At 40.2% G+C, this 134,503-nt stretch overlaps 3 protein-coding genes across 3 annotated transcripts; 2 read left to right on the top strand and 1 right to left on the bottom strand.

Annotated features, from left to right (window-relative positions):
• The first annotated feature begins 44,653 nt into the window (after positions 1–44,653).
• On the top strand, positions 44,654–59,625 carry loxl1 (lysyl oxidase-like 1). Its single transcript, XM_028402283.1, has 7 exons — positions 44,654–46,161; positions 50,327–50,435; positions 51,768–51,905; positions 55,206–55,362; positions 55,637–55,732; positions 56,106–56,221; positions 57,076–59,625. Exons 1-7 carry the CDS (start codon positions 45,057–45,059, stop codon positions 57,080–57,082), a joined length of 1,728 nt encoding a protein of 575 aa, XP_028258084.1. The 5' UTR covers positions 44,654–45,056; the 3' UTR covers positions 57,083–59,625.
• An 8,229-nt stretch (positions 59,626–67,854) lies between these two features.
• scamp5b (secretory carrier membrane protein 5b) lies at positions 67,855–72,626 on the bottom strand. The gene is made up of 7 exons (XM_028402339.1): positions 72,494–72,626; positions 72,039–72,092; positions 71,832–71,951; positions 70,525–70,681; positions 69,184–69,285; positions 68,313–68,430; positions 67,855–68,034 (listed from the first exon to the last, which is right to left on the bottom strand). The coding sequence occupies exons 2-7, from the start codon at positions 72,043–72,045 to the stop codon at positions 67,855–67,857; spliced, it is 684 nt and encodes a 227-aa protein (XP_028258140.1). The 5' UTR covers positions 72,046–72,092; positions 72,494–72,626.
• Positions 72,627–79,488: 6,862 nt separating this feature from the next.
• igdcc4 (immunoglobulin superfamily, DCC subclass, member 4) lies at positions 79,489–117,036 on the top strand. The gene is made up of 20 exons (XM_028402338.1): positions 79,489–79,805; positions 92,152–92,466; positions 96,677–96,818; positions 98,745–98,878; positions 101,665–101,799; positions 102,102–102,254; positions 102,758–103,168; positions 103,249–103,413; positions 103,887–104,024; positions 104,226–104,402; positions 104,646–104,852; positions 105,117–105,218; positions 105,346–105,532; positions 106,202–106,329; positions 107,091–107,261; positions 107,386–107,520; positions 110,560–110,662; positions 110,751–110,931; positions 111,111–111,239; positions 111,407–117,036. Exons 1-20 carry the CDS (start codon positions 79,739–79,741, stop codon positions 111,929–111,931), a joined length of 3,705 nt encoding a protein of 1,234 aa, XP_028258139.1. The 5' UTR covers positions 79,489–79,738; the 3' UTR covers positions 111,932–117,036.
• The last annotated feature ends 17,467 nt before the right edge of the window (positions 117,037–134,503 follow it).

Raw genomic sequence — 134,503 nt, forward strand, 5'->3', positions numbered from 1 at the left:
AGAAAATCTTTGCCAAGCAGAGAGAAGATATTTACATATCACTGAATGGTCTCGTCAAAAACGCGGTAAATACACTGCTCTTGATCTTCAGGATCTCTGGTAGCCGCCAATTTTGACAGGATCTAAGCCTCAGCATGTTCTCAACCACATGAAAACGGAACGCAGGGAACACAAGCATGTACTGAGATCAAGACTTGCTGAACATTGTACAGTTACCCAGGTCTGTTCTCCTTCAGTAACCATTCTGTTTGTAGCTCAGAAGCTTAGCTAGTTGCTAAAAGCAGACAAAAGGCACCGTTTAATCTTTTGACTTCATATTGCTGCATATGGAGGCCTACAGATAGAAACACTGCTGTTTGGAGGTATCATTTTGATTCCCAGCAGGTTAGTAATGCTTGTGGAAACTGTGAGACACTGAGCCCGGACAAACAATAGCAAATATTTATTGTTGTGTGTGTTTGGCCTTGATTAATGTTTCAGTTCCAGAGGCTGTTGCAGACATAAGTGAGGATTGCTTGTTATGACTATAACTGCATTGCCACCACGTTGCAGCAATAAGAAGCATGTTCAAAAAGTGTAAAGGGATGAATTATGTTAGAAAGATGATTTACATATAAAATGTGTTACCTGAAAAGGGCATATTTGTGGAAACTGCCTGGAATCATCAGTCTGTATACATGCAGGTTTCTATGTGTGTGTGTGTCATGTGTTCATCCATTCACTGGTGTATACTGTTAGATGCACGCTGCATTATTGCACTTTCGGCTGTTGAGTGCTCCAGTAATCCCATTGAAGGTAAAAAGCAAATCAAAAAAGCAAAAAGTCAGCTTTTTTATATTCACTCAGAAACACCTCTCCATTTTGTCGGCAGATGCCTACATCTGTGTGGGGTGATGAGATTGATTGTGTGAATTGTGAGTGCTCAGCAAAGGTCTTGATGGACATGGGAAAGATACATTTCCAGTGACAGAGTACAGTAGATTAAAGATTATGTGATGGGGGTCTGAACTGAGAGTCTGGACTTCTTGTGTGATTGCAAAATCTTTTAATAGTGTCTGATATTTGAAACAGTCTCTTGTTCATGTGGGAAAAAGAACTGTACAGCAATTCATTATGGTACACTCAACATGCAAAGGGACCTTGACAGCAGTGCTTGCTAGCATTATATTATGCAAGTTCTGCACATTATAGCTTTCTCTTCCTGGTTGCTGAATTTTAAAAAACCTTCTGATCACTGCACCTATTTAATAAAAAATATTCATTTCTGTTTTTTTTTTTGACTGTTTCCATGCCTACATGGTGTGGATGAGCAGTGGTTCTCATTTATGGTCTTAAAGCATTTTTGTCATTTGGATGTTTGCTCTGCGTTAAAATAGCCCAGTCATTGTTCAGCTCATTACTAGCAATTGTTCAGATGTGTCCCTGAGAGATCCCTGGTGACAGTGTATGGAGCAGAGAAATGATTGAGCAGATACAGAATTACAAGCAGAGAATTAGCTTCTACACAACAAATCACCAGTGTGAAAACTTGTATTTTGAAATCAAAGTCAGAGTGCCTTATTTGCAAATCCGGAAATCAGGAGTTTATGAAAAAAAAACTCTGTCTATGTCTGCTGCAAGAACCTCTGGGATGATTTCTTCAGTGGTTTCCAGATGGTGTGTGACAGACTTAACAGAATTCAAGATCAGTGGAGAACCGTCCCATGTATTAAATTGCCATAAGAATGGATTGCAGGACTGTTTTGTTTAAAAACCGTTGAAGGGGCAGGAAAAGTCGAAAGAGAAGAAAAGCAGGTCACAGTGGGATTCCTGCTGGGCCAGTCACACATCTTGGGATTGTTGTAGCTGCATGTAGATAAATTGAATTATAGGAGATAACCATACAAACAGTTGTTTTAATGTATAATAATATTGTTTCTGTGAATTAATAAGTCTGTTACTGTGGATGTTAAATGAAATAAATAGTGACTTTCCTCTGCAATATATGCAAGGTATACATAAAAAGGTATCTATTTAAAAATGATTATTAATTCAAAATATGAGCATATCTTGTTCTTTAAGAACATGGGTAAAGCCTTTTAAAGCATATTCTCTATATTGAAAACAGAGAATATGAAACTTGTTATGTATATATATATATTCAATTCAATTCAATTCAGTTTTATTTATATAGCGCATATTACAATCAGACATTGTCTCAAAGCGCTTCACAGGAACCCCCCTAAGAGCACTGTGGCAAGGAAAAACTCCCTTTAAGAGGAAGAAACCTTGAGCAGGACCCGTCAACTTAAGGGGGAACCAGTCCTGCTGCTAGTCAGAGAGGATGAGGGAGAGAGAGAGAGAGAGAGAGAGAGAGGATGAAGGAGAAAGAGAGAGAGGGAGAGAGGAGCAAACATGATACAAACATGATACAGTACAGAGCAAACATGACAGCAAGATGAAACAGTGATTATATTGTAATAGATATCTATATATATCGTCGGTCCATAAGTAGGAATAGTAATTTGATAGTAAAGATGAGCAGCAGGGGCTAGTGAAGTCGATGAGCACCGGAGAGACTGCAGGTCAGTATGCAGGTCTTGAGACCTGCAAAGAGAGAGAGCGAGAGCGAGGCACAGAACTACAAGGAAGACAGTTAACACAGATTCATAATATATATTCATAACCTGATAGCTAAGCTAATGCTGTGGCCGCTGATATGTGGAGGTTATTGTGACCACATTCTGCTTTACTGTTTGCTTGACTGCCACATTCCTGCGCCTGCCTTGGGCTGCAGTCGTACACAAGGGAGAGCGAGCAGTTCCGCTTTGGTTGTTGTGTTGAAAGAGAGCAAGCTGCATTGCCTTAGGTAAGGAAGCATGGTGGTGCATTTGCATTTCCTTAACATCCTTATTGGCATAACTGCAGAGATCTGTGAAAGGCATAAATGACTATTTGAATGGGCACACTGACAGGTAAATCCTCACTTAAACCATGCAGTCTTTGTCTTGAGGAACATTCAGCTCACAAGACACATTATTTTATGTTTTGAACGAAGCTGTACCAGGTGTTTTGTCATAATATTGACCTCTTTCCTTTATCATTGCACTCTGCTAACAGGCATCTGCCACAATGGATCACGAACCGGAGAGCCTGTCAGAGGACTAAAGATCTAATCTTTTTTTCATGTATTGTAACTATGAATTAGCAGAGATAACGAGCATGCATCGCCTTTGCTATGGTTTGATTGGTTTGGTAGTCTCAAGCATTTTTAAAGGGTTCTGACTAAGTGTGCTTAGCTTGCAGATTGAGTGTGTGACCCAGTTACGAGTCTCTTCCCTCAATTTACAGTGGATTTTAATACACCACAAAATGAGCACCGTTTGATATTTACTATTTACTCCTCATGAAAATTACCATTTCAATATTCTCTGCAGTAACAAACTAAACCAATTAGTTTCACTGCAGTTTTCATCACATGAAACCTCAGTTTTTTTAATCATGCCTTTCCTTCAGCAGTCTTTAAAGTGATCTTTAAGCTGTGTCTCTTAATGTCAAGTCTTGTAGCACTGATAATTTCTGAGGCACTTTAGATGCAAAGCACTGCCAACACCTTTCGGGGGTAAAATGAGAAAGGAGATTGCGATGGAGTCTGTCCCTTTCCCCAGGGACAGTAAATCCATGCAGCGCATACTTGTCTAGAACCTTCTTTGAATAAAACTCCAGTGTTAAGAATAGATTCATCTTCACCCCTCACATGAATCTGAACTTATTTTTCATCTTCATTAAAATATAGGCTCCTTGTAATGAAAAATATTTATATAAGATGTACATGAAAAGGTAAACCACCAACATATCTGTTTCAAGGATGGAGCGCAATTAAAGTCTATTTCAAAGAGCCCTATTTAATGTATTGAAGTGCTTAGAATTACATAAGCTTCTTTCATCTTCCACTCGCTACACTCGCTTGTCCAGGTAGAGGAGAAAGAGGCTGTTATCTCTGTATGACTGTGGTTTGTCAAGAAAAAACTTGATTTGCATCACAGGATAAGGTTTTGGGTTGTAGGACCATGCAGAGCTAAAACTTTACAACCTGTTAAAAAGAGACACTTGGGCACAGCAAGTTTAGGACCTTTGGGTGATACAAATGGGGCCAACGTAGTATGCTGATGTGCTAAACTATGTGTGCATGTTAAAACTTGTAATTCAGATGTGTGTGCGTGTCTTCCTCAAAAAAATCCATAAACTGATTTCATGTTTTTTTTTCTGCTTCAGAAATTCCATTGCTATTATTTAAAAGTAATTTAACCTTGCGTGTCCAAAAACCATCCAGAAGAGTAATTAGCCAGAGGCCCCCTATCAACACCCAATTTTCTTATCAATTACATTTTTAAAGCAAGATAGACCTTAATTAGGGAAGTATAGGAGGAGACACAAACCCATAGCTGTCAAACTTAGAAGAGGTGACCAGAGGTCCAGGCCACCATCACATCCTTCTCACCTTAATGAATTACCTCTCTCAGTGCAGACACCTCTGCTGCTCCAGTAAGCCTCAATACCTTACCGCCAACACGAGTGATGCCATGGAAATCCCTCTAGTTTAGCTGGGCTTTTGTTATTGGATCTCAGGGGACTGTGGTGTTTCTTATTCCGCACATTAATGTGCAAAATGAGATGTGCAGGACAAACAGACCTCAAGTGAAGAGTTGATGGACTGGATGCATAAACACTTAATGTATACCATGGCTTTGTATGCACATTGCAGCAAATGTCAATTAAATTATCCACTTACATACAAGTGGATTTATCAGACCTTCTACACATAAAGTATACACATGATGGCATAACCATATTTATTGATTTATACCCTGCACCCCTGTTTACTTTTAATCAGTGTATACTTTCCTTATCTCAAATCCTAACTGGTACTCTATGCATATTCTGTATTTGGGTTAGATCAATCAACCCAGACTAAGCCAGTTCTTTTGTCAGCTGGGAATAACCCGTTCCATGTATATTTTTAACTATTAGAACAGCTGTGCTTTATTTAAAAATGATGAAAGGTTTGGAGATAGACACACTTTTCAGTACCCATCATACAGATTTTTCACAGATACTTACGAGGGATTCTATGGACAAGAAAAGTACCTCAGGGTATCCATGTTTTGCTAGTAGCAATGTTACTAATTACACCAGATATTAAAAAATGTGTTAATACCATCAGCGCTTACTTTGATGTTAATGGCTTAGCTTTACATTTTGCTTTATTTCACTATCGTGAACTTAAGTGTGGAAATGTGTGCTGCTGCATGGAGGTGCTGCCACTTGCATCAGAGAAAGTTTTAGGATTTTATCATCAACAACATCAACACTATAAGCATTTACTTTTCATCTTGATAAGACATCATTTGCCATCGTTTTGTTACCTGTTCAGTGAAATCTGACTCCTGCTGCTGCATTGAAATGTTGAGATCTGTGCTGAGAGGCGCAGCACCTCAGCCGGGACTGGTCCTGCTGAGCAGATGCTTTCAGTTGTAATTGTGATGTCTGTCATGTGACTGAATACACACTGAATATATGCAGAAATGAACTGCATTGCTTTTGCTTCCATAAAAAGGCCAAATGACAATAATGGCAGATAGGTACTGTGATTGATATATGTCACAGTGGTAACTCCTTCTACTGTCACAAGCTACTTAAAAATGATAAAATGGACATTTTTAATTTTCATGAATATTACCTGTCTCGAATTGTCTTGTGATTAGTGTCACGGTCGGCCGAATAATCCTTCACCGCACAACATCAGTAACCGGACAAGAGAATGTCAACAGACCTGTGCAGGCCCATCAAAGTGCTACACATTTTTCATTTATAATAGACAGGGAATCAAAGAACCCACCCTTCGAACTCTGAGCCAGTTACACAATGTCTTCTGCTGCCCCCACTTCACTATATGTGTGCCTTTCATCCCATCCTCTCGGAAAGGGACAGCGGATTCTCTTTCTTCTGCTCCTCGGCCTCTCTGTTTGATCTCTGTAATTCAGCTAATGAGGCTGGGCCTCTGGCAGGCAGCTGGCATGCACACTAAAGGCAGCAGCATTGAGATGTGCCCCCAGATCTCAGTTAGCCGCATAGCGCCACCCCATCTGACTCAGCAGCCAACTCCGAAACATCCAGATCCCCCTCGAACAAGGTGGAAGAATCACACTTAATTACCTGCTGTTGGAAAATCAGCAGAATTTAGAAATAATAGAATCTGGGTCAGCTTGATCGCAGCAGGAAGATGACAGAGAGCTGAGTTGAACCTATCAAGGCTGGCAATTTCTTTGACTTGTTTTTTTTTTATGTTTACAGTCCGAAGTGATTAATCTTGTTTTGCCAGGACTTGGCAATTTGTTCCACATGATGAAATGTTCTCTTGTAAAGAATGATTTCCATTACAGTAAAAAATTTCAATGCACAGTCAATCACTCCATCAGTCACGCCCCTTTTAACAAATAGGTGGTCTCACCATCAATTCAACTTTAGCACATGGCAGCTCCGTCATATATTATCTTAAAAATGTATAAGTTATTTGTTGTGTGGAATATTAAAATTGCCAGACAGTTTTCTCTCTGTAGAGCTTAGGAACATCTGAGTCAGCGGTCTTTGAGGCAAATGCAAACCTCTCAAAAATGCTAATCTTTGATTTCTTACAGATTAGACGGCTCATGCTGAGCTGTAGCTGCAGAAACACAAGTATCTGGCGGCCATCCTACTTCTGTCTCCTAAGAATGTGATAAAACGGGACCTGATGCCACATGCTTTTATTGTTAGTCCTGACAAAAAGAGTCCACGCAGATGTTAAAAACAGTCTGCACGCTTGTAATTGTCTCATAACAGTGACCCCCTTTAAAAATAACTGTGCAGTGGTAGTCATCTAACCTGAGGTTTTTTTCTCAGAGTGAAAGCTTCCAGCCCCCTTGAGCGAGGGTACTGAAGCCATGCCTGCTCAGTGCCCCTGCTTGAATGCCATGTCCTGGAGCCAGGCGCAGATGGCATGAAAGAAACCCTGAACTGTAGAGAAAAACCCAAGGCATCCACCTGGGGGCTCACATGGTGGCATCATGGTGGAACAAACTCAATGTTCACACCAGCAGGCTCACGCTCTACAACAACTCGGAGCTCTGCGAGTTTGCAGATTGCAGCACTCTGTGCTTTACTTTTCTCTGCTGCAACAGAAACAGGAGCATGATGGACATGATTCAGCAAGACCAAACTAAAATACTAAACATAACCTTCACAGGTGCAGGAGAGAAGTAAACACAACGCCACTGCAGTGTCCTCACAGAGATCTGCCAAAAAGTACACAAAGTTGGCAAAAAAGTTTAATTAATGAAGTCATTCATTTGTTTAATCAGACATGACACAGTGGTCTGTATTTACATATTTATTCAACTGAGAAAACATTATGTCAGAGCCCTCAGCACAAATGTCATCAAAAGCGGAAATTTGAAATTCCAATTCTCTGCATGAGAGACACCACCAAAGGGAGTAAAACAAGAGAAAGGAGAGCAGATTAGATCATCTGGCAAAGCATTTACTCTGGACTTTACTGCTCTCTCAAGTATCAACTTTGTTAGGAAAAGGACTTATTACAGGGAAGTAATCCTTAAAATATTCCCTAAAGAACGAAACTATTTGAAAAATATCGATATGAAGAAAGTTTGGTTGCAAGTTTTGTAACAAGTGAAAAGTTGCTGTGTGCTACCATGACATGTCACTGTGTCCCTGTAATGTCACAATGTTTGTCTTCAGAATTGATTGCTTTCAAATGAATGGAAGGGTTTTCTGTAGTGCTGGTTCTGGATTGGATTCAAAGTATAAACTGGTAAACCTGCAAGATGGTTCCACGTTTTATATTTTAATCAGAGTAAGAATAATTTGTTTGTTCATATTCTCATTGTAATTCAATAACTCGTATTCAGCAGAAATGAAAAGGCAAATATGCTAAACTGAGAGCCACATCTCAATGCTGTTTGCATATTATCTGTTTTTTAATGCAGTTTGGACCCTTCATGCCATGTCCTCTCCTTGTCTTTTACCGGAGGACCTGTCCTTGTACTGCATAACTAAAAAAAATGTCACTGATAGGTTCACTATTTCTCTGCATTTATCATGCTCAGTGGTGACAGACTCTTTAATGCAAATTCTGAAATTTAATTAAATTCAGCTGATGGAGTTTGGTGTGGCAGCAGAGGCAGCAGTTGTGGGTATGTAGGCGTGAAGACCCAACCATACATGGCCCCACAATAATGAGTTGGAGCAGACCATCAGTGGGTGTGGTGTTAAAGTGCTGAGCGGGGAAAGTGAAGGTGATCCCCACAGGACTCATTTGAGAGGAACGTGCTGCTGAGAGCAGCTCAGAAGCCACACACACACACACAAAAAATCACAATTACACATAATTACAGCTTGAAAACTGTGGGCAGAGGGGCTCTTTATCTGCCTATATTGGCTCAGCACTCCACTATGCCTCTAATAGCCACTCTCCTACTTGTGCATATCTCTTTCTGCGCCAGTTGCCATGTATTGTTGAGGCATGCAAAAGGCATACCTCCACTATCCTTTATTTGCTTTGAAAAGCAGTGAAGCACAAGTCTTTGTAATTTAGTTACTTTTTCCCATAACTGAAACTTGGATTTTATACATTTATCCCACTTAGCATGGCCTTCTAGATAGACCTGTTATACTATAAATTTGTGCTGCAAATCAAGCCTGCAGCTTGTGTGTGCATACACAGCTGTGCCTTTGAATCCCTGCAGGCAGTCATGCTAAAAATGTACACCTATACATCTCCACAATACACTTAAGACAAAGCCACCAAGTGTGTGTTAAGCTCTGGGCAGAACAGGTATTTATGTGTATACGTGTGTGGCCATTGTATGATTGAGCGTTTTTTGTTTGTTTTGGTGCTTTAGTGTCCTTTCAGGCCTTTGTGTGTTGTTAGTCAGTTACATGTGCTGCTTTCACATGTTAACAAAAATCAAAAATCATCAAGTTTTTTAATTTTTTCTCTGCATTTATATCTCTTACTGCGCCTTAGTGGTGTCTATAGCAGTAATCAGCTGTGCTGCAACTGTGGAAGTCATTAGCTCTGAGTGGGAGTCTCAGTCAATCCACATGAAAGCAGTGATACCTTATAATTTTCATATCCTTGAGGTGAATTAAACTAAAAGGTAGAGTGCTTATTGTGAATGTCGAGTTCAGATCCCATCAGCTGGATGCTGCCTTCACTGTGGACCTGTAGGCGGAAGTTAATTTCTTAGTTGGTTAGCTACTAAACTACTAAATCAACTACATGTGTACCATCATGTTGTTCTGTCATGATCTTGACATAAACAGCCTTCCAGTATAGGGGTCATCTACCAGGTTTGCTCTCCCACAGTACTTTACCATGTTGTATGAAGGAGCATCATATCCTAGTGTTGTCACAAAACAGCCCCTCTCTGGCATCACTCACTTTTCAGGTACATGTTCACGATAGTCATTGTGCATAATGGACTTTGGCCATTTAAGTCTACTGAACCTGTGAACATCATGATTATTTCCAGTTAAGCGCTCTTATTTATGACCAACAGAAGTAGAGATTATACTTTACCCTCATCTTATATAAAAAGTAATGTTCATGTGTAGGGTTTTATATTGTACTCAGCTCAGCTTCTAACTGATTATCGGATTGATAATAGTATCAATAAGAGTGTTGGTAAAGAGGCATATGAATATTTATATTAGCTCAAAAATACTAATCAAAGCAAAGATCTCTGAATACAGTGTTATTAATCTTTTAGCTTGGAGTGCACAGGTAGACGATTGAATTACCATTGGCTGTGCCATAATTCATACGTTCTTCATGTTTGCAATCCTAAGTGTACATGCACACTCTCACAACAATGCAGTATTAGTAAGTGAGTGTTGTGTGTTGCTGCAGTGCTTAGTTCAAAAGGTGTTTCAAGCCACTCATTTTTTACAGTCATTGGATAAACAGTGCGTGTGTGTGTGTGTTTGTGTGCAAGTTACGATTGATGTACTTTCTTTATCCACTCTATTGATATCTGACTTATTGCTTTTCTTATTTATCAGATTTTTCCCTTGGTCTCGCTCTGTCATTGTTTTCCCTGTGCCTAATGTTACTCTGACCCATTTGCTCCCTTCATAGCAAAATCCAATATTTGCAGATACGCTCTCTGCCTCAGCCTCTGTAAATATGTTTTCAAAATCCCATTGATGTGTTTTTTTCAGTCAGTGCAAATGGAAGGCTTGTAATTAGATTGATTATTTTAATACATCTAGACAGAATTAAACCCACCCGCAAAAGAAGCTCAATTTTAAAAGTCATGAGCTATAGTAAAGAGTTTCCTATTTCTGTGTCGTGGATGCAGACCTCCGAGACAATATTTCTACCGAATACAGACTTAACATTATGGATGCAGCAGTGTAGAGTGAATAATGTGCGTGCCTTTGGTCTTCGTTTCTCTTCTGATCTGAGGCGTTAGTGACATAAATCCATCTGTCGCTTGATGGAGGAAAATGTAAATCTTGGACCCCTTTGCATATCATGTCTAATTGGCTTCAGTCTTTAAACAGCTAGCTGCGTTTTAGAGGAATCTTTATCAGATGGATAGCTGGGCTTTAATAACACCCTGTCAGACCCCAAATGGACAGCATGATCTCACCACACCCCTATAAATTTGCATCTTAACATTGATGTTCTATCCACTGCACCCAAATACAAACACCATATATCCCAATATAATCAATGCATTGAGACAACATAAAGCCCAAGAGCAGCCAACAAAATGAACTAATTTTTTAATTAAATATTACAGAATACATTTAAGAAAAAGATTTAAAATACCCAGAGAAAAAAAATGTGGGTTAAACATGAGAGTTTAATTTCTACTTCTGCAGAATAAATGTTTTCAAAGGACAGATTATGTAATTTCAGAAATGCATAAATAATAAACAAGTTAAAGACCAGACCTATTTTTGTCACTAACAGGACAAACACAGGATTCAAGCAAAGGTTTAAACAAGCCAATTTCTTTTCACAAAATGATAATCAATTGAAATAATGGAGCAAACACTGTTGTTGTTGCTGTTAAAATTAAAATACAGAATTTGTCAAATGACCTGCTTTGTTCATGTGCTATGAATGAGCAAAAAACAACAACAAAACAGTGATAGATCCTGCAGCTGTGAGCCTGTCAGGCCATGGCATGTATTCAAATAGATAAGTGGAAAACAAAATTTACATTAAATTAAACTGCCCTAACTTTATTTCTGCTCTTGGTCCTTAAACCAAGCTGGGTCCGTACTGCACAGCTCAGGTCTCCTTGAAGGGAGTTCCCATCTCCCTAGCAGGGGGGTGTTGGGAAATCTAATATTCCGCTTCACGGTAACAGAACAGACTAAGCCACTGCTCATGGTTTAGCACTCTTTAATTGCATCAGGGAAAACCATGCAATGTACATTTTGCTCCCTTACTCCAACTCATCGAGCGTAATGTATATATTAGTGTAAGCAGGTGGGAGAGTCAGTTACAGCTGTCAGCATTCCTGCAAGGCCTGAGACATTGGAGCAGATGATACTCACAGGTAAAGACGCCATATGCTAACAGTTGCTTGTTATATTGTTGTTTTTGCATGCCAGAACTTCAAAATGAATAAAATGTTGTGATTGTACATAAAAATAAATAAAAATCCTGGGAAGCAGTATATTGCTCTGAGTAACAGCTGTTGCACCCGCTCACTGCTTTACAAGAGTAAAGAGAGTAAACACTCTTTTCTTACAACAGCATTGTGGTCCTTAAGAGGTAATGATAAAACGGATGGTTATTCATGTGTCTTGGTCAAGTGTTGCTTTGAATTTATTTTTAAGCTCTAGTTCTGACACTTTACCCAGATCGAGTGCCCATTTTAGAAAAGGAAGAGGGCACATTAAGGCAATAAATGATCGTTGTAACACCAGGGTTTTGTAAGTGAGGTTCTGCAGTGGGTAGACTGAGCCCAGAGGTCTTCATCATTTAGAGTTCTTTTTTCCCACTCATGTCATGAAGTGTCCACAAATGGGTTTAAGAATGGCCACTGCTGGGCAATGCCAACACCTGCTGCTTTCCAAATGAATCACAAACAGCCACATTAAAATGGTAAAAAGGGACACTACACTCTGTGTAGACCGGCCTTTCCAAGAAGCATCTGTGGTTTCAGTATACTGTACATTTAGGTTCATTTACAAAGCCATGGTGAAATCATAGTAATTATGACTGTAGAAAAGCACAAGGCCAGGTACTACACTGACACTGTGTCAGTAACAAGAGCTGAGGATTGACTGAGGAGTCAACTTAGCATCAGACTAGAACACTGGTTTGTTTTGCATTTCCAACTATCAGTCATTCAATGTAACCTTTATTAATGGTGAATGCTGATCTGCCAAAGCTGTGTCTTTTTATTTTAGTTGTTGTGTCCTTCCAAACGGCATGTTTCCTATTTGCATCACAAGCATTCTAAAGTACCACTCCTGTCAGCACTTGTAACTTACAGCTCATTCTTTCATTTAAAACAGTCTACTTTTACATCTACTAAAAATTAAATCGTCTTTCCACAATGCAATGAATCTTGGGAGGTTGTGGACATGGAAAAAGAAGGGCCTGTTTATGGATGCATGGAGCTTCGTGATGCATTAGTGCACTGCTATGATACAGTTCAGCTCCTTCAAATGCAACACATGGCACCAAAACACCACACTGCTGAGAATCACCAGCACTTATGTAGCAAAACCCACAGTGCTTAGGTAAACAGATAACAACTTACCTGTTTTCTGCTGGGTGAGTGCTCTGTATATACAGGCAAAGCCTCTCATCAATAAATAATAGCACTTTGCATTACCTTCAGTCACCAAATCTGAGCGTCAGAAAGAACCATTGAATGTAATGTTAGATCTGGTTTCAGGAAACAACCTGCCACATTGCCTGCAGAAATGCAGTCTCCTAAGATTTCAGCACATATTCACTTTTTGTTTCCCTGTCTTGGAATGTATGGTTCGATGTACACTGCAGTGATAGTCAGTGCTAACTCTTGTGTGGGCCTGAGGACAGACAGCCATCTGCTACCTCTGTGACACGTGCTGTCACCAGACGCTTCTTTTATTCTACTGTACCAGCAAACAACTTAAGCAAGCACTGGAGAGAGCCCTCACCTGCTTCTGATCAGAGCGGCTTTCCCATCTGAACACAGCCAACTGTAACCAGCAACGCTGAGTGTATAACAGTGCATGGCTTTACTTCTGTTTTTTGTACTTATGAAAACCTAGAGGCAGTGTAGAAGTTGATGATGGGGTTTCCTTACCCTGGTAATCTACCCTCTGCCCTCCCTTCTAGGGACAGCTAACACTGTCCCTCTGGACAGAACATCACAATTTACAGGGGATTCTTTAAGAGTCAAACAGACACAGGTACAACTGACTGATGAGTCTGATGTTCTTGCTGATTGTAGATCACACTTCCATACACACACAAAAAAAATACACTCCAGTAATTCTTTTGGCTACAGTTGCTTTTTCAATCTGTCAAACATCTTCTTTTGGGCTGGCTTGCAAAAACATCTTTTCAACATCAAGGTTCAATAGTTGGGCTGCAGAAACTGCTGGTGCTTTCCAGGGTTAACACAAATGGGAAGACAGTGACATTTGTAGTTACAGGCAATTTAAAGTCTCCAAACCATCTCTCTTGAATGTCTTTGAATTGTGGGAAAGAAACCGCCCAGACAAAAGGATGAAATAGAAAACGCTGGCAGCAGCAGCAGCACTAACCCCTGAATCACTATGCCCACAGAGCCACCCATTTATACTGGGTAATTCTACAAGTGCATTTTATTTCACTATTATTTCTATTTTTAGTCATAACCTATCTCTTTGTTTGCACCGGATCACACTTTGGATGATGATTCAATGATTCAATTACAATTTCACTACATAGTCTAGGCCTAATATGTGGTATAGCTTTCATTTTACTCTGTTACTCTGGCTGGTATTTTAGTCCCAAGTAAAATGTGAGTACAAACATGCCAGTGATTTTTGACTGGAGTTCATACTCTACTACAAGAGACCAAATTAAGGACACTAAAAAATGAATAAATCAGGCTTTAAAGTACCACACACATTGTAGGTGAGGTATAGTTACACAAATAAGCACATCCAAATCTAGCTGTTGGGGCAGGACTCGATTATAGACAAGAAATGTATACTGTGTATGTATCACTGAAATTTAGTCTTGACTAGTAAAGATACAGAAATTTAAAAAAAGTTTGTGAAGTTTGAACCTCACAAACTGAAGTTATGGCAAAAATACACAGAGTAATGATCACAATTATTACAAATTTTCAGAGGTTCTCATCTTATACCTGTTCTGTACTTCAAACAGTCATGTGCAGTATGTTGGTCAATGTCATAGTTTATCTATAAGGACGTGTTACACTAGGAGAGTGCATTAGGTGGGACATGCTATGTCTGTTTTCCAATAAACTCATTTAGAGCCTTCTGATATTTCCCCCACACATACAAAATACTATCTATAGGAGAGACAGGGTTATTACTTATTATATGCAGGGAGAATCTGAATGCACATTGTGACTTTACAGTGCTGTGACTTTACACACAAATGAGGACAGTTGAGTTTTCTTTTTTTCATTTTGTGGCCAGAAGTAGACCATCGGCGCTGTGTGGAGTTCATACAATGAATGTGGGTGACAGTATAAATATGAAACAGGGCACTGTTTAAAAATAGGAAGCAAACTCAGCAAAATGTCACTGCATGCTATGTAACCTGCCTCTTGTATATACATGTTATAAAATATAGCATTCACATAACTTACAAAACAATGTTTTATATTGTCCAGGAATATAGTGAGTCTTTAACCCTTGTGCCCTCCTCCTTTTTACTACCCTCTGGACACCTTCGTGGCCAAAAACGCCATAAAAACTGCTGTTAAATTATCATACATCAATATTTTTTTCTGCTTTTTTCTCATAAATCACTTAAACTACTTTAGCCTTACATAAACTACCAAACATTATATCATATGCAGAATTTTAACCCTTACAATAACAGTTTAAATATTCAAAATCTCTGGTTTTATATTGTAAAAAAATCACAAAAAGTTAATTATTTTCTATTTCATAAAGACAATTGGCATGGGGCTTCAGTGGTAATTACGGTCTCGGATATGTCAAAGATGAGTAACAAAATTGATTTGATTACATTAGTATTTTTTATGTAATGTCAAATTTAAAATTAGGCACCCTTCCACCACCTTTGTGGCCGAAAATGTCCATTCCCTAAAACTGCTGTTAAATCAGCATACATCAATATTTTTTTCTGCTTTTTTTCATAAATCACTTAAACAACTTCAGCCTTGCTCAAAATTACCAAACATTAAACCACTTTCAGGATTTTAACCCTTTAAATGCCAGTTTGCTTACCTCAATGATGCATTATTGATCACAAAACAACACAAAAATGTAATAATTATTTTTCATATAATAAATAGCAGGTGTATGGGGCTTTCATGGTAATTAGGGTCTTGGATGTGTCAAAGATTAGTAATGAAATTGAATTGATTGCATTAGTATTTTTTATGTAGTAGCAGATATTCCCTCTGGACACCTTCGTGGTCAAAAATGTCTTATTGACTTCTAGTCAAACCACATTTTTTAATAATAATAATAAAGTCTTTCTGATTCCGATTTGGCCAATTTTGTATGTGTGCACTTTTATCATGCAGGGTGCCACTTTTCTTCAGCCTTTCTTCAATTGATCAGTTTTGATTAATAATAAAACAATAACATGTTGTTTTTGAGGTACCTGCTTCTGTTGCAGAATACTTGTCGGTCAGTAGTTAGGGCATGAGTAGGTCTGCCCAGATGGAAAAATTGTGATTTTTACATACACTACCCGAGAGAGTAACATTTTCTCTTTGTGGTCATGTTAAAGCAGGGATGAGAATGAGAAGACTAATAAGTGGCTTTTAGTCCAGCTAGTATGTGACTCCCCTCTTGATAAGTAAAGGCATTAGGCTCTACTTGTATCTTCTCCTAAGAGTAATCAGCAGTTTGGAGAAGCACTGTTAGTGCTATACTAGCACTGTGACAATCCTATTAAGAAAACACAGTGTGCTGTTAGTGTGACGCAAATTGGCTACAAGTAGTCTGGCCGCTCTCCAGGCATGACTCAAGGTGACGGCAGCAACACAAAAGTGCAAACTTACTGTCCAGATCAATACAGGCATATTGAAGGCACAGGGCACATAGCTATTTGTTTAATGTAGTCCTCTGTAATGAGACTAAATAAGAGCACATTTTTAAAGGGGAGAAACGCTAGACCAACCGTATGATGTTTGTTTGCTGTTCAGTCGAGAGCAAAAACAAGGATCACCCAATCACATCTGTTCCCATCCTTTAGCCAGACATCAGGTCCCCAGTAGACGTAACCACTTCTCAGATATGTCATGAGAGGAGAACTCGGTGGGCAATGCTAATACACTGAAACACACACTGAGTCATATGCTACCTCTTTCCAAAGCACTGCAGAATAGAGATAGAAAGCCCAGATAATACTCATATGCGGTGTGTTAAGAGACGAGGATGAGTGAATAGACATACAGTACTTTGAACTGCATGGAGTTTTTTTTGTTGCAGCTTTGATGCATTTCTTGGGCTGTGTGACAGTGTGGGAGCCTGCAGAGAAAAACCCTAGACACCACCACAGAGAGAAAGAGTGCAGGGCAAAATCTGGTATCTTAGGTCAATGCTTGCGTCATGAAAAGAATTATAGTTCATATCTCTGGAGCTCCGCTCATGTTCCCCTTTGTATTCAGTTCTTGTTCGCCTTCTTTTATCTTTTAATGCAACCATTCGTCTCATTGTCTAACACAGTGGCAGAAAAAAACAAGGCAGCATCCCATTTCCTCACAAGGGTGAATAAATCATAGATTCTGCTAAGAATCCTTCACCGTGGCTTCATCTAATCCATTCAAAATCCATGTGAGTTAAGTCAACAATCAGACACGCTGTATCTTTTTGTCCTAAGTCAAACAAGTACAGAAGTATCCCTCAATAATCTTAAAACACTCCATCTTATTAGAGACAGTAATTCAGCCTTGGATTTTGAATAAACAAGGCTTCTGTCAGCTGTACCCGACTGATATTTTGGCGAGTTGCTGTGAACTTGACTGCCAGTGTGGGAGGAGAGGCATGATAGAAGACATGTCAGATGCAATCAAGTAGTACAATGCAATTTTGGTGTCAAGTCCTTTCTGGTTTCACCCTTAAAAAGCTGTCAGTTCAGGCCATGTCTACTATCTGTGGAGTTTTATTAGACCTCTTTTAGTGTTTTAACAGGTACATTACTGTTAACTTTTTTTGACCACCTTCACACAAATAATGCAACACACATGATTGCTGTCGATTAAATAGTCAGTTTGCTATAGGTTTATTGCTGAGACATGCCCCTGTTAACAGAGCAACAGCTTTTTGATTTTGCCATTTTAATTTTGGATTTAGGTTTTTCTAGGATTAGAGGTGGCTCCTGTCATCTTTCCTGCATGAATTCATTATCTTTCCTCTCCATAGCTTATTCAAGGGCCATATATTTTGTCTGTTTATCCTGATTTACATATATAATCCATCACAGTGAACTTCATTTTTAAATCTTTGTTTTTTGTTTTTAATCTAAGCTATGTTAGCTGTGTCATAAAGGTAAAACACTGCTCATCCTCCTTGTTCCAGTAAGAAGATTCCACATCGTAGACTTACAAGCTAAGACAAAGTTTCCAAGGACACCAGTGTTTTTGTTGAAAGTTTGTTTTGCTTTACAGTATTTTCTCCATCCAGGGGTAAAAACAACTGACCATGAAATGGAATAACAAGAACAAGAAAGCTGCAAATTATTGTTATGGCAAATTTCTGCCACCAGAAATTGAAGAGAGGCTACACATGCTCTGACAAACAAAATAAATAAAAAGTTGGCATCAAAATTTCATCGAGGGTCCTGCCATTTATGTAACACATGTTCTAAAATGTTCTGTACTAAAATATAAACCACATGAGTAATTATCGGTCACAGAATGGTACCTGCTGACATCAAGAATTACCAGTTGTCACTAGTTATGGCTAATCAATACAAGGTGGTTGTCTTTAAACCCGAATGTCATCACTCTTGTGCCATTAATGCTGGCTGTGCTTAATTCTAGCAGCCGTCAGGCACAAATCTCTTACGGGCTTAGTGTTTGAGTTTAATTTTTACTACCTTTGCGGTGTCTGCGATTGTTTGTTTTATTATGCATATTAAAAACAACAATCTTATTTCCACATGCTCTTTCACACATGTGTGGCAAAGGTAAACAATATGTGTACTTTACATGCCTAAATGTTAAGAATGCTATTAATATAACATATTTAAGGTAGGCTGCATGTAGCATCGGTGCTAAATCTAAATATTTCTGAAGTGCATACTAAAATATTTAAATATAATTTTAGCAAAAGCAGAAGTACCTTCAAGCCATCAAAGCAATTTTATTCACAAAGAAATTAGTTTTTACATCTTCCCGGGGCAGTAAGAAATATGCAAAGGTATGTACTTGACTGGTAAGAGCTTGAAATATATGACATAGGACATTCTTTCAATAAAAGAAGAAATACGTGCCCATTTCAGTGCTCAGATGTTAAGGTGTAGCCGTAATAACTTTAATAATTGAGCTGATGACTGTTTTTTATAGCTTCATCAATATGAAAAATGTGTTTTTGCTCAAACAAAACAGCCAGATTCTTACACCATTGTGTGTGTGTGTTTTGAACTGTTGTAACCAACAGCTGTCGGATGTCTGATGCATCTTAGATTTAGGACAAAGTACATAAACCTCATTGTCATGTTAAGATGTTGCACTTCAAAACACCTTGGCTATTCTATTAAGACCAATAGCTAGGAAATTTAGCTTAGCTAATGTCTGTTTTTACAAATTAAATAAATTTATAATAGAGTGCAGAGCTATACAGTCCATTCCAGTAAGAAAAGGATAAAAAAAGATCTGGGTGAAATTTTGGATGTAACTAGTTTAGTTATTCATAAATAGGGGTCATTTCCTCTAATTTTTTTGTTTTAATTAAAATGCCTGCATCTTTATACCATCATAGAAAAACCTTCTGACTATTTGCTAAATAATACACTACAATACTTTGAGACCAAAATGGTTTTAAAAGGGTTTGCTTATTTCTTAAATATGAAATTGTTTTCAAATCTCTTTTTGCTCCTGCTCTGACAGTATTTAGTTTTGTTCATTTTAAAAGGAATATAAAATCCATCATATTGAAACTAGCTTAATGTAGAGGTGTAATTGATCAAAGCAATATCATAATTACAATCATTGCATTGATCTGGGCTCATTACCCCTTCTAGCTGCTGGAATTTGTTCAATTTAGTGGATGCTGACAGAGCCACGCTTTGCCTTTCCAGACTGCTAATTTCTTGGTGCCATGTGTACATCATTTGTCTTGGACCAAAATCTATTCTGAATGGAAGGCTTTCATTAAGTCATCCAATAATGAGCCTGTTTGTCAAGTACAAATGCCACGACTGCTGAGGGCAGTCATTCAAGGGCACATTTTCCATGCAGTGTCAATTGTGCTGCTCTGATCACCCAGCACTGAGTCCAATATCAGTGTCCCTGCAGAATATAATCTCTAAATTAAGAAATGAGTATGATGTGTGCACTGATGTGTAGCTGGTTCAGTGTGGGATGTGGGCATTGTTTATATCTATATAAATATAAACAGATATTTGATGTCTCTTTTTTTGCGTGTGTTGAATCCTATACATTTTTAATAGACCCCGCCTCCTCTGCTCATACACAAACAGTCAATTCACACTGTGATGGGGTTTTACCCCAGCTGATCAATATACCAATCTCAGCAGGATCTCTGATGCTGTCTGTCAACAGGTCATCTTGTAGCCCTGATAACACTGCTCTGATTTTCTCTCTCTGTAATGGAAAGGCCATACGACCAAAGAACTAATTAGCCTGTTGGACAGTTAAATTTCTGCAAGAGAAGGTGTTCAAGACAGGTCCTGCTGATGGAAGCTTTGTTAGACCACAAACCCCTGCTGCCTGAGGACAAAAAGACAACCAAGTGAGTCATTAAGAAAAAGCTTGAGGTAATGTACTGCTAATTTTGATGTCAGAAAAGCCCACTGCCTCCTAATCTCTCCATCTTTCTTTTCTTGACCTTTATGTTAAGTATCTATTTCCATTCAGAGCTGATCCTTTAGCCACGTTATTACCTTTATCATCTGCTGCTTTTCTGTACAATGAAAACACACTGAAGCATGGTACAGAAAATGATGTAGAACCTTTCCCCCACCATCACCCCAACCACACCCTTGGGCAGGTGAATGTAAGTCTGACATATTACAGTACGTGCAACACTTTCCACTGCATCATGGGCCGATGTAATATATTATGCCTCTGAAACACAAGGGAGACAGCAAGCGGAGACGTGATGTGCATGCTGCTGAAGTTTGCAACAGAGAATGTCCTGAATTATTTAATACCAAACAAGGTCTGGGTGAGCGCAGAGGATAACAGTTCATTTAGGTAATGCATGGTGAGAGCACTGTCAAATTTTCCCCCAGATACATTCTTAACACTTCCAAAGGAATAGAAATATAAAGCTACATTGTCTCTTCTTATGAAATATTGCCAAAATCATTAATCGTGAAGGATTCCCATGGGCCTTTCTTCCTTGGAAATAGGCTTGTTTGGCTTGCTTTTTTGCAATATACCAAGCTTGGCTGTCTTAGACATTTGTTCCTATTAGTGTAATTTTAATATTTAAAAAAAAATCATTGTGACAAGCTGATTTAAAGAAATAAAATTATGGTAAATGTTTATTTTGGTTTCTCTGCATGAGACAGAATGTTTGGTACAGGGCCTGTGATGTGTGTCTCTGACTGGAAAAAGCTATTTAGTACTATCCCTGTGCCATATATGTCCAGCTGGGCATCCTTAACTGAAATAAATGATGGTTTATGTCTGGGCCTGCGCTTGCTCAGCTAGCCATGCTTTGCACCGTAAACAAGCCACGAGGCGCAATAAATCCCAGACTAAGATGTATTTCCTTCACAGATGGCACAATCCTAATCTATCCTAATACACAATCACAATATCAGCACTGTGCAGTTCCTGTGTAGTATAAATGAAAGAGAGGCTGAATGTGTGTGGATTTGTCTGAATTATTGGTGTGGCTGTTGGCTTTTGAGTGACGGCAGATGCCCACTGGTGTTAAGTTTGCTTTAAATGTTTTTGCATCCTGGTCTTTCATGCAGTACTACCCAGTGTGTGCTCGGTGTTTTCTCAGCTTAATGTTTGCTCCCAGTGTTACTCCGTCTTCAATGCATGCTGCTAAGCACCAGGGGCTTCACAAAGTAATTTTTTTTCTGATGCTTATGGTTCAAATTTGCAAGAGTGTGCATATTGTCTTGCTTCATAAGTCACCAGTCAACCCACATTTTCCAAGTGTCAGTAAAATAATTCAACTCATTAGGCTTCCAAGTCTTATCAGCTGTTTATGGGATCACAAGAACCAGAACTTTATTGGTGGGTGATTCCCTCAGGCACTCTCTGCCTTTTTTATCGGGGCCTGTATCTCTGTATCTCGTGTTAAGCTTACTGTCATCAAGGAGCCCTTTCTCATCTCCATCCACAGTAGTTATCACTGTCCCTATTAACACAGAGCACCAGTAAAAAGGAGCCAGCAGCCTCCAAGTGATCTTATCAAGGTCATCCCCTGGATAACGCTGAGGAAAATAAAACAGATAAGAGATCTTCCATAACTTAATTAGCTTTTTATCACACAATGCAATTACAAAATTGTCAAGCAGTTGGTATAAGAGATCAGGAACACTTTGAAGGAACTAACAATAACAAAGTGGTCAATGCCACTGGGAGAGTGATGGCCCTTTTCATCTCCTCAGCTAAGAGCTGTAACTCAGCAGTGAGGGTAAATCAGAAGGAGCAATGTGGTTTATTTAGCATCAGTTGAGTAATGGTAGCCGAATGCAGAACATACCATTCTGAGGCCAGAGCACCCACTGAGATGCTGATAAGAGAGATTAATGGTGTTGTCTGAGTGGCTGGCATCCGATCAGTGCTTGAGCAACCCAAATGTGTCTGCTATCTAAAGCATCTGTATCCCTGCGAAGTACTGAGCTGGATGAGGCGAAAGGACAAGATGTCACATGAATAAATAAAGCAACAAGAACAGGGGGGTAAAACAGCTCCTGTCTGTACATTCTGGTCAATGCACAAAACCTGCATTAAGCCAATACATGAGCAAGAGATGGAGAGGAGGGAAATGAAATAGGTATAAATGTATAAATAAATCAAAAGGTTAAGCAGAGAAAACAGAGAGTTTGAATTGCAGTCACACTGAATATGGAAATCTTTTTGTAAGTGTACTCAAAATTTGCATGGAAATTGCATTTTGGTCCCATTCTCTTTTGTGTGTGTGTGTGTCTCTCTATGTGTATATGATGGGTAGGGTGGGGGTCTATTATCACCTTTGTAATCTCACCACAGCACAGGATCACACACTGGGTGTTGGATGTGATATGCTTTTTTTTCTAACATGGACCATTCCAGTTTTACCAAGTCCACCAGCATGGCGAACAGTAGCAAGCAAAAGATGATCACACTTTCCTAATTGCAAAAGTCAGTCACGTCATGTTACACTGTACAGTAACGGCGTTTGATGGAAAAGAAGCATGTTGTTTCTGTTTCTGTTTCTTTCAGCCATTTTTGTGTAGTATTTTTGTAAAGTCTATCAGCCAGTTTTCTGCTCACTGATTTTGCCAAATCGACTACAAATGACTCCAGATGTGACTTCATATCCTTGAAAAACTTTTATATTTCTGACTCTTCTCAACACCGAGCAGTTATGATGTCCTCATAGATAAAAGTAAATATTGGCCACTGGGAAGAGTGTCCATCTCAGCAGCAATCTGGATTGATTGAAGTGCCATGTTCTTTCTCAACAATGGTCAAAAAAAAAACTTTCAACAGAGCCAAATAGTTTCTACAACAAAATCCATGTCTCAGTCTCTTCAGTAAGTTTTGGATTGGCCCCAAGATCTCCACCCTTTCAATGTGAAGAAACCTCTCCTAGGGAGAAAATTCAGTTGCTTGTATTTGCAATTTTGTTCACTTGGCCATTACTAAACATCTTCTGATCACAGGCTGAAAAGCAATTGGTAAAAAAAGAGCTTTGTCTCATTGGCAAGCTCCCTCTTCAACAAATAACACAGCAGCACATGTTTCCCAAAGCTGCACGCCATTTTGCATCAGTGGTGAACAAAACATTGACATCTTACTCAAGCAAACATATGCATATTATTTCAACCAAAAAAATAATACATCTATTAATATGTTGGAATATTTAGTGTCTAAAAACATCAAACATTGCTATGGGATGTACCAGCCTGTTGCTATGGTCCAGTCTCTCAGATAATGTCTGTAACCATGGAGACCGACTGTCACAGCTTGTAAACAAACTGTGTGGTGTGAGCTCACTGCACCCCACTGAGAACTATTTGGCAGGAGATTGATCCATTTCACCGCTCATGTGTAGGCTATGAATGATGACACTGTCAAGAAAATAAAAAGGCAATAAAGAAGAAAGAACACATTCAAATAATCATTTTTCACCATTTTAAACTGAAGTTATTGGTTGATTGTGATTATGTTTGTTATCAAAGTAAAGTGGGCGGAGCAAAATGAATATTTTATATTGTTATAATACCCCTACCCATAAGGGTTTTTTTGGAGTTTTGGCGGTCAAATTTCAGCGATTTCCACCTTTGGTATGCAAACGAACTCCTCTTATCTTCTTATCTTATCTCCTCTTATATCGCCCGATCGACTTTATATCAGGATTCCAAGTTAAAGGGCTTAGCCTCTGCGGCATCACATCACCATTCATACACGAACAGCTCTCTCTCCTACATACTTGCTCCAAGTGGCTTCAAACTTTCTGCACGTGGTCAGAGCTCCGCCCTGAATGTCTCTATGTCATCATGATCTGTGGCGCTCCCTTGTGGTGGAGACAGAAAGTGCCATGTTCTACACTGATGTGCACTTACCTCACACTGTTTAATCCTTCTCCGGTGGCGATGGCGACTGTCGAACTTTCGCCATTAAACATCAACCGCTTATAACTTTGCCGTACATCTTCCTAACGTCCTCAAATTTTTTTCATGTCATAACGGTCTGTCCCCGGACACATCTGCATGTTAGTTACCTGCACAGCGCCACTGATAGGAAACAGGAAGTAACTGCTTAGTGAAGGTCTCCACTATTCGCATGGGGTCTGACTCCACCCAATGGACACATAGGGTACTATAGCTGGTATAACCACCACAAATGCTCGTAAAATCCTCAAATTGTGTGAGGGCCCAATCATCGCTGCTTGCAGCTTTAATTCTCTTTGTTTTTAGTTGTTATACTGCTATACTGTTGTTGCATGCTCAATCAAAACCACTGCAGCCTTTTGATATATTAACTTAAAAGATACCTGTCCTCAACTTGACTTAATTCAAAAGATTAAATGATTTTACAGTTAAGAAGAGTCTTTCTGAAGAGGGAGAGGTGGTGAAGCTCAGTTAGTGCAAAGCTGTTGAAGTACTTGAGCTGATACAAGAAAGAACAGTTGATATTACAGGGTGTACAGCTATAACTTCAAAGCCAGTTTATTTGATGGGTAGGTGAGGTGGCTTTATTTACTGAGAGAACCTGGAAAACCACTGTGGCTCTGTGAGAAAGTCCATTCGTATTTCTAGGATTATCTTGGATCTGAGTGTTGCTACTGTTATAAGTGGAGTGCTAGCTGCACTGATACAGACAGTTTAACCCCCAGAGACCCAAATGTAGAAGAACATTGTAATATTTTTACTTCATAGATATTGTCATAGGAGGCCTATGGTGCATAAGTCTTTGCTTTTTCACTTTTTATATTTTTGTAAGTTTTTAGGGAAATGTTGTAATATTACAACATTGGGCCTGAATGGCAGCAGAATTTCAGTGATATCACTAACATTGTGAACACATGTAAAGGACCAGCTTACTTACTGTGTATAAAGCCTCATCATAGCAGTCCATTTGTCATTTTTCATAAAAAAATTGTGTAGATTATTTATTCACTGAAATGAGATACTTTTTACAAATCCTTGAAAACTGAATGAAAACTTTTGACATGTTTTTAGCCTCATTCTGATACTCCCAAAGGTAGTTCTATTTCTAGCCACTAGCTGGAGGACAGGCTTTGTGTCTGATTGATCTTCAGTATGTAGACCTCCAATGTGCCTTTGGCACTCCTTGAATGCACTTGATTGATCACCATTGATAGCAATACATTGTCTTTAGTTCTGTAGTTTCCTGTTGATGTGGTGGGTTATAAAATCTCAGCCAGTTGTTGACAATCTGCATCCTACAAGGCGGTAAATAATTCATATCCTAAGCCAGAAAACTGTAAACTATTGATTGTGTATTTTTGGATACATATAACCTTTGCTGCATTCAAGATGCTCCTGTTTGACCTTCTGAATACACTGCACTGCTTGAATGGTTTTATAGTTTCAGTGCTGTTTAAAATATTTCTGCAAATCTGTACCATATTTATCAATCCTCATGCTCTGTGCATCCATTGAGAGCCCCTGATTACCCTGATGCATTATTCATAGTCAGTGGGTCTTGGTTGACTGTGTGAAGAAACAGGATGTAATTTAAAGGGCGGGGAATAGAGGCTTGGTCTGTCTTGGAGAGCAGCCTAAGGAGCACGTTGAAATGAAACCCACCCTTTTTGTAATCTGCCTGGCATTTATCAGCAGGATTGCTCTAATGGGGATGTCATTGGAGGAGGAGAGGAACCGTCTCACTGGGCTTCAGAAGAGGGACCATGATGGAGATGGAGAGCCGTGTAAAGATTAGCTATATCTCCAAATGAGACCTCCAGTCATATTAGAAAAAAAGAAATTGTGTTCCTTAATCTGTGCCCTATTTATCATATTACACTAATGGCTGTATCCAGGCCATAGAGAGTGATGGCTTGTTGGCCTCTCTTACCAACTGATGCAGGATCAGTCATCATGAGTGTCCAGTGACTCACTGTAGGATCACAGCTGGTAAGTTACAAGGTGATGATGATGACAAATTGATTTGTGTTGGTGCTACAATCACAACATGCTGAGTATTCTGTTGTAAAAAGCAGTGTGTTTTCTCTTCTGTGTTTTCTCTTCTCTGCTGGCTTTCATGAGAGCTCTTATCTGGAGGCACTTCAGTTTGACTTCACAAACTTTAACTTTGATGATGTGCTGTGATTATCGAACACAGATTTTGTAAAAACACGTAAAATGTACAAATGTGTGCAAAGTCAAGCTAATGTTATCTTAGATGTCTCTTCAGAATGCTGGTAGTTCATTTACTACAAGTACAGCTGGGGTTAGGCATTAAAAGGAACTGGTTAAGTACAGATCATGGCTTGGGATAAAACCTCATGCTTTCAAAATATCCGGGCAAAACTTTCCCATCTAATCTAATATGTTGTTATATTTTCCTGGTGATGATGGAATGGAACACATACACTCATAAATATAAGGTAACACATTCCTCAGAGTTAGAGTTTTAGTGTAAGGACTCATAGCACATGCTACAGTACAGAGAGCCTTCAAACACACTGCTACACTGTTTAGCAACAAGTAATGTTGAGAAGAGAGTATTACAAAATGTTATGTGCTCTATTTTGCTCTATTTATCATGAAAATCTGTGTGTCCCTGAAATTACATTTATGCAAAATTGTTTATTCTTACCTTATCTTAAAAAAAAGAAAATTCAGTGTGAGCTGAAAAATGCGTGTTATTTATCTGAAGTGGCAAAAAAATACACTTAGAATTCACAGCAACAATGCAAGCAAATGTAGTTGATAATTTATTTGCTCTTGTGGTCCATTTAAGCCTGCCAGTGGTGCAATTTGTTTTTCAAAATATTCAAAGAAAATTCTGCAAACACTGTATCATCCAGTCTGACATCACCCTCTTGTTAGTCTTGCCTGTGAGCATTTGTTTACCCTGAAATGAGAAAATATCGTTGTATGTGGTGCTGCTTTAGGCATTCGTTCCCAGGCAAAGTTGAGAGAAGCTAGTAGCTACTAACAGCTGCTTTTCAACAAGAAGCTGTACAACTCTGTGAGACAGCACCATAGTTAAGGTTTTAGGCTGCAGCACGCTTAACACTAACATATGTCTAAGCATAAATATTTATCACATACAGATAAAATAAAAGGAACTGAGCAGCCACTGTGCCTTCTCTGTCTTGCGATGCACATAAAAAACAACATATTGTGTATTGTTTTATTGTAGGTTTACTTCTGCGTTGTGGGAGCAGTCAGACAATTTTGTGTTACCCGCAGACAGTTCTGGCAACAAGGCAGGTGACAGACTTTCTGTTCTCTCAGTGTGCATTTGGACAGGATGAGGCAGGCTGACACAGAGAATTAATAAAAATTATTCAAAGCTGCAGTCTGGATGACACAACACACAGACTATGACTGACAAGTGCTTTGCCATGGGGTGAAGTTCTACACACATAAATACACAACCCTTGTCTTTTTATTAGGTTGTCTATTTTCACAAAACCAAACGGCACAAAGGTAAAGTGAATACCGGATATCACAATGAGTGTAATGTACACTGTTATGTGCAAACATGTTATTCTTTAAAAAGCACAGCGAAATTAACCCATTCCACCCCGCAGCCCCCATTTTGGGGGCTTTTGCATGCACCCAACAAAAGTTCTATTTCATAAAGAGACAACTCTGAATGGTTTCACATGAAGGTGTTTTCCCTCACAATGGTGAATGTGTCGGTTCAGTTATCATGTTTTGGGTGAAGTGTTCCAAAAATCATTTTTTTTCTTGTCCAGTCCTTACCATGGCACAGCCTCCTTTTCTTTCTTTATGAGTTATTCTATGAATTGGCACCGGATATTTGTGACGCTCAGTGAAGCACTGCTGCTGCCCTGCTGATGACCCTCAGTGCCCATCTGTCACAGCATCCCACCTATCCATCCCCTCCTCTCTCCTCCCAGGCTTCTCTGGAACACAGCCAACAGACTCTGTGATGTCTGTCCCTTCATTTGGTCATAAGAAAATCATAGTACCGCAACAAAGGTTGTGCAGTTTCCTCTCTGAAGTCTAGTTAAGGATAAAAGTCTTCAAACTTGGCATGTGTGGTGGTTTTTGATGAAAAACAGATCACTTCACAACATTAAACATGTCCTGGTGACGACTCCTGCGCTGAACATATGTGACACACATATGTATGATGACCATATGATACATAAATATATAAACACTGGATGTTTTCAGCTGTGTGAGAAAAACATCTCATCTAACACGTTTCTATGGGTACCTGCTGTGCTGACTGAATTTTAAGATGATGTTTGCCATATTTTTGTGCTTTGTCAGCTACAGTAAAGGTAGGCTATAGCATAATTGAACAAAAGATTTGGTCACTGATTGATTATTCACTCTTTTTACACTCGTGGTGTTTACTGAGTGAATACGTCAATCAAAATGATTTCTTTTAAATATAGATTCTACTTTTTGAGGGTGCGTAGGAGGCTTGATCTTTTAAAAGTTGGCCAACAGTAAAACAGATTTGCAGTGCACAGCACTATGAGATAGAGGCGGATTATAAAGTTATGTTGCAGCTCAGAGCCTGACGATTGCTTCTCGGGTCAGACAGCCTGACCTCAGAAGCGACTTCTTCACTACCCATCACTGCCAGACAGAGTTATTGGCTACAAGCACCTTAAGCATAGAAAATAGCATCTTAACAAAATGACTTCGCAAAGTGTTTCGAAACTGTTGCTCATTTCACAAAACCCAACAGCTGTTTGCTAAATCATCTGTTAAAGAAACCTTAGTGCCAAAATTCTGTTAAAACAGCACATGTGAATGCCTCTCATATTTAATCGCTCACTGAACAGATGCTGGCTTCTTTAATTAAGTAACCTTGCCGTTTTGTTACTTCTTAGTGTGGGCTAATGCAATCTGCTCCACAAACCTGTAACTAGAGACGCTCAACATCCCATTTTCCACATTGCTGAACTGGTTCTAATGATCAGTTGAGAATGGCCCATAATAAAAAAGCCTATATAAGAGATGAAGCTAGCAGACAACAGTTTTAATTTATTAATTTAAGTAGTAATGCCAAACTTTATTGTTTGACTTGAAAACTTAAACTTAAAGTTCACCATCAGTTAGTATCCACTGTTATGCTGCTGCTGATAAATGAGGGAAATGGGTTTAATCTTTATCTCATTCCATTTTCAAATGTTTAGGGCACTAACTGAATACAAAGTACCTAATTAGTGTCCAATACATAGTGACAATGGTCCTCCTGGAGGATCATAGCCAGAAGCAATAAGTTCCTCTGAGAAAAAAATGTTTTCTTTGTTAAACAACTTGAGGTAATGGCATTTGTCTCACATTTGAAGTTGTGGCAAGGCAGCAGCACCAGCCCCTGTGGTCTGTGACTTTGTTTGTGAAGTTTAATTAAGGTAACAGCCACTCTTGATGGTGTTAGTTAATGTCATGATCCCCCTTTGACTTTGGAATGGCTGAGTAAAGCACATTTGTGTTGCAGCTTTGATTGTTTTCAGTCATTAAACGATCCGGACCCTGGAGAAGTGAGGGAAATGCTACAGCGGATTTTACCATATCCCACAGAGACAACATGTATGAGGGAGGGGGCTGAACAAATTGCTGTGATTATTGCTGGATAAGACTATCCTGAATTTCTAAATTTCATCACAATAATTGCCCAACGATTCTAATAAGATTATTACTTTATTTTATTAATTTTTTTTAGGATTTTTCTGTTTGGTGGACCTGCATTTGTTGTGCTTTTCAGGGCTGCTATATTAACAGAAATGGTCATTATATGTACGACATATTCTTGAGTATTGAGACTTATATTAATGAATTACCTCAAACTAAATTAACTGAACTACTTTTATTATTTAAAGTTTCAGGTTGCTTGTCAGGAAACAACAACAACTGCATAGTACCACAATAGGAACCCATTATTTACAGTACAGGAAGTAACAGCATCATGCAAATGTTACACATACTTGTATTTGGCAGCCACATGCTAGAGCGTGCTCTAACACAGTGGTGGTCTTTCTCATGCTCTCCCTGTCTATATGACCCTGTAAAGCTGAGGCCACTTTGGCTTCATCTGCTGCTCAAGCTCTTAATCCCTGGAGCCTCTAGTGTAGATGGGACATGAGGAGCATATGGCAGACCTCTGATCCTTATTACTACATGGCACAGACTCCAAAAAAAATCAGGTAATTTTAGAAACCAGGCTTCCTTTCAGTGTTTGAAGTTTTAGCCTCATCTTTTATTACATCATGACCCATTTGCAGAAGTGTAAGGCTTCCTTTCTCCTTCTGGTAAAAACCTCTATTAGGGAACAATTAGTTGGGCTTAAACAAGAAGTGAAAAGTTAGATAGGAAATATATTTACTTCACATGTTCTTAATATTTCAAGTCAAAGTTAAGCTATGTCCATTTAACTCATTTGTTCTTCTGTGTGCATGTGTTCCTTTCTGCAGAAATGGCCTACTTTACTCTCACTGCTCATTCATGTGTTAGAGCTGCCCACTAAAACCACAGTCTTTGACTGCAGGTCTCTAAATAGCTCTACTTAAGCTGTTGGGGTTAGAACGGGGGGGATTATTCATTCACTTTCAAAGCCACACATTTCATGCTGGTGCAGATTTTTGACCCAACAACCTTCCAGTAACACATTTGTTGCCACCCATTTACAGTTTTGACATCCCCGGGCATATAATGACATAGCTGTAAAAATCTGGAACAAGAGACCATCCAGCTTAGTGAGGCATTCTCCCAAATCACAAATTACTCCATCGCCTGGAATAAATCCTTCCACTCTGTCTGAGAGGATGGGGGAGCAGCAGCCCGAACACCACCAATCTCTCTGCACACTGGCAACCATGAATATCTAGCTATTAACTTTTAACCTACTGCTAAAAAAAGTGAACCATGATTGACCATTCTACAACAAAAACTACAACAAAAACTCTCTTACTTAATTCCAATCAAAGAAATACATTTGGAAAAGCAACACCAAAAATTAAACTGCAAACTTACCCTTCAGAAATATTTAGACGTCCTGGATTTATATTCAATACATAATTAAGTGGATTCTTTCAAAGTGAGTCAGACATCTTCTAGGTAGACATCGACCAAACCATCTATTAAAACTGTTTTACTTGATGATAGCAGCAACATAGTTTAATGAAATCACATAAAACACACTGAACAAAGCCTATGTGTAATCTGAACTACTGGTACATTCTGTAGCTTTGATGATGATATGGCTGCAGGGGCATTGCATAGGCAATATATCAAACTCAGGAAGGGCTGATCTGGTCAGCCTTAAGGTATCAGTCTGTTCAATAAGTCCTCATTAGTACAACACGTTGTCTAAGTCTTCTTTCTTGGCTTTGTGTGTATGGTCGTCTGGTGAATGTAAAGTGTTTACTCTTTGTTTTAGCTGTACTTCAAAAGCTCAAGTCAATATATTGTAAATCCTCCTCTGGTGGAAAATGACATTTGTGATAGGAGTGACTTAAAATAGGAAAGTTTGAAGGCCAGAAAACCGAATCTCATCTTACCCCTTCATGAAGCCCCAATGGGAGCAGCTGATTCATGATAATTCTCTGTAGTCTCACAGCACAGCATATACAAATGTGTCAATTAACTCTCCACACAAATACTGACACATCTACATATAGGCATACAATAGTTAACATGAAAAGAAATCAGCACAAATGTGCTAAATAACATGTTCTCCTGCTGCTCCTGTTTTCATATTGTGAACATACAGTATACTTTTACCACTACAGAGCTAAACATGACTGAGATTGTCTTAATAAAGTACATTCATCTCTTAAAGGGACAGGCCCTCATCCTGCATCCACATTCAGATCACTTCTACCCTAAAACCTTTCTCACATAGTCTCAGTTTTAATTTTGTTAATCAGTATATTTTAAAATGTATCATGATCAAGATCTTGTCTCATGCATTCATAATTTCTGCACCCTCAGAACTTCCTAATGGGGGCAAATGTATTTTCTTTCTTTTTTCTGCACTGTGATCATTTGCATAACTAATCTGGTATTTACATTCATCAATTGCTTCATTAATTAGGTCAGTGATCAAAGCAGGATTTCTCTATCACCGTGGTATGAGGAGAAAAAAGACAAGTTTGGTGGCTCTACAGCTCTGCGGAGTAACAAAAAGAAATAAAAGCAGGGAGTTTGGTTTGAGATCTAACGCATAATTTCTTATGGAGAGCCTGCTGAGAGATACTGCACTCTTATGTAACTCAGCAACATCATTATGAAGACAGTCAGAGAAGGCAGAGAGCCTCCATCTTTAGCCACTGCACCTCTGGCAGCAGTCAGATCACCCACGCCATCTACTGGTGGATAGGTGGAGGGATTTTTAACCACCACTAATGACCACCCAGGGGAAGGGCCAGGGGCAGAGAAAACTAACAGTCCTTTCAGGGACCGGATTTGGGGCTTTTGAACACTGATGACATGTATGATCCACCATCGGCCAGTATCATTAGTCATGTGAGACAAATCCAGGCTCTGGGAGCCACGGTGCTGTTCTCCTCTTCTCCTCCTTTCTCAGCAGTGATGTGTAATTTGTCTACCTTCCGCATTCATCTGACCTTCCTTTTGACAAGGCATCGCCTAAAAGACAGGTTTGTGTGTGCTGGCCATTTGTGGTGTCTTGCTGACACACGCAATGTAACCATCGAGCAGTGCTGAGGTCCCTGCTCCACTTCTCCAATCTCTCATCTGCTGGCAGCACTACATCATCATCCGGAAGCACCAAGCACTGGATAGGAAAGGTACACAAATAGAAAGTGCTGACCCCTCTGTTTAGTGTGTGCAGGAAAAGGGCAAGAATTATGAAATATGTACAAAATTGAAAAAGGCGTGATCAATTTGATAGGCATGGCTGCTTTGAAAAATGAGTGTTGCCTTGCTTTAATTGCACATATTGAAATTTGTGCGCCTCAGTGAGTTAAGTATCTTATTATTTTATGAGTTCACTTGCTCTGTACAACCTGCCTAAAATAAACCCTCTGCAAACATAGGCACTTTAAATTGTGCTGTTACAGAGTTCAAAAGTCTTTAGCAAATTACCTAAAGAAATGCAGTAGCTGTTTATTAGGTCATATGGAGCCACATGATCCTAATAGTTTAAAAGCAGTTCACCAAGCTCATCAAGTATCTTTAGACAAAACAAAACTGTTCTAGTTTTCCGTTCTTACTTATCACACACACTGAACTCCCATAAGGAAAGGGCTTTAATAATTAGAAAGCCACAACGTTTGCCCCTTTATTTTCTTTTGGCCCATTCTCAGCTCACTCTCCAGAGCATACTGTCCCTCGGTACAGGTTATTCACCAAGCTTGCAATTACTCCATATTGACCCCACAGAGTCACACACGGCTGCATCTGCTATTCAAACACCCAGGACACATCAGCTACCCCTGCATCACACAGACCATTTCCGACCATGCTAGCATACACGTCCAAAAGGATTAGGGACATCAGCTCTTCACTGCATCAACTTTTCGCAGCAGTCCAGCTTTCTTCACATTTAGCTTACTTCTCTTCACCTTCTTTTGTATCACATATGTGGACAAGCTTGACTGGTGTTGCCTTTCGCAGGAAAAGAATGCAAATTAGATTGACCTTTGCTATTGATATAAGTTTACAGTACACTTTGAGATTAGATATACTCTAAATATATTACATTCCCTCAGTATTGCAGCATCTTTCTGCAACAGCAGCCATGACTAATTCAAGATGAAATGAGCTGGAGGGAATGTGTGAAGCATATAGTAACTTAAAATGGAGAAGGATGTTAGTGTTCACACACATACACACTGACACACAAAAAATATATATATACTTGAGTTTAGCCGAAATCCCTCCACGAGGCTTCGAGTGTTGAAGATTAAATTACATTAAATTACCTGCTGTTGCAGATTTTTAAAGAGAAATAAAGCTGAATATGCCTTCAAGTTGATGTAAATATGTTGATCAAATAAATTGAAGGTAAAGTACAAAGCTAGAGATAGTGATAGGACAATGCTGAAAACATGTCCCTGCTAAACATGTGTGGTTTGGAGAGAAGAAAAAAAAAAGAAAAAAAAAATCCAACTTAAAAGTGAGCAATAGCAAATAACAGATCAGGCAGCATTGTCCGTCAGGGCAGATTTAGTGATGGTTCTGTCCCTACAGCAGGTTACAGCCTCCAATTCTCTGGTGAGCTGCTGAACTGTAATTGCCTGCTGTTGCTCTTATCAAACCCTGGCACTTTATGTGTCGTGCTTCCTTTCGTTGGCCCACTATAATACCTTCTTGGAACAAACATGGACAAAGCATTATTTTTGTCTTTTCTTGCCCAGTAAAACAACTTGCAAAATAGCAGCATGTGTCTCATCTTACGTTCAGTTTTACACAACCTCAGTGATGCAAGAGGGGGTCAGACATGTTGCTTATAGTGTGACCCGTGTATTGATTTTCTGGAATATTCAGTCACATCACCTCTGATATCAATCTGTCAAACAGAGAGAATGTTTAAAGCATTTCACTGCTTTGAAAATGTGACTTTGTGTTTATTACTTCCAGCTTAGGTTTGTGTTACTCAGACAAGATTGTCTATCTCCAGATAAAGAGAATCTGCCTCTCTCGCTCTCTCTCTCTCTCTCTGTAGTGAATTAGTTTTTGTGTCTGGTGCCAGTTTATTAAGACTCTTAAACAGTGACTGCTCCATTCTAAATGAAACTACATACCCATTGGGATGTTGTAGGTAAAAAACTAACCATTTTAATGTCTATTGTTTCAGAGTGTATTCTGAATTTGACTTTTTTTATGCAGAATATTTTTATATATAATCTAAACAACACATTTTGTTTTGAATATTTTCATATATAATCTAAACAACACCTTTTGTGTATGCAAGGATTGATACACAATGAATGCAAAAGGCAGAAGAAGAGGAGAGGTGAGGTAAAAAGTGATAAGCAGAAATGGAAGTGTGTTTGGGGAGCATGCAGTGGGCCAAGGGAGTAAATAAGAGTGTGGATGACAGCGAGGCACCTCACTGTAATAAGTAAACACATCACAACCCCATGTGATTTATTGCAGGGCCAGGATGACATTTTCAGCTGTGGGACAAGGAGCCAGGGTCCCTTTTTTGTAATGCAGAGGACAAATCCTGCATTCTTATTCTCACATTTCCCCTGTGAAGAAAGGGCAGTCTGCTTATCTCGCAAGAAGAGCAGAATCCAGCCACTTGGGCTGAAAGAGGTAAGAGGTACGGTATTGGAAAACAGGGATGGGAGGTTGCAGCTTGATAGAGACCCCAGAAGTGCACCATGACACGAATAATAAGCCATTCCTGTCAATGATTCCTTTGTATGAATATTTATTATTCTGTTAAGGATTCACACCTACGGCAAAGGGTAGCCTGCACTCTGAGATGCAGAAGAGTTTAACCAAATGCAGTAACAATCCAATTCATTCAATTCATTAAAGTTTGTTTGTTTTATTTTCTTTTCTTTTACAAGTCAGCAGAAATAATGGACCCTTGGATATATCTTTGTACAGGTATTTATCATCAAGCCAATGGGACGTTCTCATTCATTACCAATTCATGAACATTTTGTGCCTTAAAGTTATAGCAGAAACCTTTTGTGTCCCCCTGCTGGCAGTGATAACAGTTACATGAACATGTTAGAATATACAGTATATGTAACATACTCACCTTTGATAGATGACAGAATATGGTGTCTGTGGTGCTAAGCTAACTCAGTTTGGACTTAATAGTGAAAACTGGGTTTGCTGAATGACACTAGCCATTGGGTTTGGTGGATAAAGTATTTCACCAGCTTTGCATTCATCAGACTGAGATATACCTGGTCTCAAAACAGTTAACAATTGAAAAAAAAAAATGTCTGGCAGAGCAGATCCCAAGTCAGCATTTTAGGGTTATTATGCCTGCAATGGAGAGCTCATATACAATAAAACTTTAAACGTAAAGGTGTTGAGAAGTGCTAAAGTAGTAAACTATATACATGCTGAGGTGTTTACATACAGTAGTAAATGTAAACTACATTTAGTAGCTGACATAAAATCAGAGGCTTCGGTGACACTAAAAAAGCCCAGCGTGTACTGTCACTCTCACCTCCACAGCAGCTACATAAAAGCAGGGTCCTATCACCTCATCACAGCAATGTGCTTATCTTTCAGCAACAAAAGCGAAATGTGAGCTTATTGTCCATAAACACACCGTACAATTTATAATATCTAGCAACTGATAAGACTTCTGCATTAGCAAGGTTTCAAAGTGAGAATAACACCAGCTCTTGTATTGCTTATTTCAGATTATCTTTATGATAAAGAAGGTTTTCCTGTACATGACAAGAGGCGACAAATAAGATTAAAAAAATGTTTCAAAGGATTGTGAGTAGATGTGTGTTGACAGGTATAAAGGAGCATTTCCAAGTAAAAGCTGCTATTCTGCCATTCTGCTCTGCTTGCAGTATATATTATTTAGATAATTTTGCCATGTTGGACATTTATGCAAAATGTGAGGCTGCTTTAGGTTCTGGGTGTGACGTTGACCATAAGAAAAACCCCACAAGGGGGCAGTAATTTGTTGAGGTCCTTGTCTGTTTAGAGGCACTTTTAAGGGAAAGTTAATGCTGAGGTCCGTGTAACCACTGAAGAGGAAACAATGATGATTACTTTTGCTTTTGTCTAAGCCTCATTTCATACTGGAGGTTATTGTTACTCTCTGCATACCATGTGTGCACGCTACACCGTGATTCATAACATACTGTGTCTGACGGGGCGTGGCCTGCCCCACCTATGTTACTCTGCAAGCATTTTAAACAATCACTGCCAAACTCAGTCACAGAAAATGAGTACATGGGCGTCTTCCATGTGATCATATACTGTGGGAAGACAGAGGCAGAGAGAGCATGACCTCACATCTTCACCTCTATCGGGTCGTGTGATTAGGTCTGTCTGGCAGCCAACATTCATCTGCCTACAGTGTAATCATCAGGAAATGCCTGGGAAGTGTTTTAACCTGCCCATCTTAATCCAAAATGCCAGAACATTAAATCAGGCATCCCAGAGCAAATATTCCAGTCGTTTTTTTGGCTTGGCCTCTGCATGGGGTTTGCACAGCACTCTCACTCTCTTTCTTCCTCTGAAGCACTTTGGCATTGACCCCGCATAGCAGCATACATTACAGAAACACTGCTGTTGCACTGGGCCAAGACAGAAAGTATTTGTGAAATTCAGCATTATTACATGCATATTTTTGTTTTATGTGAGAAACACAACCATGCTTCAACTTTAGTGCTCTTGAGCCAGACAAGAAACTATCTGGTGAAGTGAGGCGTTACTACAAAAGAGTGCATGTTCTCAGCACAGCCCTCACAGGGTTAATGAAAGATTTGAAACACACACATATAGGCTTCAGACTGCAGCACATGTAAGACATGTTGCCATTCCTGCATTTATTAGTTTAAAAGTGATTCCACATGTCTTCATTATTGATTTTTAATCAGTGTGAAATTGTCTTTAATGCTACAGCACACAGTGGATAGTCTCAGTTGTGGCTTGTATTTGTGGTAGGTCATAAAAAGATGTCATCATTCTCCCTGGGGAGTGGCAGGATAAGTATTTGGATGCTGCCCAAAGGGAGAAGGGTGTGGTGATGCTTAAAGTCCCATTTTAAGTATGGTTTTAACGGTGGAATTTCAGGAAGAAGCTCCACATTCAACACCTGAAGCAATGAGCAGAATGCTTCAGATTTTTTTACCATTGTGTGAAAGGGGTACATGTGATTTTTTTGGATATTATTCTTCAGGAAAAAAGTGCTTACCGCTAGTGTGAAATTTGTGAGCCTTTAAAATATAATCAGTGTACTGTGGACCTTGGATGAAAATGAATAATGATATCTGGCCAAGGAGGCTAGTTCTGTTTTTAGAAACACAGCCTCTTGGAGGAGATAAGGGGAAAGAAAATAGTTGTTTCGCTATTCTCTTATCAGTGAGAACTGCATAATGTAATCTGACTCAATGGCGTGTCAGATCAATCACTCTGGGTGAGGCGGGAGGGAGGGCGAGAAACTGGGGAAAGAGAGGGAAGGTTTGTGAACATGTAACTAATTAGTAAACATTCATGCAGTGCAGGGTTTTGTAAGGAATGATACAACTGAGCTATTAGCATGACAAGAAAAAGAATCCATTCTGTTATTAACAAACAAATTGGGAAATAATAGAATAATATATTTCTTTCTTTTCATGGTAACAGGAGTTTATTCATAGCAAGAGCAGTGGTCTAAATGAATATTTTCACTTAACATGAATTACATTGTGCAATCCAGTTATTAGCCTGTTAGACTGACTGGAATCCTGCCTTCATGGTGAAGTTAACTGCTTTGTCCAGATCTCATCTGATCTGTGGATTTTATGATAACTACCTAGATGGCTTTCTTTCTATGAAGTTAGACACATTGGTCCTGTTTCAAACTGCCTGTGGTGTGGGATGAAGATGGCTGTGTAATGTTGTAGAGCTATGGAAATGTGGATGATATTTCATACTCACTGTACTATATTGTGTTCACGCAGGTAGGCACAAATATGGACAAAGCCAGCAGTGGGTTGAAGACCTTTAATGGCACTGCCTACAGCAGCTTACAGCATACACTGTGTGACAGGAACAGGTGTCATTTCAGCCAGAATTAAAGTTTTTAGGCGCACATGTTCCTGCCTTATTTTCAAACCCATTCTTCCAAACATTATATAGATGTTCCCATGCTACTCATCACAGAGAATCACACTAATGGCAAAATAATATTATTTCACCCTTATGAATCCAGGGAACGCTGTTTTTTCCATTATTTTTGCATGTTGTTGTAAATGTGGGTGTATTTGAGTGTGCCTGCCTTTGTAGTTGCACAAAGAAGGGCCTTGGATAACTCTTTCTCCTTGAACAATATCAAGCGGAGGTGTGAGATGATTTCAGATTCCGCCTGTTGTCTGTCTCTGTGCTCTGTATACCAGCTCAGCCAGCATCTGATTACCAGGACCTTGTTGTGTTGTCTAGAGAATGTAACAAAGAGGGGAGGAGAGAGTTGAAAGAAGGAAAGAGGGAGAACAGAGGAAGGGTACTTCTCTGGGGTGTGGAGACAACAGCACACCACACATCTGTGGAAATGATTCTCTGGGGACCAGCTGTAGATTTCTGGAGCTAATTGAATAGACTGCTCCAACAAATTTACAGGCCCCTCTTTCTTTGGGAAACACATGACAATGGAATTCTCCCTCTTGCATCATTTGCCCCCACCCACACCCCTTTACAATTCTTGACTTTGTTTTCCCTCTTTTCCTTTTTGCTCAATAACTCCTGGCAGTGGTTGCTGTGCATAGCGTGTGCTCGAGGTGCCCACAGACAAGTGGTAGGTGCTTACTATGCCAGTCACTTCCTTCCATCTCCACGTCCCTGAGAGACCTAATTGATATTCCAAAGCAGAGCTGGAGCTGCATCTCAGGCTCACCTTAGTCATTAGTGAGCCCCACAGGGCTGTTTGCATTATAATCTCTGATTTAGATTGTGTGTTGCCTCCATGTCCTTCCCTCGAGGTTGAGCATTGTGTGCAAAAGGCCACTGTCATAGGGGACTCAAGCTCAAATTAGACCCTGCATCTGAAAGAAGGGTTACAGGCCGTGAACTCGACCTAAACAGGCAGATCAGATGGGCAAATTAATATACCGCTGAGTTCTGTCACAATGTGTGAGGAGTAAAAACCACCATCTAAAGGTCCATCCGCACATTTGTATGGTAACAAGAGGCCTGAAAGTGCCCATAACTCATCAAATCAGGCTTAGCGTGAGAGGAATACTAAAGATTTGGGCTCTTCAGATGCATATTATCCATTGTATTATGTGTGTATGACTGCATGAGCCATATGTGTAATAATGCCCTCCTCTGCTTTGCATGTTCTTTTCTCATCAGCCTGTTACTATCATATTTTTCTACACATACTCATCAACACTGAACAAGCACAGATATCCCCTACAGCTCCTGGTTCCCTTGACTAACCTCTGCCACGGTTTAACATCAATCACAACACACCCCCTCTAATGTGGGGAGTGCAACCATTGTCAAAGCAATGTACCTGTTAGGCAACTAACTCTGTTTGTCCTCCCCCCTCCATCCTTACTCTCTGATTTCCACCTCATTACATCAACAGCATCAAGGGACTGAAAAATCTCACTCGTTTGGTAAACTGTATTTTGAAGGTTCTGTGGTTCTAAGATTTTATTATGCATGGAGTTAGTCAATAGCTGTGTCCCAATTCAGGAACTGCATCCTTCAAAGGAAACATTTAAAGATCAATTGCATCACAGCGCCGTGACAAGGCTGTCCCATTTAGAAGGCCCCTTCAAATGAAGCCGATAAAATTGCTCTCTTTCTTTTTACCTGGTAGAGAAGGATACAATGGCTAGATCCTAGGCAGGCAACATATCTTAATATTCATTGCATGCTGCTAATGTTTGGGTTCTTCAAAAGACACGGTCCCCAACATGTTATAATGTTCTTTCATGCTTCCTCACTGGCAACACATGTGGCTGGAGAATTTTGTTTTGGGGCTGTCGGCCCCTCAACAATGAACTGATAATATTTTATACATTCACAAGGTTATATATTGCTATAATGTGTATATGTTTTGCAGCAGATGGCATTGTCTAAAAGGACCCTAATCCTCTTAGCTGCAGGCCTATTTCTGTATATTTATTCAAAGAGCACATTTGGGACAACATAACTGAGTCCTGAAGTTCTGTGATCAGACATTTCAAAATCTCAGCTGCATTGGCAACAAAAAAACGTGTATTCCAAGACAGAAAAAAAGCCTTGTTACAGTACACAAAGGGTAAAACAAAGAGTCCATCTATTCCTTTAGACAGGAGATCACAAGGTTCATTTTGATGTTGTGCAAGGAATTAAAAAAAAGGTAAAAGATATCCAATGATTGAAGGCATTTTCATCGCTCTTGTCTCCTGGTATCTGATACCGAGCCAAGAACAGAGTGCAGGTGCCTGATGACTCTCCTTGAATGAAAATGAAATTAATGGAAAGCAGGTGGGTACTTCAAAGGCTGACTGCTCCAATGGTATTACCAAATGTGCGTGCAGTCGCCAACCTCAGCTGTTGTATCACTGCCATGGTGAAGAGGAAGTTAGCATTGTGAGTGGAAATAATTACTAATAATATTAGAGACACAGTGAGCAAAGATGAAAGAGAAGGGATCTGATGGAGTCAACAGTTATTAAGGGGTGAAGCCATACACACACAGTTTTTTTTTTGTGGAGCACTGCTGCCAGTCTACTTTTATAACAAAGCCATTGTGCTTTAACTCTGTAAACTGGATGTGTGCTGTATTGTTACTTGCTGGCCTGCTTTCTCCCCACTAATAAAACACAATTTTTTGCAGCAATGTTTCAACATTTTCACTGACCTATTTTAACACCTACGTTGCAGATCAGATCAATTCTCCTAAACAACAAAGGCGAAGCATTCTTTAATGTTTGGATTTAGTAATAAAAAAAATCCCCAACATGACCCAAAATCATTTGCAAAATAGCTGGAAATGTTCCACAGAAAATGCAGCCACAGCAATCTTTTATGTTTCTCCAGCAGATTATAGATGGAAAGGAAAGCTGTAGGACAACAAAATGCTGAATGTGTCAAATTCTTAGCCGACTTCAGGAAGTGGTTTATCATCATGTCTGACATTGAATACACAATTTTAGTCATCACAAAAGACTCCCTTCTCAGCAACATGTTTGCTGAACTGTTGTAGCACCGGTCCAGTCTCAATCCATTAACACGAATGTGAGGTATATTAGGTGTGTGCAGGAAAGGAGTTTTCTTCACTGGCAGCCAATATAACTATAATTTGTTCTGTATGTTTTTCGTCTATCTTGTATTTGTGAAATACTTCCTTTGGAATAAGCTAGGATCAAATAAGTATAATGCAACTTCCTGCAACATCTGACATCTACAAAGTTAGAAGCTTTTCTTTTGGAGAAACTAAGTTTCGTTTCCACATGATTAGTGTATGAGTTCTCCATATTTGATCATGTGTTGTCAGCTGCGAAAGTAAGGATGAACAGTACAGCGCTGTCTCTAGAGAACAGGCAGCTGTTTTGACAGACAAAAAAATTTGTTTCTGCCGTGATTAAAAAAAAATAAAATGACAGCTGCTTTTTTCAATTTGATCACAAGAATGTTTGGTATTATCTAGTATTAACTATGTTGTATAAAAACCAGGATATTCATAAAATAAGTAAGGTGCCAAATCCAAACCCGAGACTGAAAACATAAGAAACAAAAAAGTCTGCAAAAGGACATAAATGTACATATATATCAAATATGAACAACCAAACCACTTTATTTATTAAAGTTCTGACAAAATGATAGGTAAGTTCTAATGCCTATTGTGCCTACTCTGTACATACATTGACAGGAAAAAGCTTAAAGTATAAGCGCATCCAGCTCTGATTCTCTGCATTTAAAGGTTGCTCTCAGTGGGGTACCTACTTCTTTAGCTTTCCTCCTGTTCTGCATAGTCACTGAGATCAATGTGTTCTTTCACTGTACATCACAGGGTATGTGGTGTTTTCCAGCAGACAGCAGACGCACACAGCAGTCACACAAAAAAAAAAAACGACCAGCCTTGCCTCACAACTTAGACTAATCTCTATGAAATGTTTCAGTGACAGAATTTCAAGGCTCTCACTCTGCTGGTCTCCCTCTTTAAAGCAGTCATTTCTCTCTCAAAGACAAATCCCCTGGGATCAATCTGTAATTAAGGGGGAAAAAACCTCCAGCTTCATGTAACCAAAAGAAAGTCTGTGGGCCTGTGCAAAAATGCAAATTTTAAAAACAAGGATGATCCAAAAGATATTAAACGCAGTGAGACAGTGTGAACTTGGAAGGTTGTTTCTTCAAGAAATTTCTCAATTTGCGCTACTTGGGAAGGAAATTTTCACCTTAACTATTAAGGCAAAATAAATAAATAAAAGTAAAGAGGTGGAAAATGTAAAACACCTTTGGCTGAAGGCAAATCGATACGTCTTCTCTTAAAACTCTAATGACAAAATAAAATATTGTGTGAAGGTCATTTTCTTGACTAAAAACAGTGTGATAAAGTTTAAAAGTCATTTATTTCCTCAAAGATAATCCTTACATGACTTTTGGCATGCATTGATAGCATCAGGTGTTCAGAGAGGCTCCTGTTGTCTGTACAGCCCTGTAAGAATGTTGACCTTTCTGTAGTCCAGGGCATACTGTGGCCCTACAGGCTATGCCTAGCAAAATACTCTCAACTGCCTGGCTTTGATAACAGAGAAAAAACAGATTCTTTTTTCATGCATTCTATCAAGGCAAGCAGTAACCAGACATGTTCAAATGTCCATGTGGGGTTGTTTACTAATGACGTTTTCCCCCATTGTTCATGAAAATGATGGCCTGTGCAACAGTGCTTTGAAAGTATTTACAGCTACATCAGACAAAAGCACACACAGCCCTGCAGTTAGGTCAGCACGTGCTGTGTGCATGCCTTTTGTGCATTTAGTGTTACAGTACAGCATCGTGGGGATTGAGGGGTGGAGAGGGGGTGGAGGGAGTGTGTGTGTGCGTGTCTGTGTGTGTGTGTGTATTTGGTGGGAGGAGTGTTTTGAACACCGACCTAATTGACCTCAGTTTGATATTTCTTAGGGTGGGGTATACACAGCACATTTTCTAACATACCAGCATTTTCACAGCACAAAGAGAGTACTGTGTGTAAACTCTGAATATATTACTACATTCATATTAGGTCACATTGCATTACAGGGCTGATTATGTATTTTATGTTGATGCATGTGCCACTCAAAACTTTGTACCTCAAAGGTGAACTTTAGTTTAAAGTCGAAGTAGAAGAACATTGTGTTTATTGTGTAGATTACATCAGTGGTTGCCTGTGACAAAAGGCCACTGTTACCAATTAGGTAATTTACCATCTGCACAGGGTTGTTTTGTCTGAAGTTTTAAAGGAGAAGTGACAACATTCAGTAACAAGCCTTTAACACCTGTGGAAAAACCACAGTACAATGCTTGTACAAGATGAGAGAAGAATTTTAGCCACTACAAGTAGGATGTGTTATACAGTTTGTCTGAATGCCTTTGCAGATGGTAATGTTGACTCTGGAAACCTCAGCTGCTGCAGGCCAGGAAACATCACTAGCACTAGGGCCATGTGGGACCTCTCCTTAAAAAAGGGGGGAAAAAAAGAAAAAAGTTTGAGATTTCTTCACAGCCCATTGTAAGCAATCAGGCAAATAGAAGCTTGCAGTCGTGTAGTGCACAGGCACTCCTTTCCAGAAGGCAGAGAGCAATGCTCAGACTACTGACAGGCAAACCAGCGGACCAACAACAAGTCTGGACTTTTTCTCATAGCACTAGAAGACCGTACCACTAGTAGTCTTCTGAAGACTACTTTCACTACCTGTGTGATTGCTTCTGAATGCACATTCAACCTCCTCTACTGCCGCCAGTGAAGAGCTGCAGATGCACTCAACCACAGGTTTACTTTTCAACCCTGCATCTGTCTCAACTCTCACACCAAAGCGGTACCCACAGGAAGAGGATACACATGTTTTATTGACAGAGCTACAGGTGGTTTGAGTTTGATCTGCTGGTGGCCTGGGAGTTTTTTTCCTTTGTGGTGAGCTGTAACATCATTGGAGCCAGTATGTTGCCTATTGTTGTGGCATGTTTGGTATTCATACTGCTGGGCTTGGGGCAGGCTCAGGTTGCCACACACACTCAGGGGCAGAGCCAGAGCCAGAGCCAGGGTCAGGACAGTGCTGCCTCTCCTTGGAGGCAGGTGATCCAGTGGGAAAACAATGGTCGAGTGTTTAGCCTGCTAAACAGTGGAGCTGAATATGTCCCTGCTGGGGCAGGGGCCCAGGACCAAGGCCCCAGGGTGGTTGTGGCAGATGCTCGTACTCGCTCTTCACGCAGACCTCAGGGAGGCAATGTCCGCAGACAGGCTCCATCAAGAGGATCTTCCGAAACAGTGCGTGGGCAGGCAAGACATCCTTTTGGCTTTGGACAAGTACCTGATAACTGGAGACAAACCACAGGCAGCACTGGTAGCCATTTCCAGGGATCCTCTGGCACTCGTTTTCAGCCATCCACAGGCTCTTCTTCTTCGTCATCATCATCATCCTTTTCTTCATCTTCATATAACGTACCACCCTACCCACAATATCTGTTACCTCAGCAGCAGCCTCCCTTCCAACCTGTACCGTATGACCCCAGTTTTGTGGAAGGACCAGTTAGGAGCTTTGAGCCCCCCTTTCAGCCTGTTGTTGGCGGAGCTTATGGCGTTGGAGGATATGGTACTGGACGGGGTTATACCGGAGGTGGATATGCAGGTGGTTTGGGCCCACTGCTTCCAGGCTCTCCTTCTGACTTTACTGATGATAGCTACAGTTACTACCAGTCATATGGCTATGGTCCCAATCCTGCAGTGCCTGCGGTGCCTGCACGTGCTGCTCAGCCACCATTTGCAGATGGTCTGGACCACAGATACACCCACAGTCTCTACAATGAGGAATCTGCCCCTGCTGCCCCTGGCCCAGATGCCAACCAGGCCCCTCCCGTAATAGTGAACAGACCTGGATCTGCCAGTCAGCCATCAGTTAGGAGCCCTCAGTATGAGCAATTTCCACCATTTGGAAGACCCCAGCCCCCCTTTCTGCAGCCCATTCCTCCAGCCAGAAATTCTCCAAACTCTGCCATTGAGAACCCCAGTATGAGTGCTGGGGGTTTGTACCGACCAGAACAGAGAGGTACAGTAAGGTTTGGTTGTTTTTTTAAACTAATACAATTCATATGTTCTTTGGTCAGAGCATATGGGCAAATTATAAGTTAGAAGTTAGAAGAGGCTGTGACACATGTGGAGTAGCATTAGTTGCAGACCTGAAACATGTTCGGGTTTCAAGGAAATCCTGAAGCACTTAAAGTGTTTCACATTTTCAGAGGAAGCAGGGCACGTGTTTACTTGTAGGCATCAACCCAAAGTATTTATGTCTGTGAGGCAAAAAAAATGAAAAGCTTGCCATTTGATCTCTGTTGTTGCTGTACATATGAATTTGAAATATGCAAAACCCAGGAAGTCAAATGCCTGCCACCACTTCAAGCATATTTCTATTCTGCTTTCATGTTTGTCTGAAATCGGAAGTAATCAGAATAAAACATCTACTTGAAATTCAGCCTGTTTTTCAGTTTACAAACAAAGCACTGGACACAAGGTTCATCTTTTCCCACTTGTATGGTTATTGAAACCAGGTGTTTAGCAAACCATGCCAATGTACATAGAGCAAACACGAGAACTGTGCTTATGCATGGGAAGTTCTCCGCTACGATAAAGTAGTCTGGTTCATGAGGCGTGTGGTGTTTGTTTTTGGTGGTGATGACCTCATAAGAAGGCTGGTGACAGAGGGTGTCAGTGGCTTGATGGCAGGCAAGGGAAAACAGGGGAGGGAGATACAGCACTCTCTCAGGGGGAGGGAGAGCATGGAAAGTCCCAGTAACACATGGGGTCTATTGCTTCAGCTACAGGAAATCAAATAAATATTTAGTCAGAGTTCTTGGGGAATAATGAGGAGTGTCAAGCATGCAACACACTGAAGACGTTTCTCCCGAGCACAGTGTTAACACTGAGGGGAAAAAAATCACCAAATGCAAACAACATGTGTGTTCTAAGTACTGCTGGCTATGTCTGGTCTGTGTTGGGGATCTCTACTGAAACTCTTCAACTCTTAATGCAGGTCTGTCATTTTGTTTTACCCCCAAATCTGCCTTATTGTGCAGCAGTCTCTCCGGGGTGCTATGTGCTTTGCAGTGGTTATTCATTAGACACTCTACAGCTGGGAGTCATTTCTACCATGCAAAAAGCCAACATGTGTGCAAATGCCCTAATACTCTCAGTAATCATCGTGATAAAGCTTCAGCTATTGGGGACTGTTGAAGAGCTGACACTTTTATTGCTCTGCTCCATAGCAAGTATTTAAGCTGTCACAGTATTGTGATGCATGCATGAACAATTTTGTTATAAATTATGTACTATTTGAAGACAGTTGTATTTACTATATTTGATAGCAATGTTGTGTAGTATGTGAAGCAGTCAGGCCTTGAAAACTGAAAGAAAGAAACTGAAAGAAAACTGATAATGTCACAACAGTGATTTACACACCATCACTTATTCAGAGAATGATAAAAAGAGAGGGAACTAAAAGTTAGAGATAGGAGGCAGGAATGCAGCAGAATTTTAGTTTTCACCTGTGCTTAGGTTACTTTTTTAAATTAAAAATCTACTAGTTAAGGTTAGAGATTATAAACAAGGCAATGGGGTAGATAAGATGATGTGAAACACAGGGATGTAAATATATATATATATATATTATATAAAAAATAAATAGCTCTTTAGTTACAAAAACTAATAAAGATAAATCAAATACATTTTATATGGGGCCTATGAACAACTCAGCACATATAAGATTTGTCCGGCAACTATTGTGATTAAACAGATTTCATTGCATAACCACGGCCAGTTTGGTTTGACAAGTTGTTCACAGATTTGTAAAGTAAACAGACTATGACTCACAGTCACAGCTGCAAGAAGAGTAGTAATAAACAGTGTGACATATTACAGCATCATTGTCCACTCTGCTATGTGAGGGCTGTGAACATTAAGTGCAAAATTTGCAGGCCTGGGAAGAGGATGGTTTGTCGCTACAGTAAATGTTATCCATATCCGACTTTTTGCATCGAATCAAATTGATGCAGGGGGATAGTCTAATCTGTGTTAGAAGTACATGAAGCAGTCTTGTTTTGAAATCTGCAGTTTTCAGTGGTTTTATAAAATCTGCAATTTGTGTGATGCCTAGGATCTGTAGATTATCTCACCTGTAACCACTGCAGCACATAGTCCTTCCATCTCAGTCCAAGGTGAGAATAATAACACCAAACTGGTTTATTATAGAAGTGCTGCAGTTATTTCACTTGTTAGTTTCATAATGATGTGTATATTCACACACAATGGACAGCCTTTTACACAGTAATAAATGTATTACTATTACTAATTACTAATATTTGAAGTATAAAAGTATAAAATGACTTTTATATCTGTACTATATTTTGAATCTTTAGATACTGTTGATTTTTGATTATCTATTTTAAAATGAGTTCATTGGAATCCAAGTATTGTAATCTCTCTGCAGCTAACGGCATATAGCTAAACAGGAAATCATTTTTAAGGGAGCTCATATATAATTTAATATACTATATGAGATGGTATAACAACAAGCCTGGAAAGATTCTGTTGCTTTTCTCCATGCCCCACTTACTGTAGAGAGCAATGTGTAGCTTTGTCACATGCTGTTGAGAGCTGATCAGCTTTGGCTTCTCAATGCACTTTATCCGTCTGAAAGAGACCCACTTTCACATTTCAAAAGATTAGAGGGCTGTGAACAAAGCTTTTCTGGGGTGAAAAGAAAAACTGGGGTTGAAAGTGCCGATGGAAACCTCTGTGTTTCACACTGGTTTCTAAGTGTTTACATGGTCTGGCCCAGGAAGCTTCACCATGTCCTTCATGCCTGCCTCAGACCTCAGATGGAGGGATGTGTACACAAGTACCCACAAAGGGAAAGCACTCATTCAAACAGACAGCAGGGGAGGGTGCTCTCACCTGGGTGTTAAACACATGACATGGTAAACTTCCTAAAAGCCTTTTTATTAGCATAATATCTGAAGGTGATCGATTTACTCTGATGTTTACTCCCATGGTTATTTCAAACTGCAGTGCATGTTAAATAGTGTGCTTATTTTTTGAGTTTAATTAAACCCTCCAGCCTCAGAGGTCAGATGCTTTGACTTTCAGTCGTGTGAACATGCTCACATCAGAGTGTGTTTGGCCTTTGAGAGCTGAAGCCAGTGAGGTGATAAGCAATGCCAGAGACCCTTGCTGGCATAGCCTTTTCTGGGAATGGGAGACAGACATATATTCACTCTGACAAGTCTAGCCTGCTTTTTTTCCCTCTTGTTCTCAGGTTTTCTGACAGACGTGGTCAGTGGCCCACTTTAAAACAGGCAGTAGTGTGAGATCACTGTTGTTTTTGCCCTGGCACATACATTCTCCTTCCCCATGTCTGTCTGGCTTTCATTGTATCTCTGTGTACCTTTGGCTTTCTGCATCTTTTCATCTTTGTCACTTGCTTGCAGAGACCCAGGTATTAAAAACATGGGCTGCATTGCAATGAGCCTTACTGTGATACTGCTGCTGCTTAGATGTGTCCAAGTTTGACCCTGTCCCCAGCAGATATGATAGTCTGTTTATTGCATTAAAGGTTAAGCTGAAGTGACGTGATCATGTTTAGCATTGTGTCATGGAAAATTGTGTCACATTTGCCAAAAAGGCCAGAAATTATTGGCATATTTTACCCCTAACAGGTATTTTTTAGCAGGAATCCAAATGCCAGCAACACTGAAAGTCCTTGTGTTGCAAATGCTCCATGTTTCTTTTTGTTTTAGTGATTTTGTAAGCAAGAGACCTAAATGTAACCCCTTTGCTCTCTCACCTCAATCTCGCCCCTCTCTGAGAGGCCCATGGAGCGTCTCATTAAAAAGCGATGATAATAATCTGGAATGCACAGTAATTAGTGGCCAATGGGTCTCTCCTGTGTTACACAGCCTTGAACTGCCCGCCCTGTCCCTGAATTGTTGCCCAACATACCTTCCATCAGCACTACCATATTTACAAAGTCATAAAAAATGATGACAAATATGGGGAAAATTTTGCATTTTGTCAGCATGAACCATACTCAGAGATATTGTTCAAATAAAGTGCATGTAAATACTTATTTGTTTTCAATATTTGGTGCAGATGACTGTTACTTTGTAGGGTTGTGTAATTCAATCAATGGCAATTATAGGATGATGTGTCTGTCATTGCAGGTCTGCCTGACCTGGTTCCTGATCCTAACTATGTGCAGGCTTCCACATACATTCAGAGAGCCCACATGTACTCTCTCCGCTGTGCTGCTGAGGAAAAATGTCTGTCAAGGTAAATACAAGTCCACTGCCACACATATTATTCAATAATTGTGCACTACACAGATTATTTCTCTGTAGAAGCTGGATCATGGTCCCCACAGCAGTTATGATACTGTCCCTGTGACCATTGAAGTCCTTCATCATTGGAAAGAGTCTGATGGTCTGGGTTCAGACCTGGGTGGCAGTAATCATTACTGTGGACTTATGGACTGGAGCACTGTTCTGGTGTCTTTTCAGATTCCTATACCAAACTTTTTTTCTTCTGTAGCTGTCTCAACAGATCAGTGTAGTTGTAATGGTCTCATCTTTTACCAATAGTAATGGCCAGGCCAATGTTCAGCCAAAGCTGATCCCGAAAATTCAGACTTAGTGCATAATGCACTTAACGTCACCATTTCAAAAATGTTTTTAACCCTATGATTTTTTTCACATTTCTATTAGTTTGTTGTTGTCTGTAACATCTTCAGGCTAGAGTAACAGCTTAAAACAACAACAACAATAAATAGGAATAATGAATCGTGTTTAATGCCCTCATAAGCTGGAGTCCTACCGTTGCTGTACCCTTTAGATCAGGCAAAATAACTTTAATAAAAGATTAGCATTTTTTATGTGCTACTTCACCTTTGGGCAGCATTAGCCAGTGAGTGAACCTTCCACAACTCTAACCCAGCCTTCAGGATTCTATCCATGTTGTGCAATAATCTGAAATAATGACAAAAAAATTGACAAACAGCACAACTTGAATGAACTAAATCCTGGTCACCTTCGGTTATACAGGCTGTCCTTCGTTTCATTTCTCTGTGCGGGTGGAAAGCATCCCCTGAGCCCCAGGCCTGGGCTCTTTGACTGCCCCTGCACTAAGGACACCATTGAAATGATGGAAGTGTGTTGTCCCTGTGGCTGCTCTGTTTGCCCTCTTCCCATCACAAGAACACCCATCCCTCAAAGCCCTTTCATATCCTGCCTGAGTTCGCAGCAATCAACGACAGATGGGCTGTTGTAATTTGCCATACACTCCAATGTCAACAACAGTCACAAGATGAATGGCTTAGATTTTCAGTGGAATTGTGAACTGGAGATTGTGCCTTCTCTTACACACATAAAAATGAATCGTGCAACATCACTCTGTTCCCTCTGCCCATGTTAAAACTGCATGCGTGGAGAGATAGCTGTAATCTGTAGAATGAATTATTTAGTGGATACACTCCTGCCTTGAAGCCCTTCAGTTCTGCTACATTTTTTTTGTCTTAGTTATGAGAAACAGAAACGCCGACATTCTTTTTGCAGCCACACAGGCTATTTCCTTCATTGTTTTTTGTCTCTGTGTATGTCTGCCATGCAGCTCTGCCTATCGCCCTGAGACCACTGACTATGATGTCAGGGTCTTGTTGCGATTCCCACAGAGGGTGAAGAACAGGGGCACTGCCGACTTCATGCCTAACCGACCACGTCATACCTGGGAATGGCACAGCTGTCATCAGTGAGTCCTAAATTCATATTAATATATTTTACTCAGCTAAATATATTCAGCTAAGAATGTTTTTTGGAAAGAAAGTTTAAATCTGTGAGGTCGATGGGTATCATTACACTGTAATCTCCTTACATGAGTCCAGGCAGACCGTATATATGTTAGTTTCCATGCCACAGAGGAGAATCTATAAAGTCTATGAGATCAAATCTTAACAATGGGACAGTTCTCCCAAAATTGCACACTACATAAAAACAATGGAACACAGGTCTCCTGACTTTAGCCATTTTCCATTTCTCTCACTGTTTTGTTTTTTTTTGTCAGTGGACGGGTTGATTTAGGAAGACAGTGGTGGCAGAGATGATAGACCATCAGGGGACTGATGATGAGGTGCTGTTGGGGCTATCATCACTGCTTTCTGATGTTATATTCCATGTAGACTGACTTTTATCTCAGTTTCAACATGTCCTCCCACTGATACTAGAGTCAGACTCTCTTTTACTATTCTCATCTTGGAGGAATGTTGACTGGCCGTTAGGAGATTGGCAGTGTTGTTGCTGTCTGACATCAGTCTACATTTACACAGTGGTTCCCAGGAGGCAGAAAGCCAAGGCAATCATTCCACTGGCTGTGTGATCAGAATGACAAATCAATCCATTTTTCCTGGCAATCTGTAACACCAGATCACACAGCTGCTAAAGTATGATGGCATGGATATGGGTTACTGGGACAGAATGTTTGGTGACAAAGAAATCTCGTAGGGGAGTAAAAATCTCCTGCTGAGATTCTCACAATAGACTTTTCTCTTCTATATTTTTCTAAAATAAGCTGTAGAGTTGATACTTTTGCTTTTAATTACATTCACTCTTATCTCTCATTTTCTGTATGAATAAGGGAGGAAGGAACACTATCCTCCTGAGTATTGTGGGCCGTGAAAATGTTGGATTCTGTATATTTTTACTCAAATAAAGGCTGAGAATTCCAGCTTGTTTCATGTGCCAGTCAGTGTGGGAAGTAGTGGAGAGCTCTTGGTTTGATTTATTTTTGCTAACTTGTGTTTATTTATGTCACTATTGAGGGGCATAGTTCATGGCAGCTATTTGTGCAGGTGCCTGGACACATGCTTTCACGTCCAGGTTGCATGTTCTGGAAGGCCAATGTCTGGTCACCATTAAATATGTTCTCAAAGAACATGGAGTAGTTTTGTGTGGTTTATAACCACGGCTGTGATCTGAGTAAGACCTCAAAGTCGTGTTTCTTGCAACATGAGTGGAAAATGACTCACAACTATGAAGAAGGATTGGAATGTTTTGTACATTACGAACACAAGCTATTCTTGTTAAATCCTGTGCAGGTCCTTCCAACACCACATTCTCTACAGCTGACATAGTCAGCTAGGGGATCCAGGAATCAAATTAGGCAGGGAACCTTCCAGGCACCTTGTCGCTTAGCACCCCCCACCACCCCCACCCTCTTCAGTTTTTTTTCTGCTTCCTGAACTTTCATTCTGTTTCAGCTTGGTTTCAGACACACATGCATGCATGTACTGTAGATAATCATCTCAAGACTGCCACTGAAATGAATGCCAGTTCCTAGCACACAAACGAAGACTGTTTCAGTCTTGCACACCCTAATCTTCTCTCCTTGTGTTTTTTTTACACACATGTATTGCACATATTGTTTGTGCCTCCCCATAAAATATACCTATAAACAGAAACAAATCATGAATATTTTTATGTCAACAGAAACGAGGGAGTAATTTATGAGCCTTCGATAACAACAGGCAGGTTTCTACCTGAGAGCAGCTCCTAATTGGTTGCCTCTCCTGTGGAACAAATGAGTCCTTGAATGGTCAGTTGCTCCATCAGTGGAAAGTACCCACTTTTCCTTCCAAGCCATCCTTCAATCTTTAATGACTGTTCCAGTAAAAGCTGTTGCTGTGTTATAACGTGGGCCATGAAGTAAGGCGAAAGGGCAATATTTATATAGTCTAACTTTGTCTGACTGTAACCGATCCAGTGCTTACCTCACACACTACAACAACAGAAGGAAACGCCAGTTAAGTATACGATGTCAAGTTAAAGAACTGAGCCATAACACAAAGAAATGATTACAATTACTACTTTAAGGTATGTTTCAGTCTTGTAAATATATAAAGAGTTAGAGTTATAGATTATTGTTTAAATTATTTGCTGTCATAACTACATAAGATGAATGGCATCATATTAATAAACTCCAAACTCCACCCTGACATTGGAGCATATTGGGGATGTAGACTGTAGAGCCATCATGACACTGATCTGATCTGACTTTAAACTATATATGTCGTCTTGCATTGTAAGTAATTCATTAAAAATAGGAAAATCAGAAAGTCATGCCCTTTGTTAAGGATTTTTTAAAATGTAGAGTAGCTGTATAATCTTATGATTTTTTAAATAAATACATTCATTACCACTGCTGTACATAAAACCATCAAACTAATGACCAAAAACAGAGCTTTTCACATCACCATGGAATTATGCTGTCATCTTTTTATCCACTTACTAGCATATACCACAATTATGTGCACAGCAGGCTTGTTAAAGTGAATAGCATCCTGGGTCACTTTGACATTTGGGAGAGAACCAAACCATACAGCAGTTAATATCGCAGATGATTTCAAATGGACTAGCTCATTGACAGAGTCACTCGCTGAGAGTCGCTTGGTTCACATTGCGGTTCAGTTGAGATGATCAGTGGCCATGTGCATCCAGGCTTCTCTAAGCTGCTAAAGCTGTGCAAACACACACAAAAACACACTGCTGCAAGCACACAAATGTAGTGTTACGGTGATTCACACTCACACACACATACACACACACAAATGTACCGATGCACACACAGATATGTGGATCCACACTTAAAATAACCAGACATGTGCATATGCACGAAAAATACCTACACACTAACTCACACTCTTTCAAACACAGACAGACACCTCTGATCTTCGTGATTGGTACAAGCTAATTAACAGCATTCATACATCATTAGGGTGTTAATGTCTTGCCTCGGCAACACTTTATTGTTGCCATTAATTAGTATCTATTATCCATGATGATTTATGATGTGTTCAGTCAAGGTGCAACATCACGTACAAAAATGTTAACAGCTGAGGTCAGCAGGTTCAATACACGAAAAATCAAAGTGAGATTTCAACAACATAACAGCATTATTTGAATGTCTAAAGATCAGCTTTGATACATTTACACAGGGGCACAGAAAATCCATCTAACTGCCCTCCTGAACTAAGACGTCTTTTGCTTATTCCGACAGGCATTACCACAGCATGGATGAGTTCAGCCATTATGATTTACTTGAGGTCAGCACTGGCCGTAAAGTGGCAGAAGGACACAAGGCTAGCTTCTGTCTGGAGGACACCACATGTGACTTTGGTCATCTGAAGCGATATGCCTGCACCGCTCACACTCAGGTAATAAAAACATGTCGGTGGAGATAATGGTAATAAATATTCAATGGGTAGTGTACTCTTGAAGCAAATGATTTATCAGCCATATCGATCCACAGTTGGTGCCACCATGGACTGTTCCATGCACTATATACAAGGATTGATGTAGTAGTGATAAAAACTGCTGTATTTGACCAGCTCATGTTTATTAGAAGGTCTTCATTTTTTGCTCGTTGCAAGCGTTACCAGCTCAGATCAGTATTCTAAAGAAGTTTCTTCCCTCCCTTCTGTTGCTCAGGGTCTGAGCCCAGGCTGCTACGATACATACAATGCTGATATTGACTGCCAGTGGATCGATATCACAGAGGTCCAACCTGGAAACTACATTCTAAAGGTAAATGTCAAGTGAGATCCTGATGTGCGTGGACGCAGCAAGTTTATGGACAATACGAGGTCACAGTTTATGGAGTGGTGGATGGTTGAGGTCAAATTGATCCAGGTCGTAAAGTTTTTAGGTTTGTTATGTTGATTTTTTTTTCAGGTTGCGGTACTTTACAGCTCACTGCCAATGGTTTCCCATCCATCATAATGTCTGTTTTTCATGCATATTTCATTTGGTCAATATGGCTGAAGGATGTCCACACAGAAAGATCTATACATGTTCAGAGGGGTTTATTCTAAAGGGCTTTTTCTTTTTAGACAATTCCATTAGATGTCAGCCATGTTTGATGGGATTTGTGATTATGGTACATCATCTGTATCTCCAGCTCCAGGTTAATCCCAAGTTCTTAGTCCGGGAGTCTGACTTCACCAACAATGTGGTCAGGTGCAACATTCACTACACGGGGCGGTTCGTCAGAACAACCAACTGTAAGATAGCACAGTAAGTAAGACAGAATTGACAGAATTGGATTGTGGCAGGAGGTTGCTGCAATAGTGGCAGGATCTGGGTTTGTGTCATTTTCCCACCATTGAGTTACACTAAATCACATGATAGGGTGCAGCTAAATGCAGTTATCTGAAGCGCTTCACAGTGTTTTGAAGTACTTAGTGGACTTAATGGGTTCCTGGCTGAAATATTTGATGATTTAATGAATAATGCTCTCATTTCCCTGTTAAGATTAACAGCCTCTGAAACTTTGATATTTTCCCTCAAAGGGAGATGTAGGGCTGTTGAACTTGCTAATAGCGCTATTAGGAAGTGTATCATTGCACTCTGAATTACTATCATATCCTCTTGAAAAGACTTTATATAAAGAGGTTCAAGTGCTTCAGCTAGTCTCCCTTAGCTTCACTGGTGTAGCAAAACAAACACTAAAATGTGTTTGCCAAAGCTTTTCCAGAGAAAGCAAACAACTTGCCAATCAATGCATTACATATTGCAAACAGGTGCTAATAATGCTGTGTGATATGAACACTTGATTGTTTTTATTTCCTCTCATTTTATTGGAACATATTTCTGTAATTCTTGTAATTTCTTAAAGTATATGTGACAAAAAGATCTTGCACATGTGCATTGTGAAGACAGCAAGAGGACAACATGCATTTACACAGAATAATAGATAGGTTGGAAGAAGAACTTTTATTGGCACTACAGTGTAAGCAGTGGGCTTCTATGTAATAGTCCAAAGCAGAAGCAGACTTTTTTTTCTTCTTTACTGCAGTAAAAACCTTTACTGACTCTGGAGGGTTAAAAGTTTGTCTAACAACATTATTGTTTGTCTATTTATTTCACAGGTCTTGATTAGGCACTGGAAGGCTGCCACACCAGAGTGACCCTGATCTCTATTCCATTGAAATGTGAATGGAATCCATTTGTTGTTAGCTCATTGTTTGTGTTGTTTGTCTCGACTTTTTTGTGCTGTTTTGGGATCCTGGGCCCATGACAAACAACTGGCAGTGAGAGTATTGGGGTTTTAAACAAGCACACACATGCACTGTTGCATTATGCATATCGTACATCAATATCGCAACAATTAAACCGACAGTTCACATCTATGCAGTCTGTGTTAGAATATTGTGCTGCCAACTATATTTCACGTGTTGCTGCTCTTCCACTTTGGCTTGGTTACATGCTAGGACACATCATTGACTTTCAAAAGAGGAGTTTACTGTACATCCACATAAACATGTATGACTCCCACCTCTTTCCACTGAGTGGCTCTATTCAAATTATAAATAGTGTGAAATTGTGCCTGTGCTGAAATGAGTGGTTCCAGACAAGTCAGTGTTCAGCTGCAATCCAACAAATAAAATTAGAGGACAAAGTCTTCCCAGGTGCATTCATCCATGCAGTGTGAGGACAGACAGAGATGCCCAGTGACTCAGAATAACTTTAATGTGTTAGTCTTCTCTCTGTCTCTCTGTCTCTCTGTCTCTCTCTCTCTCTTGCTCGCTCGCTCGCTCACTCTTCACTGCCTCACTGGGTCAGCCTGGGATACTGTGATTCTCTGGGCACATCCTGTTTAATGTTGTGTTAACATCCAGAGGAAAGGCAGCAGGTCATATTTGCATTTGTCAACATCAAAATTGTAAGTCAGCAAAAAGACAGACTGTCAGCCCTGGATGCTGTACTCCTCTAAATCCTTGCATATTGGCATTGAGTCCCCATTCTTCCCTTCTTATTTCAGTAAAACAGAAACAGGAAACTCAGCTGGCAGAAAAGGGTGCTTTCCAGAAATAAGACTAACAGTCTGTGCGCTGTGTGCTTTGACTATCTTGTGCACTCTTCTTCAACTACCAACACTGGTCAGATGGCACATTGGTCATCTATACCTTTTGAAGAATGTATATACAAATATTCCACTGATGCATGAGTTTAATGCTTGATGTTGTAACTGATTGTAATTTGTTTATCCATTTTGACCTGTTACTGTAATTGTGAAATTCAATGAATTTATACATATATATATATATATATTATCTTTATAATCTGAATTATACAAATAGTGGGTTGTTGAAGAAACACTACTGCTAAAGTTTAGTATTCAAGTGCCAGAAAGCAGTCCTTACCTACCTCTCCAACTGACTGAGCTGTTTCCAATGACTGTCCCTTCAATCGTGGCTTCAATTGTGGAGTCCCAGTCCTCGAATCAGTTGCCTATCATGCAATACGAACTATGACTATGCAGAAAACAAGGCCTAAAATGTATTTGCTTTTCACTTTGTGTTTGCATGATGGTTATTAATTCTCTAAAATGTACCTGGTGTTGACCTCATGTGCACTGTAGGGGCAGTATGTGTAAGTCTGAATTTCATGTGAAGCCCGCTCATGGAATCCTCCAGTACATTGGCAAGAATGTAATCAGTTGGGTTCATGGCCACAGGATTTCAGTCCCGGTTAATTTGGCAATATCTGTTGTGTGTTTTTACTACAGGTTTACGGAGACAGCAAACACTACTTGAACATTTACTTACTAGTGCAAGTGGTGCAACCACTCATGCCTTTTTTCATACAACATCTGGCCCTTTGCACATCGGTATAAACAATTGTGATCAGGCATGTGCATGCGGCACAATATGTAAACAGTGTATAAATCACTGTGGTCTATTACTTCCAGCAATATTTATACCCATCTTCAATAAGCATTGTGTTGTTTTGTTAATGCATTTCTGATGCTTGATTGTAGTTAGTGCAAACCTCAGTTTAAAAAACGAAAGAATCCTTGATGAAGAAAGCCATGTTTTGTCAGTTGAGCACTTTTATTGTAAAAAAGCAGTGAATAAGACACACTTTGCAATTGCAAACAATAATGTTGCTTGCAGTGTGTGTGTGTGTGTGTATTGGCAATTCGAGTGAAGCCTGTAATAGTAGGTAGACCACTAGGAATAGTAATTAATGAATGGCTACTGCACAAAACATTTTTACCAAAAGTAATGGCTAAAATCAGGTTTTGGAGCGTAAACAACTTAAGGTTTGAATATTTATAAAAGTGTTTGCTGAAGTCCTTTTTCAGGTAGCAAGCTGAGCTCTGTGTGTGTGCATTGATCAAATAATGACAAAACACCATCACTGGTTTGTTACTGTTTTGAATGCAGGCATCATGCAATTATACTGTATGCAGGTCTCTCATATTGTACTGTAAATACAAAAATAGTCAGTTCATTAATTCAGTCTTTGCTAGCTTGTGATCATATTTGTGCACTCACTGACAAAGATTCGCCAATATGTGATTCTGACATTTAGTGGAACAACAGCATAGGAGTAGGTGACAGTTATCCAGCGTCTTTGACATGTTTTGATGCAAAGCTGTATTTTTCTAAAAGTGAGCACCTGTCAAAAATGTTTTATCCAATAAATACATTTACATGTCTGCTGTGTGCACAGAATAGAATGTGAATGCTTTGCACCAATCTTATAGCAGTGGATCACTGTGCTGTATATGAGCCCCTATCTGCAGCTTAACACAGAATATGTATCAGGAGATCCAGTGGAAATGCTGCATGACAGGTGTGACAACTTCCTGAAATCATTCCCTTCATAAAAGATTAGGTGTGATATGTTTAATGCATTAAGGCACTCTCCTGGGTACAGCTTGTTATTTTTTTATGCATGATTCAAGCATGGATGCAAATCTGACCTTTGCAAATACAGGAAAAATACACACTGCATATAAAATGCCCACAAACAGCAAACTGTAAATGTAATTGCAGAGTGGCACCAAATGAATCAGTCGTGTGTTTGTCAAGTTTTCATATTCTGACACATTGAGCTGTAGACACCTGCAAACAACCCTGATTTGGTCGTATTTTCATCACTGTCAGCACAATGCCAAAAATCCATTCATTTCTATATGTTTATGCAGAAAGATTTTGCTGCAAATTTCAGTTTCAGCAGCAGAGACCGACCACATGATGCATGAAAAGGCTATCCAGGAAGCACAACAGCATGCTGCAACACAATGAGAAGAACATATATCACAATATTATAAAACTATTTTATAAATTATATTATAAACTACACTAAAAGTCTCAGTTTTTGTTTTTGTTTCCATAGCAATGATTTGGAGGCTTTGTAATATGTAATGTGCACCAGCACCACATTATCATGTAAACCAATGAATGGTTACATTAGTAATTTTATACCTGAGAGATGAGAGAGAGAGGGAGTCGTGGCTCTGTGTGGTGACATCGCAGAATGTGATTGTGCCTTCTGGGCATTTATATTCTTTTGTTATATGGCATCTACCGCCCTCTAGTGTATCACTGTTGAATTGTAGTTTTTTTCTCCACTTCCTTTCCAAGTAGGAAGTAGTAACTAAAAACACAGGAAGAAAACTCAGTTTAAGCTGTGCACAAAAAGATCTTCTGCTGCCATCCAGCTATACCATAGAATCAGGGAATCCTGTAAGTCGGAGTCTGTTGGTAAGATTCAATAATGTGTTTCGCGATCGAGCAATGTTTTTGTGAATTTTGTATTGTGAAACAGCTTTTTAAGGCTTTTCAATGTCAGCATTTAGCTCAGCCATGTTGGTTTGTTTTGCTTGCAAGCTGTTGGTACTAAGAATGTATTCATGCACACAGAGCTATTACTGTTGACTGGATAATTTTACTGCAATCTATTATTAATCTATCAAACAATATGATTTGCATCATAACTAAACATAGTGTCCTTACCCCAGCATAGCAATCATTGGGATGATATAGTGTCCTGTCTTAAAATTGACATTATAAGCTATTAATTGAAGGGACATTGATGTTGATCAAACTTGTGCCTCGGTACAGTGAGTTTCAGTTGTGTTTGGAAGACACAGACATTCTTTGTGGAAGTATTTCCTGTCCCCTGGAGGAATTAGAATCCATTATCTTGTTGTTTTGATACGCACTTCTCACTCTCATATTTGGCACGTCCTAACAAAACCCTGACCCCCGTGATGGGACTTCCTCTTGGCGTGGGCTGTTTATTCAGGCTGTTCACACAAAATCACCCCATTCCAGCTTTCTATGGCACATCATGTTGTTTTATAAAAAGGGCTGCAGTATGTGCTAGCATGGTACAACCTGGTTTATGTTGATGTGTTTATGTGCATCTTTGTGTACGTGTGTGAAGAGAAATACACATGAATATCTCACAATGAGGGAAAGAGAAGGCGAATGATGCTTTGGATTGTGAGGGTTTTGCTTTTCCAGTTGGGAAGTCTCACAGTTTTACATCTGTTTTTTCATGAGCAGGACTCTGTGTTTGTCTTTTCATAATTTTATGCAGCTGCTATTTAAAGAGTGCAAATGAAACTGTGTATGTTTCTCAGTGGGTACAGGCAGTAATGTACACCAGGAGTCCTTTTTACAGAGCTTCATATTCTTGTAATTGAATGGACCTACTGCAGCACATTCCCCACAGCAGCATCTGTAATGGTTATCATAGTTGTTGAGTTACATACAATAAATGATTAAGGACCATTTCTTGAAACACACAAAAGCGCAATTGTGATTACCAGAAATGTGCTAGAGGATGTTTCCCAACTGAATTCAAACAGTGTGAGATTCTGAGTGGAGCATATAAAAATACCCTGCGGGCTGTGAAGAACAAACCCCGGCAGACACGCTGTATCGCTGAGAAATGGAGCATATGCGACCCGCAAGATGCTAATGCAAGCATGCTTATAAGAAACTAGATCTGGAGGAGAGTGGAGGGAGAGATTAGCACATTGTATCAGGTGGAAACATTAGTATAAATGGCCAGAACAGCTTGTAAGATTAAGATTGTGAGTCTGATCACAGGATGTGTAGTCATTGCTCTTCCTGATCCATGACAAACACAAAATATAGTATTCACAACATTGCCCTCAATACTCCATTATATGGGAATTTGAACACCGCACTTACTTACTCTCAGTACATATGTGAAGCAACATCTAGCAACTGTAAGCAACTGTAACAGTTTTTTCTCTCTCTATCATCCTTTTGCATTTTTGTTAAAGAGAAAATTAGTCAGTTTTTGTGCTTGTCCAGACAGTGTTGACAGTTATTGTAGCCAGTTGAAGCAATACATTTCCTGATAGAGGAAAGTGAGTCTGGCCTGCTCTGACTACTGTTACTTTTTTAACCATAAACAGAATAATTGATTATATTGTCACACTATATATTTTCATGTCTAAGCATTTTTTAAAAACAAAAACAAAACAAAAGTTCTTTACGGCAATAAGTCAATGCAATATCTATGACTTTTTGGCCAAAGAAAGTCTTTTACGTGACAAGATAACTTCACCTGCTCTCATGCTGTTGAAGTCTTCTGGAATCACAAAGATCAGGCTGTAAACATGAAAATGTTTGTGTGATGTGACGTTTTAAATTTTTTGTGCATTTTGTGTGCAGACATCATGCTGATTTTTCCTCTCTAACTTCACCTACTAGTATTTTCTGGTTGTCCTCATTGTACTCAGATTGCACTGTGAGTGACAAGGTGGTGCCACTTATTTTTTCATATTAACTACAGCCTCCCAGCCCCTGCCCCGCTTTAGCTGCATTAGGTGTGTACAGTGTGACAGTGAGTGTGACTTTTTGTCTGAATCATTCTAAAACACTCTACAATCATTGTAGCATAAGGCCTACAGCAGAACACTATGTCCAAAGTTTATAAAAAGTTTTTCTTACATATTAGACTTTCCCCTACATCAAAGCAATCCACCCTAACTTGACCAGCTGGCTTACAATGAGACATTGCTGAAAGACATGACTTTAGACCTCCATTCTTCACTGCAGCAGGTTTATGTGAGGCTAATTGAATTTAGTAGAAAGAGAGAAGGGGGACTAGTCTGTGAGCCGACGTTGCCAAAAAGCCCACCTCCAGACTTGAGGTCTAATTTCTGCAGAGCATACAATGTAGAGATTCTGTGGCACAATATCAAGGCCACAGGTAATTCATCTTCTGGCTCTAGCTCTGCTTTGCAACCTAATTAAATGAATAAAGATGTGAAGAAATCTTCATTTCCGTAGGGATAAACACATTGCTGCATGGAAAAGGTAAGAGGAAAGGCTGGCTTTGTAAAGCAAGAATAGAAGCAGATGAGACACCACTGGCTGAAGACTTTTTGAACAGTGAGGGGGGAAAATGTGTTCTGATTTACATGCAGCTGCAGTTGCTGGCTCATTTGTTTTGATAAAAGCTCATCGCACACACATAGAGCTGGCTCCACCATATATATCTGAGTTAACAAACATTTCACTTCTTGTGTTAACGCAGCATCGAAGGCGATGGGCGTTATATGAGACAAAGAAGTAGCTTGTGTCATAGACACAAGACACACTTGAGTGCGCTGGCTGACAGTTTAAATACTGCCTGCCTCATCACTGAAACATCTGCTCTGTCTTTGGTGTCTGCTGGATAAATAAGCGCTCCTTCTCACAACTTAGTTCCCTCAGTTTCCTCACTCATCAATTTTAAGGAGTATGCAAATTGTAAAATTTCCTCAGCATCCCTGGGACTCCTCATGGTGGCAACAACAGGGCAATAAATTCTCATTAAGCCTTTCCCTCCCTGAAAGGCAGAAATTGAAGTCGGGATATTCGTGTTTATAGTCCAGGGCAATTGGAACAAATGAGGAGATCTTGTGTAGGAAAGATAGGCTTCCAGCCCCTTAATCGGGTCTTTTCAGAAAGCCCCAGTCTCCCACCCCCCCTCTGCTGGCTCCATGGGGAGTGTCAATGATGAAGTCAGCCACGGGGAGCATCGGTCCTGCGCCACAGTGCTCAGCCTCTCTCCCTTCTGACAGGCCCATATTTCACAAGACTCATTCTCCAACCTCCACTGTCACTGTTTCCTGCGCTGTCAGGGGGACGACTCCCATCATCAGATCGGTGATTTCACAGCCTGGTGGCAGCAGCACTCCCGCTCTGTAGCTGAGTAACATGGCCTCGCTCCAGACAGCTGGGTGACCCCTCCTTACCGGACTCTGATTCCTCTCATCATGCACATGTAAAGATGATCTAGGGTTTTTTTTTTGCTTTTTATTTTTACTGAATGATGCCGTTAGCTTTGGGGAACTGCTGAGTTGTGTATTTTTTTTAGTATTTTTTGTCAGACCATATCATCTATCACTTTGCTGTTAAAGTACACACAAGAAGTAGTCTGACATTTTGGAAAAGTGTTACCCATTTACAGATCAGTGATATTTGTCTTACCTGTCTGGAAGATATGCTAATGGGAAAAATGTTTACATCCTATAATAAAACAATCATGAGGGCCCAAAGCATGTAAAGAAAATGAATCCAGTAGAAGTCCTATAGCACAGCAGTTTCTAACTGTAGCAACATTTTCACAGTATATTTCATCTAAAGGCTGTATGAGCATGCAGTATAATTAGTGTCATAAACACTGTTGTTATAGTTCTCAGAAATATCTCACCTGTCACTGCACACCTACAGTGTTTTGTTGATGTAGAGAGCAAACACGATGAAAAGAAAAGTAAAATATATGGTACATTTATAATTGGAAAAACATCCAAACTATAAAATATTGTTGTGTGTGCTTTTTAAGTCACAATAACCTTTGCTATTCATAGTAAAATTATACTTGTTTTCATGTTACCATGACAATGACACCTCAGAGAGATCAGTAATCACAATGTTTTTTGTTATTTTTTTTAAGGGCCATCATTAACACTAACCACTTAACAAAGAGGCAAATTTATTATGAACATAATTATTCTTTCCTCTTCTCCTTTTTATTCTATTTTAAGCTGGTTTAATCATTAACTGTCCAATTTGCAGGCAGGAGTTATATATTCACAGGAGAGAGTTAAATAGCTCATCCCACACACTGGCTGTTGACTCTTTCTTAAGGTCAATTAGTAAACCATTTTTTTAAATCAGAATAAAATCTGCCAATGAGCTACATTTCTAGTTTTTGTATGTTGCTCTGTGACTCCTCAAACCTCGCCCAGCTCTTGCCTACATCTGGTACCCACAGCATGTCTGGGTGTGTCTTCAGCCCTCTGAGAGCAGTTAAGGCTTATTAACATGTTGGGACCCCAGCTCCATATGCATTTTTCTGTGTGACTCACAAACATAAATGCAAGACTGTGTGTTTGCATGACTCCATGTCTGTGCATCTTTGTTCAGGCAGTAGTGTGTATACGTGTTGAACAGCATGAAAGGGCACTCTATCGCCATCTCTCCTGAGAAACGAAATACAAAGGCCCACTGTGCTCTGTCAACTCCAGGTCATACTGCACCCTTTGTGTGCACGTCACCACACTCCTTCCTACAACCCTTCTGTTCTTCACTGTTGGTGTGACTGATCATGAAGGAAGGGCATATTGTCAGAAAACTTTTGGATACTAATTTCACCTGGTGTGGTTCAATCCCTATTAATTTTTCTCTATACTTGTAGCCAAGCTGTACCCCTACAAAACTGCATTTCCATTTAAGTGTCTGTTGCACAGACCTCTGAAAAGTACCTTGGGTACTATGGAAATCACAAACCAGATTAAACCCCTGCTGTGACATTGTGTCTATGACCAGCAGCCCAATGTAAGCTTGTGTTTATATACAATTAGGTCAGATCATCCAAATGACAAAAGGCTTGCTTTTGATGTGAGCTGAATATGATTTACTAAAGTGCTACATCTGTTCAGACTTGATTTATTATGAATCAATGACTATACTGTGTGCTCAACAGTCAGGCCTAACTGAAGGAGCAAGTGTTTGCTGTCACTACTTGTCACCAGAGATTTTCATGTGTATGGCAATTACAGTGTTTGTTGGTGGGTCCTCTGGGCCTCTATATTGCTGTATAATTTCACCCCCCCCCCCCCCCCCCCCCCCCCCCCCACTCCACAGAGTAATTCTATCACTCTTCCAACCAAGAGAGTTGAAGCAGAACACCCACAGATAAATCTATATAAAGTGTATTTTGAATCCAACCTGTGATGGTCACCTGCTTGCAGGATGTCAAGAGAGAAATTGTGTTTGCTGCATGTGGGTGTAGGCAAATGGCACCAATCACCAAAAAACTCAGTCAATCTCAGATTTCTTGTGGGTTTTTTTGTACAGACTTTGTACAAAAGAAAAGCTAAAAGGCCTCACAGTGCCCCTAGTGGACAGTCGGTGTGACTGGTTGACTTCCAGAGAGGGCCAATACTGCCATCTAAAGGCACTGAATACACCTTTAAAAAAATCACATTTTAGCAGTGTTTAAATGTGGCTGGCTGCAGTATCATTTGCTGTGTTTAATGTATTGGAAACAATTTAAAATCACATTTTAATGATTGAGTACAATGTCTTGATTAAATGGAGCAAATACAACAAAATAGAAAAGCAACCTCATTGAGTTATGGCAGACAAACTCTGTGCAATCTGTAGAAATAAAATCCTTATAATTTTAGCAGCTTATTGTTTAAAATTGTATTTAAACAATGGTTTAGGTTCTAGGTTGATGTTGTTTTAGTAAGAAAAGCCCACTCTGAATTTTTCTGGTCCTCATGATCTTTTGCTAAATACCCAACAGGTGTACATGCAGTGCTGGACCATTTTGTTTTTCCCAATGACAATGACTATAACTGTGTTAGTATAATGCAAATTGCAGCTAAAGCATAGCACACATGACACAGTAGCATAAATGCACACTTTCATCTGTAAAAGGATGAATGAAGGTAATACGTACACGTTGGAGCTTTTTATTTTAAACTAAACCCATCAGCGCCTCTCTGTGGTCACATGGCCAAACTGCAAGAGACAGGTTCTCTGCTATATACATGTAACATTTTACAAAATGCCAAACTGACATCAAATACAAAACTTTCACATTTCTGCAAAAACTGAAATTCGCTAAGATCACATAATTGACTTGTTTTTCTATTTCTGACATCAGTAGAACCATTAAAACTCATTTAAACTTGTGCTGCAAGACAGCTCCCAGTCACATCTGAGATTTTCTGTCTCTTTCAATCCCCTTGAAGATCTGCAATAACACAGTTCCTTACATGGACAGGCTTTCTTTCAACATTGCATTGTTTTTTTTTCACTTCACAGTGTAATCATTGATAAACTGCATAGAAATATGATCCAATTTTGCTGTGGTCAAAGAAAATTCTAAAATGTCATTGGATCTTTGGTTAATCTTTTCACAAGAAAACCTAAAGTAAAATACTTTAATACTTTATTCTAACTGTACAATATTGGGATAACACTGTTATAGTCAGTACAACAAAAGTGATTTTATAATAGTGAAAGAAGAGAAAGATGCTCTTTCAGCTGTCCTTTTGTAAAAATAGATAAAATTGCAGACTGATCATTATCACACAGCTCTCATAATGGAGCCACTACTTAAATACTTACTTTAAGCTACAACACTTTCAAGTCAAACAGAAAACATGATTACCTCTTGTAAAACACTACGAACAAATAGCATGCCCTTTAGAACAGAAAGCCCAAACCAGTCCTCCCAAGATGTTTCTATTTTTTTGAGTATTGTAAAAAAAAAAAATAAGAGTTGCTTAATAACCAGCTCCATCATGGGTGTTGAGACTTTGGCATCCCTGTCATGTCACCTCTTTGACACCTCTTGTCTTGATGTTGCTACATCTGGTTTTCATTGTACTGTGGACTGGGGTACTGATTCTGCATGGCCCCAGCTGCTGCCCCCATGGCAGCCTGCTGAGCTGCTGCCTGGACATGAGGGTTCTTCCAGGCTCCTGTGGCCCACTCCTCCTGAGCTTTGGACATGCTGGCCTCACTGCCACGGTAGAAATTATGGATCTGAAAGAAAGGTGTGATCACAAGTTGTTACCAACAAGCTATTATTGATGGAAGATAAACAGTTTTAATTGATTCGATTGATGCACACAGGGATGATTATGACAACGCTGCTTTGTTGATGTGAGCAAAAATGAATCAAACTCAAAGGCTGCGCTGAGGCTTATAAGCAACAAAAAATTAATTCAAATAGTCAAAAGGAATCATTTTTATAAATTGGAAAACAATAACTCTACACTGTCTACTTTACTCCCATATAGAACTGCAGTTAGATGACTTACCCTGGTGAGAGCAATGAAGGAGAGTGAGGCCACAGCTGTGAACATGACAGTAGGGACCAGCATAATCAGTGCAATCAAAATATTATAGCTGAAGAAGGAGATAGTCGCCAACCAACCGCTGAAACAGAGAGAAATTACCCTTAACAAAGGATAATAAAGACAATTCCAGTCACACATATCGGTCACTGAATTATTGTCCCTGTGATATCACAACCCCTAAACATCTGGATGTTAAATGCCAATAATTAAATTCACTGATGGGTTTAAATGTCTTACAGCTCATGTATGAGAATATCCACTCGCACATGCTGACATTTATAAACGTTATAGAGGCTTATAGAGGTCATAATATTAATTTCTGATCATAAGCCTGAGTCAGGTGACATTTTAAGGATCACTTTAACAGCCTCTCAAAATCTCATAACAGGTCGATCATAAAAGTTATAGGAGCGCAATATCTGATGGTCCATCACTGTCATGTTAATGAAAGCAGTGAGCAAGGTCTTTAAAAAATACTTTTGAGCTCAAGTGAGGGAAAACTTGAGCCTGACAACTTAAAAGTAGATTATGCAGTCTTATTAAAACAGCTTCTGATAGTTATTGTCAGCTTTTAATGTAAAATTTAATAATGACTATCATACATTACTTATATTGTCTAACAATAGTCTCTGGCTTTCTGTGATGCAACATACTTCTTGGATCAATCTCCTCATGCATTAGTGTCAGTCGTAGCACTTTATATTAAAGCTGTATTACCCTGAATTCACTGAGATAAAAAAAATAATTACATTTCAAATTCTAATCATTAAAGGAAAATTTTGAATGAACGACCAAAAAGTCTGATGTTAAGACAGCATTTCAACCCTCTTACCATACTCCCCACCCTGGGATGCCAATGCTTTGGATGATGCTGATGCCGACTTGAGCCATGAACACAAAGAAGAACATCATGAAGTTGAAAGAGCTGTCACTCCTGAGAAAAATACAGAAAGATAAATTAAACATCTATACCCGCATCAAGTTTATCCTCCGTGGAGGTGTTATATGAGCATATGAGCTTTGCATCAGTGCATCATCTACAGTTCCTGACAACAAACTGGCTTCCCCTGGCTGGCTCTGTAACCTGGTCAGGGAGCAGGAGGCATGCATAAGCCTGGAGGATAAAGAAATAAATTAAGTGGAAATTTCTTTTGGCAGCTCAGTCAGTGACTATGTGTTACTGCAGGGTGATGTGTCACCTCATGAGACAAGATCTCCATGTTAGCAGAGGATATAAAAATTGCACTGCTCTTCAGTGAAAAGGATAGAGAAGATGTTCTGGTGCCCTTCTGTCTCTAGAGGGATAGGTTATCCCTGCTGCCACTCAATGCTCTCACTCAATGCTTTGAGCAAAATCAGGAACTAGGCCTAGTCCACTCTCATTTATGAACAATATAATCATTGGATAAAGGTTAATACAACATGTCCTATATGTCTAATACAACACATTGTAGCAATATGAAACACTAATAAATCAATTTGGAAATGTGTGTTTCCCACTCAAACGAACTAAAGCGCCTCAGCTGACACAGTCCTGCTGATTCTCATGGTTAGGACATCCTTTCTGTGCTTCAGTCAGGCTGACACCTGTCATATTTCTGTTTTTAGAAAACTGCTGGGTGTCCAGATGTGAGAGAACAAAACTGTAGACGCACAACAGAGTTTCTACTTCTCAGGCATTGGAGAAAAAAACCTTTCATCTTAGAATGACTGCGCGTTTTCCAGTTTTTGAACATAAATAATTAAAAGGGACAAAAGTACTATAATATAATATGTAATATTGAAATTGGTCCAATATTATCAACAAACAGGAAACACACAAGGGGCGATTTGTGAATTTGTAAAAGTTGTGACTCTGATAAAACAATTTGCCTGGCACAGTGTATAGTAATCCATCCAACTTTCACATGTCCCTGTCTCCCAGGAGTAGTTTGTTAAAAACTGGCAAAGTGTGCAATTTGCAGTTTGCAAATGTACAAACGGGAAACACTGTGTTTTTCTCTATCTATAACAGAGAGCTAGATTTTCTATACTACATGATCACCAATGTTGGTGTATATTTGACTTTGCTGTATATGTATATATACAAATACTTCAACTTCATCATGAGTTTTCTTTACAGCATTGTTAAACACCCCGTCCTATACACCTCAGTACTTTATATCTGACTTACTTAAAGGCTTTGTAGATGGGCCTGAACCAACAGACATAGGAACAGGGAGTGAACATGAGCAGCCAGATGATGGCCAGTCCAAAGTTTGTCACTCCACCTCCACCGAACATCCATGCGAAGCAGCCAACGAGATTCACAGCAAGTGTAGCACTATTCACTGTAAAGACAAAGATTCATGATGAGTCTGTACTAAAAATAGACAATTAGAACACACACTTGATGAGAAAAGAGTGAAAAGATGGTTTGTGCTCCCAGAATGGCCATGCTGCAGGCGTGTTTACCTAAAGACAGTCCATTCCAAGTATTTGTTTATGAAAAATGTAAAGAAAACTGTGAAGCCACACACAGATGAAGAATTACAGCTATTAACAGTCTTTTCATGCACAGCAGACCAACATCAGGGAAAACTAAAAACCCACTTGAATACCAAAAAGCACTATGCATGCTGCAGCTGCACACCGGCGCATACCAAAAGCAAAAAGAGAATTTACAGACCAAAGAAGAAGAAAAAAAGAGTAAAGTAAATCCATGCAGATCGATGCTTTCAGTACCTGTTTGTGTGAATTAAAAAGATGACACCTAGAGACAGAAAGGAAGTTAGCTGTGATTTAGATAAGGTAGGTTCATGTTAGCCGTCTCTGTTTTGGATTAGCTCAGGGCTTCTTCTTGCTCTCCTCTCTGCCCTCTGTCCTCTTGGAGGAATTCACCAACAGACAGGGAGCTTCCAGAGCAGAGAATATCACAAACAACATTGTGGCGTCTGTTTATAGTGCAATAAACTTTGATGAAACTGCTTCTGGCAAAGATTGTTTAACACAGTTTTAATAGTAACTGCACTGCTCAAACCAAGGCCATCTGGTCAGCGCTGTGACTCATTAGCAAATAAACCAGTCAGGATATCACAGCCACAGCCAATAAAAATCCTTTTGGACCCTCATAAACTGCCGTCTTCCTGTTATAGTTCTGATCATGAGCTGATCCCAGAGGAGAAGACACTTTATGGGACCAGCAGGAAAATGATTCTCTACCGCATGGTCAGGCAGCCTCGACATTTTAACTCTGAAATCTGGAAAACATTGACAAAGATAACATTAAACCAGAGGCCTTGTAACTTTTGCTGTCTCCACCTCAGGCTGCTGCAATACGGATGTTTTACTTTTAAATTTCTAATATAACAACACAATAAGTCAGACATCAGTCAGAGAGACTAAAACCAGTGCTTTTACTTTTGATTTTGTTACATTGCTGTACCTGTGTTTCAATCTGCTTTGAAGTGACTATTATGCAGTTGTGTTCCAGACACTCACATATCCACAGGTGGTACATTTTCTTGCACATGCTGCGGTGCTGTTCAGGTATCTCTTCGAAGTCCTGGTAGAAACATGGCTTCAGAGGAATGAATCCAGGCAGTGGGGGGAAATTGGGCTCTGCAGGAAACAGTTTAGTACTTGTTAGTTATGTCAGACTGCATAGACTGTGCATTGATTAACATTAGGCCTACTGTAACTACAGACCGGCCATGTGGATGCAGTGTAGAGTTTGTCCTTTCTTCCCTCCGTGTCTTCAGCCTGTCAGACAGGGAGAAGCGTCAGATTATAGTACAGCTTGCAGCGCATGTGATCATGTACAGTTGTTTTGACATGCAGATCGTTGGTGAAGGAGTGGATTACTGCTCCACTATCTCGACAGACCGTACTTCACACTAACAGAAGGTGTTTTAAGCTCAGCGTCGAGGTCGAGACGATCTGCTGCGGGGATCCCTCCAACCACGTCTCAGTGCAGCTGATAACATTTGTCATAGAACCCATCACAACATACTAACACACACGTCCGCGACGATCACGCCCAAACTTCACTTCATAAAATGTGGAGATGTGGAAGGACACATTCGCAACGCATGTGAGCATACAGGTTTTCCAGCCGTCGCAGCCAGGAATTATAGATTCCACAGGAAACCTAATCTGCTTACCTCCTCCAGAGAGCAGCCGTTCCTCCCTAAAGGATCCTTAACAGGACACTTGAGCGCTGATTTCAGCTGAGTGTGACCGGCAGGAGGACCGTATCTACCAGAAAACTGTGGAGCTAATATAATACTTTCTTCTTCTCTGTATACACGACACACGATACAGCGATAAATCCCAGATTTCCTGACCCTCGACCAATCACTGTGCTTACATCTGCTGTCACTTTGATTCAGACCAATAGGCGGATTACTCTAATCCTTGACGTTGTAATGTTGACCCAATCACCGCGGAGTCCTCTGTCCATGGTGCTGAACGTGAAGATTAAAAAACATAAATACAAAATGAAAGTGTGGCGTTAAATAGATCTTACCTGTCTCTGCGTGGCAGCTTTTTTTCAGTGTGATAACTCCACTGCAGACAGACCTGACTCGTCTCCTGTGTTGCTTTGCAGTCAGTGATGTGTTCAGAAAGTCAGCAGGATTAGAAAGGGAATGAAAGAAGTCACTTCCTTCATATTCAAATTACGCTGCACCACATCCCACGTGGTACAGTGCCATCAGTTACGTCACCACCAAACCTGAGGATGAGACTTGAATTACTGTAGATGCTGGCCTACATATGACTCCAGTTCTCCAGCTGGGGCTGCTCTTACACTGCAGCAAGTCTCTCCGGTGGAACGCTGTTGCTTTGGTTTATTATTGGTAATATTTACAGAGCACATTATTGCTATGAAAACATCGGGTAGTAACAGATTTGGATTAGGATTTTTTTAAACGCTTCTGCCCCCATCAACTCTTTATAATACACCTTAAAATTGTAATTTGATTAATCTAACTTTGATCATAAATAATTTTGTCTTATTTCACTACTGCTATAAATTAATAAGCTTCTTTTTATTTTGTCTCTTGACAAATGTAGAAATAATTACTTAATAAGTAAATATAAAGTAAACATGTGTGTAACTGTACTTGATTACATTTTGTCACTACCTCAGCGTTCAGTATATCATTTATGTAAATACCCAGTGCTTTTCAATCTGCAGTGGTGCCCTGACATTATTTCAGAAGTAGATCTGTAACAGCCTTGAGAATCAGGGGAAAAAGTGTGGAGCAGATGAGGAGCAGGCAGCTGCTGAAACAGCTACAGGAAAAGGTCAAGAACAAACAGGCAGAAAACCACAATGGTATAAAGGCAAACTGGCAATAGGAGGGTTAATACACATGAACAGGTTTTATCAGTGGGTAAGGAGGTCAGGTGATGCCGGTGGAGGGGAAGGCCTGGTTATGGGTGTAATGGGATTTGTTCCTGGGACAAATGACCATTTTTTTGCATCTTCTTCTATAATGACACCTACAAGCATGGCTGGATCATAATGTTTTTGGATGTAATTCCAGTTTGTCCAATAATCAAATAGTATTTTGGCTTTAACATAACTATCTTGCATAGAAATGTCAAATACAATGAAGGCTGACATTTTATATCTACGTGGATGAAGGTCATCTTCACTCCAACAACAGAATTATGCAAAAGCACTTTCATTTATTTCCTTCAACATCTTTGCTGCATGTTTCATACAAGTACATAGCCATTCAGGAATGATGTCTGCACGGCAGTAAAAGAATTGTAGAGTCAGAGTCTCAGAAGAAGGTTGATTAAGGAGAATATATGACCCTATGAAAGAACATGCATGCTGCCACCATTCATTCTGAAGGTGTCTAGATTTATATACGATTTCCATATGGAGTGCATCTCGGTTGACATGTGAGGAATGCTTGAAATACCCAGCTATCCTCAGCTTTAGTTCTGCAGTTCTCACCATGGTCTTGTTAAAATAGCAGAAAATATGATAATTCCTTTTCATTACAGGCTAATCCAAATACTCACTGAAGGGGCACAGTTCCACAATTCAATGGTATTATTATAAAAAGCTTGGCTCCATAGAAATTCTCTATAACATGGATTAAAATATGTTTAAACTGACTTGACTTCATGCATCTCACTGTCAACCTTGAAACAAAAACTATCAGTAAATAACCAGATCATCGAAATTACATTTTCTTCAACTGTCAGTGTATGTCACATCAAATCTGCAGAGGATGGAAAGCTCATAAGCTGACCCTTCTCACTCCACTTATCTCACACTGTCACTTCTCACCTTTCATATTTTCCTTTCCTCTTGCCATTAATATTTATCTAAAGTACTTTCAGTCTAGACAAGTTCCTGACAGGTTGTTTCTAAGGCCATCATACCATAGGCCTTGCACAGAAATCTAAACAATAGAATGCTGGAAGTCATATCTCTTTCTCACATTATGCTTCTCTCATCTTTGCACCAAGCAAAGCCACCTTCCTTCGACAATCTTCAACAGACATTCTGATTCTGAATCTAATGTGAGTCTAATGAAGTAATGTGAAAGAATTCTGCTTCTTTCAGGGAGTAATGGTCCAACTCTGCATTAACAGAGCCCACCTACTTCCCCCCACTTCACCTCAGCAGCAATGCTTCACTCTGCCTTTCCAATATGGCATTTATGCAATAAAATGAGTCTTCTTTGCTGTGTGCTCTGTCATCAACCTGGATGGGATGTCACAGAAAGCAGGATATTAAGCATGCAGTGAGACAGTGATAGAGTGGGCTAAGATAAAATGAAGAATGCAAGATCAGTGCAAATTCCTTATGTGCCTTTTCCCTGATCTCACTTCAAAGATATGATAATATGGAAACATAAATCAAATAAAAAGCATCATTTGTTAATAACTTACAGATTTAAATTCATCATTTGAAAATAAAACCCTGTTAAATGCTGTGTTTTCCATTTGTGTTAAAATCTCGGAAAAAAATAAATTGTGTTGGTTTAAATAATCAAACTGGCATAGCACACACTCATTCGGTGCATGGATACATTTATTTGTGTCCATCAATTTGTGTGTAAATGTTCCTTAAATGAGGTAAAAATAAGCGTCTGTTGTTGGACACACAATATCTCTGCTTGATGCTCTCCATTGCAACTCAGCGCCAATGCACCCTGGTGTCATTGTCCTCCAGAAGAAAAACCATTTGCCCAGTCACCCTCTAAGCCCATGCGCCACCGTTGTCTTAGTTTCTATGGAGACGCTGTCCTCCACACCAAGCATGTGGAGGGCAACCCTCCAGTGGAAGGCGGTGGAATAACCTTGTGGTAAAGCAATCATACACCAACCTTCATTTGCATGTCCAAACATGAACCATGGACCGTAGCATACAGTGTTTGTTCACTAAACATTTCACAGTAGTTGATTAAACCCAGCTTGAAATAAGAACCATATAATTATTAGAAAGGTTTAGTTGGAACCTTAAACTGTTTTAATGAAGGCAAGCTATGGAAAACTTATAAGAAAGTTACAGTAAAATGTCATTTATCTTTCTTTTCTTTCACACTTCTGCCCAGCATTGCTCCTATTGTACTGTTGACATAAATGATATGCATGCATGAGTCTGATCCTTACAGCGCTAGTTACTCCAAAAGGGGGCATTGTTTCATCTGTCTGTCAGTGACTCTGGTGTTTCCTTACCTATTCAGGAGACGCTCTGCTGTCAGATGGAGTTGGATGTCTCTGACCTTGAAGAAGATGACAAACAGCCACCTCTGAGGCTACTGTACTCAGCATTTAAATACAGAGACCTCACAGACTGCAGCCCCTGTGGCCTGCAACAAGGTTATGAACAATGTGGGGAGAAAGCAAGGTGATACCAGCTATAATGTCATATTTCTAACCTCAGTATAACTATCAGCAATTTGATCTTAGTTCCAGAACTGCAATTTGTACAATACATCTTACATGTGCCTTTAATAAACTGATGCTTAATTAATTTAATGGCCCAAAGAAGAAATATATAAGAAGCAGAATGGCAGCTTGTGTCATTAACATATTTTACAGGGGCAGTAACTGAATCAGAATCATAAACACTTTATTAATCCCAGGAGAATATTGCAGTGACTGACTGCCTCACAATTTCATTGATTGTTAGATTGATAATCTAATGCTATAACTCAAACATTAGGACCCACTGTTGTTGGGGTGGCAGTAATGAAAGTGGATGTTATGTAATTTTCTAACTATTAAGCTTGGTCAAAAGAGCACACAATAATAAGCAAATGTCAAATAAAGGCCAAGACCAAAGGATTTGAGTAAAATGCCAACTTTTCATGGCACATGCATCATGCTGGCTTGTGAACACGTTGTAATCCTTTGCCCCACATAGTGGTTAATGAACCTCATAGTAAACCATCAATATACATTTTATTAAATGCGATAGTATTTTTTTTATACCGTACTAATGTCATGTTCACTATGGCGTAAATATTATAATGTCTTAGCAATAATTTACATGTCTCAGTAAGCACTAAACATTTGTTCTTCATGAATGCTGGTAATTCATTCATACTCATAAGTAGGTCATTATCATTAGGCAGCACACATAAATAAGCCTTTAGAAATGAGCCCAAGACAAACCACAAAGCAAGCTTATGACATGTAAACTATTATTATTATTATAAAAGTTTGGTTCCACTTGAGGTCTCCAACCTGCTTTACTGCTGTTTAACTGATAAAATAAATGCTCCTAAAATAATTTGAGCTTTAGTCAGCTAAAAGAATCAAAGCACATTTGTGTGAAATATGACGAGTCTTTATAATTACTACTGTTCAATTTTATGTTAATGTTTATTTTGAAATGCATCATTCATTATTTAAACAACAACAAAAAATGGGAAAACAAAAGTAGCTGCTCTGAAAACAAATGTATTTAATGTATTCCTATGATAAAAGACCACTGCTTTTCTAAGAATGTGAGCACAACTGTGACAAACATGGACATTTTTGTCAGTGTAAGTAGTTACTCAGCTCTTCACACACCAGTCACAATGATGTTTGTAGTAGAAAAAAAAATCTAATTTGTCTTCAAGGAAAAACATCATAAGCCAACCTGCTGCTTACTGCCAAGAGAAACTACTAAAACCGCTTGCTGTTTGACTCAAGCCAAACAACTTTACTATCCTAATTGGTCTCTGCGGGCAGAGCATCAGATGTGTAAATATTTTTCTCCGCAATTTGCCCATTCTGTTATTGGGACTTTTTTCATAGTAAAAAGAGAGTTGTGCATGTTAGGACAATGTTTGTGTAATCATTTTTGTGTTGCTTAAACATAAGAGACAATGTTCAATCACAAAGGCACCAGTCTCATAAAATACATCAATGCAGTGCTTGGGCAGTGACATTTTGAAACTGTGGCTTTAAACTGCTGTTGGATCATGTTGACTTGGTTTGTAGTTTTAAAAGAATCAGGTTACACACAATTGAAAACATAGCTGGGAACAGGTCATCCCCTCTATCGGATCAGTGTTTGTGGTTCTGTTGTGTCATTTCTGTTTATCTGAACTGAAGATGTTGTGCAAAAACATTATGCTGGTTCACTACTTTTATTCGTTAAGACCTCTAATGAACCAAATAGACTGTGTGACAGATGGAGGCACACAGCTAAAACTCCAAATTTGAGAGCAGCTGATAGTTTGTGTTCATTATTTTTTCAACAGCTGGGAAGGAAAAATGAGAAGCAGGCAAATTACAGCTTGACCACAATCACAGAGGACACAGCAGTGCTATTAGTTTCCCAATGCAATCACATAATCTGATGGCCCAGACATTTGCTTTAATCAGACACCTGGGAAATGCATCCATCCTATTTCATTTCATCAGCTCAAATCAATCTCCCATCAGTATTAAATGAATACACCGAGTTAAGAAATGTGGCTGGACAAGATATTATTACCTAAGGGAACTCTTCCATTACAGCCTTTTATAACTTGTCTTTTTTCTCATTGTTGTGTGGCAGTAAATAAAACAGCCTTCCCTGTATGCTGTGGGTCCATTGACAAAACAAAAACCTGTCTTTGAAAGCATGTGTATTATGGTAAAAGACGACTCCATAATATCTGCAATAGGCTTTAGATGTTGCATCAAAAGGTAGATATGGCACTCTGCAGCTTCAGAGAACAATGGATTTGTCATTAGAGTGTAACAAGTAGCCACTCTGATGTGTCTGTGAACTGCTGTGTGTAGCAGGTTAAAGCCTCTTGCTTTTGTTTTTGCTCCCTCTGTATGCTGATGAATGTGAGGATGCTGCTGGTATCGGTGATGCTGTGAGCGCTGCACGAGGCGAGTCTTTGTCTGCTTTGGGAAGGCTGGGCTCCAGCTGGCTCCTGCTATGTGTTTGCATGCAGAAGTCAGTGGGTCCCTCAGCACTCAGAGCACGAGGCAAGCTGGTTGATTGATTGGGATGCCCCCCCCCCCCTCAATCCCTCCTCCTCTTGCCTGTTCCTGCAAGGGGAGCACATGTGCCTCCCCTGCACTCCATTTTTTTACTTACCATCTATGCAGCCATTAACAAAGGTGCATGCACAAACTGGAGGGAATTTAAAAATAAGAGTAAATACCATGAATGAATACTTCCACATTATGGTTAAACATATATTTTTGCACAGGGTATGAACTCAAAAACCACCACTGTCTCCAACACTGGGTTCATTCAGGGTAACACATTAGCAGTCCTTACAGATAACCACTTAACCAGACCATTCTGCTCACTTCGTTGTGCTCAAGCAGAGACTGAAGCATTACCCCAACGAATTCATCATTCCAGACAGACAGAGAGGGGCGACTGGGGTAAAATAGCATTATAGCATTTCATGTTATTTTTTTTAAATAAATTTCCCTATCGCCAGTGCTTTCTGCAGCGCATCCGCTGTGGACGGATCTTTCAGATGAGTGGAAAAGCATGGAGTTAAACAAAAAGGAGGAGAAGGGGTGTGTTAGAATCACGGACTGCTTTTCAGGACTCCAGCGACGGCCAGCCAGCCAGCCAGTGTCTGGTGAACGAGCGTGTGCACGAAAGTGCGCTCGAGCATGTGTGCGTCCATGTGTGTGTGTGTGTGTGTGTGTGAGTGTGAACCAGTAGCTAACACACACTTAACATTCGTTCGCAACATGGCGTTGAAGCGCCGAGAGACACGACGGCTCTCCCCCGACTAATGCAACCGTATTGTTAGGAAATCCAGGAGACTGTTAACCAAAGAGACCGAAACATCCACAGAGACTCCTTTACGCACCGGCGGAGACAATAGCGGATTCCAACATATGCATGTCGCTGTAACGGTATAGCTGATTGTATAGACGCACGCTGCTACCGCACTGGTGGAAATCAAAGGCTGTACATGGCGGTGGAGAGCACAATTTGGCTGTTCTGTCTTCTTTCGCTGTTTTGTGGTCAATCCAAGCAAGGTAAACGCTTTAATAATCTGCATGTGTTTTGTTGTGTGTGTGTGTGAGAGACAGAGAGGCAGCGGACCACTCTTACAACACTGAAGTGCAGTTACTCACAACACAAGTGGATAACAGACAGGAGAAAGTGGCTGGCTGGATTTGCACCTTGCACGATCCGTGCATGGGCTCCTCCGTATACCGCGTTCACCTCATGTGGCCTTTCCCGTGCTTAAGATGTAAGGGTGTATTGTTACTTCAGGGTGTCTCTCTCAGGACGCACTGGAAGGCTCTGGCATTAACCAAGTTTCGGCTCATTGCCCGTGGAGCAGCCCTGAATGTTGCCACAGGGCGACCAGAGGGCTTTGGACCAGGGACTGGCACTCAGGATGAAGACATGCGGGCTTGGCGTTAAATGCGAGCCGCTTGTGAAATGCGTTAAACAGCCCCTAATACATAAACTAACTTTTTCTCTTTTAGTTCAACGACGCGCGCACAGAGCTGGTTTAAAAAAAAGTGCGAGTTTTTTAAGTACCTCGTTATAATGTCATCAAAGGTATTTATCAAGGCACAATCACTGTGAAGTTGGACTGGTTAAAGGTGAGAGTGGTACAGCGGCGGATTAACTGCGAAAGTGGAGGAGGGCTGATTGGAGAGAAAAGTCTGCCCACACAGGAGCCGCTGAGAGACTGACCGGTCAGAGGATTTACATGACAAAAGACCTGAGCAGGGTGTCAGTGCAGGTTACAGAGAGGGCCAGAAGACACAAGACAAAACCTTCAGAGTGAGAGGTCTGATGTTCTGCATGCCTGTGTGACAGCACTGAGAGTGACCACATGAGAGCAGGCTACAGGATGCAAGTCAAGTATAATAGCCTTTCACCCATTGTGCAAAACCCACCATTCAGACAGTTTGTCATAACAGTGAAGGTACAAATGTGTCGGAAAGGCAGGTAGTAGTATTATTCTTTATCTAAAAAGTGCACAATGTATAAAGTTTGGAGCAGGACTTACTGTGTCTGAGTCCAGTGAGTCCAGCCTCACCTGAAAGACTGCATTAGAGCCATTTTAATAATCAGTTGTTTCAGTCATTTTTCAGTGATTGAAATATTTCATTTAGAATGACTTAACTGGGTGGCTGATTAGCCAGTTACTAATCAAGCCATTGTTTTCTGCTGGAAACGTACTGCTCAATAATAGAAAACATTTCCTCCATCTCTTTGAGCCTCATTCCATTTCTGAAAGTGAGCTTTTCTGCTGCTGCAACTTCAGTGTGTCACCATCTGCAGTGATTGCTACCAAAAGGGAAGAGAAATGAAGCAATAACGTGTGCGAGGAATGGTGTGGAAGAGGAAAGTCCACCAGGATGGAATTGATAGATCAGCGACCTGTACAGGCAGACACAATCTCCCCCCGAGATACTGTAATTTTGACTCAAAAGTTCCAGTAGTCATTATTCAATAATGCATAGAGATGCCTTAAGATGGCATCACCCAGTAGACGCCTCCTGATGCAGTTAGGGTTAGGATGCAGAGTTTACCATGAGATTACCATCCCAGTGCCACACTGGGGGCGATCACATCCAGATGATGAAATCTCTGGCAAGTAGAAAATGATATGTTGATGTGAGGAGTACACTGACGTGTTAATACTGTGAGAATGATTTCAGCTTTGGCAGTTTGTAGTTTTATTTTAAAAGCTTTTGAATTGATAAAATACACCATTTGTAAAAAAGCAATAAATAAATCACTCTAACAAAAGTGTTGCAACTTCAGAGCAGAGGCCACATTAGCATTCATAAGCACCGCTGACAGCAACATGGTAGTTAATGAGCAAGTGAATAGATCCATAGTTATCACTAATTATTACCAAATAAATACTTTGTACTGTCATTAAGGCCAGTCAACAACAGGCTTGTCTCTGTGTGCGTGTGCATTTTGTTTGAGTTACAAAGTGGAGCATGCATGATTGTTGTAGGTATTGTGGGAACTGAGGCTGGTTGTGAGTGGGGGCGGGGGTGATGTGGGGGGAATATGAGGGCAAGGGCTGTTACTACAAAGAGCTTGTTTTGTCCATTCTAAGGCTCGAATGAAAATATGTCAGCTTCACTTAACACATCGCAAGCAAATAAAACGAAAAAGCCTGAGTGTCTGTGATCATTCATACAGTGCTGCAGAGACACCGGGCATAATGGACATAATGAAAACTAATCTGCAGTTCTGTAAGACTGTATGAGACATTGAATCCCATCACTGTGATGCCTTTGGGCTTTTTATATGCACATGAAAAATATAAACAGCGCAGCAACAGTGGCGCTCCACTGACTCAGAATGGCACAAGTTTATTTTCCCTTTAGAAACCCTTATTAACTCTTATTACGTGTCTGCTCAAAGTCATCTAGCATGTCTAATAATGCTCAATCCAGCATGAAGCTCGCACACTTGAATAGATGTGGTGCAACAGCAGGTTCCTGCAGTTCCACAGGAGGAGCTGGGTGTAATGTTTCTTAAGTAGAAAGGTACTTTTTATTAATTTCTTTCCTTGTATCCAGTGTCATTTATTCTCCAAACTGCTGATCCTACATGTCTGTGGGAGAACAGCAGTGTTTTTTAGCAGGAAAGAAGCCAGCAGACACAAACAACACAGACAAATCTGCACCACTGCCTGTATGCAACTCTGAAGAATTACTTTCACAGGTTAAGCTCCTTCAGCCAGACATGAGTTAAGAGCAGTTTGTGTCGAAATTAGTGGTGGGTCAATAAAACAGAAAAATCAGTGTTTTATTTTGAGCTATGAAGTTTTGTGCAAACCCTACAATAATATCGCTACTTGGGTTTGACCAAAATGTTACTGTAGTAGCAACTCTTAAAGTTATGTGTGAAACTTCAGTGAACAGTTATTTATTTCTGCATTTAGGAGCCACATTGCTGTCTCACCAGTCTCTTTTTGCTTTGGTTTTGGCCAGCTCCTGAGGGAAACTTCTGGCTCTTTATCAGCTAAACATTGTGCTGAATTCACCAGCTAGTTTGTCCACTGTTTGGTGAGAAAGGACTGTAAAGCTTGCTAGAAACAGCTGCCCGCTGCAGTCCAAAGTGATGCTGTGAGAGCAGTGGAAGCGAACTGAAATAATCCAGCTGTTGACAGAAAAGCTACAGCTGGATGACACGCTGAAACCTGTCACAATGATTGGTAGACTGAAGTAGCTGCACATTCAGAGGACCGCTCACTTTTTGATATAGTTACATTGTGTCACCAGCTCATTTGATACATTGTCATAAAAATGAAAGTTATAGCCACTTTGAAGATAACATTTAGTGGTTATTATTTGTGAAGTTATATTAAAAAATAGGAGGGTCTATGTCATTTATGACTAAAGAGAAATACAAACCCTGAGGCTAGAACCACTCATCTAAAGTTTATAGTGAGAAGCTGCTGAGTGTTCGCGTGCCTGCCTGCTCCTCATCTGAGCCTCTGCCAGAACTGACACTAATTAATGGTCTCTCGTATTATGTTTATCACAGCTTCCTCAATCCTGTAGTAACTTAATAAAGACAGGCTGAGCTAAATTGATGCTTCGTAAACTCTACAAATAAGAGAGGGAAATGTGTGGAACCATGTTAGATCTATCTATCTATCTATCTATCTATCTATCTATCTATCTATCTATCTATCTATCTATCTATCTATCTATCTATCTATCTATCTATCTACAGCTCAGTAAAACTTCATTTTCAAAGTTAAAGTTGCTGAGTGTTAGGAATGTGTTTTTGAGTCAACCATTTGTGCCACAGCGCTACTGTAGTGCAAAGTCTATTCTCTAACTTAAATATCATGCAATGTAAAGTTACACAAAGAGAAATCTAAATTCCACCACAAAACGCGCATATCACAAATTTAAGCACAGTGAAGTCATGGCTGGCAGAGGGAGCTGTACTTTCTGTGATAAAGTCGAACAGCATTTTGTATGGCACCGTACTAACTTGAAAAATGTTTTCCAATGTTCTGCTGCTGTACTTACTGCTGCATCATGTTGCCTTCAAGCCAGGACCAACAAAACAGTTCCAACTTTTTTATAAATAATTGATTTTTGGACAATTGTAACACAAACCTTTGAGATAGCAAACAGTACCTCGGTTAGCAGCTTAAACAAAAGCTGTTTTCAAAAGTAGTGTCTGGTGTAGGTAGCATTTACATCAAAAACAAAGTGGACTGGCATTTTTTTAATTGTAATATTCTCTCGCCAGGTCAGAATCATAAAACCAGGCGCAGGTTTCTTTCTCTCTTTTTACTTCTACATCAGGCTATTACAGCAGGCTAACACCTGGCTTATCTGCTGGTGTCAAAAGTGGGACTCAGGCTTAGTTGGAGTCACTCATTTCTGTGCAAAGCCTGCAGAAATTTCTGCTATTTCCTCAGGGACCCTCTTTGTGATGGAGGAAAATCTTGTCTTCCCCTTGTGGTTTCCTACGACTTGTCATCCGTATGTCCTCCTGAACTTTATTTTGTTATGTTGTGAGTGTGCTTATTGTATCTACACCACAGGGACAGCTGCTCAACCTTCCATATAGAGGCAGCTACAGAATATTAAACACTGGTTCTGTACACAGATGTGCAGAACTACACTGTTTGGTCTGTTGCTGCTCTTATTCATGCTGAACAGAGTGTTAATGAGGTTCTACAGTCTGAGAGGTCTCTAAGACTAAGTGTCAGAATAAAATAGATTGTACCTATATGTAACTGGTAAGTCTGGTCTTCTTATTACAACATCTTAATAGCTTCATATAATTGCATTTTTAATTTAACTGGTAATGATGTAAATAGTAGTTTCAATGACTTATGTTCTAGTTTTGATTGAACTTTGGACTGTTTCACACTCCTCTGGTGTTTCTGTGAACAGATGCACACAGATCTCTTGAAACCTTAAAATCTGAGCATGTTGGACAGCAGCGCCTGTTGAGACTAGCTAATTAGACATTAGCAGTAAATTAAGTGTATGTGTGTGTGTGTGTGTGTGTGTGTTTGCTGAGGTACATCCAGTGCACCCGGTTTGCCGGCTTGCTTGTGTGTAAGCGTGGGTGTGTCAGCTGCGATTTGTGAGTGCATCTTGATCTCCTCCCCAGAGAGCTCATGCTAAATTAGGATGCATATTATTTAAAGATGCCCTGGGCTGAGTTTCAGCTGGGTATATTTGTGTAGTGAATATGTTGATTTTTATGGTGCCCTGTGTGTTCCTATTCATGCTGCCAGGGTAGCAATCTTAAGATGTGTTTCTTGAAAGAAGAGGAAGCCTTGAGTTAGATTTTTGTCTGCTATGAATTCAAATGATTTGCTCTCTTGAGTTCAAAGTGTTGTGTGGAATGTATATTGTGCCTGTTTTTCTAAGGTGTAAATAGTGTAGCTTCATAAAATATCTGAAAATAAACTATTGAGCATTAAGTCTAAGTAAGCATGTAAAATCTTTAAAGAACAGTTTATTGAACCAATTAAAATCTTGTTTTTCAGACCTGCGGTCTACAAACAAGCCTTCAGTGTCAATAAAAATGTTTTTCATTTTCTGACATAGTCTGTCTGCTATATACTACCCCACAATCGGAGGCAGACCCTTTCCCCTGCAGGTAGAAAATGCAGAAATGTTGCATGGTGGTCTCTTTCTTTTGATGCCAACAAGTAATATATAGCTTTAAGGGCCAAAAGTAAAGTTCTCCTGCTTTTTCACTTCTACTGCACCTCGATCGCATTCAGAGATAAAACATGTTCGTAGTTGGTCATGGGGTAATGCTGCTATCTGTTCTGACTCCAGGAACGAAGAGACTTTGCCACTGCAATGATGCAACTCAGATGGATTGTTATTTCAACCTGTTGGCTTGCTAGGTCACTGAGATTTGACACATAGTGTAACTTATGTCTGTGATGGGGTTTAAGCTGCTGCTACATGTAGCTTTAACCAGCACTAACCTCCGTCCAAGGCCAAATTGTAGTCACACAGCCAGTAATGCTGTAAGAAGGCTTTTCTGCAGCCAGTGTACCTTATAATTGTGTGTGTGGCTTGGGTGCACTCACTTAGTCAACCAACCTGCACTCACATTCCTTCCATTCCTCCCTGCTGTCTGCTTGGTCACATGAGAGCAGAGGAGTTTCACCAAAAGTGGCAGTGTAGGTAGAAAGATGTGGATTATCTGGAGAGTTGCATTGATAACTACATGCTGCAGTGAAAAAGGCAAGACCTGAAACTCATATTAGAGCTCCTCTTTAGATCCCAGATCAGTGATACCACATTCCAACATCACACAATAGAGAGAACACTGTTATGACTCTCTTCAACAACCATCGGTGCATTCACAGTGTGACACAGAGTGTGCACACCATTTTAGTTCTCATCGTTCACAGCACATCTTTCATATCTGTGATGGAAATTATCATTATACTGAGAACCCCTGTGTGAGCATAATATGTGAAGCTCAATGAGTTCAGCCTGCCCTTTCTCAGTGCATGTACCAGGTAGTGTCACATAACAGTCTCATTCATCATCCTGACATTGTGTGAGATGCTCAGCCCTGATCCTTGCCACGCACTAGCATTATAATGTACATGTGACTCACTTTAAAAAACAGTATCCAGGAAAAGAGCTGTTCTTCCTGAGTGTACATCTTTAAACACCAGTTGTTGTACTATCCAGTACCTAATGAGTTTCAGTCTAATGCCCTGAATCACTGGCTCTTTATGTGTGAGTTCAGTTTGCTGCCATGTTAATAAACACATTCTGATTTGAATCCCATCTTACTCTCCTGTTAGTTTTATTACTAGCTTTGTTGACTCATGCAAGTGGGTCTGGCACTTGACATGGCCATGTGGAGGCCCCATGCTGCTGGGAGGCCCCTCATGCAGGAAAGCTCTTCTGTGATTGGAGGAGGCCAGTCTGGAATGAATGAGCACTGTACATAGAGCAGGAGGCATGAGGGACGGCACCGATACGCCCCTTCTCTCGTTCTCTCTCTCTTGTTCTCTGCTCGACTCCCGTGTTTGTCTCACCATAACTGTTGTTGCTGTTGTTGTTTTTTTCACTGTACACTTTAGGCACCATTTGTTGCTGCGCTAACTGTGAGAAAAGGGTCACTGTATAAACTTAAAATGTCATATTTGTCAGCAGTGCTTTTACAAAGTGCAAAGTTGAAGTGCAGAAATGTGGGTTGTTTTAAGTCTAAAAATCATCAAGCTGACAGAAAACAGTCTGATATTCAAATTTCAAGTCATTTTTCATACAAACTAAAGCAAGTAAGTGTAATTGTCATCAAGTGAATGTGCATTAATGCTCACTAAACTTCATCTGTGTGTCTCTATAGACGCTGATCTCCTGTCAAAAAAAACAGCAGAAAATATCAGCATGGACTTTGGGAAATTGGTTTGGGCAGTTTTCTGCTATATTAAAGAGCAAACAACTAATCGATCAAGCACAAACGGAGTAACAAAAAGTTTAATCAATACTTTAAATAACTTCTGGCTTCTTGAAATATCAATAGTTTGATTTTGGGAGGTAATTAAATAGTGATTATTTCCCAAAGCACATTATTGGCATTTCAGCAACATAATTTATGTGTAAACTTCCCTAAAATCTTTGACTGATCGTGTTCAAATTTCAGTGAAAAGTATCTGTGGCCATGACTTGGTGTGAGAAGAACCGGGGTGTATTGTCATGGGAGGAAACACAGCTGGAATGGTTTACACTTAACACGGCAGCTGTTCACATTGCTGAGTGATTCGTAGACTTTCTCTGGATCGGTAAAATGTGGAGCGATGTGTATAGCAGTGCTTAGCTAGTACTTGCTTTTAAATTTGCCTGCCAGGCAATGTTAGGAGTGAATATACTGTATAGCATATGTCAGATGCCTGACAGCAAATCATGTTTACATTGATAGAACCTTATGCCCGAAGCAATATTTGAGATGAAGCTATGCAGGATGAAAACCTAAATATTTAGACAGTGGTAAGGTGCATCTGTCGGTGAGATGCTCTTTTTCTTGTTATTACATTACCACTTGCACACTGTAACCTGAGATCTTTTTTTCCCCCGCCGGCTTTATTATTCGCTGCTTCTCCACTCAAGTGATCATAACAGTGGCTTCAAAATATTGATTTATTCACATGCTGGATAGTTTGTGGCCACAAATACATGCAAGTGCTGGTCCTATTTCATTGCGCTCCTGATGTAAGGCAGTGTGTTTTTAATGAGTCTGTGCCTTCCCTATTGTCTATATTATATATTTCAGTGCTTATAGTAATATCCATAGAAATGCCACTGCTAATACCATTCAGGATCAAACGATAGCTAATCTGCTGCTATGTCATTTAGCAGATGTACAAGGCAATCTGGTTATCACTGCTTACAGTGGTCCCTTTTTAAAAAAGTGTCTTTAATCACATTTTTCTGCTCTTTCTCTGTTGGATATCATAAATGCAGCACTTCTCTTATCTGCACTGGTTTAAGCCTCTTTCCTTCTGAGGGTCATTTTCTTTGTTCCTTATTTTATTTCAGTCTCCACCTTTTTTAATATTTTTTATATTTTTTAGCCAGGCTGTGAATAATGTTTGTTGTACTTAAGCTAACCCCATGTTTTTTAGTGAGGGGCAGTGGTGTCTGTTGGTCCAGTCTGAAAGCCATGAAAGTATTCCCAAGAGGAATAAGCCCTCAGACAATATCCTAATAGGTTATGAATATGAGTAGGTTTTATGAATTATTGATTTTGATTAAATATTGATGTGTCTGGGCAACAGAAATTCTGGAAATATTCCACACACACAAAAAAAATAAAATCCTAATGTAGTTTTTAGAGTCCTTTTAACATTGTCTTTGTTGGTAAAAGGCCTGGGATATTGTGTATCTGCACTGTGGAAACCTGAGCTGTGGCCTCAGGGTCATCGGTTGTCCAGTCTCTGTTGACAGTGAACTGGGCCCAGTGAAATATTCGCTGTGTTGGCTCACTCTTCTCCTCCTTCTGCTCCTCCTCTTTCTCCTTCTGTTCTCCCAAACGTTGTGTGAATAGGTGATCCATTAACAGAAATGGACTAGTGGAAAGTGTTGATGGTATCAAGAGCACTGCACTACTAACATCTCCATTTCCCCTGCCTTTTATCTCCATTTTCTCTCTGAATGACAGTCTGTGTTTTTGTCTGTGTGTTTTTGTCTGCCTCTCTTGTCTGTACAGTAGATCATGAACATCACTGCAAATCAGCCTATCCATGCCTGTATTTTTACACCTGTGGTATACAGTATAGGTTGTTTAATGCCTACTGGTATACAGTAGGCATTAAACATTTGACTTAGGGTTCCTACCACTATTGTATTTTTACATTATAGAGATTACTATAATTGTACAATTAGAATGCTATTAGAAATCTAGACGGAGTCAAGAATGTCAAGGGGCGGTGTATTGTACAGGTGATATCTTTTTTCTCTGTTTGATTGTCTCCTGGTGTGTCTAACTCTGATTCATCCTCTCTTTATTCTGTAAACTGCTGTCCTCTCTCTACTTAGAGTAAGCTATGAACCTCTTGGCTCAGTGCCATCACAATCCATTCACTACAGCTCAGCGAGACCACATAGCCCCGCTACTGTATCCCAGAGTGCACCCTGTTTTTTCCAGCAGCTCCCACTTGTACAGTAAAATGGCAAAATGGCCACTTCACAGATCCCCCTCCTCTTCACCGCGTCGTGTCCTCACGAGACACAGACAGTTACTGTGTGGCTGTGCATGCATCTGTTTGTGTGTTAGTACAATTTAGTGTGTGAATATGGGTTTGTGTGTGGGTGCATGTGCTACGCTTTGCCTCAAATCTAGGGCATGTTAAGGTTTCTGGCGCAAATATGTGTGTGTGTGTGTGAATATCAAGTGTTTTATTCCCAAATGAAATATCCACTACTTGAAATATGTGATATGCTTACCGTGCCTACTTTTTTGAAGGATAGTAGGTCATGCTGAACGTTGGCTCTGAAAATTTTTCTAGGTTGAGCACCTTTGGTGTGTTTTACTTCATCTTATCACATAATTACTTTTTACACAAAAAGGAAAGGACTGTTTCGCTGTTTCTTTTTTACCTGTACTTCAGTTGTGTGAGGGGGTAATGGGTTCCATATCCAAGGCAAAATCATCTCCACCTCTCACCAAGTGAAACCCTTGGCAGTCAGCTGGGAAATGGCTGCTAACGTTTTAATGACTTAATGAGACCTAATTAGTTGAAATGGGAGTGGGGAAGTGAAGAACCACAGAAGTAATCTGTCTCTGTGTGTGTTGACACGCATATACAGTTTTGTTCTTGGTTTAGTGTTCTTTACATGTGCTGCCTCTGTGTGTGTAGTCAGTTTTGTGTACGTTGGGCACATGCATGTGCATGCGTGTTCTTCTTGTCTCCATGGTAGATGTGGGTATGTGTGTGCCTGTGTCAGAGTGTTGTGCAGCAGCCTTTCTCAGCATTACCCAGCCTCTTCATCAGGAAGTGACGGTGGGGGGTCAGGCCTCATTTAATCAAGGAAAAACATTCCATCTCCCATTAACTTAATTAATCCAACAGCAGAGAAAGACAAGCTGAAAGAAACCTGGCTGTGTGTGTGTGTGTGTGGTATGTGAATCTATGGGGAATAGTGGGTTTAAGCAACAAGATCTGTCAAATAGAAGTATATTTAGGCTGTTTGGCTTTCAAAGGTACACATGAAATGATGTAACAACTTCATAACATCAATTATCATGGATTAATAGTATTTTAATCATGAGAGACTTGGATTAAATATAAATTAAATCCCTTTATTTTGGCAAAGAAGGGGAAATTGAATATCCCTGTGCTCAGCCTTTGGTCATGTGATCCCATGATGTAGTTTATATATTATGGTGATGAGCTGTTAAGGGCTTCTGACTCTCAGAAAATTAAGATTATAGCTGGACATAAGCTGTATGCATGTATGTTATTATCACAGTGACCTCTCAATTGTAAACACACAATAACAAACAACAACAATAAGATGCATGCATGATTTTGCCTCTGAAGCAGCATTTTGTTAGTATGATAAAATGATAATACAGCCATTCATCATGTAATTAAGACAATTCTGAAAAAGGTGGTTGTTCAGTAGCGATGTGGACAAAAAGAAATCTGTAAAGCTTCAGATGTGTTTGGGGAGAGTGTGCAGCTCTGAGGAATGATCTGTTGCCTCAGGTCCAGAGTTTGGTCCTGAGGAATCTGACATCAGAGGAGGGTGGTGGGTAAAAGGAGTCTGCTGAGGAAGAAGGGTGCTGGTGATGGAGGGCATTACATGAAACCTGACAAAAGACAGACCATGTAGAGCCAGGCTGAACAATCTGCCCGGGGGACTCATGGGTAAACAATTAATCCCACATGTCTAATCTGGGCCATTTTTATCAGTGTATTTGTCATTTATTTTTTAATGACTGTAGATATTGTGATGATAGTCATCATTTATTGAGGTGGATGATTTGAAGCAAAGATAGTGCGTAGAGTCTGTCACTCTGCGAGGAGGTTAATCTGTCAGCTCAAAGCTTTCACTTTCACAGTAACAGCCTCTCAGGTTAAGATCTCTATACATAAATCAGCTGTCAGGGTTATCGACAGAGGAGTTCAGGCATTCTTGGCTTGTCCTTCTAACACTTATGTTATTACACACTACATGTAACTGCAACCCTGGAACTTGTTAGATTGTGTCTGCAAAGCAAATACCTTATTCGGGTGAAAAAAAAATCACATCAAAATGAGGCAGTATGAAGCGCTAATGGTGACACATGGTCTATATGACAGTGTGAAGGTTCTTCAGTCAAATGTAATTGATTTATTATTCCAAGTAAAAATCATGGCTAAGGCTAAGCAAAGAAAACAGGAAGGCAATGATGTGTATTTATTCAGCATAACTGTTTATCTCATATGTATAGAAGAAATGAGAAAGATTTAAATTAACACTTTTTGATAGTTATTCCAATTGAAGTTTCACTGACCAATATACAGCAATGAACTGAAAGACGAGCTACTTACTAGGCCTAACCTTCAGATATGTTTTCTTCCATTGCGGTCTTGTCCTTCTTCTATACCAAAATCCTTCATGCTTCTGCACTGATTTCATTTACAGAGCTCCTCCTCCTTCTCCTTGAGCCTCCTCTCTGTGTCCAATTCACCCATCTCTGGAATGCACCACCCTTATCCATCTGCATTGCTATTGATTCTCGAGTTATGCTGTGAAATTAAATTGAAGAACCTGATAAAGTAGATGAAAATCAGATCACATGTGCAATATTTAGCTATATTTAGCAGATAAAGTTGAAGTCGAGCCATAGTGCTGCAGGTTAACTTTCTCTTCTTGCTTTATTCTACAGAAAAGCCTCTTTCGGTGGAGCTAAGCTGTGGTGCTGGGCCCAGCCATGTAGTGTTGGAGCCAGGTTTGCCCCTGTTGCTGGACTGCAACCTAGGGGCCACCGACACACCTTTCAATGTTACCTGGATAAAGGATGGCCAGCTGCTGCCTCTGGAAGGGGATGACTACCTGCAGTATTTGACCAACGGATCCCTGCTTCTGCTGCCCACCTTAAATGATGACCAGCCTTCCCCTGGGGTGGAGGGGGCTTACAGCTGTTTGAGTGCCAGCGCCCTTGGAGCACTGACCAGCCGGACTGTGAACGTTCTCCTAGCAAGTAGGTCTTCAGCAACACCCAAAGCACCCCTCATTCCTTTAAGGGCTTTGGTCAAGTGTTGGTTATGTGAGACTTAGAATTGTCAATGGATATATCAGAATCACAGATGTAATGGGAGAATATTGGTGTGAGATTTACTCTTCCGTTTAAAACTACAGTTGGGAACAATATGCTCACACACAATCCTCACATACAGCGATTTGTCAGTTTTGCCAGGGGACTTTCATTGCATGGATGGAGATGAACTTGTTTCTCTACTGCTTCAAATAAGACCTAACAAGTATCTTGGGATCAGGCACAATCTTAAACAAAACTGTGTCACAGAGAGAAGCAGGATGAGTGGGTGGAAATAGAAAAAAAATATGGACAGGAAGATGGTGTGTGAGGGATGAAAGGACAAGCTACATTTTTTTAATCGCTCCTCAGAGGAGGCCTCTCCCTGAAACTACTAAGTGGTAGTCTTTATTTAGTCATTAGCTTTGTGTAAAATGAGACAGTAACCTCTATGGATGCCCCTTCTTTTGTCAGCTGTCACATGCCTATTTATGAGGATCTCTTGTTTGAGGAACAATAAGGACTGAAGGGGAGGCAGGGAGAGTGTAGGATGAATAGTGGAACGGCAGAAAAGGCTGAAGAAGAGTTTGTGGTGATTGTGAAAGGAAATGCTTCCGAGACCATTAACAATGACCTTCAGTTTGTGTGTGTGTGTGCTTGTGCATGTGTGGCTTTTGAATTAAGTTAGTAGAGAGAGAGGGTATAAGATTGATGTGACCAGTGTGAAAGAGGGTGATGCTGAACTGCTTAACATTAACATTGAGCGGACATTCTTATTTCCTACTGTGTCTTTGCTTGCAGGAATGAGATTGTAGAGAGAATGTAGCAGAGATCACATCTGTGAAAACACATTACCAAAGCCACCTGCTCCATTTTCCCTGTTGCAGCATATGATGTGCATCTGGCCTAATCTAAAAACACATCGGAGAAGCAATGAAAGAGACGTCCCTGTCTTTTCCTCAAGCCCATATTCCATTTTTCAATTATATTAATGGGTACAGGCTGGTGAAAGAACACTTTAATAATAATTAGACCTATTAACCTTTCTCATTATGAGCTGTTGAGGTGAACATCAATATTTCTTAATTCAAACACACTTTTGCAATCAGATTTATACAGCTGCTTTCATAACCACGCACACCCCCCTCCAAGGTAAACACAGCTTTATTTACACTATGTTGATTCAGACAGATTTTCCATCGTATTTGGTTTTTGATGTTTCTTATAACTGTACTTAGTTCTTATGTGTACTGTCTTAAAGCAGCAAAACTAAATGATGCCCATTACAATAAAAGAGAAAGAGAATAACTTACTAAGAAAATGTAACATTTTACTTAATAAAAGGAATTGTGGTTTTAAGGTAAAACCTGTCAAAAGTGAAAGAACTGCACTTGTTTTTCTGTAGCTATTATAAATATGTGTTGAGGCTGGGGGCATACTTGATGAGTTTTCAGTGTTACTCAACCTTAAAGCTCAGTAGCTAAGGGGTCACAAGTGGAATTATCTGCTTGCACAAGGGGAGGGGAAAAAACGCTGCAATCTGATAGCTGTGGGGCCAAAGAGTGGGGCATGGACAGAGGGACAGACAAAGACAGGGAAAAAGTTGGGGTAAAGTCAAGGGCAGGGGAGAGAGAGAGGGAGAGAGAGAGAGAGAGAGAGAGAAGGAACCAATGAAAAACGACAATGAGTGGGAAGAAAGAAAGACAAGATAGAGACATTTTACACAGAACAGTGAGGGGTTAAACTTTTAGAAGTGTCCAAAGATCCACTTGAAAATGTTCCTGTGTGTTGTTCCTGGGATTGTTGCAATAAAAGATTGCACAGTGGATCATCACAGGCCAGAACAGTGTCAGCTTTACAAAGTCTGAGTGTAGTCTGCTGGATGGATCTGCCATGGAACTTCTTCATGAGTATGAGACACTCACGGAGCCCTGGGAAAAGACTAATATGATTATGCCTCGAGAGGGTGGAGGTGGAATCCGTTCACCATTGTTCCATCACAGCATGGGCAAAGTGTCTTCTCTGACCACCCCCTGCCCTCCGACCTCTCCCCTTTGCATTAATGTCTGCTTATGTGCACTCGCTCTTATCAGCTGTTATGCACCACTCACATGTAGACATCACCCTTACGCATACACACACTCGTGGATGCACAGAGTAATCACAGCATGTACAGGCATCAAGGCACACAGTAGAGTAAACAATGAGGTACAAGTAGATATCTACACATGCACTCAGATTTAGTCACACACACACACACACACACACACACACACACACACACACACACACATACTCAGCAGGCCTGGCACCCTGTCAGGCAGTCTGGCAGTGCTGCAGGTCGAGTGTTTACATGAGGGCATCATGCCGCGTAATGGCTGGAAGTGGCGGGGTTAATCATCAACACCTCCTGTTAAACTTGCTATGCAACAAGAGTAGGTTTTTTTCTGAAATGAATCAAATGCTCTGCTGTTATGACCAAGCATGTGTGTATCTGCCTCTGTGTGCTCATTGAGAAACTTTGTTCCCTCAGAGCAGCAGGAAAACACAGATGGCCCGTTTTTTGCCATGTCTAACAGTTGCTGTGCTAGGGGTTAGGGTCATTTGGGATAGTCCACCCAGTGTCTCCACAAGCTTATAGCAGTACCCTCCAGAAAAACATTTTTTGTTAGTGTCAAAACATAAAGCTCACCCCTTCTTTTTAATTGTTTAAGATGTACGTGATGATATCCCACTGTGCCTTCGTTGTTACAGTTTGTAGCCATGTCAAGAATGTGGATCTACTGATGATCAATTATGATAGTATGTTGGCCACCTTGATGTTATGTCCACTGCTTTGAACCAGACCAAAATATCTGACTGACTGCTAAGCAGATTTGTGTGATATTTAGTGCACACATAATGGTCCCTAGAGGATTATGCCTGCCGATTATCACAAATTTATCTGTAATGACATCAGAAAAGTACATGTTGGTTTTTCAAGTAAAATGCCCAGAGGATTAAACAACTATGTTTCATCTAGCATCACAAACAAGTCTTTGCACTGATGTTCTCACATTTTTCAGGCCACAGAATTGATTAGCTTCAAATTGCCTTCATTATTTCCAGATAATGAAATGACTCCTGTCTGTTGGCTGGATTGCAATGGACCTATACAGATATGCCAGAAAAAAATATAATTGCTTTTAATAGATGCAGTTATTAGGTCACATTATCACTTCTACCAAAATGCTGGCTTAAACAGGGTGGGTGGTGGGTTAAAAACTATGACAGATATGCAGCATGGAATATTTGCTTAATCAGATGCCACCCTTGTTTGTTTTTTGTTGCTGTTGTTTTTGTTTGTTTAACATTTTACTAAACAGGGAAAAGTGGAACCGTTTTTTTTTTTTTTTTTTAGCCCAGTAATTTCATTTGGGATTTGCAGTCTCCTCTCTGTTACCTTCCTGCTCTTTTGTGCCTTTAGTTTCTGTCTGCTTTCTCTGCTCTTTTTTGATCCACCCCCACTCTCTACTTTTCAGTCAGGGCTACAGGCGAAGTGGCTGGGATAGCCTGCCTGTTTTGTTCTCTCTTCTAACAGCCTGCTGGGGTCAGAGGTTAGAGGCCCTCAGACAGTACTCCCTGCTGCCCCCTGGTGCTCAGCCTTACCTACAGTGGGAGCTCTTCCCCTGTGTGTGAATGAGTGGAGGCTGAAAAAATTGAAGCCCATCCAACAGTTGACCTGGAGAGAGGAACAATTGCACCAAGCCTGATTAAATCCCCAAATTTCTTCTAATCAGGACGTTCAAGGGTATTTACATGGTCTGACCAAGTCTTTAAATTACAAAATTAAAATGGTAAAGCACTCTTGTTATTTGTTGTGCAAAACCACATTTTTGCAAAATACTTGCTGTAGATCAAGGTGTGAATGAGATTTTGTGACCTATGTGTGGGTTTTATGCTGTTTGTGGACTCTAGTGGAGAGTGAGCTGTGCAGGTCACTTCAGCATAATTTAACAATCAATCATATTGTGTGTGATCACATCAAACAACATCAACAACAAGGTTGCATCAGGATTACACCTAAAGCCATTTTACATATCCTGTGTACCACTGGAATTACACCAATTGATAACTAGCGGTAGCCTATTGACTAATATTATTTCTGTATCCGCAGGTCTGTCTAAGTTTCATCTGGAGCCATTGCCCCAAACAGTCCCCAGTGGGGGTGCTGCCCGCTTCGAGTGCCAGATTGAGGGAGTACCCACGCCTGTGATTACCTGGGAAAAGGATAAACTAGCAGTCCCCGTACACTCAAGGTAACCCCACTGTGTGTACACACATCAATGCTCACTTTCAAAGACTGTATAGATCTGAGTTCAAGATGGGTCATCAAGCCTGAAGAGTTTGAATTCTAATGTACTGACAACCAGGTCAGCTTTCCAGAATCTATATAAAATCTTAAAATAATCTTCTGCATTGCTAAATATCTATCAAAGTTAGTACTGTTTTTGTGTCACATAAAGGCTGCTTTTTATCTTTCTAATCTGCCTATACAGTCAACATTATTAAGTTCTTTACATAAAGCAGTTTGTTATGTGATGTTGCTATGATTTTAAAAAGTTTCTAGATGAAAGCAGCTTTTTCAGAGACCCACACGTCTGTAGTCATTCTTTATTTGACAATAACATGTCACTGTCAGTTCATTTAATAAAATCTACAAGGTGCGTTCTACAAATTGCCACAAGCTGAAGTGGCTGCCACCTTAAAAAGACCTTGTTTAAAGTTATACAGTGCTTCATATTTGTTCAGTGCCATTTGGTTGGATTTTGCTTTAAAATGACTTCAGGGTCAGAACATTGGGATGTTTGTGCTTAAATTTCTCTTTTCGCATCAGAGAAAAAAATGTAAAGTGAAGCAGAAGTTGCAGTGAGCAGTTACTGTTGATTACATTCAAACTTTTGACTTTGCGATTATTAAATGGACCAGGGACTTCTGGTCCATGCTCTCTATATCCAGCTGGTCCATGCTCTCTATATCCAGCTGTGAATTTGAGTGCACTGCAGCTACAAAGTAGCTGGTATATCAGGCAAGCTTTTAGTCAGCCTTTTATGGTTTGACATTTGAGTGGTCCTCCTGTGTTCATTAAAGACATCTGTATGCACACCATTATAATACTTTTTAATTGAATTCATTGCATCACCTGATCACTGTGTTCCTGTAGTGTCCTTTTGTACTGTCATTGTGTAGGTTGTGAGAAAATTCTTTTAAATTTAAATTTTACAATATCAATAATTATAAGAAGAGCACTGAAGAATCCCCGAGTTTAAAACAAATGTCTCAGAAAGAAAAACACATTTCAGTACAAGCCTGTGACCCCATTCTCGACAGGTCTCGCTCTCCTTCTTTCTACGTCTCTCCTCTCACACATATTCTCATTTACTGAGCCACTTAACAATATTGACATTTCACTGTGCTTCTGTTGGTCCTGGAATTTTTTTCCAGCCTTATTGCACAGGGCTAAGTGTTAATGGCTGCTGTAGCCTTGCATGACCCACAAACAGCTTGCTGCTTATGAGGTCTTATTGGAGGGATGTGGTGCACCCACCTCAGGCACTGTTAATGGCTTCTTTTTAAAATCAGCCAAAAGATGGCTGATACATCACTGGCTTTTCTCTCTCTGTGTTCTCTCCTGCTTTAATGTTTTTTTTTCTAATAAAAAATCTGCCATCTATAGCTCTTGCTCTTTGCTGCAGTCCTCTTTCGGTTTTTATTCTGATACTCTTCCTCTCGTCTGTGTCCTCTTATCTTTCTTTTCTGTTTTTTTTCCTGTCCCTTGCTTCTCTCTGCTTTCCTTGTCTCCTTATTAAACTCCTCTCTACATTCCTTGTCCCTCCTGGACAGGCTACAGCAGTCGGGTTTCGGTTGGATTAAAAGTTTACGATAAAGGTGATAAGAGGTGGGATGGCATTCTATTGAGAGGGCCCTAGGGGATCTGGGTTGCAGACCAGGAGCGATATCTCTGAAATTTGACCTCCAAAAGTGAGGGAGAAGCAGGATTACACAAGAAACAATATCTTTCAGCAATATATAAAGGTTTTGTACCTCAGAAAACTATTTATTACTATATACTTGAAAATTCAGTCACTTCTGTAACCTGCCGGTTGCATTTTCTGCTTGTTGTTTCTCCTTTTCCTTCTTAATCTCTCTTCCTCTGTCAATACTCCTCCATTTCTGTGCAACAGGTTCATTTCCCTTCCTAATGGAGTGCTCCAGATTCTTGAGGTGACCAAGGAGGATGAGGGCGTCTACCACTGTGTCGTATCCAACTCTGCCAGGAAGGACATCAGTCATGGAGCGAGGCTCACTGTCAACACAGGTCAGTTCTACTGCAATGCTTTATAGTGTTTGAATAGACAGCCAGGCACCATTGAGAACTGTCAGCCCAATCCAATGTAAGGACATCATTCTTGAAGTGCACTAGGTTTACCCAATGTTAATCTGGAATTGGATAAAAATGTGCAGAATCTGTTCTGCTTTTAGAGTAGGTCTTCTGTCTGAAGTTGCTTATTGAAACTGTATACAATGACAGAGAGCGAGAGAGAGAGAGTACACCAGAGGCAACCGAATGCAAGTCTTTCTGGTCTCTGCATTATGCTTGTATAAGTTTGATTTGCATACTGTGCCATGTTTGGCTTTCAGTCATTGGCTTTCTTTTGAAGTCATTAAATTACCAGACGTCTCAAGGTGATCATAACCTTCAGCAGATGGGTTTGAAGCCTGAACCTTTACAGCCTGAACAGTTTGCAATTTGGAAAGCAGATAATAACACAAAATATATACAGACATATAGTAAAATGATGTTTACCACAGTTAATCGAATCACTGAAAACAATTTGCCCAGTTTGAATTGATGTCCTTGGGTTTCTGGATTAAAGTCTTGTTGTGTTATTTATTATAAAAAGCACTGCGTGCACTCTAAACTTCTCTAGCCTGTCCTGTGCAAAATTAATTTGGTCCAACATGTAAGGTGTGCACAGAACAAGTACTCTATGTGGCTACTGGCTTTGGGCCCAAACTTTAAATGTCCATATATATGTCCATATATATATATATATATGTATATGTATATATATCAGTCCATAACTGATAAACCACTGGAATGAATAAATTCATTCTAAACAATATAGGGCCAAATTAAATAAAACTCTAAAAGACAAAAAATGACATTCAGTAAGAAGAAAAGGGGAAATGGTATATCTTTACATTAATTACATGGTGCTGTGATTCTGAGGGAACCATTGTGTGGTATGATTTCAGCATCAGGCAAAGCACATTAAAGCCATTTTGTATTCTCTGTCTATGTCAAAAGCTAGCAACAAAGCTCTGTCACAGCTGCTTTTGGGTTTTTAGAAGAAAGCCGAAGAGAACAAGAGGGAGAAAAGTGCAGATAAGGTCAAATCAACTGCATCCATCACAGCAAGTTGTTACAGCAACATTTTAGATTTACTTTTGGTCTATTAATGGGACAGTTCTCATGCTTCCACTGGCACATATGAAAGATGGTCTGTTCTTTGCCATCATTAGTGGTATTTCAGACATGCATACATGTGGAATATTGTCTTGTGTGACTCCTGGTGACACATAGCTGCAGGTGTTTATGCATCCAGACCTGTTGAGATTTTTCACTTCTTCCAATACATTTTTTCCTGGAATCTGAGGTAAAATTACCCTTCTACTTCATTTCTACATTTTCTTACTGTTTACCAAGAAATGTTAAACCCTAAAATACTAAGAATACTCAACAAAACAAAGAAAGAAAGCATTCTTTAGGACAGTTTTATATATATTCTTTACCCTGCACTCTGGGTAAAGACACACACAACCATTATGTTCACACGACACTTATACAGGTGCACTCTGCAGTGCAGTCCTAGCAGAAACAGAGTGACCCACTTAAAGCCTTATGCATAAGTGAGGGTTCCTGTATGTAATCTCAATGATTAATTTATATTGTGTTTACAGAATGCCAGTCCTCGTTCCTGGGATCATTAGCATTATGAGCTGCTGAGTAGAACTGCAGGAGAATAAGGCCCACTCTATACTGTACTTTGGGGACTGATACACACTCAGGATACAAGTGTCCTCTCAACTCCTAAACAACTCTTTGAATAGCATCCTAGAAGAGAAGGGTTCCTCAGTTTGATAATTGAGGCCATTCTATTTTTTGTCCTGTCTCAAAATCATTCTTTTTTTGTGGTTTTATTGAGTACCTCTTATTTTTCTGCACAACACTGCCTGTGCTTTCAGGTGTCTTTTGAGGGTTCTTTTTGCATTTGTGTGTCATTCATCTGTGAGGGATCCTTTCATATGAGTGCTGCCACCTGTACATTATATTATTTTTCTGTTAGCACCTCCTTTCTATTTTCTATGAAAAGCTTTAAAATAAAAACCCCACCAATCAGTCAATGTGCCAAATTTAGGGACTTTACTGAAACAGCATCTGTCTCAGTCTTGATGGATGGTACATATAATTGAAAGTATGAAGTATATAGTGTTACTATGTAGTTTTTCTATAATAGTCTACACTGCAGTATGTTGGCGTGTTATCATAATGGACCAGTGTTACAGCATGTGACTCATGTGAGATTGTTTGATAGATGACATTCTTAGATCAGATACTGTATTTTCTGCAGCGATTCTTGGATTTGTTTGGCACTGTAGCCAAAGTACTTACCTACTTGTAGTTAGTGCACGAAAATACTTTAGAATAGATTACTTACAAGAGTGGCTCTCTAGATAATCGGGCCATTGTAATATAGCATCCAGGTATCTTTGCGACAGACCATGCATTACTGTTTGTGTGGGAATAGGCCTGTTACTGACATTCCTCTTAAAAGTACCCTAAAAGGTCTCTAAACCCAGTGCTATCATCCAGCTACATTACAAATTGGATACAGTGCACTGATTTTGCAACACATGGCAATGATGACTTGACATTTAAAACTTATCAGTGAAATGTCAGGATAGTATTTGTTGTGTATTATCAGGTTGCAGGTCTAAAATGATTGTTTCCTTCTTTTTCTGCAAATCTGCATAATAGCATTTTTGTTTAACAGTTTCACATTCACAATACCTAAGCATGCATGTCTGCTCTTCGTATAGGTTCTACTAAAGCCCTGAACACAGTTGTGATTGTGGCTCCACCTCAAAATGCCACAGTTGTGCTCGGTCATCCTGCTGTGATGGAGTGTATGGCTCAAGGCCAACCTAAACCTCTAGTGTCATGGAGCAGACAAGGTAATGTTCTGGGTCTTTCTCCTGCTCTCTCTGCTTCTCAGCCTATTTATTTTTCTCTTTTATTGCATCTGATCACATTATCTGTTAGTTGCTCTCCATCTATCTGCCTCTCTCACTCACCAGGAACATCAGCATCAGATCTATCTTTGTTTCTGTCTTCTGTCTCGCTCCTTTGTGCTGTTTCTCAGGCAACTGGAAGCCTGAGAAATGATCGCCACTTTTCTCAAGGCCAGTCTCGTTATTCCATCTGTCTGATCTGGGACTGTCCTTTGCTGTTCTCCATTGCATTGTCTTTTAAACAGACGGAAAGCCCATTTCCACTGATGTGGTTGTCCTCGCAACTAACCTGGTGATTAGGGACACGAGGCGTCATCATGCTGGCGTCTATGTGTGCCGGGCCAACAAGCCCAAGACCAGAGAGTTTGTCATTGCTGCTGCTGAGCTGTATGTTCCTGGTAAGAGTCTAGTCACATCCTCCATATATTGATAATTAACACATATGTTTTCTAAGTAACTGAATGTCTGAAGGAAATTAATACATGTCTTGAAGGTTATTCCTAGTTATTTATAAAAGATTGCTTCTATTTTAAGTATCTCTTTAGTAATAAAAATCTACAGAGCATCTGTCATTCTAATGATGAAGAGGAGCATTCACAGTGTTTGAAAGCAATATTTTTTTAGCTACTATATCCAGTGTTGATAATGTTATATGATGTGCAGTGTTTTCACATTTGATTCGATTTGTGTGTGCACTCAAATAAATACTTGTAAGGCAGATGGAGTCTCACAAGATTATTTAGATTTAGATCAGAAGCTCACACAACTCTCCATCTTACCCTGCTGTAAGCTATGCACTTATGGAACAACAGGTGGCCAGTGAGAAGTGATTTGATGAGACAAAGTTAGCTTCTGATTGACTTAGTGCAAAACTTAAAGCTGGTCTTCCTACCTCCAACAGCCCCACCAGTGATTATTCAGCCCCCGGAGACAGTGTCTCTCTCCAGGGGAAACACAGCCAGGTTTGTCTGCAACAGCTCAGGGGAGCCTCCTCCAGTGTTACACTGGCTGAAGAATGGCCAGCCTGTTAAGTCATTCAGACGGATGAAGACTCAAAGCCCTGGAGTCCTGCTTATCAACCAGCTGGCTCTAGAGGATGCAGGCTACTACCAATGCATAGCAGACAACGGACTAGGCACAGCCTGTGCCACTGCCAAGCTGACGGTCATTGTGAGGGAAGGACTGCCGAGCCCTCCTCGGCACCTGTCTGCTACACCTTACTCCAGCACAACTGCCCTGCTCACCTGGGACAAACCAGAGCATAACTCGGACCAAATCATTGCTTACTCTCTACACTGCCAGCGCATTGCAGGTTAGTCTCTTTCTGCACAGGTGTCATGGTAAGATTGTATAAAAAAACATTTATTTATTGATGTATTCATTTATTTTCAGGTTATGACAATGAGGACTATCAGTTTGCGATGAACAATGATACCACAGAATATCTTGTGAAAGAACTTCTCCCTCATACAGCCTACACATTTTTTGTGGTAGCTTATTCTCCAATGGGTGCCAGTCCCCCATCAATGCCTGTTACTGTAGAGATGCTGGAGGACGGTGAGTAATCAAACTAATACACAGATCAAATAAGAAAAGCCTGGGATGCTTAACAAACATTGCATGCTTGCCAGCTTTGTAGCTGGGAAATTTAAGAGCCCTTAATTCAAAACAGCAGCAGCAGTGGTTTACTGGAGACTCAGTTGTGCTCTTCACTTTCTTTAAAATCTTTCATGTTTTATTCCTTCTGCTAGAATGCCTTCTTCATCAATTACTCTGGAAAATCCAGATATGAACACAAAGTTTTATACAATATGAATAATAGCATGTTTTTCCATGGGCCAGACACTGGGCAGATCTTTAGGATATGTGTATTTTTAACATGATATCAGTAATAAATTATTAATCATCCCTGCTATTGTCAGTATGAGTATATCTCAATACTCCTTCAGGGAGCTCACTCACAATTTCCCCCTGGGATCAATAAAGTATTTCTGATTCTGATTCTGATTCTTTTTTTCCCTTTCCTGCAGTGCCGAGCGCACCTCCTCAGCTGTCTATAGTTAGTACTTCTCCCACAGACATTAGACTGATGTGGCATCCGTTGTCCTCACATCTCAGTCGTGGAGCTGTTACCTGCTACCGCATTGAGTATAGCACTCTGGATCAAGGTGAGTAAACCCTGCTGGCCATGACTAATTCAGCAAATACTAAGGAAACCACTGTAAGTTATGCAGCAAAAAGAGACCTCACTGTAGAAGAATCACTGCAGAAAAAGCACCTTTGTAGTAAAGCATTTGGAACATTAGAAAAATTAGGCACTTCAGAAGTAAGTATGCACATGTAACTGTGTGTCTTTGGTGTTTCCCTAGCGGATAATGTTTTCTCAGTGGAGGTTGGGGGAAATGAGACTCAGTTCACACTGAGAGAGCTGCAGCCCAATCAGACCTACCGACTGAGGATAGCTGCTGGGACTGGTGTTGGCTTTGGGGTTCCCTCTGAGTGGGCCCAGCACCAAACTTTAGCCAATAACAGTGACAACAGCATGGGTAAGAGGAATGTTTAACAGTTGATGGGCATTCATTGGACAATGACTATTTTTAAGATGTTAATTGTCTGCTTATACCGTAAGTGGCCACCTATAAATAATTCAACAGTCAGACATGAAAGGAATGACTAACCTTGAAATATGGTCAGGTTCTCACTGTGTGAATGATTATGTCCACAAGCAACATCACGAAGTTAAGCTCCTCTGGTTTGTGTCATTTGTGCTTTCATCATCTTTTTTTCAGTAATCTTTGCTCCCACTGAGCTAAAAGTCAGAGCCAAAGTGAGCACGCTCAATGTGACATGGCATCCCTCGCCCAATCACACATTGGTCTCTGGTTACAAGCTGTCCTGTCACCAGGTGGGAGGTAACAGGTCAGCCTGTGGAGACCTACCGACCCAACCCATTGAACTCCCTAAGAAGCCTAGGTATCGTCTCCTCACTGGACTTGGTAAGGTCTCTTTAAATGTTTTGTTTGATGTGTTTTTGTTTTTGTGAGATGCCTGACTCAGTGAGCCAGCTTTTTTGTTTGTATATTTTGTATCTTCATAGGTAGTATTAAAAAAAAAGCTTAAGGGAGAAATGCAGTTCAATTGTTCAACATTTAGTTGTCTCTCAGGCCAAAGCTTGAAGTAGTAGTGACATTGTCAGGCTAAAAAGACTGCATTTAAACCGGGGACATAATTTTGTCCTTGTATGTTTTTGTTCGTGTCAGTCCCTGGCAGGCAGTATGAGGTGAGAGTTTGGGCATTCAACAAGCAGATAGATGGAGTATCTGCAGTGTGGAATGGAAGGACAAGCAAGGCCCATGACAAAAGTAAGATTTCTCTGTGGGTGGGAAAAATAGATTAACCTTTACTATTCATTTCCACCTATTGTATACAATAATAGGCTATAATATGTTTTTTTAAGATTCAAGGGTAATGTGTACTTCTGTGTTAAAGCACCATCACCATCCAAGGACCTCCTTCCAATACCCCCGAGCAGTATTCAAGCTACGGCCAACAGCTCCACCTCCATCTGGTTGCGCTGGGAGAAACCAAGGTCCAGCCACATACGCATCATCAACTACACCATACGCTGCAGCCCAGCAGGAACCACAAATGCATCCCTGGTCTCCTATCATACCAGGTCAGAACTAAACATCTCAGAATGATCCAACATATTCCAAGGTTTTACTTTTCTAAGCTCTGATGAACATCTGTAATGTGTAATGTAATAAAAGACATTTACTATTCCATATTTTATATTAGATAGCATTACATAGCATTCCCTGTGTACCTTCTGAACTTGACAAGGCATTTGTACACATATTTTCATGGATCATCAGCATCTAAGGAATGTGTTAAAGAAATGTTGTTTTGATTTTGAACCATTAGAGAAGAAGTAGTTAGAATTTGCCTCATCTGACATGTTGGCTTTTATTCCATATTCCAATGCACATTTATACAAACAAAACCTGTATCTAGCAGGATTAAATGTTGATGGTCAAAGGTTAAGGTCCCCATGCCACAAAGCCTTTGATAAAAATGTTGGCTGAGGGCATGTAGCTATGAGGTGGCAGTTCTACTTTTGCTTTCTCATGTCTTTATCAAATAAAGAAATGCTCAAATCTTCTGAGAGTTCTAATATATTATGAATCGCTTGTGTGGCATCATCACATAGCAATCCAGTGTCCATATAATGTGTCGTCATACATAGAAAGTGTAGCTTTAACAGCTTGAACACATGTTTATGGTGGCTGTATTATGTTAGAAAACATCAAACAAACTCATGACAATCCATTTTTGTGTCTTGCAGTTCTGCACAGGAGATATTACTCGGGTCACTGAAGCCCTTCACCCGTTATGAGCTGGCAGTGCAGTCGAATGGAGTGGACGTGGTTGGACCCTTCAGTGGCACTGTGGAGGTGTCTACTCTGTCTGACCGTGAGTCTTTAATAAGCCTGAGGATTTCTCTGCAGGTTTAACAGATATTGATATTAATTGAAGAGGAGCAGTAGTATACCGACAGTAGTTGTTACACCTGCTGGGTTACAGAAAGTCTTTTTTTGCATTCCTTACCTTCACACACAACTTTGCATTGCCAATAAGCAGGTCTCAAACAAGCTAAAAGAAGACTTTGTGCACAACTGTGTCAGTGAAAATGTAAGAGTGTCTTTTGGGTCTGGACTGGTTGTCAGCTCTTACTTTCTAAAGTCTGCAGTCTGTGCCTGTTAATGCATATGACAGTGGCCTTCACTGATTGCAGTGAATGTGTGCTCACTCATGTGCAGGCCAGTGTGTTGGCTGGCCAGAGGCCAGTCAACATGGGAATTATATCACTTGGCATCAATGCCTGCTAACTGGCTGTAATAAAACACCCAGGCGTTGTAGTGGCTCTTGTGCTGGCCAGCGACTTTGTTTGTCACCCAGGTGAGAGTGGTGTGTGATGAATTGGCTGCTTTTAATGACATTATTACCACCAGTCACCCCATCATGCTCTCCACTACCATGTGTCACCTGAACCCCAGCCCATTCCCCCATTGCCCTACTCGTCCACTCTCTCCTGTACCCAGGTGGCAGGGACATGAGGACACAGATGGTTGTCACACAACATGTCAGATCTCCCACCAAGACAATATACCTTCCCCAGCTGTGAGGCCTCGTTGCTGGGCTCTAATTACTGACCTGGTCTTCTTTCCCTTCAGGGCCCTCCACACCTCCGGAGGAGCTGCAGCTGAGTGCTCTGGACTCCTCCTCTGTGCTGGTGCACTGGCGCCCTCCACTGGAGCCTAATGGTATCATCACCAGCTACAGAATTCTGTACAGTGGCAACCTAAGCGAGCCAGAGTACTTGTGGAGAAATGTCTCTCAGGATGGTGGGTGTTTCCTGTCATGATCCAACATGTTATTCATGTGGTATTTTTTTCTTTAAATGTGACTTTTTCAACTGTGTATGACTGATCCTGACAAGCTGTCTCCTCACTTCATTGTCTTTCTCAGGGAGCATTACCAGCACTGAGGTCCATGGTTTGTCCAGTGGCACTCGTTACTATTTTAAATTGGGAGCGTCTACTGAGGTGGGACCAGGGCCTTATTCACCAATAAAGGATGTTCACATCCTCCCTCCAAAATATGGTACGCATTATAATCAGATTAAAATTTACTTTATTAATCCCCTTAGGGAAATTAGGCTGCAGTAGCAGCAGCATATATCAAAGAACAATAAATACACTATATACAGGAAAAAAAATCTTATACACATGCACATACATAGAAGCAGACAAATGAACATAAATACACAGTAACTGAGAAGTTTGAAGTGCACCTGATGTGATGCTTTAAGTTTGTAAGCACAGCTCTTGACAGTCAGAGATGAGTTATAGAGTCTGATGGTGGATGGCAGGAATGACTTCCTGTACTGTTCCTTAGTAGCGGGGCTGCATTTTTATGGAGAGGGTGGAAGCAGTTTAGACAGCATTCTGTCCCTCGCCACCTCCTCCAGGTTGGCAAAAACAACAGACCCCACCTTTTTAATGAGTGTGTCCAGTCTCTTGGCGTCCTTTGGTTAAATGCCTCCAGCACACTACAGCAGAGAAGATGGTGCTCGCCATGACAGACTTGTAGAACATGTGGAGCATCCTGCTGGACCTGAGTCTCAGTCTCAGGAAGTAAAGTCTACTCATGCCCTTCTTGTAAACAGTCTCAATGTTCGTGGACCAATCCAGTTTATTGTCCAGTTGGACACCTAGGAACCTGTGAACTTCCACATCTTTCCCACTAATACAGACTGGGGTGGGCGGGGACTTGCTCCTGCTGAAGTCCACCACCATCTTCTTCGTCTTGGCCATGTTCAGCTGCAGGTGATTCTCCACACACCATCTGACAAAACACTCCACAAGGCCCCTGTACTTATCCTTCCATCCATTCTCCACACACCCGACTATGGCTATGTCATCCAAGTGCTTCTGAAGGTGACACCACTCAGAGCAGTACTGGAAGTCAGCTGTGTATGTGGTGAATAGAAAGGGAGCTCCAATGTTGCTTGTCACGGTGGCAGACACACAGCTCTGCAGTCTTAGCTTGGTCCACATTCCCTTCAGCTGCACATTTTCCTTTCCTCTGGAAACCAGTTATCGCTGTCATCCCTCTCCAGACGTCCCTGGTCTGGTGTCTCTCCAGTCTCTCCTCCAGCTTCCTCCTGTAGGCGTCCTTACTCTCCTTCAGACTGTTTCAGCTCCTTCTGGACTCTCCTGAGCTCAGTGTGGTCCACAGCCATTAAGGCCCTCTTCTTCTCATTAAGAAGGGCTTTCAGGTCACTTGTCAGGCATGGTTTGTTGTTAGGGTAACAGCGCACCTTCTTGGTGGGGATGGAGTTGTCAGTGCAGAATTGGATGTAGTCAGAAACACAGTTAGTCCATCCAGGTCGTCACCATGTGGTTCATACAGAGCAGGCCAGTCGGTGGTTTCCAGGGCATCACGCAGACTATCCATGGCACCATCAAACCATTTCATAACAGTCTTCAAAGTGACTGGTTGTTGCTAAACCACAGGTGTGTATGATGGGGGAGCAGGACGAGGTTGTGGTCAGACTTTCCCAGTGGAGGAAGAGCAGTGGAAGGTGTATGCGATGGTGACATTAGCATACAATAAATCCAAAGTCTCTTTGTCTCTTGTGTAACATTGGACATACTGCTGGAATGTAGGGAGAGTGGAGGACAGACAGACATGATTGAAATCCCAGGCCGTGTCTGCGTTACCGGTTGGAGAAGTGTAGACGGTGATGGCGATAATGTTGGTAAACTCCTTGACATAGATCTGCTCCGTTTGCACCACCTGTTGTTTACGAGCATGGCTAGCCCCCCTTCTTTCTTCTTACCACTCACAGTGGTGTCTCGGTCCAGTTGCACTGTGTGGAAGCCAGCGATCGTCACATTCACGTCCGGTATCAGTCTGTGCAGCCACATTTTCCGTGATACACACAAGCGCCTCCAGCTCATCCATCTTATTTGCCAGGGACCTGACGTTCCCTGTGATGATCGCAGGGACACAGGGTTTAAAACGCCACTGAAGCAAAAGAAATGGTTACATGTGTCAAATATAACAGACAGAAAACAAAAAGATGATGAAGATCAACCACCAGCAGTTGTCAGTTTCTGTACTTTTCATTTCACTCACCTCACCAGAATAGAAAGAAAAAAGTGAAATAGGAAGTGAGGAGAGGAAGGTGTCTGTCACAATATTAAGAGGAGAAAAGTATTTACTTATAACTGCTCTTGTTAGCAACTTGTTGTTGGTAAAACACTTTCCACTTAAGAGACACTTCTGTGGCCTTTTTGATAAGCACACACACATCATCATATCATACAATGCATATAGCCATTAAAAGTGTGTGATTTGTCCTTGGCAGAAGAGAAGGTGTAGCTCTGCAGAACACTGCTGTTTCTGTCCTCTTGTTTCTGTATTTAGAGGAAATACATACAGGTGCCCTCTCTAGTGACTCCCAGAGATCTTTGGATCACTGTAGCAGTATTTTCTGTGAAACACACTTCCTTTCCCTTTGTGTCACTTTGTGTTTCAACTTGCCATTTCATTACACTGTCGGTATTTTTCATCTTAAAGGCCCAGTTTGTATTAAATACTGAGCTCTACATCAAGGAGCAAAGCTGTATACAGCAACCAGTACTGTACTTTTTACTGTGCAGTAGAATCAAGTATTTTTAAGTCAGTGTCAGTCATGGGATGTGAACAGAATAAACCTGTGTGGTGCCACTGTGGTGTGTGAATGGACTAAGATGGCTGGTGGCTGAAAGTGGGTGGGTGAGAGTTTCTGCCATCTGTTAACTCTCCTCACCTAGTCTAGTCTGCCAACAACACCCTGCATAAATGAATATCAATGAAGGCCTGCTCTCCCTGGTTAAATGTTGCCTCACAGCTCTATGCTACGTGCCAATTTCTTACATGAAGAAATAATCAGACCTCTGCCAGATAGTACTTCTAACAAGATGTATTTCTGCAATTCTTTCAAGATGGTCTTTTCAGTAAAAATCACTATCACTAGCTACTTTCAGTCAAAAGTAGCTAGTGATAAAATATAAAAATCAATAGCAATCATGTTTAAACCCATGTTCAGGCTGATTATTTGATTCTCCTTTCATGTTTCTCATATTTTAACAGAGCTGGACATCCATGCAGTGACAGGCATCATAGTGGGTGTGTGTCTGGGACTGATATGCATCCTCCTCTGCATGTGTTTTAGCTTTCGCAATAGCAAATCCAGGTATGGATCACAGCTCTCCTTCTTCAGGTCTCATACTGTGGTTTTCCAAACGATTTTTTTTCACTCTCTCTTTTACTGCTACAAACAGGGAGATATCTGGAGGTCCTGACTTCACCACTGTGACGCCTCAGTACAGGAGAGGAGGCTGCCCCACATCTTCAAATGAGCCAGAGTGCAGTGATAGCCATGAGCTCGAGACACTGATGCCCTCAGGCAGCCAAGAGACTGTTCGGCCACCAGGAGAGGCCCCAGAGGAACAGAGTCTGATGGCAAGTGTTAATCTAAGAGAAAGGGGAGGTGCCCCTGCTCCTGAGCCCATGGCCAAAACCTTAGAGAGGGCAGCTCTTATTCAGATGGGCCATGGATCTTTTCTATTTTTTTTTCTCACTGTGCTAATGAAGGGATAATAGTTCTAATTCGAACTTCAATTGTTTTGTTCATGTTACAGGCTGCATGGAATGGCTCTGTGAGCCATAACTGGGCCAACAGAATCACTAGATACAGGGACACCATAACCGACGACTCACCAACACTCATTAATGGAGCGCTAGACATACTAATTGGTGACAACGGCATGGTAAATGAGTGAACAAAACACAATGATATACATTACCTATTGTAATCGTACTCGTCCTTATACTTGCACATTGTATAGGGATGTGTATAAAGGTGGAACTATCACTCTTAGACTTTGTGTTACTCAGGAATACAAACCAATACAAATAATCTTTTGTTTCTTTGCAGGTCATAGATGACAGCCTGTGTACCTCTCTGTGCAGTAACCAGGTCGAGGCAGAAGTCATTGTTCACTCTGAGCTGTCAGATCCCGACAGGGAGAAAGAGGGCGAGGGCAGGGAGAACGAAAAGGATTCCAACACCACCAGGGGAACCTCATTATCAGAGGACAGGTATTCCCCTTTGAGTTCACTGGGAGAGGAGGAACCTCCAGAAAAACTGTCACTGGCCCAGAGCCCATCGAGTCTTCCTTTAATAAAGTTGGTGGCTAATCACAATGGGGAGATAGAAGGCATGGGACACCAGCCAACTGCAGACACAGAGCCACAGCATGGCACGGGGTTAACTAATGGCTTCCACTCTCCCAAGACAGTGAGGTCTGTGTTGAAGTCAGAAAATCTGGAAAACGGGAGCTCCAGACACTGTCCTTCAGCACCAGGGAAGGCCGTCTCTGCTGGACTATCCCCTGCCCCTTTTGTCAGCTCCGGCCTTGTCCACTCTACCTCAGCAGCACACAGTTACCTGTGCCCATAGTCTCTGCATGTAGGGCATCAGCCACACACAGACATCCAACTGATTTTTTTCTTTTATTTACCCAGGAAGAATCCCAATGGATTATTTTTATGCACCTCATTATTGGATTTCTTTCACTTCCATACAAAGTTTTATAGGTACTTTGAATCCATTGTTTCACACATGTGTATATACAGCATATACAGTATATTTTTAGTGGTAGAGTACCGTATATGGGTATGCATTCTCTATCACTGCAACCATACTTTCCTCTGGGTATCTTCCTGTCTATAGGACAGATTGAATTTAACCAAGCAGATGGAAGTTGATTGGAGGAGGCTATTCCCACTGTGTCGCACACAGCTCTGTTCCACTCAGGAATCAAGAGCAACCGGGAACATTCCCTGAGTGAGTGAGCACTTGGACAGGCTGTCATCATCATCGGCAGGACTGAAAGCAGAGTGTCTCCCAGGGCTTCGTTGTGTGGATGCTACTTCGCGGTGGCACTGAGGAATAAGCCTTAAAGAGTATCTGCACACTCTGAGAGTGTAAAACACCTGTGTCTCTCTCCAGCCTCCTGCTGTCTCAGGGTTCACACACACAAACACACTGTAACACACAAAGAAAGCTGAAAGAATCCTGGCAGATTCTCTGAACACAAATTCAGACAGCCATACATAAACACACACATACACACACATTTCCTGATTGGAGTGTGGGGGTCTCAGGTGCCTAATTATTCTAGGTGCGTTTATAACCTCTGTATATTTCTATAGATGATTATATTCAGTACAAGTACACACAACATGAATGAAAGAAAAACACTTAAAATGTAAAAAAAAAGAAGAAAGAAAGAAATCATATGGAGTATACAAATTTGGTACATCTGAAGTATTCCTTTCCAAAATGCCATATATCCAGGTTGTGTAATTTTGTAAACCAGGGACACTCAGTTAAAAGAAAAAAGTTTTTATTCTCTATTTTACTCATTTTAGAATCAGTATTTACATGTTGGGTTTGGTCTTGGTTTTAATTATGTTGGTGGGAGAAGTAGAGGAGATGATACAAGGATCCATCTGCTCTTCTTTTTCAGCTCCCATAGGGATGCACCAATCACCATTATGTTGTCAAAATACTGTGCCATAGTTCACTATAAACAATATCTTTATACCATAAACTGTTCCTTATTCAGTCAGAGTGATTCTCATGACGATGATTTGATATGTGAAGCACAGTCAGTCAGTATTGGTTTGGTGCATCCCTACTCCTTGTAAACGGCACTACCTCATTTCTTTTCAGGACGGTTTCCAGTGTGGTTCTTTAGTTTTATGTAACTAGCACCTTTTTAAAATCTTTTTCTTAACTTGTTTGATTTTACAGCCTTTAGTTTTTACAAAATTAATCGTCCGACACTGACTGTATGTTCTTACAACTGCAAATTATGTCTCTTTAGTGCATTGCAGCTTCCTCTCCATAATCAAATAGATGATGTCTGTTAGTATAATGTTAATGTTCCATACAGTGTTCTGCACCCTGCTAAATCCATACATACCCAATGTCTGTCTGCCTGAATGCCTGAAACCTGGTCCATCCTGTGTCATCCACTTCTTGTCAAAGTAACACCAACTAGGCAAGGAAGGTAATAGCTCCTGCAGTTTGACTGTTGTGCCATCTGCACACAATAAGTGTTAACCTGATACAATAGCTGGATGTGTTTTATGTCTTAGCATGGACATAACAGCAAGTTGTTGTACAGTAATCTGCATCCACAACCCCACACAAGAATATTTGGATTATACATGTGGTATTAAAAATAAGGTGTATGGTGAGTAGACTCGTCAGCTATTGTGAGCAAACATTTTACATCATATATTCAAAAGATTTATTATGCATGTGCACCCAGTAATGAACATAATCAAAATTTAAAATAAAAAAAATTAATAATAAGCCTGACTGAACTTTGATTTGGAGAGTTCTTAATTCAAGTGGTTGTTTTAACCACTTGTTTTTCAATTACTCTGTTAGACTGAACTCTCTTAAAACGCTTTCATAAAAAACTAAGAGTTATAACTCGAAAGAAAAATAATGTGAACTTATTGTTCTGTTACAAGGCTAAGCTGCTAACAGGCTCTAATTAGCCATTCATGTGGTTGAGTACATGTAACTGTGTTTTAAGAACACAGCTAAAGTATAAACATTCATTACATGCAGGAGGTGTTGACGTGTCTTCTTCTGGTTCTTCTGGTTCCATTAGGTGCTTCCCATAGAAAAGGAATATTTTAAGGTAGATAACCCTGGAAAAGAATGCATTATAGGCAAAAACTGAGATAATCTGAGATTACAATACACATCTGTATGATTTTGAACAAATGGAAAGTTTTTAGAATCATTTATAACTACGATTATATCCATCACAACTGAAAGTAGATAACTGTTGTTCATGTCTCATCTTCTCTCAGGTGCTTTTCTTCTATCGCAGCAGTGAACAGAGTAGACGAAGCCTTTGTGTCCTGCCCACATTTGTACCTATGTTCATGCAACAGTAAAAATATCACCAGCTGAATTCAAACACATCAGCAGCAGCATTGTAAATGGTTCTATGAAACATCCTCAGTGTTTGTTTGCTCTAAAAACCTTTGTTGTTGTCTTATTCTGAACAAAATGCATGGTACCTCAAAAAGACTTCAGCCTTGCCATGTATGTATTTACCATCAAAGCAACATGACATGTTTCTTACTGCAGTAGCAGTCATTTTTGGACAGAAGTGAATGTGTTATTAGCAAACCTGGGTCAAATGTGGTTAGACAATTTTTTCTAGGCCTGAATGAGTGGGTTTTGCAACACTGGGAAACTCAGTAACATAACAACATAACAAACTTGTGTTACTTCTGGCTATGCTCCAGGCAGTGTGGCCACAGCAGGTTTTCCATCACTGTTAAAATTAAACACCTGCTGTGACATCATTGATCTGGGGGACAGCTTATAGTTATAGAGAGCAGTGCAGTGCAGTGGTCTTGCATCTTGATGATCATTTGCTCTTTATATAAGCTAAAGCGAACCACCAAAACCATGTGTGTATATTTTTGACCCAGGTTCTTTTCTGATGCTGTTATTCATCATGCTCAACAAGTGTGTATGTCCCAAGTCCCAGAAAGAAGTATTCTCAAAAGCATTCCATTTAACATACCTCTATCAGTCCAGGTCAGCCATGATTAGCCATGCTAGAGAAGTGCTAAAACCCCAGACTGTGTGTCCCCATTGCTTTGTTTGTTTGTGGGGCTTTATCTGGACCTGTGTTTACTTCCTCAACCACTACAGCATTTGTAGACACTGATGCTGCAGTGTTTACAAACCTGTGACTGAATGGATGGAGGGCAGAGAATTATAACGGTGAATCCAGATAGTGTTTCAAGTTGTGACAGAAAAAAAAGAATCTTTTCCTGGACTTTAATGAAGTTGCCATGACATATAATGTATTACTTGCAGATCTTCCGACTGGTGGTGATTTTTTTTTACATCAAAGCACTAATTTGTTCTCATGGGCATTAGATATTTGGTTGATTTGTGCCTGGGAGGTTTTGTTATTCAGTTAGACACTGTCACACCTGTAATAGGGGACTTCATGATGTTGTAGCTGCCAAACTCCAATGTAACATCTATTTTTTTCCCCCCACAAATACTTTCTTTTACACGGGTGTTGCTAACTGTGTGTTTAGTCTGGATGCAGTAGTGAATTTTTATGGTATGTGGAGGAGAGGGAACTGAGGGGGATTAGCATAAACCTGCCTCCAGCATAAAGGATGTATGCTCTCCTTATAGGAGCTCTTTTAACACATTTAACCACTATCTTTTACACATGTAACCTTTTTGCTCACATTTTTGTTGGCTAGAACAATCAGAATTTTTTTGAAGGAAAACTTTCTCATACTCTCATTTTGTAGAGATGATAATTACTTTGATAATTGTGTTTATTTCATCCTCTTTTTGTAAGGGTTTTATTAAAAACAGTATACCTCATGTTGGTAACTTGTTGATTTGATTCTGATCAGTTTGTTGATACTGCACATTTTGTAATGAGTAGAACGTGTAACCATGAGCGTCCTGTTGTGAGCCAGGTTTTTCATAGATGACGGGACTGATGTTTCATTTTACCTCAGTGTGAGTTTTTGCTCATTACAGTGGCTTTGATGGTGTTGTCTGGCACTGAAGGGGTAAACAGATGAGGGCGGGGTTGGGGAAAGGTTTGTGAAAGCAATCTAAATTGACAATGTTATTTTGCAGTAGTAGTTATTTTCCACCTTTTTAATGAGTTTAAAATGAAACCATTCTAGAAATGTCTGCTTCTGCTGAATAACTGCATTTCAGTCAATATCAGATTATTTAGGGAGAAGGGCTAAAGGGACTTCCTCCTCAGGAAGGTCATACCTCTCAGTGCAGATTGCCATTTATAGAAATAATAGCCTCTTCTCTACTCAGGTGCCCCATCTTTGCATAAAATTGTAGTTCATGCCAGCATATTCAACTCAGATACAGTACACATCATTTGTTCTCAAACAAAGCCTCATTTTGTCCTTTAGGAAAGTAAATCAACTCTTATGCACAGATGAGATCTTGTTTTGTACAAATCACTCGGTGTAATTTTGTCTCTGGATTTTCTCTGTACATTTTGGTGCTTCGTGGTGAGCTGCTTTGTCCAGTGATGTCACATTGTTGTTTTTCTTCTAGTTTTGTGTGTACCAACTCGGTTCTGCTTCTCAGAATGTGTAAGCACAGACTCAGACTTTGTGGTCATGTGCCACCAGCAACGCTCTGCAGCTATTCAGTCACCTTTGTATTCATCGTGTGTCAACCAAGACCTCACACTACTGTAGGAGCACGTTCTAGATTAGCACTTCTTCTCGGGCCATGAGCAGCTTTGGACTGTCATCTTTACATTTACTAGAAGTGCAATTTTCTTAGTCTGTAAAACAACAGGTGGATTACTCAGTGTTAGTCATGGCGACCGTGGCCATGATTTGTGGTAGAAACATTGCTTGTTCAGAGGAACCAGTCACAGGATAGGTAGTACGTGTGGTTTGTAGAAATATTTCCACTGTGTTACCATGTGAAAATGTCAAAACTCACAGCAACTGTGAAAAAACCTTCTGTAAATAAATATCAAAGAATGATAAAAACTATTGTTCACTGTGATTCTTGGCATCTCTGCCAAGTTGTTAATTTCACTTCCTGTTTAATTTCTGTTTCTGACATTTACATTCCCCAAAATGACCTAAAAGAATAAAATCTATCATTTCTACATGAATTATTTCTTGGCATAATGCAATCATCCTGACCTTTATTTTATAATACATGATGATATATTGTGCCATGCTGGTTTGTAAGGATTAATCTCAGTTTTGTCAAATTGAAATGCTGTGCAAAACAATGTACCGTATTCCTGTAGATGGCCTTCTTCTTCTTCTTCTTCTTCTGCACAATCATATTTTAATCAAAAATACAATTTGCAAGAAAGTTGCAGTTTGTAAAAAAAAAAAATGGTATAGTGCCATTAAAAATTACTCTCATCTCACATCTGTAACCAACACTAGTATGGCTGTGACCCTGGTACATTTCCAGAATAAGAGAAGAAGCAGGGGTTTAAAACATATTATTCATCATATGAGCTGCTGGATACTGTTGTCTACTAAAAATTTTAGTTTTATCATGACAAAATTATTTCTGCAACTGACAAACATCATGATTCTTGGAAAAATTTACAGTATCTCTCCCTACTGGCAACAGTACATTTTTTTCTTGCGGCCTCTTGACCCCCAGTAGCTGATTGGTCAGTAAACCATTATGTGGTGCGTGGTGCAGGTGTGCTCATAATAAATTAATGTTATTTTCATTGTCGATGTTTTTTGTTCATTTATTTATTGTATTAATAGACAACACTGCAAAACAGTGGCTGCTCCCCTACTTTCCATTCTTTATGCTAAGCTAACTTGAGCTAACTGTTGGCTGTAGTTTCATATTTTCACCTTATTCATATGAGGGTGGATCGGGATGAGGGAGGACTATACAGATAGTGTGTGTGCTGCATGCTGTAGTTTGCAAGGCATCTTTTGATCACAGAAACAGAATTAAAACAAAATGGATAACATCAGACAAGTGTACACCACAGTTAAATACATTATATGTGGTAATAACTGGCCTCACAGCCCGTCTCATTTTTTTAGCCAGATAAGAGCAACCCTTAGCCCCACCCTTTTCACTCCACTATAGCCTCAGGATGAGGCTATAGTATACTTTTTGTATTGTTGTCATTCTCAGATGTAGCACTGGGGGGCAGTGTGGTCATTCCAAAAAGGTGTTACAAAGCAGTGCACTAACCTGGGCCACTCCCAGTAGGAGAGACTTCTGCCTGAGTGCTGGAACACATGTGCTCTTCAGACTCTTATACCTGGTTTGGTTTAAGGATGTGTGATAATCTAGATATTTGGTAATCTAAAGATTATTGTGTATTATGTCAGTAAAATCCTGAGAGTGTATGTGTGCACAGGGAAGAGACAGACAGACAATTAAAAAACAGACAGTGATGGTGGATAATAGGGTTAGATGAGGGCATGAGAGTTAAGACAGGAGCACCAGGGTGACAGCACATGACAGAATTCCCTGAAGAGTTAGATAAAAGCTTTCACTGAGCGACAGAGGGGTCGGCTCGATATCTTCAGCTACTCATCAGTGTTAATCAGGGGGTGAGGCTTCTCTGCAGAAGGCTGGAAAGGGACGTTTGCACATGCCCACCCCACACTATTACACATCAAATGTAGGCAAAATAGACAGAAAAAATTAACATATACAGGCATAGATTCTCATATTTTCCCATATGCACCTGTCTGAACATGGAATGTGTATTGTTAGTGTGTACATTGTACTTCTGTCCTCGAGCAGCGCCGTGGTCTCCAGGCTAGTTCGGCTTGCCTCATATTTCATCGGAGAGGCAGGCGAGGGGAGCACGGAGAGTCAGGTGAGGGCTGTACTAATGAGGTAGAGCTCTCTGCCTGTGGGGAAATAACTGTGTGAAGTTCTTGAATCAGCCCATTCATTCTGCCTCTTTCTGCTCCTTCCACTATTTTACACTACTACGATTTCCACCTTCAGCATCATCCCTGCTTGCTTCTGTGCTGAACCGCATGTGCTCTCTGATACATCAAAGCTTACAATAGAAGACCTCCTGGGTTTGCAAATTGATTTTTGTGTTCATAGAAAGAGGGGATTCTAGGAACACCTGGCCACATTAAATAACAAACACAGTGACCTCCAACACTACCAGGAGAATACACTGTAAAGTGTAGAATAACCTTTTATAATGACAAAATAAATGGCTGGTTATTTGTTCATAACATAGCATCTAAAACGTACTGACCTCAGTTTCTGTCTCAGCTACTGTACATTTTTCCCCTCTCCCTTGCCCTTGCATTCATTTGAAGCTAAATTACTGTAAGAATTAACACTACTTACAGATAAGACATTTTTTCAATGTCAGCATTACTGCAGGTTATAACCTGCCAATCAAATATTCCCCAAACTAAACAGAGAGAGAGAGAGCCTAAGGAGAAAGAGGATGAAGGTTGAAGATAAATGAATGAAGTCAGGGAGAAGGGGATTTGAAGGAAGAATGAATGTAGAGGAAGTCAGCTGCTTTATTTGGACTGCATATATCTGGATTACATCCAATCCTGTGTACTTTGCAATAAGCTTTAATATACCCTATAAAGTAGCTGTAAAAGGTGAACTGAGCTCACGGGGGCATGGCTGGCAGGGAAAAACACAGAGCTGTCAGTAATAGCTGTAGACTGTTCGCCCAGCTTCCTCTGTCCCCTGGGATCTCTGAGCTGCTCTCCATTCACTGTTGGCTGGCCACAAGTGGACCCCAGAGGGGGAACAGCTTTAGAATGCACTGTATACCAATTTTCTACACTACAACCAGGAGCAAGCTGTTATATTCTTTTCTGAAATGAAGAAATGGCACATTGTTGACTCCCTTCTAAAGAAGTGATGAGACAATGCTTTTATTATGTTGTTAAAATGATTGAAGATCCAGTCCTTTTTTCCCCTTTACCAGTGGTATCTATACAGCCCAAAGCATGCAGGTATATGGCTGATAAGGCAACTTGAACCTGGTAACGGACTAGCAGAAAGCCTGTCACACTGGCTTTACATTGGGCCAACAGTGAGTGAGATGCCAACCATGGCAATAAAAACGTCCAGCTTTGGGTCGTGCATGTGGATTAAAGCCCGCATGCTGCCTGCCAGTGAGGGCTTGCTCAGAGTTAAGTGCTGGCTCCTGGCCATCACTCATCTGACAAGGGTTTTACTCGCCTTTACATTACATTCAACTCTGACCTGATGTTGAGCTGCAGGAGCTCAACTCTCTGCATACATAACATTAGATCTGACAGCATCCAAACACACACAGGTTCCCAAAACCTCCGCTGTTACTGCCTGGTGGCAATACAAAGTCTGTCAGCAGCACTGACAGCCAAGTTTATATGGCTAACTGTCTGAATTATGTGACTTGCATGAGAGTCTACAAGGTGGATTTTTCTGCCATGTAGGCACAGGAAATATGACAGGGTGCAACAGAAATCACTTGTATTTGCTGAAAAGCATAGATGAAAGGTCATAAAGCTTGTCTTTGCAAAGAATTGTACATACAAGCAAACCTCAGTATTAAAAAGTCTCAGTAAATTGTCACATTCTGGTGCATTAAACATCCATTCCCAGTAAAATGCTAACACAAACCACGTCTGTTTCTCCAAAAAGCGTTACTCAACCATGCATGCAGTTTGCACACAATACAGCCTCTCTATCCATATTATCCTCTTACAATGTGTTGTAGAATTAGCATAACAAATGAGTCTTAGCAAATGAGTAGTAACCTTTGTGTGTTGTACAAACAACACACAACTGGGTGCTGTGGCAGTGTTTGGTAGTGCAGCCTTGCTAGCTGGGCCCGATGCAGGAGACTTATTTCCACATCAGTGAATGGTACAGGCTGAATCTCAGTGGGCCGGGTGACCCACTTTCACAGCTCTCCAAGTATGTGTAAACGCTGTGCGCTGCACATCACAGCACTCGGCCGTTATCTAGATTCACTCACAAGTCACTGCCAGCTTATCGTGGCAAAAGGAGAGGACGACAAGTTCGTCATCAGCGTCACATCCAAAAGAGCATCAAGGGCGTCATTAAAAATAATTTGCTTTACAGCTTGCATAAGTTGTCGCTGTATTTCCACTGATGCAGTCATAGTGAAAAGGCTAAAAAATGTGGCTGACTGAGGTTTGAAATGAAGTCTAAAAATTGGCCTATATACCATAATAATATTAATCATCACCATCATCATCATCATCATGGTTGTTATATTATTAATAAATGTTTGAAAGCAAATTGACTCGTTGTCCAAAACAGTTCTAGTAAATAAAAAAGTGTTGAGTTTGAGAGATTGCTGCTGTTTTTAGGAATGCTCATTTTTCTCTGCACTGCAATCCTTTTCACTAACTTTGGCTTTTCTCAACCTCTGTGACACAGAAGGTGCAGTGTAGTGTAGTGCGTGACCAGTGCAGTGACAAGGACAAGAACCCTTGCTGGCTTCCAGAAACACAGCCGGGTGTTTGCTTTGAAACACACATCCCTGCACATACACTTTACCTTTTCACCACCTCCTGTACTCACAGTACAGTGTACACACTTAGCAGCCTGGGTGACCTTTTTCAAGCTACAGCAGACAGTTACAATTACACAGCAAACTTTGCATTTACATTTGAGTTTGTTTAGACTGCATTGAACCAGCAGTGACCCAAGGGTTTCACACACAGCAGTCAAGAAAATTGCCCATGGGCTGAGCAATTTATGCATGGCTTGTTTATTGCTGGGTGTATTTATACTCTAGGCCCGTGAGGTGCATTTAGCAGCCACGTGTCTGTAAAATGTGTTGTTATCTGCCCCATTATTATCATAGCCATACACATTCATACATGGGGCTAGAGTGTGTAGATAGTGTAAAGAGTACATGGCAAGTCTCGTTACTTGGCAACCTCTGTGTGTCATTGCATCACTCATTAGTGGTAATGGCAGACATGACTGGTTTAGTAAAATAAAGCATGCGTTCCTGTTTTGATGTGTGTGTAAGGGGCAAAGTGCTGCGATGAAAGCAGGTCCTTAGAGTGATCTACAGCGGGAATATCTAATCTGCTTGTCACTGCTAATGCAAAAGAGCATCAGGGTGGAGGGTGATGTATCTTTGCTGACTAAAGGCTTATCATAATAGCCTTTGACTCAGGAAGTTTACACCTGAAGCTCTCAACTTGAAATGCTTTTTTTTATTGTTTTACCTTCTTTTCATGCAACAGCAGACCTGAGGCATGACACCGTTATTCACAGATGCACAGTAGCCAATGTGTGAGCAGAAATATATGCATGCTTTAAAATAAATAAATCACTAATAATAACAAGAAGATGTTTCCTTCTACCTGCCAAATGAGAACAGTTGGTATATGAGTATAAATCTTCAGAAGAGGCAGAGGTTAATAGCATCTCAGAGATGCACTGCCTCTTCTGAAAATCACCCATGGATTCTATACCTGAGAACCTTTAAAAGAGTCTCCATATGTGAGCATTGTTTTATTCCAATACAGATGGATGCTGGTCAGCCTGGGAGCTTCTGCAAAACAAGACAATTAAAACAAAACAACCAAACAAAAGAGAAAGGAACACAGAACAAAGCGCAGCAGCCAAATGATTTGAATCATTGTTCTTGGCAGTGCTTTTCTATTTATCGGCTTTCATCTGCTGGCAATCTCATGCAGGCTTGGCCTGGGCTTGACCCTTATTTTCTGATTTATAGTGTAAAGCTAAGGTTGCCTCCTGCTTAGCGCCCTGGAGAAATACCCTCCACCTTGTTGTCAACAAATCTTACAGGGAGGCCGTGTCAGACATGTTCCTTGCATGCACAAAGACACCGATGTTTAGTATGCAATGAATTAAACACATTGCAATGGGGCGTTCTTTGAGCTTTTTATTAGTGCACTGCATATTCAGTTTGATGGCAATAATAAGACTACTGAACTTATAGGATTTCTCTACTACATTTGCATTTAAAACCATCGATCCATCCATCTTCTGAACCTGCATTGTCATGTAGTAGTACACAGTCACGGGGGGACAGGAGCCCTTTCCACAGATGAGAGCCGGGGTACACCCTGGACAGGTCACCAGTCCATTGCACATAGACAGACAAACATCAATTCACACTTACTCTCACTCACAGCCACGGGCAATTTAGAATCACTAATTAACCTAACAAGCACATCTTTAACATATGTGAGGAAACCAGAGTACCCGGAGAAAACCCACACAGGCTCAGGGAAAACGGGCAAACTCAACAAACAAACACGAACCAGGAACCTTGTTGTTGCTGTGAGGCAACAGTGCTAATCATTCCCTGCAGTTAAAGCCAAAATATTTATATATATATATATATATATATATATATATATATATATATATTAACAGTGCACATCCAGTAAGGCAGTGCTTCTATGTGCCTTTTCATAGTAGGTGACTGCAACACTTTTATCTGTGATAAAACAGAAACAAAACCTCACACAATGTGCCAATTACTGCTTTCCTAAAATCATGACCTATAGATACCTGTTCTCCTACTGTCACCTATAACACATTATAAATAGTGACTGCATTATTTTAAATCTTCATGATCATATAGTAAAAGAAAGAGCGGCAGTCCTATTTAGGGAGTTGTTGAATGATTTAATGTACAGGCTAAACGCACAAAAAGTGCTTTATTGTATGATGACATCTATTTGGTTCCCTGTTGTATGTACATAAATCACTGCCCGGCTGGTTTTCTCTGAGGATGTATTGGTTTCACCCCTGACATACCCACCAAACAAGAGCAAGTACATCTCAAAAAAGGTTGCCACAAAATACACCATTATTTAGAGGAAACATCATTCAACCAGAAACTGTTGCAAACTGCTGAAAGCAAAGTGAGTAATGTTCCGGTGGTAGCCACTGCAAGTTGTCCACGATAGAATAGTTTGTTAAATTGATTTTCACATAAAACTGTATAATGGCTGAACTTTTACAATGCCCTGTGTGTTGCTTCCCTCTCAGAGCAGGGTGTACAAAGTCATATGAAGACATTATCAGACTGGACACAGAAAGGATGCGGTGGCATGGTAAAAGGCTCTAATCATTTAGAAATGATCTCATCGCAGACTGATTTTTCAGATGGGGGCATTAACAGAGTATCAGTCTCCTACAGGGAAGGTTCTGAGACATTCACAGCCAAACAAATGAGTTTTGCCACAAGACCACAAGGACATCAGACAAGCCTGGGCATGAACAGCTGATTTATGACTTCAACGCTTTGCCTGAGCTTAGATGATTATGCAGACAGCTCCCTGGGGTCCGAGTGGTACCATAAAAGTTATTAGAGGTGTTCCACACTCCACATCCAGCCATATGGAGAGATTGTGGACAGATGAGTTTTTAACTGCAGCATTGTGGAAGCAATCCTGCAAAATGGGGTTGGGATCACTTCAACACAGCTGGTCAGCAGAATTCAACACAAACACTTTCACTTTCTCTTATACAAGTTTCTAATCTCAGGTTGAGCTCGCCTTTTTCACAGCATAGCCACTATCGGCCTATCTGTGTGGTTCAAACCAATAAGCTGACTAGCTCTTGCCAAAGGACTGCTTTCGGGTTCTCGGGGGGAAAAAGGGAGATCGATACAGGATTGATCCCCCTCCCCTCTGTCCTGATCCTCCTGAGCTCAGTCATGTAAAGTCATTTTCTTTGCCATGTATGTGTTTTATTTATTTATTATTGTACCCCCTTCTTAGGCAACCTTGGACCAGACGCCTTTGGCTTCAGAGAGCGGTGACCAAAGTGGCTTGTTAAAGGAATGTTACTTTTAAAGCAATGTGTCTTAATCCGCACACTGCTGGTGACCCTAACATGCAATTAAGTCTGTGCACAGACTCAAGTAGCACTTACTCTTTTTTTCCTAAAACATTGTATTTAAAATATACATTTCAACAAACCAATTATTGCATTTAAAACATTAGTTTTTTATGCTTTGCAAGTAGCAATGTGATCAGATAATGAAATCTGACAAATGAAATGATACAATAATATAATATGATTGTATCTTTATAAAAGACACATGTGACATGGCTTGATATTAGCATTAAGGCTGCTATATGATGCCTAAATGTGGGCTGTGGGCCACCATGCATTCATCCAGCTATTGAAATAGTCTCCTAACCATGTGACCTCAAATACAATGTGTGTGAGGAAACAAAAACCTGTAGGTATGTTCTGGTTGGCTTATAATAAATCACATTGTTGGATCAATTCATTACAAATAACCATTGTGGGTTATCAATAGCTCAACAGTCATCAGTGAGAATCATTTCAACAGCAGCCTTTCTGAAAACACAACAGTAAAACTGTGAGCTATTACAGACGTCCTCCCTCTGGCTAACCTTTTTCAACTCATCATGGCCTCATTCCAGAGCTTTTTATTAACGTGCAGCAGTAGCAGCCCCAGCTGAATACAACCAATATCTCTAACGACATTCTAATGTGCCGTCGCTTCACCAGCTGAAACAAACAAGCCATCAGCCATGCTATCATTAACAATTCACCGTAACATTTCCTGTTGGGTGTATGACTCTTCTCTGAAGTTAGACTGTTTGCTGCATCATTTTCACTGTGAACAGGCATTTTGTTAAATTACAGGCTTTTCTTAAAGGCTCTGAATTTAGTTACCTTGACTTGTATTTCTGTTACCTACTATAACATTGATGGTGAGGGTGGTTTGCTCTCTTTATGGCCCCAGCTGTTTAGATATTGATAGACTTGATGTTTTTTAAATCTGCAATATTTCCTGATGACAGAAAAGAAATTCCAAAGAGTCTACCTAGGCATCCAGACCAGCCAATTATTCATTATAACTGTCAGCTTTTCACTACCTTATTCTATGTTGCAAAACTTAAATGGCATTTCTTGAGTTAGACAGATGCAGATTTTGTTTTTAAAGGCAGACCCATAATCATTCTACTTCGCCAGGTACAGCCCCAGTTTTTTATTCATCTTTCATCATAAAATGAAAACTCATTTCTGAACCTAGAAATCAGTTTGCTGTTATGCAGCCACAAGCTGATCTCTCACTCCTTCCTTTGCACATTTAACCCAGGAATAATCAGCAACCCTGACCTTTAAATTCCTACTTTTCACTGCTTGCCTGATATTTTGGTGATGTGGAAAGTGAAAGTGTTTCCAGTGTCATAGATGTAACCCCAGTTAGTTTTTACATCTCAAAGAAAAGAAGCAGTTGGTGGCTCGGAGTCAGGTTCAGTGTAAGGGTGCATATATAATTGTTTTTGACTGCCTCACAACATGCACATACTATAAATATGTGGTATGCTCATGAATAATAAGGGCAGTGAATTGCACAAAGATATAGACCTGAGCTTGTCCACATGGCTGAACCGCATGTGTACAACATGGCATTGCTTCTGCACTGTGATGATTATTCTTGTCAAAATAGCTGGTGAGAGATGAGTAACTACTCAGCAGTAAAGGTGGAAACCTAAAAAACAAAAGGCATAGTAAGTTCTTATATTTGAGTTAACAAATATTTAAAGTAAAATCTCAGCAAAAGGGGTCACAGGTTTTGGGACCAGTCTGGGAAACACACTACTTGAGAGTCATGTTTTATATATATATATATATATATATATATATATATATATATATATATATATATATATATATATATATATATATATATTTATATTCTATATAAATATTTTTTTCTATCCGCCTGGCTCGTGTGGTTTGACAGAGGTTATCTATCCCTGGTTTCCAGGCTTAATGCTACGCTGAGCTAAGCTTGGAATAAATTAGTCTATAATATACAGGGGTAAAAAAACATTATCTTCCTTTTTATATACCCAAATACTGCTGCTAGATACAGTCAACCTATTTTTGTATGAATTTAGTTTGCTTTCATTTTTCTATACAAAATGATTTATTTGTCTGTGCTTCACAATTTACATTTACAATACAAACTTATTATTACAGTAGTGTCATGTATGTTCAATCAGAGACTCTGGGTGTCAAAGGGTTCTTGTGACATGAGAAAACAAAGATGAGTGTGTTCAGAAGAAGGCTGGTGGTGGTGGTGGTGATGCATCATCCAGGGAGTGGAGCTTCATAATATGGCCTATGTACCTGTGTCATCTCCTCTTTTTATTGAGATTAATGATCCACACATCCATTAATCTTGAACTACACTGTAGCACAAATCATAAAGTCTTCTGATGCAACCAATCCTCATTCTGTAGACTATTGTAATGTGCATCAAGTCAGTGAGTTGTGACCCCTGAATAATGGGGCTATCTGGCTGGGGGACCCCTATATGGTTGTATGCACAGACTGGTTGTCCAAAGAAGGAAACCATTTTTGTTCTTCCTTCTTTTTACACCCTCACAGTCACAGTAAATTTATTCATTAATTGAGAATCACTGTATTAATGAGCAGCAGGAGGTCACAGCAGAAAAATGAAGCTATGCTAATGGCTGCAACAGCCTGGAAAAGACATTCAAATGAACTGCTGGAATTAAAGATGAGATTACAACAGCTGACAAATTCAAGGTCAGCTCTCTGACCTGGTTTTAGGTTCCAAGTATCTTTAGGAAGTCTGTGGAGCATGGATTCATTTCATTTCTGCTTTTCTTTCCAAAGAACAAATGTAGACAGGAGAAATAGAAAAAAATATTATCAGTTAAAGATACTAAAGCTAGTGATACCATTACTGTTGATACAGCTGGCTAGACCCCAGGAGGAGATAGGAAATTCTGTTATTGTAAATGCATAACCAGGCACTAAGGCACAGGAGAGGACAGTCTTCCCATTGATAAAACATTGTTCTATAATATTAGCACTGACATTATTTCCAGTTCAAGCGTTGGCCTCAGGCTCCCCAGAGCCCCAGATTGCATCAGTGACTCTGATGCAACATACTGCATCATTCAAATGCAGAGGTAATACAATTTTCAGCTCACAACATGCAGTTAAACTCAAGTCATTACAATAATTACAGCCAGCTAAGGTACTGTATTGTGATTGCACAAAATCATACAGTGTCTAATATAATAGGTCACTATGGAAACATAATACCCACATGGTGTGCTAGTTACAGTTTGTGTTTCCAATATCTAATAGAATTAACACTCATAGGAGTGTATGCTCGCTAAAGTTCTGCATTCATCAACAATAACCTTTATACACTAAAAGTTCATTATTGTTCTGTTACTGTATATCGTATACAGCAGTGAACTAAAAATCAATTAGGGTCCACTTAAAACAACTGACGCTGATGGGAATCTTATCACATTGTTATAGACAACTAATATAACTGTATGGTAACATTTCAGGGTAGGGGGCATGGATGTCATCAAAGCCTTCACTTAAATTCTAATTCACAGTTTTATGGGGACACAAACTGAAATGTGTGGTAGTTCTAGTTATTTTTTTCCTATTCAAATTATCATGTGTGGACATGGTGTTTTATAATGAATGGCCTGGGATGCTGTAAAACCACATGTCTGGTAAGGGAACCACAGACACTTAAGCAGTTTGCTGGACAGTGATGAAACCTCTCCCTGACCATCTGCCATGGTAGGGGCTTTCCTCTATCCTCTGTAGTCTGGACGGCAACAGAGGCAGACTGTGGTGACCAAGAGTCGGAACTGACACATAGCCGTCTTCCAACTGGGAAGTATTTCCCTGCCTGGTTATTGGTGGTCAGGGTGGGAGATTTATCCACCAGGAAGTTGTTCATTTTAGATTCTTAAGCTATTGCTGTTGATATTTGCAAGTCTGGAAATCCTAAATGTCATGCTACACAAACACACACACACACACTAGAAGACATACTCATGCACATATAAATATACACTTAACCCTGCACATATATGCATATCCCACCATATGTCATTGGGCAAATGGGTGAATAGTAGACAGTGTGTGTATAAAGTGTGAAAGGTGGCTCTATTCTGGTGATTATGATTAATAGCAAAACTGTCACTGTGCAACAGCTATGGCTGAGTGCCTGCATATAAGATTATGCTTCACTCTATGGAGCCATGTCAGGCTGATGGTGAATTTTGTGAGGTAGCACATGCATACAAGCTGCATGACATATTCATTTAACATGCACAACTGTATGTGACATTATAAAGACCATGTGCATGTTGTTGAGTAGAAACAGTTGCAAATAACTCATTTGTCACAGAGATTGTCAGGCTGAAATAGCCCATAAATCAACTTGTAATGACATCATTGCCTCTTTTAAATTATTAACCACTGTCTGATTTTTGCTATCTTTTTCAGCCCTCCCCTCTTGCTCACATCCAGTCAGCGAGACAGGTATTTAACAGCTCATTCCTGGCTTAAACCCGTGTGAGCTGTGGTGCCGGAGAGAGAGCCAGCATTACCTCCCAGCCAGGGCTACAGGTTGGTCAGGGGGTCCTGCATTTAGACTGAGCACAGAGAGTGATCCAACTGAGGCCCAAAGCTGTAATTACACATGAACAGATGGCCTAGCTGGAGGACTCTCCTCCTTCAATCCCTGCTTCTTTCCAATATGCTACCTGCAGCTCTCTGAGCTCTTAGCACTCTCAAATCATTGTTACACATGGATTATTGTCCACAGTAAATGGGAGAGGGTTGGATTTACAGATATGCTCTATCATCTAGACAGCCTGTTACTGCCCTTGTGCACAGAGGTCTACATAAAGGAGAAATTCATGAACCTGAGTTAGTGGTTGAAGACACCTCTTAGCCTATTAACCATAAGATTTTAGGTTTAAATTACTTCTGCATTCACTGACTGCAGCTATATGAGAAAAAGCTATAGAGGGTATAGCATTTTTTGAGAGTCTTTCTGTGGACTCCCATGAGATAAAGATGGAGTAGATAGATGTTTGCTGTGCTAGCCATGTCCTTTGTTCTCTCTTTGAAATCAGGCAGGTGATTTATGAGCAAGGAATACAAATAATGCCTCTCTTGTTCCTTGCTGTGTTTCCAGCAGACCAGTGCAGACACGGGCAGAAACATATTTCAGTCTGGTGTCAGCCAAAGACAATGTAAATAAAGCTTGAAGCAAACTACTTTGACGCACCACTTAAATGATGCAGGGTCCTTGTAGCTTTTGAATAAACACTAGGTTGAACATGTTTACTGTTCCGGGCCTAATTGAACCAATTTTCCATGGCCAGAGACTTTCTGAAAGCAATTGATAGAGAGATAGGACAGCTCCAGGCTTTCAAATGTAATGATTTGTCAAATCAAAGTGATATACTTGCCCCTGAGCGATCTGGTGACCAGATTTGAGATCCAGGCACTTTCTTTTAATCAAAAGCTGCAGAATGAAATTGTGCTCAGTCAACTGAAAACTACACCCAGATGACTGTATTGTAGAGGCAAATAAATTATATTTCCTCCTCCCTCGTCATCACGCGTGTTTGCTATAAAACTGTCAACCAGCAAAAGCAATTACAGCATTGTTTGAGCCATCTACACACAAACGCTTGGCTGCTCAGTGTCATGGTTCACTTCAACATCTCATCTATCAGGGTCAAATCAGCAGAGCCATTGTTGCATGCTGTTACAGAGGTCACAACAGCAATCCCTTACTGTGTCTAATGACCATAAGATCCCACTTTCTGACACTATGGTGGGACGGTACTTAGTGCTCAACAAGTATGGTGTCCACCTGTGTGTGTGTTTAATGGCTGACTTTTAACGTCTCCATTGCGGTTGTAGACCTGGGTTTTCTCTGTTTAATGCTCACCTTGCCCACTGAGGCACATAGAGCTGTAATTACACTCTGTCGGATTGGCTAGGGAGCCAGGGCAGGGCAAGTAAACCCCTACAGGACACACACAAAAACACATATTTAAATGCACTTAGGCTCATACACATACACACACTCAGAATATATATAGAGTTCATACACATATGTTCTTGGGGAAAGAAGCACACATTTATATGCAGGTTACTCAGCCACTGTTATCTTACACTGTTTAGTACATATACACACCTCGCCATACACAAGCTCCTGATGATTTATTAATGCAGTGAGAGGAGAAAAGGAGAGGCACCGGGTGCCAGTGATGGAGAGGAAGGGGAGAGCCATTAAAGTGGTGTTGGAACTTGGATGACTTGTCAGACTGACACCCGACAGTGTGAGTGAGATCACACAGCTGGGGAACCTCTGCTTTCAAGGAAAGCAGTATCAGTGCCTAAGTTCAATAGAAAAATGACTACAGTTCAATCTGCATTAGTGCCATGTTTTTCTTTCCATGTTGGCCTAGTACAGCACCCCTGAGAGTGACACACTGCATCTTACAGCAATAGAAATTTAGCAAATTAATTTAACCAATTTTTAAGTGTGTTTTTAGAGATAAGTAAGTCATGCATATAAGTGTGTGGCTGCTCTGAGTGAGGGATGGATGCCATCAAAGTTTGCTAACTGTTGGCACAGGTTTCACTCACACCACTCTTTGAAGGGTTGAAGCAAGGCAAGTGGACTTATAGAGTCTTCTTGAAGACATTTCACTGCTCCTCCAAGCAGCTTCATCAGTTCTGTTTGGTGGGGAAACATGGTTTTTATGTGGTAGAGGACCTCAGTGGGTGGGTTGCCTTGCTTCAACCTTTTGAATAAAAATGACATGGATGACTGAGAATCTTCATCAGCATATCTCCACTCAGGTTCCACCTCTTCGGAAGTGTCAAGATGGCGACCGTAAACACTCCCATAAACGCACCATAGAAGTGGTGCCATGGCTGAGACCAGACATTTTTACATTTACAGTCCTCACAGGATGGATATCAAATAAATGATTTCTGAATATTCCCTGAAGGATTAAAAATGAACTAAAGAATTTAACTTTAAAATAATAGTGTTTTTTAATACTGTCCCCATTTAGTTTTGGATAATTTGCATAATTGCAGTGTTATAATGCTGAGTTCCATTGAGTTTACACTGTATAATGCATCATTTTTATTACAAAAAACATTTTTAATCAAGTTTATAAACATTATCAAGTTAGTCAGTGTGCATTGTATTTTAATGTACACATATTCTTCAGTTTGGACCCCCTTCCTCCATGCTGTGAGTGAGTAATCCTTCCCTTAAGGAGTACTCCATCAATCTTCCCTGAAGAATAAACAGCCCTCTGTGTTGAAGGACACAGAGAAGTCCAGGTTGGATGCTTCATGCCTGTCATGCTGTTACTCATACATAACAGCTGGCTGCATTACATTATCACACAGATGGACATGTTCCTATGGCCCATCATTTCTGTGTATTGTATCCTCCTCTTGTTGAGCTTCGCTGCTGTTTTATCCTCCTGTCCTATGCTAAATTAGTTGTCCCTGGAATTCATCAAAGCTTCGTATTTTATCCAACAACAAAATCATCATCTTACCATAAATTACATCAACCGGCTCATTTTCAAAGATCGTAATTTCCCACCATCAGTTTGTCCTTTGCAACGTGCTGCAGATGATGACCAAAAATTCCCGGAGGTGTTGACAGTATGCAAATGAGAGGTCAAGGTTGTGCAAGTCAATGTAATTTTGCATCTTGGCAGCTCTGCTGTAGGATGAATCAGGTTAGTGTTTTCCTCTGCTTTTCCTTCCTTCTGGGAGTACATAAGTGAGAGTGACAGTGCCTTCCTCCCATGATACACTTTGCTCCTTTGTGTATGTTTTGTTTTCTCCTTTTTGCTTCCTGTTTCTTAGAATGCATGCAGAGAAAATGAGAAGATGTGACTGACATAATTGCTTTCAATATAAAAACTGAATTAAACAATGCAGACTTTCAGGTGGGGTGGTGGAATGGGAATATGGAATCTTTTTAAAAAAAAATGATGCAATTTCTTGCAATGTTCAGATGCTATTTAAACTGCATTAAAATCTTACTGTGACTCACTTTTAGCTAGAGTGCATTCATTTGAAGTGGCAAATCATTGCATTGTCATTTAGTCACAATCTATCACGAAATGAGGTAACAAAATGGTGATTCTATGACATATATATATAATTAAATGGCCATTTAAGTCTGTGGCAACATTCCTGCATAAAATCATAAGCCATGCACCGTCACCCAGCAGTTATCTACTGCCAGAGAGGCTGAATCTAACATTTGACTGAACAATGAAGGGACACAGATAGAACTGTTTGGACTTCAGTGAAGTAAACTCTTTGCCCAAAGAAAACAAAACTTAGACCTTCAATATTGCCACTTCATAGCCTTTAAATAAGTCCTTTTTCTAGCCTTTGCAAAAGTGATTAATTTCTGCTCTCTGGTGTTACCAGTGCAGAGACACTGACTCAAACATTTAGTCATATTGCTCACTAAGCTATATGATTAAAAACTCTCCATAGCTGCCAACATAGAGTCATCACACCTGCAGAATGAAGTGTTTGATCTCTTACATGAGAAATGGAAATCAGTACTAAAAATATCATCCATTCATCTCTTTTAAATTCACCATAACTTTCCATCTCTCACCCATATATCTTTTTCTTGATTTCTTTTAATGTTGACATCTTCCTGTCCTTCGGAACTGCACTACAGCCGCTAAGTGACAAATGTATTTTGTGCTGGTGATGAAGGGCCAGCCCGTGGCTATAGAATCAGCTTTTGATGCGTGCCATTTGAAATGAAATTAGAGTTTTACTTTTTACCCTCAAGTTTTGTACATGTTGTATACCACACTAATGCAGATGGTCTACATAAAAAATGCACAAATGTGGCATTAAGGTTTTGCTATAGGTGACATGTTTTGTGGGATGATTTTCTCCCATAGTCGTGTGTCTCTTTCTTGTGGGAGACAGTAAGTAGAGCATAACTGATCTGAAAATACTCATCTCACGCACCATGAATCCCACAAAAAAAGACAGAATAAAAGAAGACATTTTCTTGACATAGTAAAGCCTTCATGTTTTGCGCAAAGAGTTACAGTGTCTTGCAGAAGGATCTGGAGTTTTTTAAAGAATCATCATGTATTTTTCTATGTACAAACTTCACTGGGGGGAAAAAAGACAAGTCGAATCCAAGCGTGTCTCCTGAAATGAAATACCATCTGCCCACATATTTCACTTTTTTTAGTTTAATTCCTTAAGATAAATAACGTGCATTACCTTAGCACATAATTACTAAAGCACTATGTATGCCAAATTCATATTGATGCGATGTGGACAAAGCTTATAGATTATTAGTGCAATGCTAAGCCCACTGTTGACAATTATAAATGCAGTATGTTTACAGGCGAGCTCTCCCTTTGTGGCTCTACACGGTGCATTAGGACTGTTAGTGGCTCTACCGATGTGACAGGACTAAGAAAAATGCATCATTCAGATTCACCTGTTGTTGAAAAGCCTTTTGCCTTTTGTTTGGCGAAGGTTTTATACAAGAGTGAGCTGAAGTGGCTCACTACAGCT

Source organism: Parambassis ranga, chromosome 3 (assembly GCF_900634625.1).
Source record: "Parambassis ranga chromosome 3, fParRan2.1, whole genome shotgun sequence".
Taxonomy (NCBI): domain Eukaryota; kingdom Metazoa; phylum Chordata; class Actinopteri; family Ambassidae; genus Parambassis; species Parambassis ranga.

Bases quoted from the DNA above. Each gene is read 5' to 3' on its own strand.
- loxl1 (XM_028402283.1), top strand. From the start codon at position 45,057: ATGTTGCCTATTGTTGTGGCATGTTTGGTATTCATACTGCTGGGCTTG. The intron at 50,436-51,767 runs GTAAATACAAGT...TCTGCCATGCAG, and splicing joins GAGGAAAAATGTCTGTCAAG to CTCTGCCTATCGCCCTGAGA. The intron at 55,363-55,636 runs GTAATAAAAACA...TCTGTTGCTCAG, and splicing joins CCTGCACCGCTCACACTCAG to GGTCTGAGCCCAGGCTGCTA.
- scamp5b (XM_028402339.1), bottom strand. The intron at 68,431-69,183 runs GTAAGAGGGTTG...TCTCTGTTTCAG, and splicing joins ATCCCAGGGTGGGGAGTATG to CGGTTGGTTGGCGACTATCT. The intron at 68,035-68,312 runs GTAAGTCATCTA...CCTTTCTTTCAG, and splicing joins CCTTCATTGCTCTCACCAGG to ATCCATAATTTCTACCGTGG.
- igdcc4 (XM_028402338.1), top strand. From the start codon at position 79,739: ATGGCGGTGGAGAGCACAATTTGGCTGTTCTGTCTTCTTTCGCTGTTT. The intron at 104,025-104,225 runs GTGAGTAAACCC...GTGTTTCCCTAG, and splicing joins GTATAGCACTCTGGATCAAG to CGGATAATGTTTTCTCAGTG. The intron at 105,219-105,345 runs GTAAGATTTCTC...TCTGTGTTAAAG, and splicing joins AAGCAAGGCCCATGACAAAA to CACCATCACCATCCAAGGAC.